Source organism: Schistocerca americana, chromosome 8 (assembly GCF_021461395.2).
Source record: "Schistocerca americana isolate TAMUIC-IGC-003095 chromosome 8, iqSchAmer2.1, whole genome shotgun sequence".
Taxonomy (NCBI): Eukaryota; Metazoa; Arthropoda; class Insecta; order Orthoptera; family Acrididae; genus Schistocerca; species Schistocerca americana.
The window spans coordinates 172490403-172634581 of NC_060126.1; the positions used below are offsets into that span (position 1 = coordinate 172490403).

Sequence of the window (144179 nt, forward strand, 5' to 3'; positions counted from 1 at the left end):
GGCAGTAGCTATTCTACATAAACTCGCCAGAATAAATACCGCAGAGTATAGGATGCCACTAAACATGATTAAGACATATTATTATGCAATATACGAGTCGATAGTGAGTTTTGCCTCTAGCACATGGGCACACAGATTACGTCTATCGACATATGTGACAGCCGCCAGAAGTGGTCAGAGGAATGTACTCCTGCGGCTATCTGGCGCTTTTGGAACAACATCTACGGAAGCCCTATGTGTAGTGCTTGGCACGTATCCTATAGATATAACAATAAGGTACAGAGCAGCAGCATACTGGTTAAGACGAGGACAGAATCACAAAGTTCAGGAGATAACGGACGAGGATGTCCCAACCAGATACGACTTAAAGCGATGGAGACTGATGGAGTGGCAAAGGCAGTGGGACACCAGTGAAAAGAGCAGGCGCGTATATGAATTTTTTCTTGATATTGAAGAGCGCCTGAAAATGAGACATGCTGACCCAGGCGCAGGCATGATGCATTTCCTTACGGGTCACGGACCGTACCCAACGTATTTTAATCGTATACATCAGGACAGAGCTGCCAATTGCATATGCGGAAACGTGGGAACACCAGAGCATGTTGTTCTCCAGTGCAATAGACATGAACCTGGTGAGGCATTACAACTACTACAAGATGATGTGAAGCAAGCGCTGCGGGACCCTGATAAATGGAAGCTAATTAGTGAGATGGCAGATAGAGTCTCGAGGGCCCTTAAGGAGGAGTACAGAAGAGACAGACAACTCCAAGCTGCGCAGATCCGGCCACAGCAACGACAGACACTCCAGGACGACAGTGACAGCGAAGAAACAGAGGGAGATAGCACTGAAGAGAGCTAACACGATGTGCATATTAAGAATTTTAAAGTTGTAATGCTCTCTTGGCACAAATAGAGACTACAGATTTGATGTACTAATTGCAAGTTTTAAGACTGACTAATTGTAAGTTTTATGAATTGACGTAGTAGTAATATTTTAAGCTTTTAACTTGTTTTTGAGAAATTTAAGCTAGTGACTAACAACAATTTTAATGTAAATATTTATGTCCATGGCAAGTTTTATGTAATCACATCCTAGAAAAATAAGGTTTTAAATGTGTTAAATGCATGTAAAACAGCGAGCTACATATGATATCGTTAATCCTAAGTTTTATATTCCTACAAAATTGGTAAAGTTTCATTGGTCATATAGATGCAAATTAATATGAACACCAAATTTAGACTGTTTTAATTGAAAGTATGCATTCTAGATAAATGAACAATAATTGTATGTATAGTTAATTTAAACAAAAATTTTATCAATATACTCCAGCATGTTTAAGACATAATCTTTAACAATTACTTAATCTCATACAATATCTTAACTTACATTAACTTAAACTTTAGAATTATAATTTAAATCTATGTATATTTATTTTGTAATAAGTATTTACAGCTGCAATCTATACTTAGAAAGAGGGCATAGTGGTCCACCTCCACGTTGGTGGGGCACGGGCAACGACACACAAGTATGGTTGTAGCGCTCTGTGTGTCGGCTAAGAGACCTGCCCATTAGCTAGAAAGGACCCGTCTTATGTATAAAGATGGCGGGTTATTACAAAGAGTAGCAGCAGTGAAAAAAAAAAAAGTCCTTCCCTAACCCGAGCTTGCGCTCCGTCTCTAATGACCTCGTTGTCGACGGGACGTTAAACACTAACCACCACCACTTCCATTCGCCCGTACACATCTTCGCAGTGGCGTACTCCCATGTCATCCATGACCCATGGTCCACGACAGTTGCATTCGTGTTAGTTTTGGATAGCGGCGTTTTGACATGCACAGTATGTTTCAATCACGGCGGCTCATGAACAGTTTACAAACTTAGCCGTTTCGGATGTGCTTCCACCCTTGGCTCGAAGGCAATGATCATGTCTTTTGGACGTGAGATAAAATGCTCAGTTTTTGCGGTATGACAATGACTGTACTGCTTTTGGAGTCCCCCCCAGACACTCTTTATATACCCTCCACTGCTAGTGCTGCCACTTGCCACCTGTGAGTGGTTATTGCACATGGCATCGAATATAGGCGGCGGTCACGTTAATGTGACTGAAACGTGTGATATCAATACATCTTTTAACTTGCGTATCACAAATGTTTTCACTATGTTTCCTATAGTAATTCGTTCTATAAAACTGAACTCAAAATTTAAAAATAGTGTTTTTGTACACTGAAACTGAAAAGTTTTCAGAAGCTCACCAGAGTCGTGAGCGGTCATGCAAGAACTCGCAAATACCTGAGCACTTATTTGCTCCATTTCGTCAAATACTCAGTTGAATATGTTTCATACACCCACAAAACGTTACTAAAATTGCAGGGGAATAACTAAGGACCTGAAAACGGGACATGGCCGAAATTAGACGACCGTATGACTGATCATAATACAGCCAAATATCTTTAATTTGGTTAGTGGTACTCGATATGAAAAGAAAAGTTTGTCACAGTTTTAATTTCAGTCGGAAGGACTTTCGCAGGCGAGGCTCCGTACCGCGCCCTCGCGTCGAGCGTTCCGCGGCGTGGCGGCCTGCGGCCACACCTCTCACGAGCGGCGCGGCTGTGCTTTGTGCGGCGCTCTGACCTGTGCGGCACAAATGGTGAGTGACGGCACGCCGGCCCCCCTCGCGCCGTCTGTGGAGACGCCATTCAGCGCGCGGCTAAATGTATCGCCCAGAGGACATTAGTCTCGGCCGCTTCGCGTCGCACCCACACCTGCCCACACGCGTCACCTGCTCCGCCTTCTCGCTCCTGCCAGCGGTCGACCGGCAGTGTTCGACGAGAGGGCTGACATAACACGAGACCTACTCTCTAGAACCCAAGCGAGGACCTGATGCTCTTTCCTCACTGGTGAGCCAGACTTTTTTAAAAAGTCATCAATCTTTCGACTGGTTTGATGCTTATCTCCAACTTCATCTCATCTCTACGTAGCTATCACGCTTAGCGCACAGTGCCTGGAAAAAAAGAAGCGAAGCACCAAGAAGGAGGGGAGGGAAAGAAATGAATCTTCACAGATGGAGAGAGTAGGTGATGTTATAACGAAATCTAGTGAAATTTATATTGAACATGTGTAAGTAGGCTGTTTAGGTTTTTATGCTGGTAGCGCCACGTAGCGCTCTGTATGAAAATCACTGACCGTGCTGTGTGCAGTCGGTGGCTGGTCGACACTGTTGGAATATTCGCTAATGTAGCGTTGGGCAGTTGGATGTGAACAGCGCGTAGCGTTGCGGAGTTGGGGGTGAGCCGCCAGCAGTGGTGGATGTGGGGACAGAGATGCCAGAGTTTTGAGAGCGGACGATCTGGACGTGTGTCCGCCAGAGACAGTTAATTTGTAAGACTGGATCTCATGAACTGCTATATATATTATGACTTTTGAACACTATTAAGGTAAATACGTTGTTCTCTATCAAAATCTTTCATTTGCTAACTATGCCTATCAGTAGCTAGTGCCTTCCGTAGTTGATAATCTGAAACGTCCACTTAGAAAAATTATGAAGACTGTGCCGGTAAACTACGTTATTTGATACAAAGGCAGCTGAGTAAAACTGAACGTACTCAGACAGTTCCCTCTTTAAATATTCTGATCACCACTGAACTGACACACAAAATTTTTAGCGCAACGCAAATCTCTACAAAAGAATGGCCTTAATTAACAATAACCTATACCTTTCATGAATCACTTACCTTACAAAAATCTTCGTTACTCGAACTACTGCAATACAGCGAGCGCCAACATTGCCAGCTAAATAAAAGATTCTAACTACGAAAGGCACTAACTACGAAAGGCACTAACTACTGATAGGCACAGTTAGCAAATGACAGATTTTGATAGAGAACAAACAATGTATTTACCTTAAAATGTTCAAAAGTCATCATATATATATATCAGTTCATGATATCCAGTCTTACAAATTTCCCCTTCCTGACGGACACACGTCCAGATCGTCCGCTCTCAAAACTCTTGCATCTCTGTCCCCACATCCACCACTGCTGGCGGCTCACCCCCAACGTGCTGTTCACATCCAAGTGCCCAAAACTACAATAGCGAATATTACAACAATGTCAACCAGCCACAGACTGCACACAGCACTGTCAATGATTTTTCATACAGAGCGCTACGTGGCGTTCCCAACATAAAAAACCTATGCAGCCTACTTACACATGGCAGCATGAGTCCATTTATACTCTGACGATGTACCCCACCTGGCCTGAGTAGCTGCAACGGTCGCCGGTTCGAATCCTGCCTCAGGCATGGATGTGTGTGATGTCCTTAGGTTGGTTAAGTTTAAGTAGTTCTAAGTATAGGGGACCGATGACTTCAGATTTTAAGTCCCATAGTACTTAGAGCCATTTTTTTGGTCTGAATACAGACACACAACTTTGGAAAGCGAGTCATAAAGCTGTTGTAACCTCTCCTGAGGCAAAGTAGCCAACAACTACTTTAACTGGTTGTTGATATCCTGGATACTGGCAGTGGTATGGAGTTGACGTCCTAGCTGGTCCTACGCGTGTTCTGTCGGGGGTAAAAATTGGAACTTTGTGGCCTTGAGTGTGCCTCAACATCACGCAGACAGTTCATAGAGGCATGTGCCCTTTGTGGACGAGTATTGTCGTGTTGAATAATCACACATAGATACTGTCGCCTGAGACGTCACACATGAGGGCGCAAGCTATCCGTGACATACCGTTGTGCCACCAGAGTTCCCTCTGTTATTACCAGCTGCGACCTGAAATCTGACCCGATTGCTCACATACCACGACTCCATGAGCAACACTGCAGCGCCTCTCCAAGACATGCATAGAATGGAGCCACTCCCCAGGCCGCTACCAAAGTCGCTGACATTCGTCATTCGAGTTAGGGCAGAACAGCGAGTCGTCACAGACCGAAATGCGACGCCCGTCATCAACAGTCCGTATTTCCCGGTTAAGGCAGCATTTCAAACGCAGCCTTTGTATTTTAGTGTTCACGGCTGCCTGCATATGCGACGGCGATTTCGTAATCCAGCTACTGCAAGGGTCTGACACAATTGAAACAAAAAACTCTACTTCGGTACGGGCATCTTGGAATGAAGGGTGGTGCAAGAGGGATAATATGTAATCGCCACGAGTCGGCTCTCTGTTTAACTGCTCAAGGTAGTTTTTAGATAATGCACTTAAAAATATTTCGCTGGACTCTTTGTCCCTGCCATCCGTTATAAACGTTTGAGTCTCCCAGTCTATATCTGGTAAATTGAAATCTCCACCCAAAACTATAACATGGTCGGGAAATCTACTCGAAATATTTTCCAAATTTTTCTTCAGGTGCTCAGCCACAACAGCTGCTGAGCCAGGATGCCTATACACACATTCAATTACCGTGTTTGAGCCTGCTTTAACCGTGACCTTCACATAAATTATTTCACATTTCGGATCTCCGTCATTTTCCTTCGATACTAGTGCACTTCTTGTCGCTATAAACATGCCTCCCCCTTCATTGTCCAGTCTGAGTTTAGAATTTCATTACTGTTTACGTTTGGTTTCAGTCAACTTTCCGTCCCTAGTACTATGTGGGCATTGTGACCGTTTATTAATGAGAGCAGTTCTGAGACCTTTCTATAGACGCCCCTGCAGTTTACTATCACCACATTAATATTGTGGTTACCTGCTGCGTTTTGCCTACTGCTACCTTGTCGCGTCTCAGGAGGCGTCTTGTCGGGCCTAGGGAGGGAATTCTCTAACCTAAAAACCCACATTTGCACTCCACACGTACTCCGCTACCCTTGTATCCGCTTCCTGCTTGTAGTGCACGCCTGACCTATTCAGGGGATCCTACATTTCTCCACCCTATAGCGGAGGTGGAGAAATTTGCACCCCAGATCTCCGCAGAATCGTCTGAGCCTCTGGCTTAAGCCGTCCACTCGGCTCCAAACCAGAGGACCGCGATCAGTTCTGGGAACGACACTACAAATAGCTTAGATTCTACCCCGCTAACGAGGCTTTCCGCCTTCACCAACTACGCCAACCGCCCATATGAACTAAGGATGACCTCTGAACCCAGACGTCAGCAGTCATTGGTGCTGACATGAGCAACACTTTGCAGTCGGGTGCACCCAGTGCTCTCGATCGCCGCCGGCAGGGCTTCCTCCACATCTCGGATGAGACCCCCTGGCAAGCAGACAGAGTGAACACTGGAGATTAGATGGACAAGAAGCAAAGGAAAATGAGAAGCGAGAAATGGCGACAGCTGTAGTAAACTCGTATATGTTTGCACTAATGTGCAAAACTAGGATGTAAGTAAATTCCGCATGATGTGTCGCTGACAACTAACGTAGCTCGATGAAACCATAAATAGATGTGTTACAGTGTAGTACAGAAGGCAACTAAAAGAAATACTCATGGAGACGAACAGAAATGACACTAATTCATAATAGTTACACTGAAATTTATGATGGTTCCCTGGACATTACAAAATAGGGACATGATTCTTGATAGGGGGTAATCACTATAAACAGCAATGCATGGTCTAAAATGTCCTTCCACGCTGGCCATAAGGTTGGTAAGAAGTTCTTGTGGCAGGGCGTTCCATTCCTCCACCAGCGAGATTGACAACTGCTGGATGCAGGTGGAACCTGTGGACGTGTTACAATACGCCTCTCCAACATATTTTCAGGTGGCCAATAGGGTTTCAATGGGGGAAACAGGTAGATCATTCTATCGTTCCAAGACTATTCCACATGGACTGTTCGATGTGATCACATATTGTCAGCTGCAAACGTGAACGCAGGGCCAAGTGCAACTCTGAAAAGACCCGCATTGGGAATGATACAGTGTTACAATAACGCTGACCAGTGAGTGCCAAACATTTGGAGGTCAGTACAATCCTGCAGCATTATTCCTCCCCACACTAACACTGGGACCATCAGAACGATCTTACTAGACAATGTTCGTGGGCGCATTACGTGTTCACATCTATCGACGTATGAGCGTACATCCAGCAGTACCCATTTCCTCGACTTAAATCCCATCAAGCACGTGTGGGATGTGTTGTGGGAGATGTACTACAGCCCGTCCATGTGCACCTTGACGATCCGGAAGTTGTCAAGGCTGCCGGTGGAGAAATGGAACGCCTCATCAGAACGAATCCTTACCCACGTAGCGGCCAGCATGTGAGGATGTTACAAAGCATACGTTATCGTCTGTGGTAGTCACACGTTCTGTTATTAAGAATCCCGTCCCTCCATTCGTAATGTCCAGCTGACCATCATGTGTGAGGTGTCGGTTGAGCAATTCAGCTTACCTGTGAGACGCTACTGATTCTGTCGTTAGTGATCTACAGTGATAGATAACTCCCCGTAAGTTCGATCTTAAGCGCACACTGATTTGGAACTGTTGTATTTCTACGCCGAATTCGCTATGGCGTGGACTTTTTAGTGCTTTGTGCGCTTTGTGAACTCAGTCCGTTACAGACTTACAGGAAAGTGTGCTCGTTTGCCTGTGATTTGGTGCACCCAGCAGAGCAAGTGACGATAAATGGTATGCCTATGTCATGAAGGACACAAAAGGAGACACACTGTTCCGCAGCTCTAAGGCGATGCATACTACATAAGTCCTGCAGGGAAGTCTTTGCTTATTTTTTGCGCTAAGGAGAAATGTTTTCTACTCACTCTGAGAAGAAGAGATTTCGTACTCTCTTCTCCATAACTTGCCTGGTTCTCTTAGAATGAGAATCTTGCTGGTCAGTTGCAACATGCTTTGCGGATTTCAACCAATGATAACTTAATAAACAGGCTAAACACTTACCTACTCTTGCAGATTTTGCTGTGCTTCACCACTGAAGTATATCTCTCCCTTCGAGTGGCATAGAAGCCAGAAAAACTCCCCACTACCTGATTAATAGTGATGGCAATGAGAAGGCAGCCATGAATAACATGTGGGAGATCTTCACCTCTCTCACTCCCTCACTACCAAAATAATAGCTATGAGTCAATTAGCAAACTCCTTGCTAAATTCTGAACAAATGTTCCAGCTGGCCGCCTTCAGGAATGATGGCTAGATCTGACTCTAGCAGCCTTGTGTTTTCTCTTATCCTTGAGAACTTCACCTTTGCATTCTTTTAACTTCGGGGACAATGAAGTTTTGTGATAGTTTGGTCCACCCTTCCTGGTCGCTCCTCCTGCGTTCAGTCAGCAGATCTATCTTCCCAGTGTTCACCTGGCTGAGACTTTGGCTTTCAGGAGAAGCATTTTTACGACCTGTGTGGTCCCCATAATGACTCGCCTTTCACCAGCTATCTATAAGCTCCAGGCTGCAGCATATTATAAGAATCCTTCACTGTACCAAAAGGAAAATAGGTAGTTTTGTTGAGAGTAGCAATAACTGGCTGAGCGGTGCTGCGGCTCGCGTTGATGCTGTTTGTAGGTTGATGAACTCTTCCCAGGTTATCAGCCGAGTGGTGCCTTCGTCTTGTCGCAGCGTTTCATTGAGTTTCGTACGCATCATCTTCTGGCGAAGTGTTGGGATGCTGTGTTCTGCCCTCTATTGGAGACCAGACGGTATCGTTTGGTTGGCATGGTTGCGGTTGTATGTCTTCTTGTGTTGACTGGCGCCACTCGCTTTCACAAGCATTGCCTGTCCGCTAGTGGCAGCAGCGGCGGTTATCGATATGTAGTAACTCTTGCCCTATCTTTGGGGAGATGTTTTTCCGGGCCATTCTGAGGACGGGTTCTTTTTTTAAGGCGTTTTGAAACTGGAACTTTATTTATAACCACTCTCTGACCTTAAGCCTTATCTTACAAGAAAGATTAAGGGAAGGCAAACCTACGTTTCTAAGATTTGTAGACTTAGAGAAGTTTGACAATGTTGATTGGAATACTCTCTTTCAAATTCTGAAGGTGGCAGGGGAAAAATACAGGGAGCGAAAGGCTATTTACAATTTGTACAGAAACCAGATGGCAGTTATAAGAGTCGATGGGTATGAAAGGGAAGCAGTGGTTGGGAAGGGAGTGAGACAGGGTTGTAGCCTCTCCCCTATGTTATTCGATCTGTGTATCGAGCAAGCAGTAAAGGAAACAAAAGATAAATTCGGAGTAGGTTTTAAAATCCGTGGAGAAGAAATAAAAAATTTAAGGTTCACCGATGACTTTTTAATTCTGTCAGAGACAGCAAAGGACTTGGAAGAGCGGTTGAACAGAATGGACAGTGTCTTGAAAGGCGGATGTAAGATGAACATCAACAGAAGCAAAACAAGGATAATGGAATGTAGTCTAATTAAGTAGGGTGATGCTGAGGGAGTTAGATTAGGAAATGAGACACTTGAAGTAGTAAAGGAGTTTTGCTATTTGGGGAGCAAAATAACTGATGATGGTCGAAATAGAGAGGATATAAAATGTAGACTGGCAATGGCAAGGAAAGCATTTCTGAAGAAGAGAAATTTGTAAACATCGAGTATAGATTTAAGTGTCAGGAAGTCATTTCTGAAAGTATTTGTATGGAGTGTAGGCATGTATGGAAGTGAAACAAGGACGATAAATAGTTTGGACAAGAAGAGAATAGAAGCTTTCGAAATGTGGTGCTACAGAAGAATGCTGAAGATTAGATGGGTACATCACATAACTAATGAGGAGGTATTGAATAGAATTGGGGAGGAGTTTGTGGCAGAACTTGACAAGGTCAAGGGACTGGTTGGTAGGACATGTTCTGAGGCATCAAGAGATCACAAATTTAGGATTGGAGGGCAGCGTGGAGGGTAAAAATTGTAGAGGGAGACCAAGAGATGAATACACTAAGCAGATTCAGAAGGATGTAGGTTGCAGTAAGTACTGGGAGATGAAGCTTGCACAGGATAGGGTAGCATGGAGAGCTGCATCAAACCAGTCTCAGGACTGAAGACCACAACAACATATTCTTGCCGACTAAAGACGTGTTTATAAGATGAAAATTACTGCCAATGAAGAAAGAAGACATGTAACTGAACGCTGAATAAAGCATGATATGCCAAAGCCTTTACCTCTTTCGTCCCGATGACACGTGAAACTGGGAAGCATCTTCCTCCTCTTGAACGATGATGTCTTCAGTTAAGGGTTTTCCGTCGTCGAAATCCTCCTGAATATAATCCCAATGTAGTCGAATTCTCTCATGCATGGCCACAACAGTGTTTAAAAATGGCAGTGGACTGGATTCATATTTCTTTTGCAGCTGCAGTCACGTAAGTTACACAGTTTCCTACATTCTAATGCATATTTTGATGTTAACGCGTACAGAACGCCAGGGGAAGTGCCCCACCTTCTCTTCTGGATACAGATGTTATTTGGAGAAGAAGCAATTGCTGTCAGCAATTCCTTCTCCTGTGATGATAACGCAATCGACGTCAGCAGCCTTCGAAATAGCGGTGTTTATTGGCATAACAGCGGCATCCTCGGTACCTGCTATACTACAATACTCCTCGCTGTTATTTCTGTCATCAGCATTGCGATGAAGTTGCTTTTGTTGGTGTCGGGTAAAACGTTTTCTTCTAACGCCGTACCGGTTGCTTTTGTGACGAATGCAAATTTCGTGGGAAGAGTGCAGTAAAATCTCGGTGACATCGTTCCGCTGCTTTAGTGCTTTGGTAACGGACGTCACTAGGTGGCCGATAAAAATCTAATATGGCCTATGTGTTTTTGCACAAAGTCCACGTAAATGTTGCACACTTACTCAAACGTAGCTGTTTATATAGAAATCAATTACTGCACTTTTGCGCACGCCAAGATACAGTTCTTCTTGCATCTAAGAGAGCGCTGCGTACAACGGCGAATTGTGCTTTTTTGAAGAGAGACATTGGAAAGAAAGAGAGAGAGAGAGAGAGAGAGAGAGAGAGAGAGAGAGAGAGAACGTGTGTGCCTGTGTGTGTGCGTGCGTGCGTGCGTGCGTGCGCGCGCGAGTGTGCGGAGCTTATGGGCGCTCAACGGCTAGAGTATAAGCGCTTATTTGAAGGGTTCAAATGGTTCTGGGGGATTTGAACAAGGACGTCATATGTTCAAATGGCTGTGAGCACTATGGGACTTAAAATCTGTGGTCATCAGTCCCATAGAACTTAGAACTACTTAAACCTAACTAACCTAAGGACATCACACACATCCATGCCCGAGGTAGGATTCGAACCTGCGACCGTAGCAGTCGCGCGGTTCCGGACTGAGCGCCTAGAACCGCTAGACAACCGCGGCCGGCTCAAGATTAATCATCTGTCTCAACTTCATCAACATTTTTTGTCCTAGTATTTTTTCATGCAGTTGTTGCTATTTCCTCGAGGTAAATAATCAATCTGTAAGTGACTCATTTTTCCTCTGCTGAGTGATACTATCTCCTCTGTGAAAATGTCGGATTTCAGGGAAGCATGCACTCACTTTAGTTTCTCAGTATCAAGGCAGTTTCTGGCTAGACGAGAAGGCATCACATCCACATGTTGTTCAGATTTTCCTGAACGTACCCTAGCGCACATCCCTAATTAGACGCGTGGGAGGAATAACATTCCCAAAGTCCAGCTAGACAGTACACTACCCGTTACGCAGCGACAGTCCTCGAAAACTCTTCGTTGCCTTCATGAAGACCTGCTCCATGCTCACATCTCATCACATGCCTGACCAGACGTTTTCAGTACGAGGAATAGTGAAATAGTTCTGTTGTCGTGAATCTTCGAAATTCTCGATTCCATTTTGTTCCCTCTAGGCTGATGATGTTCTGGTAGTGTAGATGTGCACTCCTAGCATAGTTAAAATGATCTGTTGCCTGGCAGTATGGAACTGTCTCTTTGAGACATATGACGTTCATTTTCAAATCTCCCATCCATTCGGCTTTAATAAGTTTTTCGTTATGTTACGTATGCGGAAGTACAGAATCTACAGCATAACAGTAGAACGAAACCACAGTGTGAAGAAGTTCAGTTTTCAACAACACCGCAGTTAACGACGGTGGGTAACCAGGGGAAGATGGAGGGGACCAGTCATTTCGGGTCTCCCAAGGACACGGGCTGACATGGGCTACCATCTCCCCAAAGCAAGAAGAAATGAACACTGATAGGGAAGAGAGCTTGTTGGAGTTGATGAACGTTGACCATCAGAGGCATGTACAATCAAGCTTTTGGAAATGTAAAATTAAAATAATCATGTCAAAACCTGCACGTTTTGCAGATTTTTGTCATCATTTGAGAAATCTGCCTTTCCTCTGCAGCCCTTCATATTGGTAAGTACATCGCGCGAAATAGGTTTAATCAGCGCAAATCGCAGCAAATTTAGTGTCGCACAAGGAAAGTTCAAGTGGTTCTTGACGTAGGTTCAAATTGGTTCAAATAGCTCTGAACACTATGGGACTTGACTTCTGAGGTCATCAGTCCCCTAGAACTTAGAACTACTTAAACCTAACTAACCTAAGGACGTCACACACATCCATGCCCGAGGCAGGATTCGAACCTGCGACCGTAGCGGTCGCGCGGTTCCAGAACAGCTCGGCCACGCCGGCCGGCCTTGACGTAGGACGTAAAGGAAAAAGCTATAGAGAAAAGAATGAGAAAGTGCCAAAATTTCGATGTTTTTCAGTCCCTCCCCCCTCCCACTCAGTTTAGCACAAGTTTCTCGAGGTCGAAAACTGGGATTCTACACAACAGAGGTATTAGGAGGTCAGAAAATCGGACCTTTTGTTATGTATCCTCCCTCCCCCCCCCCCCCCCCCCCCAATTACTGGCATCCTGTCGACTATTAACAAACGTTAAAAGAGCTTTTCCTATACGGTTATTTGCACCTCAAAATGGATGCAGTTACAGGGCCATGAGTACTAATGTACCTTTTTAGCAAATATATTATAACAGACTGGCTGCTCTATAGTCCTCCATAACTACCGTGCGTATTAGACTTGCTGTAGAGGGGAAAACAATGAAGGCAGGGACTGTAGAAGGCTCCAGATTTATCAACTACTGTGTTGACAGATTGGAACGACATTGGTACGCAAAAGACACTCATAGTGTCAACAGATGGGGACGTTTGCAAGACAACAACCATGTGCACGAACAATTCGACGACGTTTGCAGCAGCATGGCTGCGGTTACCCTTGACGCTGCATTACAGTAGCGCCTGCGATGGTGTACTCAACGACGGACCTGGGTGCACGAATGGCAAAACGTCATTTTTTCGGATGAATCCAGGTTCTGTGTACAGCATCATGATGGTCGCAGCCGTGTTTGGTGACATCGCGGTGAACGCACACTGGAAGCGTGTATTCGTCATCGCCATACTGGCGTATCACTCGGCACTTTGAACAGTGGACGTTATATTTCAGATGTCCTCCATAACTGCCGTGAGTATTAGATTTCTTGGAGACGGGAAAACAATGAAGGCAGGGACTGTAGAAGGCTGCAGAAGTATCAACTACTCTCTCTACGTTGACAAATGATCCAGCCTAGCCACCCCATCAACATCGCGCCTGCCGTCAGTGTTTCTTTGCGAAATCCACGCGGCCCCTAGTTCATCGATCGCGATAAGCAGGGATGCGTCACCTGGAGATGGGCGCAGAGGACCCGGGGATGGCTGGGGCAGGCTTCCCAGAACTACACGACCAGCCGCGCCACGCCGCAGCCGCGAGTCCAAAACCAGCGCATTAGCGCTGCCTGCGCGACCCGCTTTTTACGCGTCGAGCCTTTTCAAATGAAACATATTTGTCTTCTTTTCTCTCCGTAACCTGTTTCCGCCATCATTTATTTTAAAAATAAAAGGGCCCCCTCTCCCTCCTTCTGCGTCGCCCCTCCCCCCTCCTAATGCTTCCACTTCCCCTTCCCTCTCTACAACACGCCACTTCTCTTCCAGCTCGCAACACTAGCTGCCTCTCCCTTTTTACCCACGCGTATTCTGTCGTCTCGAAGCGAGTACATTTTTATTTTCACTACGTGAAGGCAAGGAGATCTGTTACTTTGGTCGAGGGTAGGTGCGGTGCACGCAGATGGGACAGGGGGAAAGCATCGACGCTTTTCAGTGCAGTCGTAGCAGGTGGGGGAGGGGGGGGGGAGGAGAGAGAAAGCAGATAGGGGGAGGGGAGAGGGGAGCTGCCATCTTCGTCTGCGGAGGGCATGTGGTCGACGTCCGGCTGACAGCCTATCTGTGTGACACATGACAAGCGAACACAATTGGCGCAGCAAGAAATGGACGGGCCCGGCACTGGCCGGGCGACTTTTCTTTCAGGTCGTTTTCGTCTCCTGCTCCGTCCGACAGCAGAGCCGCGCAGCCCGCAGGCAGCAGGCAGCAGCCTCCAAAAGAAAGTCAATGGGACTCGCCGGGCCGCAGGGCGCACACTCGTGGCTTCACGGGCTGGCGTGCTCTACCGGAACACGCACGGTCGTCCTGGCCCAGCTCCGACACTGCGTCCGTTATAAGTTCACCGGACAAAATACACTACTGTGCAAAACTTAAAGACGATGGTAGTTTGGGCGTGAAGTAACATTGCTCGATGAAACTTCGATCCGTGCGTAGAAGGAATTGCTACAGTGCGCTATAAGACGAGCAGAAACGACAGACTTTTATTCGAAGAAAATAACTACACAGAAATAGTCGCGATACATTACGAACAGTGGGACACGGTTTTTAATATTTATTCTATTTATTTAGTCTGATCTGATTGGGACCATCAGGCCCTCTCTTACATCGAAACAGGGTTCCACACATACAGTACCTTTATGTTGTGACCAGACGAAACTACACTACTGGACATTAAAATTGCTACACCAAGAAGAAATGCAGATGATAAACGGGTATTCATTGGACAAATACAATAGAACCGACATGTGATTACATTTTCACGCAATTTGGGTGCATAGATCCTGGGAAATCAATACCCGGAACAACGACCTCTGGCCGTAATAACGGCTTTGATAGACCTGGGCATTGAGTCAAATGGAGTTTGTATGGCGTGTACAGGTACAGCTGCCCATGCAGCTTCAACACGATACCACAGTTCATCGAGAGTAGTGACTGGCGTATTGTGACGAGCCAGTTGCTCGGCCACCATTGACCAGACGTTTTCAAATGGTGAGATCTGGAGAATGCGCCGGCCAGGGCAGCAGTAACATTTTATGTATACAGAAAGGCCCGAATAGGACCTGCAACATGCGGTCGTGAATTATCCTGCTGAAATGTGAAGTTTCGCAGGGATCGAATGAAGGGTAGAGCCACGGGTCGTAACACATCTGAAATGTAACGTCCACTGTTCGAAATGCCGTCAATGCGAACAAGAAGTGACCGAGACGTGTAACCGATGGCACCTCATACCATCACACCGGGTCATACGCCAGTATGGCGATGACGAATACACGCTTCCAATGTGTGTTCACCGCAATGTCGCCAAACACGGATGCGACCATCCGGTTCCTAAAACAGAACCTGGATTCATCCGAAAAAATGACGTTTTGCCATTCGTGCACCCAGGTTCGTCATTGAGTACACCATCGCAGGCGCTCCTGTCTGTCATGCAGCGTCGAGAGTAACCGCAGCCATGGTCTCCGAGCTGATAGTCCATGGTGCTGCAAACGACGTCGAACTGTTCGTGCAGATGGTTGTCTTGCAAACGTCCCCATCTGTTGACTCCTCAACCGAGACGTGGCTGCACGATCCGTTACAGCCATGCGGATAAGATGCCAGTCATGTCGACTGCTAGTGATACGAGGCCGTTGGGATCCAGCACGGCGTTCCGTATTACCCTCCTGAACCCACCGATTCCATATTCTGCAAACGGTCATTGGATCTCGAGCAACGCGAGCAGCATTGTCGCGATACGATAAACCTTAATCGTGACAGGCTACAATCCGACCTTTATCAAAGCCAGAAACGTGATGGTACGCATTTCTCCTCCTTACACGAGGCATCACAACATTTCGCCAGACAACGCCGGTCAACTGCTGTTTGTGTATGAGAAATCGGTTGGAAACTTTCCTCATGTCAGCACGTTGTAGGTGTCGCCACCGGCGCCAACCTTGTGTGCATGCTGTGAAAAGCTAATCATTTGCATATCACAGCATCTTCTTCGTGTCGGTTAAATTTCGCGTCTGTAGCACGTCATCTTCGTGGTGTAGCAATTTTAATGGCCAGTAGTGTACTTTCGCTCGGTCATAACTGTGGTTATTTTTTAATCCTCTCCGAGAAGGCTCACCAAACTAAAACACGTGAGGTATCAGTTCACTTTACTACATAAATGAATGGAGTATTTACTTAACTTTGCCACAATTCTTTGCCACAGGAGTACTGTGTAACGTAGAGCTGCCACTGACTATGAAAGCAGCACTTGATAACGATACGTAATAAACTGTTCTCTTGAGATGCAGTGTTCGGCATTTACAGCAGTACAATTTCATCTGAAATTTTCACAACTCGTTAGTCATGCGCTATGATGTTAATTGCTTCAGCTGAAGGCCGAGCGGTTCTAGGCACTTCAGTCTGGAACCACACGACCGCAACGGTCGTAGGATCGAATACTGCCTCGGGCATGAATGTGTGTGACGTCCTTAGGTTAGTTAGGTTTAAGTAGTTCTAAGTGTAGGGGACTGAAGAGCCTCAGATGTTAAGTCCCATAGTGCTCAGAGCCATTTTGAGCTTCAGCTGAGGCCACAAACTAGGCTGAGCTCTTACATTCTCGTCACTATATTGACAGTGCAAGGGCGCGGTGATGCTCGCGGAGAGAAGTATGGTCTTCAGGAGGGCATCCCCCATACGCCGTTGTGGATTGCAGCTAGCCCTCGGTAACAACGGTCGTATCGCTATGCGTTGCCGACCTGGGTGTGGCACTACGATCTCTGGAGAATTCCTCAACAGTTACCTAAAAATAACAATTTCAATATGACAAATAGCATTAAAATAATCTGAGTATGTATGACAGTGTGAGCAAATAGTACTCACCATGAACTAATATTGGCAGTACTCTTACTACTGCCACTACTAATAGTAACAGTAATAACATAACGACAATCGTCACTTTACTGAAAGTGTCAGCTTATTGAAAGAATTCATAACTGTAGAAAATAATTTCTCATATAGCGAGTTCTGGGAAAAGGAAATTTAAGGAGTCTGCTCCAGCCAAGAATACTGGGAAACGTGGAAGATCTCGTCGGAAACGATGTACAGAGGTAACGACTGCGTACAGGGATAATGGTAATCATAGTTGCTTTATTAGGTTTGCCATTACTGACTTCTGAAGCTGGAGATGTTATTAAGTTCTTTAACATAACCAGGGAGGTTATGCGAGAGTCGATTTCCTGCTACTGAACAGAACTTAGAGAGAATGACAGAACGATTGAGTGGGACTAAAAGACAGAGGATGTGGAAATATTTGCGCTTTTCTGCATGCAGCCAGGAGAGTTACTCGTATCATGGTTAAGTATGATCGAAGAAAATCAGATTGGGTGCTTGAAAACTATAGATGGCAATACGTACTCCGCAGCGCGCTCCGATGATGGCCAGAAGGTTGGTACGTAGTTCTATCTTAGGGCGTTCCAGACGTCCACTAGCGCAGTTGACAACTGCTGGATGGCCCAGAATGAGATTTTCACTATGCTGCGGAGTGTGCGCTGATATGTAACTTCCTGGCAGACTAAAACTGTGTGCCAGACCGAACGCGGGACCTTTGCCTTTCGCGGGCAAGTGCTCTACTAACTGAGCTACCCAAACACGACTCACGACCCGTCCTCATAGCTTCAATTCTGCCAGTACTTCGTCTCCTACCTTCCAAACTGAATGGTCGTTAGTGCACGAGGAACTCCTCCGGTATGTCTCCCGAAGGAATTCTAGATGAAATGTTGTATCTAGGAATCCAGTGTACTTGGTTCCCTAGACAAACAACGAAACAAGTCCTATTAAAGTGTTTTATTAAAATAAGGAAATTACAGTACTTAACTTTGGCAATTACACGTACGTGTCACTAGTGAAGGGCGACATACAGAATAATCAATCTTTTTCAATGTAGACAATCCCAAGTCAGTGTTACATAGAGAGTACAAGCGAAGTAACTAGAGTTGACGTGAGAGGTGGCATGAGCCCCCCTCTCATATTTCTATCTTACGATTCTCCTCTCTAATTGCATGCTGTGAAAAGTTGCTATTCCTTCACACGCGGACTTCCCACGCAGCGTCTCTTGTCACCCGGGTGGTCCGGTGACAGGCGGGCTCTACTAAGCCGTCGTGTGTGAGGAAGTCGAGTGAATGCTTTGCAGACGCCGACATTGTCAAAAGACACGCCCGGAGGGGTCTGAAGTAGCGGCTGGGCTAGAGGTTCCGTTACTTCGCAGAAACTTAGCGAAAACACTTTCTGGCGGGCTACCAGCGAGGCGTGGGAATGACTTGTGTACCCAGGCAGTTGTGGCGGGAAAGTTCCCGCGCTTTCTGCAAAGTAGTAACTGTGATTGGCTTGCTCAGGGCATAGCTCCGTGACGTAGCAAAATCAGCGCAGAAATTGGCGCCAAGAATCTCCATTGGTGGAATGGTAGTGCTCCGGCAATGGAGTGGAATTTTCCGCCGGTTTTCGAGTTGCTGATTGGAACGTTTAACCACGGCCACTGTTGTGGGGGGGGGGGGGGGGGGCGGGAATGTTCGGTGTTCGGCATTGTACGGGTGCTCTGGGTAGTCGGCTCTCGCCTTTCGGTCGAGGACGTCGAAGCAACCAGCCATCGCCTGTGGTACGCCAGATCGTGTTCTTGCAGTTAAGAAGACAGTTTGGTAATGTATGTCCGCAGCACCGGCAGATAGGGATTTTCCTAGGTGATAATCAGAGCTCAGCAGAGCGCGCCTGTTCGTCTTTTTCTAACTTTGTTCTGTCTTGAGTAGCAGCAATTAATGTTGGGTTGGCTGTGTGTTTTCTCTTAAGACTTGAGTTGCAAGGAATTGGCTCCACATACCACTTCGTCATAATCCTCACAATCTAGTTTAGGGACAACTTCACATTCACAGTGTTTGTTTGAGTATCCAATTTGAGTCAATTTGATGTATTGTAAAGGTTTCAAGTGTTTTTGTTTATTATTTTGTGTTGTCTTAATAAATCATATTGTTATTTTGGATAAAACTTTCATTCTGTTAATCGGTAGAGCAACCCTATCATTCCTCACTATGTTAATGAAACCTTCGTTTATTTAACTTATCAAATTATATTATTGCAGTGCCAAACTGTCTTCTACTCCACTGGCAGGGTTGATTAGAGTCAGTTCGCGTTTTTTTTTTTATCCTTGTGCAACAGCAAAAGTCGGAGTTAGAATAGGGGGGGGGGGGCTTAGAGCATCATTTACATATGTGGATTCTAGAAGAATTTAGTGTTAAATACACTTCTAGCCCCGGCACCTCGCAGACGTTGCTATCGAAGTCCTAATCTTGGAGCTGATATTGAACTGGGCCGTCACCAGTCGGTCGCGGCGCTTATGTCCTCTTCACATGAGGGTCGCTGCTGTCGCATTGTCTTGGAGGGAGGTCCGGTCAGCGTGCGATTGGCTGACTTCTTCTCACAGCCTTCTCTCCCCTGTCGTTGCCGACTGGCATGCCGGCGCTTGACTTCACGCCGTAACATGAAATTTAAGTCAGGAGAATGGATTGACCTGTATAGTCGCCGAACGACCTCTCTTTCCAAATGCTCTTCGTTGTTCCATGCGGTCGCGCATCCGGGCCGAAAGCAGCCCTAAAACGACGCACATGGAGAAGGAGTAAAGTGTCACAATAATGTTGATCTTGAGTGTACCGTTTCAGATGTCCGAAAATCAATTCAATCATGCAACATTGTGCTTCCCCACACATGATGCACCAAAACGATCAGTTTTGACAATGCTAGATGTATCCTCTATGGTGAAAGTTGGTAACACGTAATGCAAGCAGGAAATTTGTCGAACATGATCGTTTTGTTGGTTCAGTTGGCACGGTAAGGCAGAATGTTGCAATGGCACAGTGACCTAGCAGTGTTTCAACACGGCACTCTCACTGGTCAACGTTATTGTGACACTATGTCTCCTCAGGGTTGCATTCGACCCTGACTTCATTTTGATGGACGACAATGCGCTCCCGCTTCGAACAGGCCAGGCGGAGTTCTTGCAAATGGAGTGGTCTGCCCATTCCCCCCGCCTTCACTTTTATCTAGCACGTGTGGGATGTATTGAGTATATGTATTGTAGCATGTCCACATGCACAAACGACCATCAACTACGCTGGTGGAGGGGTGGTACGCTAGGCGACCAAAACTATTTTTCAGGCTTTTGACCAACAAGGGAGAACGTTTCAGAGCATGCTTCCGTGGTCATTATGCACCCTATTAAATTTCATGTCTCGCCTCTTCTAATGTCCTGACAACTAACAAGAATCGCGATGACTTTAGTGCAATTGCAGTCTTTGAACATAAACATCTTTTTGTTCGTCTCACTGCGTATTTCTGTACTATACTGTAGCAGTTCTGTATATGTATGATCCACTTTTCATCGAGCTATGTTACTTAACAACGACACTTTATCCGAAAGAAACTTCCGTCCTTAAGTTTTGCACACTAGTGTATTTAGTGACCCATTAAAATGACATACCATTCGCTTTGGAGCGTTGTATGGTTCAATTGGCTCTGAGCACTATGGGACTTAACAACTGCGGTCATCAGTTTCCTAGAACTTAGAACTACTTGAACCTAACTAACCTAAGGTCATCACACACATCCATGCCCGAGGTAGGATTCGAACCTGCGACCGTAGCGGTCGCGCGGTTCCAGACAAGCTCCTAGAACCGCTCGGCCATACAGGCCGGCGGAGTGTTGTAGATGGTGTGGAAACAATACCAGGTGGTCATGTATTGCTCTACCGATAACGAGAGCCATGGCAGTGAAGTGGTGCGTATGAGGCATTCGAATGCCTAGAATCAGCGCAGGAAGATGAGGCGACGTGAGACGCGGATCAAAATGTGGATGTGTTGGTCATGGGTGTCATGATGTCAACCGCCTCCTCCAAGAATATTTTACTGAAATCGTCTGGACAGGTTCTTTAAAGAATGTGTCACCTATTTGGCAAAATTAGAAGAAAAGTTCTGATAATCATACGCCAGTAAGTCAAATATTGAAATGGGCCAATCTATCCTGTCATTTCTACGAAGACGCTATTACAGTGCTACAATATGGTTACCATGCATCCCGCCACATCCTCCAGCCCTTCTTTATAGAGAATCACTCTTACTCGACCTCTCCAGTGTCCATCGCGATAACTTATCAGCGCTATTGGCGAACGGTACTCTTATAGAAAATCAACAAGTGTGGTTTATGCACTAGTGAACATCACGTCATTTTCTACGAGTCATGGAAGAATATCTCACCACAACGTTGGATTTCTGGCTGTGGGTACATTTAAGTGGATTGGCGTCAACGCAACCCATCGACAATGTGATGATGATACAGAAGCGTGTGAGGAATGCATGTGACTCAGTCCGAATGGAACCACATGTATTTCAAAGAGTGCATGATTCACTGTGAAGAAGGTTGAAGGATGTGTCAGGACGCGTGGTTAACACATGCTCCACTGCATACAAGTTCTACTCCTACGTAACAGACGAACGGGAATGATAGGACAGAGTGGTTCCCGGATTTTAAGAACCTTTCTTCTGGTTTTGACTAGTATTACCACCTGCAGGAATATGTGCTACTTTCAAACGATAAAATAGGATGAAAATTAGAACTCTCGAAAATGGCTAAGAATTCTAGAAAACTGCAAGCTGTGTTTCTCATTTGCCTGCCTGATGGTGACCCGCGTGGATAAGCTTGCGGCTTGACCGGCTGAAGAGAACACTTAGCCAGGAGAAGGCAGCTACTCACAAGGTGACCACACTTCCTGCCAACATGTTCCGTCAGCGCGCAGTCGATGACAGCAAATCACAGGAAAATGAGTAAGGCAAGACACAGAATGAAAGATCTGAGACTAAGGAACAAGTAAAAAACATTGCCTTTTCCGGAAAGACGGAAACGATTGAAAGAAACGATATATATCCACATATACGCTTGCACAGCCATAATGTACGAATCTTTGTTCACAATCTTAGAATTAAGAATATGCCGATATTGGTGACTGTACGCATCTGCTTCATATAGTGTAAAATATAAAACTGCCAGTGTTATGAGAGCTTATTACTTTTACTGTTCTTAAATCATTTGCATGAGACACGTAACTAAAATTTTCAGACTAACAGTTTCAAAATGATGCATTTCTCTGTACTCCAATTTAGTGGAAGTGATTTTGAAGAGATGTGCTACTAGGGGAGAGTGTTCCCGTTGGTACCCATTTCAGACTTTCGTCTCTAGCCACCACTGGAAAACAAGTTTAATACGTTTTCTTACTCCATTTTTAAATGATGGCATTTACTTTTTATGTGCTGCAGCCTTTTTCTGAAATTACAAAAATTACTCCGCGAAAGTAATATTTTTTCCAACTGTCGAAAAATGTTCCCAAGTGCAACGTTGTCATGTACCCCGGAACAAATATTTTGTTCCAATTCTGTTACAATCGAGAAAATCCTCTCGATACTTTGTGTAGCAGTCTGTGTGCTATATTCTTAATCTAGTACACACCAATAATCAGTGTATTAAGCAGAAATATTACCAAAACCCATTTACAAGTGAAATACATTCTGAAATACAAACTATTGGAAAGTAACAAATTTCCATTTTAAAGATGCGAAAAAAGTTTTAAAACATAAAAGAACATCAGTTCGTTTGAAGTATCACATGGTCCTTGGTAGGAAAAGCTTCTGTTTCATGGGGGTTCACATGTTATATAAAGAGATGTAAAAATATGTAGCATTTTAATCATTACATTATGTTACTTAAGAATTAACAATATATTCTAGATAGTTTGAATATATTATACAACACTTAAATGTGTAGAAAGCGAAATATTTAGAAATGCAGCACAAAACAATCTCATAAATAAACCAGGAAATGGTGGAAACTTCGTATGGTGGTGTCTAGTACGCATTCCTTCATGTCGTTCTAAAATCAGTCACTAGACTGAAGCTCGGGTCTGTTCCATGGTACACTATCTTCTACGTACAACGCTCTCCCTCATTGATATCAAACACTATTATTTTTATTATTACTGAACAAAAATATCTTTGTTGAAATAAATAAAATCGTTGGAGTCTGTAGCGCATCAGAAAAGGGTGAATGTGACAAAGTGTCCCCCTGCCCCTCAGAACCGCACCTGACCGACATCATGATGCGACAGAATCGTCGTATCAACGAGCTCCTGTGAATGAAGTTGCCTGTTTTGTTGGTGTGTCAAAGCGACCAGCCCAATGTGCGTAAAAGGAATGGTGACCACTCGCAACCCTCTAACGCAGCGGAAGAACAAAAGTCGTAAAAAGATCCTAACCAAAACGAACGTAAGACAGGGGTCACGTCTTGCCAATGGGAATCATTTGAGACATGACAGATTGCTGCTGTTACTGAATGAGGATTCCTCAGTTAACAAAGAGAAGCGAACTGCACGCACGGACAATTGGGGTTGGGAACCTCCCCAAAGGCCACTGCTCACAGCGGTTCATAAGCTATCACGTCTTCACTGAGTCGCACAGCACAGAAACAGAAACAGCACAGAAACAGAAACAGCACAGAAAGAGGACAGAAAGAGGACAGAAAGAGGACAGAAAGAGGACAGAAACAGGACAGAAACAGGACAGAAACAGGACAGAAACAGGACAGTAGCTGACCGCAGAAGTGTAGCATGGTCCTACGAGCCATGATTTTGCCTCGTTTCAAATGATACAAAGAGTCGAGCGCACTTGTAACCCAGTATGTGTATGAAGGGCATTTCTAGTACCGCTGTGACGTTTGTTTTAAACGATATTGCAACGAGTCACGTCACCTCCGACATAAGCATGAGAATCGCTGTAAATTCACTACTGGCCATTAAAATTACTAAACGAAGAAGAAATGCATATGAAACGGGTATTCATTGGACAAATATATTATACTAGAACTGACATGTGATTACATTTTCACGCAATTTGGGTGCATAGATCCTGAGAAATCAGTACCCAGAAAAACCACCTCTGGCCGTAATAACGGCCTTGATACGCCTGGGCATTGAGTCAAACAGAGCTTGGATGGCGTGTACAGGTAAGCTGCCCATGCAGCTTCAACACGATACCACAGTTCGTCAAGAGTAGTGACTGGCTTATTGTGACGAGCCATTTGCTCGGCCACCATTGACCTGAAGTTTTCAATTGCTGAGAAATCTGGAGAATCTGCTGGCCACGGCATCAGTCAAACATTTTCTGTATCCAGAAAGGCCCGTACAGGACCTGCAACTTGCGGCCGTGCATTATCCTGCTGAAATGTAGGGTTTCGCAGGGATCGAATGAAGGGTAGAGCCACGGGTCGTAACACATGTGAAATTTAACGTCCACTGTTCAAAGTGCCGTCAATGCGAACAAGAGGTGACCGAGACGTGTGACCAATGGCACCCCATACCATCACGCCGAATGATACGCCAGTATGGCGATGACGAATACACGCTTGCAATGTGCGTTCACCGCGAAGTCGCCAAACACGGATGCGACCATGATGCTGTAAACAGAACATGGATTCATCCAAAAAACTGACGTTTTGCCATTCGTGCACCCAGGTTCGACGTTGAATACACTATCGCAGGCATCCTGTCTGTGATGCAGCGTCAAGGGTAACCGCAGCCATGGTCTCCGAGCTGATAGTCCACGCTGCTGCAAACGTCGTCGAACTGTTCGTACAGATGTTTGTTGTCTTGCAAACGTCCCCATCTGTTGACTCAGGGATCGAGACGTGGCTGCACGATCCGTTACAGCCATGCGGATAAGATGCCTGGCATCTCGACTGCTAGTGATACGATGCCGTTGGGATCCAGCATGGCGTTCCGTATTACCTTCCTGAACCCACAAATTCCATATTCTGCTAACACTCATTGGATCTCGAGCAACGCGAGCAGCAATGTCGCGATACGATAAACCACAATCGCGATAGGCTGCAATCCGAACATTATCAAAGCCAGAAACATGACGTTACGCATTTCATTTCCTTCAAATGGTTCATTGGTTCTGAGCACTATGGGGCTTAACTTCTGAGGTCATCAGTCCCCTAGAACTTAGAACTACTTAAACCTAACTAACCTAAGGACATCTAACACATCCATGCCTGAGGCAGGATTCGAACCTGGGACCGTAGCCGTCACGCGTTTCCAGGTTGTACGCCTAGAACCGCTCGGCCACCCCGGCCGGCCTCTTCTTACACGAGGCATCATAACGTTTCACCAGGCAACGCCGGTCAACTGCTGTTTGTGTATGAGAAATCGGTTGGAAACTTTCCTCATGTCAGCACGTTGTAGGTGTCGCCACCGGAGCCAACCTTGTGTGAATGCTCTGAAAAGCTAATCACTTGCATATCAGAGCAGCTTCTTCCTGTCTTAAATTTCTCGTCTGTAGTACGTCATCTTCGTGGTGTAGCAATTTTAATGACCAGTAGTGTACAAACCAAAGTGGAATTCTTACATGAAAACAGAGAAAGAGGGTCTTATGGTATTTTTAGGTAGGAGATTCCGACAGGTACGGTCAGCCACCTAGTCAAAAGGGATTTTCTTTCCTGCTGTACAATGGTATTGCCTTTTCCACGCGAAGTGTAAAAATTGTGTCTGATGAATGCTTGTGGCATTAGTATTATGTTTGCCTCCTTCACGTCGCTGAAGAGAGGGGAGATGGTGAAATCTTCTGCTTATATCTTATACCACACAGAGCGCTGCCACGCTTAATGTTCCTATACGACTGACGGATCATAAGCTTCACGAGACACTCCGACTAAATTCAGGACATTCACATATAGTCTGGCTATCATGTTCCTCATCACTGACTTTTCCCCTTTCAATGGTCCGATACTCGTGATGAAAAAGTGTTCTGGCTTCGCCTTTCCAAAGGCTGCTATTAAATTTTTTTCTTTCGACTCTCTCGCCATCATTTCCCCCGAATACACTCCACGTTGAAATCCACGTTGAAATCCACGTTGAAATCAACGTTGAAATCCACGTTGAAATCCACGTTGAAATCCACGTTGAAATCCACGTTGAAACAAAAATTGTCCACTCTCGATCATGGTAATTTTCCACTTTGAATACATTCTATATTCTTGAAACGAAAGGTCAATTAGTATGAAAGATATAGGACTTAACGATGAGCCACCACATTATAACTGCAGCCGAGACCTAGTGCCATCTGGTAGCAATGCCTGCATGTGCCGTATAAAGTATACAAGGAGACTAGGGATGAATGAGGGATCATTTGTGCCATGAAATTGAAATTCACATCTCTCTTCGCAAGTGCCAATTTTTTGTTTCAGGTGCGATTACCATCTCTGTTTTTTTTTGAGGGGGCATAATTTCTGTCTTCAGGCACAAAGGTTTTATTTTTCTTATGCGCTCTATGCTATTTTCTTAGTAAAAAATATTTAGTATAGCCCCACGCTTACACAATACCAGACAAACCCCATTCCTCCAAAATCCTTTGCTACACGTTCTAGAGACGGTAACACCAGCAAATCTGGAAATCCGCTGACGTAAGTGACTTTCACAAAAGGCAGATTGATGTGATCCAGTTTCTGGGAACGAGCATCTTTGAAATACTGAAGCTGGTCGGCTGTTAACGCACTGCTGTTAGCGTCGATGAAATCTCGAGTAGTCCACAAAATGTATGACGTCCACGACTCATCACAAAACTTGGATGTTGGAGCATTGCATAAGTGGCGTTTTGTGGTCCATTTGACGACAGAGTGCGTTTCTGGTGTAGGAACAGGAGTTTCGGAGCACATCGTTCAGTGCACTTTGCTGAACACGGATCTACGTGGCAGGCGACTCTCAGAAGTTCCCATGCTGAGCCAACGATATCGTCCATTAAAACTTCAGTAGGCACGGGATCATCTAGAGTGGACCATGAGTAAATAGAAACGTGTTGCCTAGTCAGATGAATTAAGTTTTCCGTTTCTTGTCGCCAAGGGTACAGGCAGGTGTGGACAGTATAATGCTATTGGGGACATTCAACTGGTCTTCCATGGCATCTGTGGTGGTAATCAAACGCACCCGAGAGCTGGTTTGATGTGGCTCGATTACGTGTTGTATATACCAAAAGAAAGGACGAATCACTTGGGAATGATCCGAATGGGACGGAAAAAGGCAGACGTGATATGTATGTGCAGGCCAACAAATGAATACAATTTCAGAAAAACTGGATGTAGACGCGTCTTCGTTGGTCATCGGGGCTCAATTCGAATCGGGACTCATCACTGAAGACAAATGTACTACGGTCAGTGAGATCCCAGGCCAAAAGATGTGTCTTGAGTCGCCCTGGACAGCTGTGGGATACCAACCTAAATGCAGCCCGCAGTACGGCCCAAGAACCAGGATTGATGGCATGAGGTACGATTTCATTTTATAGATGTACCGCTTTGGTTGTCATCCACGACATCCATGCAGTACAGCGATACGTCAACAATGTTCTAAACCCCTTACGTTGCCCTTCATGACAAACCAATCCAGGCTTCTATTTCAGCAAGATAATGCCCGTCCGCATGCGACGAGAGTTTCTACTGCTTGTCTTCGTGCTTGTCAGAGCCTACTTTGGCCAGCAAGGTGGCCGGATTTCTTCCCAATTGAGAACATTTGGAGCATTATGGCAGGGTCCTCCAACAAGCTCGAGATTTCGATTATCTAACCCGACAATTCCACAGAAATTGGCACGATATCCCCCCGGAGGACATCCGACAACTCTCTCAGTCAATGACAAGCCAAATTTGTTGCTTAAGGGCCAGAGATGGACCATCGCTTTTTGATTTGAGCAGTTTGTGAAGTTTTCTCTCTTGAATAAATGTATCCAATTTACCTGAGAATGGAATCCTTTGTTTGTCTGTACATAACATCTACCGATTTCCGTCCCGTTCGGTTACTTTAGACAGTTTTTAACCTCTACAGTTTTCTCTAGTATCATGGAAATAATTCCGCGCTGTCTTAATGCATGTCATATCACCCTGTCACTTCTTTTCAGTGTATTCTACATGTTTTGGTCAGTTCTGTGGAGATCCTGGGTCCACCTGATTTCAAGAACCCTATGGCACAACATGTCAAACTCTTCGGTTCTCTAATTTCCAGGTTCTCTCTTAATCTATGTTCCACTGCTACACAATGCTGTGCTCGAAGCCTGTGTTTTCAAACTTCGTCCTCAAATTAAGGCCGATGTTTGATACTAGCAGACTTATTTTCGCCAAGAATGCCCTCTTTGCCTGTGTTAGTCTGCTATTTATTTCTCCCTTTTCTTCGTCGGTATACATTATCTTGCTTCCAAGGTAGCCGAACTCCACTTCGTGGTCCCCAATCTCGATAGTAAATTTCTCTATGATCTCATTTCTGATACGCCCCATTACTTTCGTCTTTCCGCAGTTTACGCTAAATCCATATTCTGTGCCCAGCAGTCAGTTCATTCCATTCCATGCAGCATGTTCTGTAATTCTTCCTCGTTTTCACTGAGTGTAGCAATGGCATCAACGAATCTTATATGAGGTATCTCAAAATTACCACAAGATGGAACATTAATATCGGTAGGGAAAGGAGCCACATGCACATACCGACAAATAGTACAGTCTATTACAAAATTTTATTTTATCAAATAATTCTAATTAAAATGGCGAGATTCAAAAATTAAGAAAACAAGAGAGGCCCGAAGGGAAACAATGTTTGCTTTTAAGACGTATAGAATGTAAACATTAAACTACATATAATTCCTTTGTGGAATCCAGCTGCTCCTAACACCTTCAAAATAGCCACCAGATCCGGCCTCCAAAACGCGATGGACTGTCTGAAACATGTAAAGATAAATAGAAAATCAAATTCTTTAGTAATCTAAAATACACGAAAGAAACAATTACTACACATGTCTTAAAATGAAACAAGCCACTATATGCTTCAAACTCCAAAGAAAGGAGAACACTTTCTTGTGCAGTGTAATCTGAAAACAAGTAACAGAACAGAGACCAAGTCTTAAATCACGGTCTCACTGATTTAAATTAATCTTAATTATCACTTAAATAACAAGATTTCATCAATCTTGGACAAATTTCAGACATTAAAAAGATCGAAATAACTTTGTCACAATATGATTTCACAGTAACCTTGCTTGAGATGAATCACAGTACAGTCAAAATCCCTCCTTTCCCCCCCCCCCCCCCACCCCCCCCCTCTCTCTCTCTCTCTCTCTGGAGATCACTTGTCTTAAACAAGACCAGGGAAATAAAATATATTTACTTTAAAAACGATTTAAAGAAGAACAGGAAGATAAGAGGCTTGCTCGTATCAACATTAGTACACAAAGACTAACGGCACCCAGTCGAAACCAAAATGCTAAACCTAGGAACCGTCTGGACATAGTGTACCACTCATAACATTGACTTGAACAGAATACTTTCAAACACCGCGAGACTCTTAAACAAGATTAACTTGTGGCGTACATTAATACTAAAGCGACAATTGTTTGCGTATCAGACAGTAAGGCTCACCTTTTTTCATTTGCGCCGTCATTAACTCTGTGATATTCGTGAATTATCAGATTACACAAGCCGTCCACATTGCGCCTGTTGTGATTTTACTAAAACATGTACCCCATTCAAGCGCAGACACACTTGCAATCACGATGTGAGTGTGTTATGTCAGAAGTAAGTGATTTCCAGCGTGGGAAAAGTGTTGGTACTCTTATGGAGGACACTTCCGCAAGAAAGGTAGCAGGAGTGCTTGTTTCAAGAAGCACCTTATGGAAGATTTATTCCGCATACGCTGAAAGCGTTCATAGGAGTTGAGCTGGAAAAAGCGTTCGAGAATGTAAAATGATGCACGATGTTCGAAATTCTGAAAAAGGGGTAAGCTATAGAGAGACGGGTGATAGACAATATGTGCAAGAGCCAAGAGAGAAGCATAAGAGCGGACGACCAAGCACTAAGTGCTCGGATTAAAAAAAGGTGTAAGCCAGGGATGTAGTCTTTTGCCCCTGCTGTTCCATCTGTACATCGAAGAAGTAATGATAGAGATAAAAGAACAGTCTAGGGGTGGGATTAAAATTTAAGTGAAAGGATATCAATGATACGACTCGCTGATGATATTGCTATCCTGAGTGAAAGCAAAGAAGAATTACGTGATCTGCTGAATGAGTACACAATATGGATTGAGAATAAATCGAAGAAAGACAAAAGTAATGAGAAGGAGGAGAAATGAGAACAGCGAGAAACTAATCAGGATTGATGGTCACGAAGTAAGTGAAGGAATTTTACTACCTGGGCAGCAAAATAACCAATGACGGACGGAGCAGGGAGGAATCAAAAGCAGACTAGCACTGGAAAAAAGGACATTCCTGTCCAAGAGAAGTCTACTAATATCAAACATAATTTGAGGAAGAAATTTCTGAGAATGTACGTCTGAAGCCCAGTGTCGTAAGGTAGTGAAGCATGGACAATGGGAAAACCGGAACACAAGAGAATCAAAGCATTTGAGATGTAGTGCTACAGACGAATCTGAAAATTAGGTGGACTGACAAGGTAAGGAGCGAAGAGGTTCTGCGCAGAATCGGAGAGAAAAGGAATATGTGAAAAACACTGACAAGGAGAAGAGACAGGACTATAGGACATCTGTCAAGACATGAGGGAGTGACTTCCATGGTACTAGAGGAAGATTTAGAGGGAAAAAACTGTAGAGGAAGACAGAAATTTGAATACATCCAGGAAATAGAGGATGTAGGTTGCAAGTGCTGCTCTGAGATGAAGAGGTTGTCACAGGAGAGGAATTCAGTTGGCTGGCATGCACAGTCGTGTGCACAATGGGACTTGAGATGTGAAAAAAAAAGAAAAAAGAACGGGGAGCGAGGAAAAACGTCATTCACTAATTAAGTTGATCCATCACGTGTATTTTAGAACCCGTGACTTAATTGAATGTAAATACATAAAACTCCAACCAGTCGATTTTTTGAATATTTGTTATTTCAAGAATGGCTTTTCGAATCTTTTGGGGTTCATCTTCAAATGGTTTTCTGGAAGTTATCACTATTTTTAGTATAATTCTGGTGCTGGCTTGCGACACTATCATGTAACTTCCAGAAAACCACCTGAAGATGAACCGGAAAAGGTTCGACAGTCGGTTCATGGAATAATAAATTAGTATTCAACAAAGGGCCTGTTTGGAATTTTATGTATTTACAATCATCCACTAAGTCACAACGCAGACAGCAGTTTTTGTTGACTGATAGTGACAGGCGAACATTGAAGAAAACTGAGACGAAAAATAAGACGATGATAGCTCCAAAAGTCACTGCACAACTGATTGTCGCACTCGCAAACCCTGCCAGCATGAAAAAAAAAAAAAAAAAAAAAAAAGAAGAAAAGGGAACTTCATAAGTAGGGAATTTAAGGGCGAGCTGGAATTCCAAAAATACTCATCAGTGATGCAAATGTTCATAACAGGAAAGCGTGGTGCCGAAGACCGAGAACCTGGACTGTACAGCAATGGAAGAAAGTCATTTGGTTGGATGAGTCTTTTTCCACACAGTTTCCAACTTCTGAACGAGTTTACTCCCCAACAGTGAAACATGGCACGCTTCGGTGATGATTTGGGCAGCTAATTTGTGATATTTGTGAACCTGTGGTCTAGGAGTTTCGGCTTTGACTAGTAACCAAAACGTTATTGGCTGCGAAACCAGCCACTGCTTAAATTTTGAATCACCATCATCAGCAATGGCGCCCGGAGACTTGTGACATAAGAAGTCACCCTCGCTCCACCAACGGTCTTGTCAAAGAGAGCGGAGGAACGGACAGATGGTCGGTGCACTCTCTTGCTCTTATGGTTGGAAACTGCCCCAAGAAGGCGGAAGAATCAGTAATGGTCAACGGCAAGAAGACGCAGAAGGCAATTGACATCACTCCATTAAGGACACAGAATTGGTATCGGCAGGGCATGTGGCCTGAAATTTAAAAAGGCAAAATACTCTGGACTAGTCCCCGATTCGAATCTTCGGCAAGGGTTGCCAAGGGGGAGGTGATTCTGCTAGTTTGTGTGTAGTAGAAAAACAACAAAACTTGCAAATGGCTCAATCTAGATATATTGGGGTCGTTGAAGTGAAATGGCAAGTATGAGGATTTCTGGTCAGACATATGTAAGCTAATGTTAACAGCAGCAAAAAATTACGTATCTGGAGTAGAATTCATTGTGAATAGGAATGCAGGACAGAGAGTGAGCTACTGTGAACAGTTCAGTGATATGGTTGTGTTCATCGACAGCATTCATTCGTCCACTTACATATGAGGTTCAGTTGTACATACAGAGGTCGCAAACAGACGATGAGGAAAGACAGAAAGCATATGAGAATAATGAGTGGGTAGTTAAACGTGTCAAAGGTGATGAAAATCTGATAATCATGGGGACTGGAATGCCATTACAGGGGAAAGAATAAAAGACAGGCTTCCGGGAGACTATCGACTAGGCAGTAGGAATGAGAGAGGAGAAAGACAGTTCCCAATAAATTTCACATGCATTAGTCCGCCTCTGTATAGTTCGACACATGTTTCTCCGAAGGTACGCTGTATCGAACTGTACAGACACTAAAATACAGACACTACCCTATTGTATTTTATGCCAAAGCAAGACAATCTGACGGGCAAAAGCAATGGCTCTTCCTGTGCGGGAATCATACGATTTGTATGCGAACACTGTGGGACAGAGTCACTAGGGCATACGGAAGTTTGGGTCTGTGCTAGAGACATGCTCAGGTTGCCTAGGCTTTTAAGGTGACCACTTGCACAAGGCGGGAAATTCAGGTTCGAGTCCTGGTCCGGCTCAAATGTTCGTACGTTAATAGTAAATCATATAGCTGTTGTAAAATGATATTCGTAAATTGGGAATGCAATTCATAATTCCAAATTCCAGATAGTAAGGAGCAGATACAGATCCAGATCGTAATTTAGTAATGATTAAGAGGAGGCTGAGTTTAAAAGAACTGTACGGAAGAAGCCGTGTGGAATGAAATAGGATGCTGAAGTACTGAGGAATGATGAGATGAGTGAATTTCGCTATGGATGTAGATGGAGTGATAGGAATATCAAGTAAGCAGTTTAGCTGAAGGAGTGGACAAAAAGATTAATCACAGATGTTGGATAGTGAGACATACGTAGAAGGAAGGTTGAGAGATTGTAGGGCACTCTCACCTCTGATTCAGTGTTATACCACTTCATGTTCTTAGGGAATATGATCTTTATTGTGATTTGACTTCATACATCTTGATGAAATGGTTGGCAGTAGTTAATGCTCTTGCTTGCATGCTCTATGGAAGGAATAATGGTAAGCTTTACCTGCATTCAAAGAAATAGTGTGCCAATTTAAATGACTGCAGTAAAAGAGCATGGCAACAGTGGGCCGAGGGAGACGCATTTTTTCTGCGGAACCTGGGTGGAAACATTTCCGAACGACCGAGTTCCGTGGTTTCATTGTGCAGGCACGTTGGTTGGCGCCGGTCGGGAGGCAGCTGTGTCCAAGTAGACTGACTAGCGCCGAGAAGACGCTGCTGCGACGGCCAGCGCATATTAGACCGGCAATAAAACTGAGGATGGGTCCTTGTTAGGCAGGAAGCCTGCACAACAGGGGAGATAAGCTTTTTTTGGAAGGGCGTGATTCCATCCTAGTCCTGTTAGCAAAAGACATGGCGTAAACGTGCGGGAAAGAGGCCACAAAGCTGAATCTTTTTTTCTTTTCTCCCAATTAACTTTAAAGTCTCTGAGTGGTCAAATCGGTGTATGCAGAGCAAGGGGCGCTCTCCGAGCTTCGAACGCCACGCTCCAGACCGTGACTGGCTTGTGCTAAAGCGGGGAAGTCTAAGATGTAAATGGGCTTTGGCTACCGAACTGAGGAGCAAAGCAGACAGAAAGAGAAGGGGTCACTCTTGTGCCGGCGCTTCGCTAGTAAAGAATTGCAGGTCTCTACCTAAACGATGACAATTGTGTCATTTGCTAGTATGCCACTTAGAGCCGGTGTCAGTCACCTGAACCATCAGAGGTATTGCTTCTAACATCACCCACACAACGAGTGTACTTATTTGTCGTGAGTCGGCTGTCTAAACATTTCACATATTCCGTCACGCATAGTCGTGGTACGGAGTCAAACTGGTTTGGCAGACCAGCAAACTGGTCCACCTGCAGACTGGAATCCACCGGGGTTTCAGAGGCTCGTAGTACCTGCGTTCCGAATTAACCAAACGCGAAACCGCGTACTTGCATTTTTCGGGCGCGCGCCATTAATAACAGATTGCAGCCGTCCATGACTTCAGTCGCCGAACGCATCGTGGTGTGTGTCCCTAACCAGCAGGGGGGTAAGGTATCTGGTGATACGGCTTAGGGCTCTGATATATGTTTCTCAGCACCCTGTTCTTTGGAACCACATTTTTATTTTTGGAATGGTAGAATATAGATGCTTGATGGTGTAGTTTTTGTGTCATAACCTGGATTCACGTGTACGAAGTCAGACAAAGCGATTAATGTTCCGGTTCACGTCTTGTGTCTATCCCCAGGTGATCACTTTGTCCACCATAGACCCTATGTTAGTGAAAGCGTTTGTCAAAGAAAAATGTTTGTGTGACGTTTCTTTAGTCATTTTTTTGTCTTGTGATGTTAAGGATGAAAAATCTACTGTCATTTAGATCACAACTTCTCCCTGAGTTCTGATTAACAGTACCTTCCCATTTTATTATTAAAGTCTAGATTTGAAACGTAAGTAGAAGGCTTCCAAGCTAACTCCGAAGAAACCGTGGGTAACAGAAGAAATTCTTCATTTGATCGACGATGGGGCGAAACACAAAAATGTTGAAGGAAAGACAGGAATACAGCAATATAAATCACTTAGGAATGAAATAAGTAGGAATTGCAGGGGAATGATGTCGAAATGGCTGCAGGAAAAAATGTGAGGAAATCGAAAAGAAATGATAGTCTAAAGGACTGACTCAGCGTGTAGAAAAGACAAAATAACTTTCGTTCAAATTAAAAGCTAGGGTGGCAAAATTAAAAGTGCAATGAGAATTCCACTGTTCCATGCAGAGAAAAAAAAACGGATAGGTGGAAAGAGTACTCTGAAGGGCTTTACGAAGGGGGAGGATTTATCTGATGAGTTGACAGATAAACTTGAGTCGATAAGGAAGAGATAGGGTATTCAGTATTAGTGTCAGAAAAATTGTAAATTTGTGATAAGGACTATGGGACCAAACTGCTGAGGTCATCGGTCCCTAAGCTTACACACTAATTAAACTAACTTAAACCAACTTAAGCTAAGGACAACACACACCCATGCCCGAGGGATGACTAGAACCTCCGACAGGGGGAGCCGCACGAACCGTGACAAGACGCCTTAGACCGCACGGCTACCTCGCGAGGCTAGTGTCAGAGTTTAAAATAGTTCTGGAAGACCTGAGAACAAATAAAGCTGGGAAGATAGGAATTTTTAAAATCATTGGGGGAAGTAGCAACCAAGGCGGTGCCAAGTATCCTGTATAACATGTAACTCTTAATTTCTAGAATTATGTTCCATTTTAGAGACCCTTAGTTGTAAAGCTATTTTATCTCCGACAGTCACCAGTGAAATATTGAAACTGCCCGCCCGACTAGTCGAGCGGTCTAACGCGCTGCTTCCCGACCGAGAAGGCGTGCCTGTCCCCGGCACGAATCCGCCCGGTCGATTAGTGGCGAGGTCCGGTGTGTCGGCCAGCCTGTGGATGGTTTTGAAGGCGGTTTTCCATCTGCCTCGGCGAATAGGGGCTGGCTCCCCTTATTCCACCTCAGTTACACTATGTCAGCGATTGGTGCGTAAACACTGTCTTCACGTGCGCATACACCATAATTACTCTACCACGCAAACATTTGGGGCTACACTCGTCTGGTATGAGAAGCTGCCGGGGGGGGGGGGGGGGGGGGGGGGGGAGAAGGGGGGGGGGGGGAGTGCACTGGGTTCTGTGTGGGGCGGCAGTGAGGCAGATGGACTGTTCTGGCCTATTGTGGGGTTGTGAACGACTGAGGGCTACGGCGGGAAGAAGCCTCTCCGTTGCTTCTAGGTCCCCGATTCAATACACAATACACACTATACACAACACTGAAAATATAAACACTCCATTGGATCCAAATCTGTAATATAATGTGGTGTAATATTAGTGAAACATTTCCTAACCAATAACATATTTCAGGATACATGACAGTCGAAACCTGATGTCTAAACTCAATATTTCGCTTTCCGAGACAGCAATAAATCCCACACTTGCGTTGTGTAGACGAAAATTATGGCATAGTCCACTAATTTGTGATACAGCAAACATAACCAGACCTACAGTATTATGAATCGGCCGAATCATATGTAATAGCTCCAATTGTAGAAGGTACTTAAAGCAGCACACTTACCTGGCCTTGTACGGCTGCAGAAAATGGTGGGATGGGAATGGCACACCGGCTCCTACGCTGCAACATGTGCAGTCGTCGTTTCACAGCGAGATAGCCTCCACAGTCCTAAGAAATACGACTCCCGGGAAAGCATATCTTGCCCGCGCGGGTGCTCACCTATTCTGCCCTGAATGTGCGCACGAGCCCACGCTCGCATACAGCGCCGTGGCAGCCATCGCATAAATTGCATCCACGCTTTGTCTCCGTAATTGAGTTCTCCGGCACAACAGAGCCAGCAGTCGCCAGTAGATCACACGCGGTGTTTTATTTTCCTCCTCAGAAAGTACCCGACGATATTGCTAACCTAAAATACCTTTGTACTGGTCCCAGCGGCGATACGGGCGAATGACGATAAGGTGCCCTCTATGAGCGTATGGAAAAACTGAAGGAGTCAGGTAAACGTCACACTACCCGCAGATCTGCACCTCGAGAGTCCACCTGAACCCGTGATGCGTCGTCTATAAGATCTCTTGATAATGTGGCATAGGAGCAAGTGCACAGTACATTGTAGAGATGACAGCTTCCTTTATTGCTAGCTGCATAAGATTCACTGTTTAGGTTTTCGCTTGTCACTTCGCTTTTAATACAACAACAAGTTTACACATGTGCACGTAGATACAAGCAGAGAATGTCAAATAAAAACAGCAATAACGATTACACACAAGAAAGGCACGCTACTTAAAATAAAAAAAAGAAATGAAAATCAGTGTAATGGCAAAGAATAATGAGAACAGGATGACGAAACAAATCTTCCTGTAGTTCTGGAAAAATAAGTCATCAGTACCATGGATTACAGAAATACGGAAAAAACTAGAAATACACCATATAAAAAACAAACATTAGCAATACAGTTTTTAAAGAATAAATTACGAAATTTAGAACCCTCTCAAAGCAGAAAAAATACACCATAAAGGAAAAGGATAGAAGAAAGGGAAGGAACGTGGACATGTGCTGTAAATATAGCAAACAGGAAAGAGTGTGATGAAGGTGGTGTTCTTCTTCTTCTTCTTCTTTTTCTTCTTCTTCTTCTCCTCCTCCTCCTCCTCCTCCTCCTCCTCCTCCTCCTCCACCTCCTCCTGTTTATACTTTTACCTATATGACACTTTGGACCTTGTTCGGCCGTTGCCCCCTCAACAATATGCTTATATACCTCTCTGTTCTCAACGTTCCTTCTCCATTCTCAAATATCAGTTTCGTTATGTCATCCAACACATTGTTGACCCACGTTGCTCTTTTTCGGCCATTCCTTCTGGTGGAATATGATATTTCTTTCGTTCTTCTCTCGATAATTCAGCCGTTTACCATACTTTCCATATACTAACCAGAGATATCTCCTTAGTATAGGTTGCAATAGATCATGGTTATATCTTATTCTCCAGAGCTCTGCCTCTCTCACTGGCCCATAGAATTTTCACACGATTTTTCATTGAATGAAAAAACTGAGGTCTTACAGTTATGTATGTATTTACTTTTTCAGGCATATGTTCCCTGAAAACTTGCCCATTAATTAGCCTACAGAACGTTATATAAATACTACTGACCATCAAATTTGCAGAACCGAGAAGGATAACAAATAACGAAATTTTACTTGTGGTATTCTAGAGAGAATCATTACGCGTGCGACAGCTTGTGCTAGCTAATATATTTCAAAACGTCGCACATAAACCATTAGTGTTCTGGGGCTTATACCTCAGGTTCTGTTGCTGATAGAGAGGTAGGGTCAAGTGTTTTGGATAGCCCTTATGCGAGAAACTATCTGTGCCCAGCAGAAGGATCTTGTTAGTGTCACTCTCCTACAGTACAGAGTCCAAGTATGAATATTTCATACTACTTAGGCAAATGGAACAAATCAGTTGGTTCTTTTTGCATTGATGTCGTCTACAGTGAGTCTTAAAGCGCTAATAAATTCGCCATTAGTTTATGGGCGTTTCCATAGAAAACACAAAAAAATAAAATATTTTTTCGTGCCAAAACCGAACGGTCGTATTCTAAGATTACTATGCGCAACAAGTGGCTAGAGTTTTTACAATGTATTCCTAAGATCACGATATCAGACAGGCTTGAAAATTTTCTTGATATCTTTATCTGTCTCCGAGACACAGAGGTTCTAAGTTACCCTACACGTACACGTACAATCCGGTATAAGGCGAAAACATAGTTAAAGTGACGTAGCGCGGAGAAATATCCTGGAAAGTTTCTCCGTTAGTGCCAGCAGAATTCTGGGCATATGAAAAATTTTTCTGCACGTAAAATCCGGTCTGGTGTGTAAAATTTGTTTTATTTGAATTTCATATAAAAAAACTATCAACATTTTACTGACCCATAAAGTTGTTTTCACACGAGTGACACTCCCTGCTGTAGCAAGGAAAAACGGGCACTATTGGAAAAATGCTACTGTCGGAGCACAAAGAGGTGAATATGTTCCTTTTTAAAAGAATTTGAAATGTGGGATACCAGCTGCTTCATTCTACCTTCCTCAGTACCTTTAAAATTTTTCCCAAAAATTTTGGCATGTGAACATATTCGCACTTTTTTGCTGAGAGGAGACAGTGGCAGTGGCAAAGAAACTAAAAAGTAGAAAACACTGAAAGACAGTAGACATTGGATGTGGTATAGAAAGAGCGAAGAAGACAACGGGAGTGTAAGACAGGGACACAGTGGTAATGGAAAACAGTTGACAGTACAGAATAGTGTTAGGAGTAGAGTGAAGTAGACAGTACCATTGGGAGAGGAATAAAGAGAAGGAGAAAGAGGAAGTTGGTGAGAGACAGTGATAATGACAGACAGAGTCTAACAGTGACAACGAGGAAGAGAGGGATAGTGACAGTGAGAAGAGGCAGCAACCGTGGGAAGGAACGGATGAGGCAGTAAGAATAAGAGGGAGCAAGAGGGAGACACAGACAGTGAGAGTGAGAGTGAGAGTGAGAGGAGACAGTAAGAGTAAGATAGAACGAAGGAGATTGTGACTGAGATAGGAGATAGCGACAGTAACAATCATAAAGATAATGGCCATGACTTGGGCTGAATGAGTGACTGAGAATGGACAAGTGGGAGTGGATGGATATGAGCGACTTACAGTGATGTACTAGTGGGTGTGAACGAGTTACAGTTAGGGAAACTTGTGGGAGTTTGAGGTGTGCTGCATGTTAAAAATAGCGCGAATATATTCGCATGCCAAAATTTGAGAAAATTTTTAAAGGTGCTGAGACAGGTAGAAAGAGGCAACCATTTTTACGCTGGTATATTATTAAATGTGTAGGCGGTTTGAGGGCATAAAACATGAGAAAATTGCGTACATAGAGATGCCACCTCTGGAAGCAACAGTGGCTTTTGGGAGACATGGTGGATCAATTCTAGATTAGGGTTCATCACTCTAGTGGCTGTGCGAGTAGTGGCATGGCATTTACTTGGCAACTTCGCCCAGATGTCTTTAGTGGATGAGGGATCTCGAGAATGTGCTGGCCAGGGCAACAGCCGAATTCCCTCTGCATCAAGGTACGTCAGTACAGAAGAAATATGGAGACTTGCATTATCCTGATGAAAGATGTAACATAGTAAATAAACACATAAGTGTTATGCTATTGTGACTGATCCTGTACCGATGGAACGGTCATTCCTGACATTGTTTGCAAACATATGCACTGTTACCATGAGCGCTCCATACGGGCAGATGGCCTCACTCGAATGGACTACAGCTGAAAGTGACGCACCAGAAAGGACGTATTAGAGACATCTTCGGAACAACAGAGCGTCATCCATCACACCACGGACAGTCACAACCAATGATCAGATCCACATAATCATATTACAGAAGGCTCCTTAGCTAGATGAGTTGCTACACGTGTGCAGCAGAGTCGAAGAGATGCGGTGTGGAAAAGGCACCGATTCCAATTGAATGATAATGATAAGGACTTACAAGTCGTCCACAGTCGACAAGTGCACAAGAAGATCGATATTTACGACTTGAGTGAAATGGTTCGTGGGCTGAGTGCTGCAGAATTGGTTTTGGTGTACAAAGAGGCCTCACGCCTCACGAGGTGACAATTACATGATGCGAATCTCCATTCCCAACGACCTAGGCGAACACCACGTCGTAGACCACAACACCTAGAACGCCGTTAAAAATGGTCAAGTACTTATGCAGAATGGACTACCCCAGGATTGAAGCAGTACGTTACTTATGGACGAAACTGGGATGTGTTTATACCCTTACAACAGCAGACATCGTGTTTGGATAGACCCTGAAAAACTTCCAACACTGTGTACCACATGTGTGACAAATGGTTGTGGACTGATGTGGAGTGGCATTTCATGGGGCCACCATATGTCTCCCGTGATTGTCGAGGGCAATGTCATTGCTCTGCGATACAGGCAAGAGATTCTGCAATCAACAGTGGGACCAAATCTTCAACGTTTTGGTGATAATTTCATATTGAAGAGTGATAAGTAGCTTGCTCATAGTGCTGTTGTGTACACGTTTCTCCAGCTTGCTACGATCGTCAGAATGAAGTGGCCTGTTCGTTTCCCGGACACGAATCCAGTCAAACATTTGTGGGGTCGATTGAAACAAGCTGTTTTACGGCGTCGACAGTGACCATGTTCTCTGGGCATCTTACATAGAATTGAATAGTGGAACAATTTGCACCAGGGCTGCTCTGATTATCTCATCAACGGGTATGCCACAATGGATCAAGCCTGCATCTGAGAATGGGAGTGTTCCACCACGTGTTGACTTATATCCGTCAGTATCTGTCACAGATGCGATAATAGACATTTCTTATGGTGACTGGTGTCGGACGATCACGTCCATTTTGAAACCATGACCTACAAAAGATTCAATGATGTTAACAGAGGATAATTACAATGTACCTCTATGACCGCAGATACATACAAGTTGAACATTATGTAAAGCATTAGAAATTCTTCGTCTGTGCAATACATTATTTTATTTTATTTTTTTTCACATACGCTAGCCATAAGTGTAATGATACAGTTCCCACGAAAGTACATGTGAGCAACAAAGTACGCGCTATTCCTCATCGTTGACCATTACATAGATACAAAAATGATAAGTTTCGTATGAGCATATATTGTGAATTCTTTCCAACTGAACGCATCAAACTGGATCACTGCGCTATCGATATGATGTGGAACAAGTCAGATTACAAGGTCCAAACACCACACACAGTCACACACACACACACACACACACACACACACACACACACAACAAACACCACACACACACACACACACACACACACACACACACACACACACACACACACACACACACACAACAAACACCACACACACACACACACACACACACACACACACACACACACACACACACACACACACACCACACACAACAAACACACACACACACACACACAACAAACACCACACACACACACAACAAACACCACAAAACAACAAAACCACAAAACAACAAAACCTCAGAATAACAATACAACACAACACACCATTTTACCAGTTTTGAAACAGAAACTCGTACATGGAATAGGAGGAGTTGTTCAAAAGAAATGATTTTAAGGTAGATTTAAAACTTGATCTGCTGGCTCCCAGACACTATGTTGTTGGGCAAATGATCAAAGATTTTTGTTGCTGAATAATGGACTCCTTTTTGAGCAACTGACAGCTTCAGTAACGGATAGTATAGGTCACTTTTCCCTCTAGTGTTGTACGTATGAACATCACTGTTCTTTGCGAATTGAAATGGATTATTTATAACGAATTTCACTAGCGAGAATATGTACTCTGATGGTGCAGTTAAAATACGTAACTCTTTGAATTGGTGGCTATATGACATCCTTGGGTGAACACCACTAATTATTCTCACTGTTCTCTTTCGTGCAATCAGTACTTTATGCATAAGTGGTGAGTTATCCAAGAAAACCATTCCATAAGACGTTACTGAGTGGAAATATGCAAAGTACCAAAACAAGCTGAACTTAATTGTTTGAGAAGCTCAGTAATATGCTTCTTCCAGTTGAAGTTATCAATGTGAACACCCAAAAACTTGGAGAAATCTACCCTGTTCACTGAGCTCTTTTCATACGCTACATCAATTGTCGGTATGACTATTCGGTGTACAGAACTTGATATAATAAGTTTTTTCAAACTTAAGGGAGAGTCCATTTTCTGAGACATCCTTAACAACATCTTCAGCTGCTTTTTCTGGAATGGGATTTATTATAACACTCATGTTATCTGCAAAAAGTACTAGTTCTGCTTGCTGAACATTACGTGAGAGGTTATTCGCATGAATAAGGAACAGCGGAGGACCCAAAATTGAACCCTGTGGACTCCCTTTGTGATAACTCCCCATTCACTGTAATTTACCACCCTCCCAACGTTATTTGAGTTATTCAGCACAACGTTTTGCTTTCTGTGCGTTAAGTATGATTGAAGCCAGCTGTGTGTAACCTTCAGTTCCATAAAACCTGAGTTTTTCTAAGAGTGTAACATGAGCCACACAGTTAAATGCCTTGGAAAGATCACAAAAAAAAATACCAACTGGCGATAATCTGTTATTTAGGGCTTGATGGGTAAATGTATAGATAGCATTCTCAGTCGAGTAACCCTTCCAGAATCCGAACTGTGACATGCTGAGTAAGTTATTTTCTCTTAAATGTGAGACTACTCTTGAATACATAACTTTTTCGAATATCTTAAAAAATGAGGTCAGCAATGAGATTGGTCTCTAATTATTTAAGTCACTCTTGTCCCTTTCTTATGAAGAAGTTTGACAATTGTGTATTCAATCTGTCTGGAAAAATTCCCTGTGCCAGCGAAGCATTACATACGAGGCGTGTTTTTTTTTTTAAAGTAAGGTCCGTTTTGTTGTAGACACTAGTAGTTCGCGTGCGTCGTGTACCGGCATGCCTCGGGAACAACTGTGTTCAGTTTCAGCTCTGTAGCTAACCTGTACAGTTCTGTTCTGTGCTGTGCTTTCAAAATGTTTAAGACTATCAACTCGCCCGCCGCAGGAGAAGTACGCTCAGCGATACGGTTCTTGTCACCAAGGAACTTCTCTGCTGCAGAAATTCATTGACAGATTTGGAAAGTGTACAATGATACTGTTTTGAGAGAAAGCAAAGTGCGTCGGTGTATACGAGAATTCAAAGATGGCCGTGACAACTTCCATGATGAGGCCCTTCTTTGATTACAGACGATTTGGTGGCTTCAGTTGAAACGAGGATTCGTGAGAACAGCCGCTTCACAACAACAGGTCTCTCCTCACGTGTCGAGATCAGCGCTTTACAACATTGTTTCTGAACACTTAAAGATTACGGAACTGCTCCCATTGGGTCCTGAAACTCCTAACAGAGGACCACAAAACCAAAGATTTCAGTGTGCGATGAAGTTCTTGACTCGTTATCACGAAGTAAGTGACGGCTTCTTGAGTCAGATCGTAACTGGAGGCGAAACATGGGTTTCGCATACCGCGCCCGAATCGAAGCAACAGAGCATGGAATGGAGAGACAGACATTCGCCTGTAAGGGTGAAGGCCAAACAGACTGTCCCAGCGCAAGATCATGGCGTCAATGTTTTGGGATAAGCATGGTATTTTTTTTTGGTCGACTTCATGCAACGAGGAATCACTATCAGTGCAGAATCATACTGCCAAACCCTGGGAAAGCTACACAAAGCGATTCAAAACAAAAGATGTGGCATGCTGACAAAGGGAATTGCCCTTCTCCATGACAATGCAAGACCTCACAATGCAGGTCAGACCCGCGATTTATTGGACAGTTTTGGCTTGGATGTTTTAGACCACCCACCTTACACTCCTGCTCTTGCACCGAGTGATTACCTGTTGTTCCTCCACCTCAAACAACACCTCAGTGGCAACTGTTACAGTGATGGCGACGACGTGAAAACGGCAGTGAACTCTTTGTTAGCGGGGCAGGCGGCAAGTTTTTATGAAGGGGGTATTTTAAAATTGAGAGGTATGATTGATACATGTTTGAACATGTTTGATTGGCGTATGTACTTTCTGAAAATAAATTTACTTATGTTCAAACGGACCTTACTTAAAAAACATACCTCGTATATCACTAAGGACTACACTTATTCAACTAGAACAACGCATCAAAATTCTGTTAGAGACTCCAACACCACATGAGCTCTTGTTTTTCAGTATATTGATAATTCCCCCAATTTAACTGGGGCATGTTGGTGCTATTTCTAAAGGCCTAAAGTCCTGGGGAATGACATTTTTAACATATTTTTGCTTCAACTGAACCCTTTAATTCTATTTTTGCTGCTTCATTCAGAAAGTGACTTAAAAATACTTGCAACTTGGTGAATTATCACTCACAACATCATAATTTCGCTTTATTGCTGTGGTATGCTGTGCACTGTCAGGCTGCCCTATCTCCCGTTTGACAATATTCCATATAGTTTTAATCTTATCATCCGCATCATTAATTTCTGTCAGAACACACAACCTTCTCGACTTCTTAATGTCTTTCCTTAAAATATTACAGTATCTTTCGCAGTAAGCAAGTAACGTCGGATCCTGACTTATTCTGGCCTGTCTATATATTTCCCTCTTCCTCTTACACGATTTCTTAATTACCTTAGTAATCCATGGCTTACTTGACTTAGTAATGGCTTTTTTGAGTAACGTTTCAGGAAAGCAACTCTCAAATATTGAGAAATGTATGGAATAAATTGAATTTGGCATCAGAATCATTTTCTGTGTAAACTTCATTCCTTTCTACCTCTTCTAGGCTACTCTTAAAACTCTATCCTGTTCACATCACTAAGCCTCCCTGCCTTGTATGAACCTGCCTCAAGCCTGTAAGGTGCTGTATGTGTTATTTCTACTAATTATGCATGATGATCAGATAGCCCATTAACAACTGGGTACACATTGTTTCTGCCTGAGCACTATGAAAATGTTAAGTGACCTATTCTGCCGGAAAAATTACAACAGATACTAGATTGAAACAACTAAACAAAGATTCTAGCTCATTTTTCTTATTCGTATCTTTTTAGAAATCTACATTAAAATCACCACAAACCACTAACTGCTTCTTTTTGTCTGACAGGTAGCTCAATAATGCCTCTAGATATTTCATGAATAGCTGCGTTGTAATAAAACTAAAGCAGCGGCACATAAACTGCGGACATAAAACAATATACCTGTCAGTTCTGATCGACGTAATAAGTTGAAATTAAAGTGATGAATAATGCATATATTGTTACTCGCATGTACTTTGCTTTGAACTGTATAATTACACTTATGTCTAAGGTATGTAAAAACATCTGATACACAGATAAGAGTTTCTGATGCTTTATGTAACATTCAGCTTATTTTGTGGGAACATTAAGGTACATTGCAATTTACCTTTGTTAACATAAAACATTTTGTAGATAATGGTTATAAAATGGTACTGAAGAAAAATAAAGATTTTAATAACTCATTGTAGGGAAGCAGCCTACTCATGCCGTATAAAATTCACATCAGTCTTTCCATTGTGTGCCAGCATAGTCCGCTGTAACTAGCTGTGACGTCAAATATTGCGCAATACTTTACAGATCAAGTAAGTAACCTGAAACGTTTCTAGCACGTCAGGAGTAATACTAAATCAATGTGTTGAATATCAGTTCAATAACTAACCATTTCGAAATTTGGATGTTTTTCTGTAAAAATCATTGGCGCAACAGAAAAGAGCTAGAAACTTAAAAATTTATATTTAGATTCCTTTTACCTAATAATTTAGTAGAAACAGTATTCTGGATTTCTCAAATTAAGATTTTAGTTGAAATTCATTATTTTCTGGTTTTTTTCTTAAAGATTAAGGAAGCAAGATAGATTAAGTAGGCGAATAAATAAGTCTAGGATGTTTAAATATAAGTAGAAGGGAGATCCGCTATAATAAAAGATGTGAGAAGTTTCTACAGAACAACTATAAAACTATAGCTATAGCGTATCTCCAAAGGGCAAGTTCAGAGCTCGTCTACTGCGTGTAGTGTAATTAAATTAATTCTCTCGCCCAAAATATTTGACTTAGCCACGTCAGACTTTTATTATAATTACTTACCTGTGTGCTGAATGCACATTTAAATTGAGAGCATCGGCCATCAGCAAAGGAAGCAATGATTTATTCAATAACTTAAAGTGGTGCATTACTAGCCCAGCGGCTAGTTGGGAGAGCGGAATTGATCAGGCGTTCCCTTAGCCACCCGCACCGCGGCTTTATATATAAGAACGCTGCGCGAGAGAAGAAGGCCCCAGTTCTCTCCAGACGCTGATTGGCGCACCATCTGTGCCGGGAGTCGCGTCGCATCTGTATCATTGCTATAAACAGCCTCGGATGCCGTAATAAGTTACTCGGGATACGCGTAACCATGAAATCGTTTTCGAGTGAAGTGTTGATTCTGGGATGACTTTAATGATCTATCTTCTGTTTGCGTATGTCGTATTTTCACGTGCCGTCGCGGGACAGACATTCTATCATTATTTAGCGTGGCGTCTGATGAACATTAACTTCAAATTATGGCGAGCATTCACTTACAACATTTAATTTTAACAGTTATAGTTGCATCAGCGCATTAGACTCTGAACTGCTCCGGTAATTGGATTGTGTGGATTCTTTTTTTGGTCTGTGACTTTCAGAATATAGTGAACATTTTAGACAGAATCGTTTTTGATTATGAATTCCAGACAATCTCCTAATTCCTCAGAGCTATGAGCTGTAGCTATAAGTATTTCTCAGATGAAGTGGGCACTAGGAATTCTAATTACAGGCTTCACGTTTTGCTAATCACTTTCTGGTTGCCAATATTGTAGTTAGAGAGCCAGTGTTGAGAACGGCAAACAACAGCATTAAATAAATAATAGGAACATTTATAATAACAATTATTCCACCCGCCGTCCCACATATGTTGCATCGGCCGTGAAATGCATCTTTTCTACATTACATTCTATACATTTTTATATAAACAATTAATTCCACCCGCCGCCCCACATCATGTTGCTTTTCCTATCTTCCATCAGTATGTTGGAATGTCAAACGTATTGTCATTGCGCAGGAGTTCTGCGAAAATTCCCTCGTAGGCAGCAAACGCTTTTTTTCGAAGCCGAAATTTTTTTTAATTCGTGATCTGGACACACTGCAAATGAATGCAATGTTAGAAATTACCGGCCATGCGAATCAGACGTGACCCTGTTGTGTATCCAATAACACGACATACCGTGACGCCAGGTGGTGGGCACTTGTGGTGATAACTAATGCAATACAGAATGTATTGCTCTCCTGGGAACTTATACACAGAAACGTCCATCTTCACACTATACGAAGTTCCGGAGTCCATTTGCAAGGGCTACGCGGTGTCACTGCAGTGTCCTGTGATGGAGCTCGTCGCTGGGCGAAACACTGTCGGCACGAACCTCTGTTGCGCCGGGCGAGAGATGCTGCAACGAACGTCGCCCTGCTGGCAGTTCGTGATGCTTCATATGGATATTTGTGTTACTGCAAACGAGCCCAACGTGTATGGCGTGGCCCATTCTGGCGACCGAACAATACAACTGTCCTCTCGAGCGCTTGTTCGTGGTGGCCGCTCAGCTCCTGCATGGCGTTGGGTATGGCCCTTCTGAACTCATTGATTCCTTATTCGAATGACAGTTGCGAGTTCCCAACCAACACAAGGAGCAATATCCTACAACGACAAACAGCAATCTAGACAGAGCACGATCCTGCCGCATTCGACACATGCTACAAGTCGTATTTCTTCCCTTACACGGGACGTAATAAGATCTTCTCACAAACAACCAACATTCAATGCAGTTTTTGAATGAGAAACCCTCTCCGTAATGTGGAATGATAATCATTTGAATTTTCAAGCATGTAGTATACTTCAAGACATTTGTTGTCCGTTGCATGCCTTCTTGACGTTGCTATTGTAATGACTAGCAGTGCACACACATTACCGTGAATGTTCCCTACTTAACAGCATATTTTTTGTTCTTTAGTAACGAAATAGTAAAGACAGAAGTTTTTACACCATAGTCTAACAATAAGAATAAAAGTCCCAATTATTCCAAATTTCATACTATGAGGACCTCCGAATTTTTTGTATGAAAACTCTTAAGGCTCTTGAAGTAAAACAAACGTTATTAAGAGTCTACATCTATATTCTTCCATTCTACATATTTGCAGATCTCTCATGCTCGAGGGCTTCGAATTGTAGGTGTGTAACATGACGGCACTCTACTGGTGCTTGAGAAACAGCGCGCTGCAATAGAATTTCGTATTCGAAGAGTTCGTTCGCATTTGAAGCACCCCTCCTTCAGCACGAAATGGCAAATCACACACAAGTACTGATACTTCTGCAACAGTCGGATCCTTGGGTTTACTGCCATCGATCATCCAGTCCCGACTTGACCCAATCTGGTTTCCACCTGTTTCCAAAACTTAAACAACAGTGAAACGCCTGGTTAAATCCGCAGGACAGAACAGGTAGTTGGAATTGTGGAAAGGGGCCAAATATGAGCGGCTGTCAGTTACACTCTAACACATAACTTTATTTAGTTGCAAAACATTACAGCGCAAATTTCCGAGCTTAAAATCGACCGAATATGTCACACAATCGTATGGCTTAAGGGCACAACTTGTAAGTTTTAAAACGGCTGAAGGCCCTTGATTTAAAATGCAACTACAATAAATATGTACAAGGCAGAAAGCCCAAGGATTTATCCTTAAATAATTTCTTTTAAATGAGGCTCAAGGCCGAAACAATGTAAGATTTGAAACTTCCTGTCAGATTAAAACGGTGTGCCAGCCCGAGACTTGAACTCGGGTCCTTTGCTTTTCGTGGGCAAGTGCTCTACCAACTGAGCTAACCAAGCACGACTCACAGCCCTTCCTCACAGCTTTACTTCTGCCAGTATCTCGTCTCCTACCTTCCAGTCTTTACAGAAGCCCTCCTGCGAATCTGCAGAACTAGCACTCCTGAAAGAAAGGATACTGCACAGACATGGCTTAGCCACAGCCTGGGAGATGTTTCCAGAAGGAGATTATCACTTTGCAGCGGAGTGTGCGCTGATATTAAACTTCCTGGCAGATAAAAACCGTGTGCCAGCCCGAGACTCGAACTCGGGACCTTTGCCTTTCGCGGGCAAGTGCTCTACCAACTGAGCTTCTGTAAAGTTTGGAAGGTAGGAGACGAGATACTGGCAGAACTACAGCTGTGAGGAGGGCGCCTGAGTCGTGCTTGGGTAGCTCAGTTGGTAGAGCACTTGCCCGCGAAAGGCGAAGGTCCCAAGTTCGGGTCTCGGTCCGGGACACAGTTTTTATCTGCCAGGAAGTTTCATATCTGCGCACACTGCTGCAGAGTGAAAATTTCATTCTGGAATGTAAGATTTAACAGGTAAGTAATTTAAACTTTAAGACGGCTGAAAGCCCATGATTGAAAAACAACTACAATAAATTTTCAAAAGGCAGACGGCCCAAAGCTTTATCTAAAAAATGTTTTAAATGAGTGAAGGCCCAAACAGTGCAAGACTTGACAAGTAAGAAACCCAACCAGTACACAAGGAACTCCAAAGCCAAAACGTAAGAGGCATAGCCACCCACAACCAAGTATGCATAAGCTGTCAAAACTACACACACATGTTGGACAGCTACAACACGAAGTTGTGTCTGCAACCATCAACTGCATATATGTGTAAGGAACAAGAATTAAATTAATGTTGACTTGTATGAGAGCAGCATAATAGTTATTCGCATGTCTGCTTGTGTTGCGACTGTCTGGCGCATCACGCTAGCGTATTTTGCACATGTCTCCAATCGCTTTGGGTACTGGTTGGTTGGTTGGTTATTTGAGGTTTGAGGGTCCAAACAGCAAGGTCATCAGTCCCTTGTTTCAAATATGCTCCATTCCGCTAATGGGTTGGTTCAAATGGCTCTGAGCACTATGGGACTTAACATCTGTGGTCATCAGTCCCCTAGAACTTAGAACTACTTAAACCTAACTAACCTAAGGACATCACACACATCCATGCCCGAGGCAGGATTCGAACCTGCGACCGTAGCAATCGCACGGTTCCGGACTGCGCGCCTAAAACCGCGAGACCACTGCGGCCGGCTCCGCTAATGGGACATCTCAGTAAAGTCAGAACAATAAAACGGAAAAAGGGAAAAACGTAAAAGGGCAGTCACGTTGTCATTAATAAAAAAACAAAATGAGGGAAGTCGGCAAGAGAACGAACCCAACACTATGCTGAAGCAGCATAGGCAAGACCACCTGTGACTTAAAAGGTACAACTGCTATAATGTAGAAAGTACGTATGGGAATAAAAAGACTAACCAAGCCTTAAAAAAAGGGTAAAAACAGAGTAAAAGGGGAAGAAAAGAGGATTTCGGTCAGGGAGGTGAATCGGGAATCTCCGAACGCTGCCTACAGTGGGAGACACCCAAACACTCACCGCCCTGCCCCAACACCAGAGAGAGATTAAAAACCTTAAAACTGAGAATAAAAACCACTTTCCCGGAGGAAACCGAGAACCAGAGAGACCATCCGGGAATCGTCAGCCAACATCAAAGGTAAAGTGTGGGGGAGTCTGTACTTAGCACGCAGAGCCAAAAGAAGGGGGCATTCAACCAAAATGTGGGCTACTGACTGGAAGGTTCCATAACCACATAGTGGGGGTGGATCATCACGCAAAAGAAAACCATGGGTCAGCCTTGTATGGCAAATGCGGAGACGACACAGTGTGGTCAAATCCTTTCGGGACAGGCGAAAGGAAGAACGTCACGGGCCTGGTGTCACCTTAATTGCACGAAGTTTATTAGACAGGGGAGTAGCCTCCCAAGAATTGGCCCATGCCTGTGCGAAGTGGGATTTGATGTGAAGCCGTAAATCCGCTGCAGGAGGGGTTACAGAAAACGGGGGTAAGTAACTGCTCCCCCAGCCAAACGATCAGCGAGCTCATTACCCGGGATACCCACATGGCCAGGGACCCAAAGGAAGTCAATGGAACAAGCAGCACGGTGAATATCAGCGAGATGGTCATGGATGGCAGAGACCAAGGGATGGCGCGAAAAACACCGGTCAATAGCAAGAAGGCCACTCATCGAGTCCGTACATAACAAAGCGCGGTTGTGTTGGGACTGTTTAATAAAGGTAAGGGCCTGGGAAATTGCCATCAATTCCGCAGTAAACACCCCACATGTAGGTGGCAGCAGATGACTTTCCGTTCCAACAGAGGACGTGAAGGCATACCCAACATGATCAGCAGATTTAGAGCCATCAGTGTAAAAAACAACAGCATCCCGAAACTCCCATAAAATTTGGCGGAAAAAGGAACGGAACACCACCGGGAGGATGGAATCTTTCGGACCTCGGCGGAGATCCATCCGAATTCGAGGCCGAGGAACTAACCAAGGAGGGGTGGAGGGGAGGGAGCGAGGAAGACAGGACAAAGAAGGAAGCTGAAAATCACGGCAAAGAGACGCAAGGCGCAGCCCAACCGGTAAAACCGCCAGAGGGCGGGAGTCGGGTGGGCGACGTCCATGGTCTGGGAACAGGATAGAATAGGAAGGATGGGTGGGAGAGGAACGGATAGTGAGTGCGTAAGACACCAGAAGCTGGGACCGCCGAACAGAAAGGGGGGGGGGGGGAGATCCCAGCTCCAACCAGGAGACTATCAACAGGGCTAGTAGGGAAGGCACCGGTGGCCAAACGGATACCACGATGGTGGACTGGATCCAGCACGTGCAGTGTGGAAGGAGCAGCTGAACCATAAACTTGACAACCATAGTCAAAGCGAGACAGAACTAGAGCACGATAAAGACAGAGGAGAAGGGAACGGTCCGCACCCCAAGAAGAGTGGGCAAGGAAGCGAAGGACATTGAGTTTACGGAAACATCCTACCTTCAGGAGTCTGATATGGGGCAGCCAAGTGAGCTTGTTGTCGAAAAGAAGACCCAGGCAACGAAACTGTGGGATCACAGGCAATCGTTGTGCAGCGAGATAGAGCTCTGGATCAGGGTGGATCGTAGTACGGCGACAGAAGTGGACCACTCGCGATTTTAAAGGAGAGAACTGAAACCCGTGTGAGAGGGGCCATGCAGAGGCACGCCGTATAGCCACCTGGAGCTGCCGTTCTGCAGATGCCATCGAGGAGGAACTAACCCAAATGCAGAAATCATCCACATACAGGGCAGGGGCGACCGAGGGACCGACAGAGGCCACAAGTCCATCGATAGCAATGAGGAAAAGAAGGACACTCAAGACAGAACCCTGTGGGATGCCCGTCTCCTGGGTCCGTATAGAACTGAACGCAGTACCAATTCGAACTCTGAATGACCGATGGATCAGGAACTGGCGGATAAAAATCGGGAGTGGGCCCCGAAGACCCCACTGATGAAGGGTAAGTGTGATGGCGCAAGGCCGTGTCATAGGCCGTGCAAAGGCCAAAAAACACTGCAACCAAATGGCGGCGCTGGGAAAAAGCCTGCTGAACTGCAGATTCCAAGCGAAGTAAATGATCGATTGGAGACCGTCCCTCTCGAAAGCCACACTATTAAGGGGACAATAGATCCAGAGATTCGAGGACCCAATTGAGCCGACGGGCTACCATCCATTCGAGTAACTTACAAACAACATTGGTCAAACTAATCGGCCGATAGCTGTCAACAGATAGGGGATTCTTACCAGGCTTAAGGACAGGAACCATAATGCTATCCCTCCACTGAGAAGGGAAGTCATCCTGGAGCCAGATACGGTTAAACACCCGAAGAAGATGTTGCCGTTGTGGAGCACTGAGATGTTGAAGCAGTTGGTTATGAATGGAATCGGGGCCAGGGGCCGTATCATGAGAAGAAGATAGAGCACAAAGAAATTCCCATTCAGTAATAGGTTCGTTGTAAGATTCTGACTCACAAGTGGTGAAACATAAGGTGGGAGCTTCAGCCCGCTGTTTTTGATGAAGGAAAGCAGCTGGATAGGAGGCTGACGCTGATGCCACTGCAAAATGGGTCGCAAGATGTTCTGCAAGAACTAATGGGTCCGTACAAATGCCATCTGGGAGGTGAAGGCCTGGGAGGGTGGACTGCCAATGGCAACCTTGGAGAGAGCGAAGTGTAGCCCATACCCGTGACAGAGGGACAGTAGAGCCAAGGGAAGAAACGAATCGTTCCCAACATATCCACTTGCTCTGTTTGATTAAATAACGGGCTTTAGTGAGAAGGCGTTTAAAGGTAGTAAGGCGGGCTACGGATGGGTGCCTCTTAAAGTGTTGCAAAGCTAGGCGCGATCACGGATGGCAATGGCAATGGCCGTACTCCACCACGGGACTTGCCGACGATGAAATGGTCCAGATGAACGCGGAACACCAAGGCTAGCAGCGCGAACAAACGCGTCAGAGACGTCACGTAGGACGTCATCAATACAACCCGACAAAGAGGGAGAAAACACGACCTGTGCAGTGTATAGAGGCCCATCGGCGCGTTGGAAAGACCAACGAGGTAACCTGTCCATCGGGGAGCGGGAAGGGAGCGTGATAATCAACGGGAAATGGTCACTATCACAAAGGTTGTCGTGTGGCGACCAGTGTAATGAAGGGAGGAGAGAGGGAGAAGAAAGAGAAAGATCAATGGCAGAAAAGGTACCATGACCAGCACTGAAATGAGTAGGGGAGCCATCATTAAGAAGGCACAGGTCGTGGTCTGCAATAAATTGGTCTATAAGAAGTCCTCGTCTAGATGGAAAGGCACTGCCCCACAAAGGATGATGAGCATTAAAATCCCCAAGGAGGAGGAAGGGAGGAGGAAGTTGCTGAAGAAGGGCGGTTAAGGCAGCAGGTGTAAGAGTCCTGTCAGGAGGGAGATAAAGATTGCAAACTGTGACTGCAGAGTCTAAGTGGACCCTAACAGCAACCGCTTCCAATGTAGTTTGAAGAGGAATCCACGTGCTAGCAATGTCTGTACGGACCAACGTACGAACGCCACCAGAAGCCCGAAGGGGTCCGACCCGATTTCGACAGAAAACAGGGTCGGTGAGTGAGCATCAGTAAATTGAGATTCCTGGAAAACCACACAAGCTGCAGAGTAGGACGAAAGAAGGGATTGCAATTCCGGAAGGTGACGATAGTGTCCACTACAATTCCATTGGAGAGCCGCAGAACGATGGTTTAAATGGGGGCTGAACACGCTAAATCCAGTCATAGCGCCGGGTCCCCACCCGTCACCCACAAGGAGGGGGCGACATCCATGAACGACAGTTCAGAATCCGGTTGTGAAGTCGGGGGAGGGACCTCCGGTGACACCAGAGGCTCTTTGTCCCGGGACTTATGTTTCTTCTTCTTTTCAGGCTGAGATCGAGGAGGGCTGTGTGGCATAAAGGAGCCAGCTGCAGCAAGATCAGGAAAAGAAAGAGACCGGGCGACCTGGGGGCCGACAGTCCGCGGCTCTCGCGGTCGTCGCGCGGCAGCAGACCTTTGGCCTGGAAGGTGCCGGGAAGGGGCATCCCGGGAGAGGTGCCCTTGACCGGCAGACGCCGAAGGAGTGGGACACTTCTCCGGCTGGGGAGGGGGAGCAGCGCCCATAGGAGAAGGTGTGGGAGCCGCAGGGGAGGGGGGGACGAGAGGGGTCTGGGATGGGGGTAAGGAAGGGGGAGGAAGGGGTGAAGATGTAACCAAGGCGTAACTACATGTCATGGACACAGGGTGAAGTCGTGCATATTTCTTACGGGCCTCTGTGTAGGTTAAACAATCGAGGGACTTATACTCCTGTATCTTTTTTTCCTTCTTATATACTGGGCAATCTGGTGAACGTGGAGAATGGCTACCATGACAATATACACATACAGGAGGGGGAACACAGGGACTCCCCTCATGGAGTGGACGTCCACAGTCACCACAGAGAGGGGCCTGGGAACAGCGGGAAGACATGTGGCCAAAATGCAAGCACTTAAAACACCTCATAGAAGGTGGGATGTACGGCTTCACATCACAGCGATAGACCATAATCTTAACTTTCTCAGGGAGGGTATCCCCTTCAAAGGCCAGGATAAAGGCACCAGTATCAATACGATTGTCTTTAGGACTCTTCTGAACACGCTGAACAAAGTGAACACCCCGCCATCCGAGATTGTCCCGAAGTTCCTCATCAGTTTGAAGGATGAGGTCCCTGTGAAAAATCACACCTTGTACCATATTTAGAGACTGGTGGGGGGTAATGGACACAGGAATTGTGCCAAGATGGGTACAGACACGAAGGGCCGCAGATTGGGCAGCTGAAGTAGTTTGTATCAGCAACGAACCCGGCCGCATCTTGCTCAGGGAGTCCACTTCGCCAAACTTGTCTTCAATGTGTTCCACAAAGAATAAAGGTTTGACACTGGTGAAAGTATCTCCATCAGTCCTGGTGCAAACTAGATAACGGGGGAAAGGTTTGGCCCCTAGACGACGGGCCTGACCCTCTTCCCAGGGGGTAGCCATGGAAGGGAAGGCCGAAGGGGTAAGAGAAGCAGCACTTGGCCGCAGAAGAACGGCCAGAGTTCTAGACCCATATGCGTTTCATTTGCATAGCGTCCGCCCTGATACCACCCACTCCGATCAGGGGCTCTCCTCATGGGCGCCACCCAGCCACAGCAAGGGCCGTCTGGCACGGCGGCCATTGCCGGGAGTTCCGATGCTCCAGGATGACGAGCAACCACTCCAAGGCATACATGAGGAGGTCACAGCTCAGGTATCAGAAGTGTGATCCCTGTGTGTTCAGGGGGCTCAACCAAAAGGGTACATAGCGACCCCAACACACGGGCTGGCTACCGTGCTGGCTATGCACCCTAGTATCAGACAACGACGTGAAAGAAAAGGTGGAGTGTACTACGAGGGCGCACGTCGGAGACACTAGGTAAGGTGCTCTTCCCCAAATGGCTCACACTACGGAGGAGAAATTTTGTAATGGAGGTCAAACCCCGGAGGGGGACCAAGGAATGCCAAAAGGAGGAGATGATTATGCAACAAAGCCGAATTGGAAAACCAACAGAACCAGGAGGATAGCGGGGCCAGCATAAGCAGGGACACCAAGAGAGGGAGAGGAAAGGGCGAGGGGAAAGGAGCAAGGAGGGGAAAGGATGGGAAGGGAAAGGAAATGCAGCCCTGGAAAGAAAGAAGGCTGCAATGGCTTGGGGCCCCGTGCTCGCCACGCACGTATCTACAAAAGAGTTGTGGACCCCCTGGGGGGGGGGGCGGCTTTGGGTACTGATTTCGTCGAACTACACTGACGGAAAAAAGTCGCAACACCAAAAAATAATGTAGAATAATGAAATTTGTGGAATACATTTGTCTAGGTACCATATTTGAGCGGTAAACAATGGAAGTTAACAGGTTAATGTGAAGACGAAATAAAAAATGTTTCAAATGGCTCTGAGCACGATGGGACTTCTGAGGTCATCAGTCCCCTAGAACTAAGAACTTTTTTTTTTTGGTCATCAGTCTACTGACTGGTTTGATGCGGCCCGCCACGAATTCCTTTCCTGTGCTAACCTCTTCATCTCAGAGTAGCACTTGCAACCTACGTCCCTAATTATTTACTTGACGTATTCCAATCTCTGTCTTCCTCTACAGTTTTTGCCCTCTAGTACCATGGGAGTCATTCCCTCATGTCTTAGCAGATGTCCTATCATCCTGTCCCTTCTCCTTATCAGTGTTTTCCACATATTCCTTTCCTCTCCGATTCTGCGTAGAACCTCATTCCTTACCTTATCAGTCCACCTAATTTTCAACATTCGTCTACAACACCACATCTCAAATGCTTCGATTCTCTTCTGTTCTGGTTTTCCCACAGTCCATGTTTCACTACCATACAATGCTGTGCTCCAGACGTACATCCTCAGAAATTTCTTCCTCAAATTAAGGCCAGTATTTGATATTAGTAGACTTCTCTTGGCCAGAAATGCCTTTTTTGCCATAGCGAGTCTACTTTTGATGTCCTCCTTGCTCCGTCCGTCATTGGTTATTTTACTGCCTAGGTAGCAGAATTCCTTAACTTCATTGACTTCGTGACCATCAATCCTGATGTTAAGTTTCTCGCTGTTCTCATTTCTACTACTTCTCATTACCTTCGTCTTTCTCCGATTTACTCTCAAACCATACTGTGTACTCATTAGACTGTTCATTCCGTTCAGCAGATCATTTAATTCTTCTTCACTTTCACTCAGGATAGCAATGTCATCAGCGAATCGTATCATTGATATCCTTTCACCTTGTATTTTAATTCCACTCCTGAACCTTTCTTTTATTTCCATCATTGCTTCCTCGATGTACAGATTGAAGAGTAGGGGCGAAAGGCTACAGCCTTGTCTTACACCCTTCTTAATACGAGCACTTCGTTCTTGATCGTCCACTCTTATTTCCTCTTGGTTGTTGTGCATATTGTATATGACCCGTGTCTCCCTATAACTTACCCCTACTTTTTTCAGAATCTCTAACTACTTAAACCTAACCACACACATCCATGCCCGAGGCAGGATTCGAACCTGTAACCTTAGCGGTCGCGCGGTTCCAGACTGTAGCACCTAGAACCGACGAAATAAACTATTGAAAACAGAAGAGCCAGAATGTTGAAACAAGCATGCAAACGTGCATGAATTGCGTTGTACTGGTGCCGGATGTCAGTTCATGAGATGCAGTTCCAGTCCTATAGCTCAATACAGGGAAGGTTTTGGCTCTTTGGGTGACGCTGCAGCTGTCGCCCGGCAACGTCCCACTCGTTCTCGACTGGAGACAGATCTGGTGATCGTGCAGGCCAAGACGACATGTTCGCACACTCTAGCACGTTGGGTTACAACAGCGGTATGTGGGCTAGCGTTATTCTGTTGGAAAACTCCCCCTGAAATTATGTTCATGAATGACACCATAACTCCAGTTGTAGGCCAGTGTGTATCACGCAGACAGGTTGGTTACAGGTCCTCAACTGACCTGCTCTTAACCAACACACGGTCATGACTGGCACCGAAGCAGAACCAGCTTTCATCACAAGAGATCTCCACCCTTCCATCGAGTGAGCTCTTGCCTGACACCACTGAAGTCTGAAATGGCGGTGGTTTGGGGTCAGTGGAATGCACGCTACAGGGCGTCCGGGTCAGAGCTTCCCTTGAAATAACGGGATTCTAACAGTTCATCGCGTCACTTTGCAGCTATATACTGCACAAACTGCTGCTGCAGGTGCAGTATGACGCGCCATACTCCGAACGTGATCGTCTTCCCTCTCGGTAGAGCTACTTGGCCGTCCGGAGCCCGGTCTTCTAGCAACTGTACATTCTCGTGACCACCGCTACCAGCGATCATGTACAGGGGCTGCATTCCTGCCAAGACTTTCTGCAATATCCCAGAAGTAAGATCCAGCTTCCCGTAATCCTGTAACAAGACCTCGTTCAGACTCGCTGAGGTTTTAATAATAGGAAGTTTGTCGCCTTAAAGGCATTCTTTACTAACAAACTCAACGTCAAATCTCAAACGTAATTAACCCTGACGACCGCTACAAAGCGTATTTAAAACAAAGATGATTTGCATCCTCAGTGTCGCTACTAGCTCTACTCTTATTCGGCGGACACGACATTTGAATAGACATGATCTTTCAGATGTTGACATATGCCTGCAAACTTTCGTTTATGTTGCACAACTCCTTCCTGGTGTTACGTTTTTTTTTTTCGTCAGTGTAAATGATTCACAAGCAGTTAACTTCGTATCCGTGGCTGGTTGTGTCAGGCGCAAATTACCTGTAATGTTTATTAGATAAAGCTTAGGCTATCAAATATACTACCGTAATTCTATTACTTTGTTGGGCATGTAATCTGTACTGCAATAGAGACAGTCGACATGTGATACAGTACGGTGCAGTGTTATCCATAACGAAATGTATAAGTCGCTGTGTTAATTGTTTTAGTGTACAGGGAGTATGGAACAACTTATTTTTCTAAAAAGTACAGCAGATCAATAAATTTTAACTAAAATAACCGCGAAAAAGAAACAGAAAACCACATTTAAACGCTCTTTCTTCTGAAATCGCTTATATGGCAAATGTCTGAAAGCTGACATCCTCGAAGAAAGGATAGGCGCACGCCTTCGGGCTAAGACGCGCTGCTAGACACCCGTAAGCACATTTACTTACCGGAGAAACTTTCCCGTGTTCGATACTTATTTTGTTATAGCTCTAGCTGCACAACGATATGTTATAATAAAAAATGCTCCTATCATAGCAAACAGAAAGTCGAATATGTCCTGAGTAGCGTCGGGCATGAAAATAAAGGGAACTAGATTTTCGACTTATCTGGCAGCTTCAAAAACATTTAAACCAAAATATCTTGACGTATTAGCGCTCTTGAAAGAGTTAATCCTTCTTCCCTAGCGCACTAAAAAACTACTAGATCTCGGCACACCTTTTCTTGCAGTTTATAGGTTAAAGTCTATGATTTTGCGCTCAACATCCATAAGATTTCCCAGTCAAAGTAAACAATATACATTAAGAGGCAAATAAAATTGGCCAGGACGAGTGGATACGGTTGGACGCGGTTGTATGCATATAACCAAACTCCAACAGGAAGGACCGAGCAAGGTGGCACAGTGGTTAGACACTGGACTCATTTGGGAGGACAACAGTTCAATCCCGCGTCCGGCCGCCTGATTTCAGGCAAATACCGAGATCGTTCCTTTGAAAGAGCACAGCCGACTTTCCTCCCCGTCCTTCCTTCATCTGATTGGGCCAAAGACCTCGCAGTCTGGTCTCCTTCCACCAAACAACCCCGATCCAACACGAAGAAGAAATTGCACATACAGCCGGCGAACCGTGGTCGGGTCGAGTCGAGTCGGGTCGGGTCGGGTCCTGTGCCTTGCGTTTTTCCCATATTTGCGATATTCCCATATTTGCGTTTTTCCCATATTTGCGATTTTCCCATATTTGCGATTTTCCCATATTTCCCATATTTGCGATTTTCCCATATTTGCGATTTTCCAATATTTGCGTTTCTTCCATATTGGCGTTCTTCCCATATTTGCGTTTTTCGCATTACTCATGAACCCATCCTACCAACCGATTCCTTCTTCTAGTCGCGCCACAAAATTCTCTTCTGCCATATCCGCGTTTTTCCGATTTTTGCGAGTTTCGGATTTTTGCGGTTTACCGATTTTTGCTTTTTCCCATATTTGCGTTTATCCCATAATTGCCATTTTCCCATATTTGCGTTTATCCCATAATTGCCATTTTCCCATATTTGTGTTTCCCTTATATGTGCGCTTTTCCCATACTTGCGCTTTTCCCATACTTGCGCTTTTCCCATACTTGCGCTTTTCCCATACTTGCGCTTTTCCCATACTTGCGCTTTTCCCATACTTGCGCTTTTCCCATACTTGCGCTTTTCCCATACTTGCGCTTTTCCCATACTTGCGCTTTTCCCATACTTGCGCTTTTCCCATACTTGCGCTTTTCCCATACTTGCGCTTTTCCCATACTTGCGCTTTTCCCATACTTGCGCTTTTCCCATACTTGCGCTTTTCCCATACTTGCGCTTTTCCCATACTTGCGCTTTTCCCATACTTGCGCTTTTCCCATACTTGCGCTTTTCCCATACTTGCGCTTTTCCCATACTTGCGCTTTTCCCATACTTGCGCTTTTCCCATACTTGCGCTTTTCCCATACTTGCGCTTTTCCCATACTTGCGCTTTTCCCATACTTGCGCTTTTCCCATACTTGCGCTTTTCCCATACTTGCGCTTTTCCCATACTTGCGCTTTTCCCATACTTGCGCTTTTCCCATACTTGCGCTTTTCCCATACTTGCGCTTTTCCCATACTTGCGCTTTTCCCATACTTGCGCTTTTCCCATACTTGCGCTTTTCCCATACTTGCGCTTTTCCCATACTTGCGCTTTTCCCATACTTGCGCTTTTCCCATACTTGCGCTTTTCCCATACTTGCGCTTTTCCCATACTTGCGCTTTTCCCATACTTGCGCTTTTCCCATACTTGCGCTTTTCCCATACTTGCGCTTTTCCCATACTTGCGCTTTTCCCATACTTGCGCTTTTCCCATACTTGCGCTTTTCCCATACTTGCGCTTTTCCCATACTTGCGCTTTTCCCATACTTGCGCTTTTCCCATACTTGCGCTTTTCCCATACTTGCGCTTTTCCCATACTTGCGCTTTTCCCATACTTGCGCTTTTCCCATACTTGCGCTTTTCCCATACTTGCGCTTTTCCCATACTTGCGCTTTTCCCATACTTGCGCTTTTCCCATACTTGCGCTTTTCCCATACTTGCGCTTTTCCCATACTTGCGCTTTTCCCATACTTGCGCTTTTCCCATACTTGCGCTTTTCCCATACTTGCGCTTTTCCCATACTTGCGCTTTTCCCATACTTGCGCTTTTCCCATACTTGCGCTTTTCCCATACTTGCGCTTTTCCCATACTTGCGCTTTTCCCATACTTGCGCTTTTCCCATACTTGCGCTTTTCCCATACTTGCGCTTTTCCCATACTTGCGCTTTTCCCATACTTGCGCTTTTCCCATACTTGCGCTTTTCCCATACTTGCGCTTTTCCCATACTTGCGCTTTTCCCATACTTGCGCTTTTCCCATACTTGCGCTTTTCCCATACTTGCGCTTTTCCCATACTTGCGCTTTTCCCATACTTGCGCTTTTCCCATACTTGCGCTTTTCCCATACTTGCGCTTTTCCCATACTTGCGCTTTTCCCATACTTGCGCTTTTCCCATACTTGCGCTTTTCCCATACTTGCGCTTTTCCCATACTTGCGCTTTTCCCATACTTGCGCTTTTCCCATACTTGCGCTTTTCCCATACTTGCGCTTTTCCCATACTTGCGCTTTTCCCATACTTGCGCTTTTCCCATACTTGAGTATTTCCCATACTAGCGTTTTTCTCATATTTGCGTTTTTCGCATATTTGCGTTTTTCCCATATTTGGTTTTTTCCCAAATTTGCGTTTTACCTATATTTGCGTATTTCCCATATTTGCCCTTTTCCTGTATTAGCGTTTTTCCCATTTTTGCGATTTTCCAATACTTGCGTTTTTCCCATATTAGCGTCTTTCCCATATTTGCGTTTTTCCCATTTTTGCGTTTTTCCCATTTTTGCGTTTTTCCCATTTTTGCGTTTTTCCCAAATTTGCGTATTTCCCATATTTGCGTTACTCCCAAATATGCGTTTGCCACATATTGGCGTTACTCCCATATTTGCGTTTTCCCCATCCTTGTGCTTTTCCCGTATTTGCGTTTTTCCTATATTTGCGTTTTTCCCATATTTGCATTTCCCCTATGTGTGCGATTTTCCCAAATTTCTTACATATTAGTGTTTTTCCCAAATTTGCGTTTTTCCCATATTTGCGTTTTTCCCGTATTAGCGTTATTCCCGTATTTGCGATTTTCCCATCCTTGCGTTTTTCCCATATTTGCGTTTTTCCCATATTTTCATTTTTCCCATATTTGCGTTTTTCCCATACTTGCGTCTTTCCCATACTTGCGCTTTTCCCATATTTGCGCATTTCCTGTATTACAGTTTTTCCCGTATTTGCGTTGTTTCCATATTTGTGATTTTCCCATACTTGCGTTTTTCCCATATTTGCGTTTTTTCCATATTTGCGTTTCTCCCATACATGCGTTTCTCCCTTATTTGCGTTTGCCCCATATTTGCGTCTCTCTAATTTTTGCGTTTTTCCATATTTGTGCTTTTCCCTTATTTGCGTTTTTCGCATTACTCATGAACCCATCCTACCAACCGATTCCTTCCTCTAGTCGTGCAGCAAAATTCTCTCCTGCCATATTTCCGATTTTCCGATTTTACCGGTTTTCCGATTATTGCTTTTTTCCAATATTTCCGTGTTTCCCATATTTGCCTTTTTCCCATATTTGCGTTCCTCCCATATTTGCGTTTTGCCATATTTGCGTTTTTGCCATATTTGCATTTTCCCCATATTTGCGTTTATCCTATAATTGCGATTTTCCCATAATAGCGATTTTCTACTTTTTTGCGATTTTCCCATATTTGCGTTTATCCCATATTTGCTTTATTCCCAAATTTGCGAATTTCCCATATTTGCGATTTTCCCATATTTGCGTTTTTCTCATACTTGCGTTTTTGCCATTATTGCATTTTCCCCATATTTTCACTTTTCCCATATTTGCGTTTTCCCCATATTCGTGTTTTTCCCATACTTGCATCTTTCCCATATTTGCGCTTTTCCCATATTTGCGCTTTTCCTCTATAAGAGTTTTACCGATATTTGCGTTATTCCCATATTTGTGATTTTCCCTTACTTGCGTTTTTCCCATATTTGCTTTTTTCCCATATTTGCGCTTTTCCTGTATAAGAGTTTTTCCCATATTTTAGTTATTCCCATAATTGTGATTTTCCCATACTTGCGTTTTTCCGATATTTGCGTTTTCCCATATTTGCGTATTTCCCATATTTGCGTATTTCCCCGTACTTGTGTTTTCCCAATACTTGCGTTTTCCCATTATTGGCATTTTCCCCATATTAGCGTTTTCCCCATATTAGGGTTTTCCCCATATTAGGGTTTTCCCCATATTTGCGTTTGCCCCATATTTGCGTTTGCCCCATATTTGCGTTTTTCGCATTACTCGTGGACCCATCCTATCAACCGATTCCTTCTTCTGGTCAAGTTGTGCCACAAAATTCTCATCTGCCATATTTTTGATTTCCGATCTTTGCGATTTTCCGATTTTTGCGGTTATCCCATTTTTGCGGTTTTCCATTTTTGCATTTGTCTCCTATTTGCGCTTTTATCATATTTGCGCTTTCTCCATATTTGCGCTTTTCCCATATTTGTGATTTCCCCAAATTAGCGATTTTCCCATATTAGCGTTTTCCCCAAATAAAGGTTTTCCCCATATTAGGGTTTCCCCCATATAAGCGTTTTCCCCATATTTGCGTTTTCCCCATATTTGCATGTTCCCCATATTTTGCGTGTTCCCCATATTTTGCGTTTGCCCCATATTTGCGTATTTCCCATATTCGCGATTTTCCCATATTTGCATTTTCTCCATATATGCTTTTTCCCATATTTGTTTATTCCCATATTTGCGTTCTTCTTATATTTTCGATTTTCCATTATTTGCGTTTTTCCCATATTTTTATTTCCCCTATATGTGCGATTTTCCCATATTTTTTACATATTTTTGTTTTTCTCAAATTTGCGTTTTTCCCCTATTTGCGTTTCTCCCATATTTGCGTTTCTCCCATATTTGCGTTTTTCCCATATTAGCGTTTTTTCCATATTAGCGTTTTTTCCATATTGTCGATTTTCCCATATTTGCGATTATCCCATACTTGCGTTTTTTCCATATCAGCGTTTATCCCATTTCAGCGTTGTTCCCATACTAGCGTTTTTCCCATACTAGCGTTTTTCCCATATTTGCGTTTGTCCCATATTTGCGCTTTTCCTGTATTAGCATTTTTCCCATATTTGCTTAATTCCCATATTTGCGTTATTCCCATACTTGCGTTTTTCCCATATTTGCGTTTTTCCCAAATTTGCGTTTTTCCCATATTTCCGTTTTCCCCATATTTGCATTACCCGTATATGTGTGATTTTCCCATATTTGCGTTTTTCCAATATCTGCTTTTTTCCCATATTTGCGTTCTACACATATTTGCGTTTTTCCCATATTTGCGTTTTTGCCATATTTGCGTTTTTCCCCTATTCGCGCTGTTCCTGTATAAGAGTTTTTCCCATATTTACGTTATTCCCATATTTATGATTTTCCCATACCTGCGTTTACCCCAAATTTGCGTTTTTCCCATATATGCATTTTTCCCATATATGCATTTTCCAATATATGCATTTTCCAATATATGCATTTTCCAATATATGCATTTTTCCCATATCTGTGTTTCTCCCATATTTGCGTTTCTGCCCTTTTCCCATATTTGTGTTTCTCCCTTTTTTTGGGTTTCTCCCATTTTTGCATTCCTCCCATATTTGCATTTTTCCCATATTTGCGTTTTTGCCATAATTACGATTTTCCCATAATTGCGATTTTCCCTTACTTGCGATTTTCCCATATTTGCGATTTTCCTTTATTTTGGTTTTTGGCATTTATGCGTTTTTCCCATATTTCCATTTTTCCCATGTTTGCATTTCCATTATATGTGTGATTTTCCCATATTTGCGTTTTTCCCATATTTGCGTTTTTCCACTATTTGCGTTTTTCCACTATTTGCGTTTTTCCACTATTTGCGTTTTTCCACTATTTGCGTTTTTCCACTATTTGCGATTTTCCTACATTTGCATTTTTTGCACATTTGCGATTTCCAAATATTTGCGTTTTCCCAATGTTTGCGATTTTTCCAAATTTGCATTTTTCCCATATTTGCGTTTATCCCATAATTGCTAATTTCCCATAATTGCGATGTTCCCCTTATTTGCGATTTCCACATATTTGCGTTTTTCACATATTTGGATTTTTCCGATATTTGCGTTTTTCCCACAGTTGCGATTTTCCCATAATTGTGACTTTCCCATATTAGCGATTTTCCCATATTAGCGTTTTTTCCATATTGTCGATTTTCCCATATTTGCGATTATCCCATACTTGCGTTTTTTCCATATCAGCGTTTATCCTATTTCAGCGTTGTTCCCATACTAGCGTTTTTCCCATACTAGCGTTTTTCCCATATTTGCGCTTTTCCTGTATTAGCATTTATCCCATATTTGTTTTATTCCCATATTTGCGTTATTCCCATACTTGCGTTTTTCCCATATTTGCGTTTTTCGCATATTTGCGTTTTTCACATATTTGCGTTTCTCCCTTATTTGCGTTTTTCCCATATATGCGGTTTTCCCCTTATTTGCGTTTTTCCCATATTTGCGTTTCCCTTATATGTGCGATTTTCCCATATTTGCGTTTGTCCCATATTAGCGTTTTTCCCATATTTGCACTTTTCCCATATTTGCCCATTTCCCATATTTGCGCTTGTCCCATATTAGCGTTTTTCCCATATTTGCACTTTTCCCATATTTGCACTTTTCCCATATTTGCCCATTTCCCATATTTGCGCTTTTACCATATTTGCGTTTTTCACATATTTTCGTTTTTCCCATATTTGCATTCTTCCCATATTTGCGTTCTTCCCATATTTGCGTTCTTCTCATATTTGCGTTCTTCTCATATTTGCGATTTTAACATATTTGCAATTTTCCCATATTTGCGATTCTCCTTTACTTGCATTTTCCCCATATTTGCGTTTTTCCCATATTTGCGTTTTTCCCTTATTAGCGTTTTCCCCGTATTTGCTTTTTCCCCATGTTTGCGATTTTCCCATATTTGCGTTTTTTGCATTACTCATGAACCCATCCTACCAACCGATTCCTTCTTCTAGTCATGCCACAAAATTCGCTTCTGCCATAACTGCGATTTTCCGATTTTTGCGGTTTTCCAATATTTGCGCTTTTCCCATATTTGCGATTTTCCCATATTTGCACTTTTCCCATATTTGCGTATTTCCCACATTTTCGTTTTCCCCATATTTGTGGTTTCCCCAAAATTGCGTTTTTCCTATATATGCATTTTTCCCAAATATGCATTTTTCCCATATTTGCGTTTCTCGCATATTTGCGTGTCTCACTTTTTCCCATATTTGCGTTTCTCCCATTTCTGCGTTTCTCGCAATTTAGCGTTTCTCTCATATTTGCGTTTCTCCCATATTTGCAATTTTCCCATATTTGCGTTTTGTAATAATTAAGATTTTCCCATAATTGCGATTTTCCCATAGTTGCGATTTTCCCATATTTGGTTTCTGTCATTTATGCGTTTTTCCCATACTTGCATTTTCCCATATTTGCGATTTTTCCATATATGCGTTTTTCGCATATTTGTGTTTTTCCCATAGTTGCGTTTTTCCCAAATTTGCGTTTTTCCCATATTTCCGTTTTCCCCATATTTGCATTACCCGTATATGTGTGATTTTCCCATATTTGCGTTTTTCCCATATCTGCTTTTTTCCAATATTTGCGTTTTTCCCATATTTGCGTTTTTCCCATATTTGCGTTTTTCCCATATTTGCGTTTTTCCCATATTTGCGTTTTTCCCATATTTGCGTTTTTCCACTATTTGCGATTTTCCTATATTTGCATTTTTTGCACATTTGCGATTTCCAAATATTTGCGTTTTCCCCATGTTGGCGATTTTCCCAAATTTGCATTTTTCCCATATTTGCGTTTATCCCATAATTGCTAATTTCCCGTAATTGCGATGTTCCCCTTTTTTGCGATTTCCACATATTTGCGTTTTTCACATATTTGGATTTTTCCGATATTTGCGTTTTTCCCACAGTTGCGATTTTCCCATAATTGTGACTTTCCCATATTAGCGATTTTCCCATATTAGCGTTTTTTCCGTATTGTCGACTTTCCCATATTTGCGATTATCCCATACTTGCGTTTTTTCCATATCAGCGTTTATCCTATTTCAGCGTTGTTCCCATACTAGCGTTTTTCCCATATTTGCGTTTGTCCCATATTTGCGCTTTTCCTGTATTAGCATTTTTCCCATATTTGTTTTATTCCCATATTTGCATTATTCCCATACTTGCGTTTTTCCCATATTTGCGTTTTTCGCATATTTGCGTTTGTCCCATATTAGCGTTTTTCCCATATTTGCACTTTTCCCATATTTGCCCATTTCCCATATTTGCGCTTGTCCCATATTAGCGTTTTTCCCATATTTGCACTTTTACCATATTTGCGCTTTTACCATATTTGCGTTTTTCACATATTTTCGTTTTTCCCATATTTGCATTCTTCCCATATTTGCGTTCTTCCCATATTTGCGATTTTAACATATTTGCAATTTAACCATATTTGCCATTTTCCAATAGTTGTAATTATTCCATTTTTGCGATTCTCCTATATTTGCGATTTTCCCATATTTGCAATTTTCCCATATTTGCAATTTTCCCATATTTGCGATTCTCCTTTACTTGCATTTTCCCCATATTTGCGTTTTTCCCTTATTAGCGTTTTCCCCGTATTTGCTTTTTCCCCATGTTTGCGATTTTCCCATATTTGCGTTTTTTGCATTACTCATGAACCCATCCTACCAACCGATTCCTTCTTCTAGTCGTGCCACAAATTCGCTTCTGCCATAACTGCGATTTTCCGATTTTTGCGGTTTTCCAATATTTGCGCTTTTCTCATATTTGCGATTTCCCCATATTTGCACTTTTCCCATATTTGCGTATTTCCCACATTTTCGTTTTCCCCATATTTGTGGTTTCCCCAAATTTGCGTTTTTCCCATATATGCATTTTTCCCAAATATGCATTTTTCCCATATTTGCGTTTCTCCCATATTTGCGTGTCTCACTTTTTCCCATATTTGCGTTTCTCCCATTTCTGCGTTTCTCGCAATTTAGCGTTTCTCTCATATTTGCGTTTCTCCCATATTTGCAATTTTCCCATATTTGCGTTTTGTAATAATTAAGATTTTCCCGTAATTGCGATTTTCCCGTAGTTGCGTTTTTCCCATATTTGCGATTTTCCCATATTAGCGTTTTTCCCATATTTGCGTTTTTCCACTATTTGCGATTTTCCTATATTTGCATTTTTTGCACATTTACGATTTCCAAATATTTGCATTTTCCCCATGTTTGCGATTTTCCCAAATTTGCATTTTCCCCATATTTGCGTTTATCCCATAATTGCTAATTTCCCGTAATTGCGATGTTCCCCTTATTTGCGATTTTCACATGTTTGCGTTTTTCACATATTTGGATTTTTCCGATATTTGCGTTTTTCCCACAGTTGCGATTTTCCCGTAATTGTGACTTTCCCATATTTGCGATTTTCCCATATATGCATTTTCCCCATAATTGCGTTATCCCATATTTGCGTTTTCCGCATATTTGCGTTTTTCCCATATTTGCGTTTTTCGCATTACTCATGAACCCATCCTACCAACCGATTCCTTCTTCTAGTCGTGGCGCAAAATTCGCTTCTGCCATATCTGCGATTTTCCGAATTTTGCGATTTTCCGATTTTTACGGTTTTCCAATATTTGCGTTTTCCCCATATTAGCGCTTTTCCCATGTTTGTGTATATCCCATATTTTCGTTTTCCCCATATTTGCGTTTTTCCCATACTTGCGTTTTTCCCATACTTTCGTTTGTCCCTCACTTTCGTTTGTCCCTTACTTTCGTTTGTCCCTTACTTGCGTTTGTCCCTTACTTGCGTTTGTCCCTTACTTGCGTTTGTCCCTTACTTGCGTTTGTCCCTTACTTGCGTTTGTCCCATTTTTTGGGATTTTCCCATACTTACGTTTTTCCCATATTTGCGTTTTTCTCATATATGCATTTTTTCCATATATGCGTTATTCTCATGTTTGCGTTTCTCCCATATTTGCGTCTCTCTAATTTTCCCATATTTGCGTTTCTCCCATTTTTCCATTTCTCTCATATTTGCATTTTTCCCATATTTGCGTTCCTCAAATATTTGGGTTTTTCCCATATTAGCGATTTTCCCATAATTGCGATTTTAAAATATTTGCGTTTTTCCCATATTTTTAATTCCCCTATATGTGCGATTTTCCTATATTTTTTATATATTTGTTTTTTTCCCAAATTTGCGTTTTTCCCATATTTGCGTTTTTCCCATGCTTGCGTTTTCCCCATATTTTCGATTTTCCCATATTTGCGTTTTTCCCATATTTGCGTTCTTCTCATATTTGCGTTTTTCCCATATTTGCGTTTCTTTTATACATGACATTTTCCCATATTTGCGTTTTTCCCATATTCGCGTTTTTTCCACATTTGCGTTTTTCCCATATTTGCGTTTTTCCCATATTTGCTTTTTTCCCATATTTGCGATTTTCCCATAATTGCGATTTTCCCATAATTGCGATTTTCCCATAATTGCGATTTTCCCATAATTGCGATTTTCCCCTTATTTGCGTTTATCCCATAATCGAGATTTTCCCATAATCGATATATTCCCTTTATTTGCGTTTTTCCCATTCTTGCGTTTTCCCAGTACTTGCGTTTTCACAATACTTGCATTTTCCCCATATTAGCATTATCCCCATATTTGCATTTTCCCCATTTATTGCGTTTTCCCCATATTTGCGTTTTGCCATATTTGCGTTTTTCCCCTTATCTGTGTTTTTCCCATAGTTTCGTTTTTCCCATTATTGCGTTTTCCACATATTTGCGTTTTTCCCATATTAGCATTTTTCCCATAATTGCAATTTAACCATATTTGCGATTATCCCTTACTTGCATTTTTCCCTTATTTGCGTTTTTCCCATATTTGCGTTTTTCGCATTACTCATGGACCCATCCTACCAACCGATTCCTTCTTCTGGACAAGTTGTGCCACAAAATTCTCTTCTGCCGTATTTTTGATTTCCGATTTTTGCGATATTCCAAGTTTTGCGGCTTTTCCCATATATGCGTTTCTCCCATTATACCATATATGCGTTTCTCCCATTATCCCACATGTGCGTTTCTCCCATTAATCCCATATTTGCATTTCTCCCGTTTTTGCGTTTCTCTCATATTTGCATTTCTCTCATATTTGCATTTCTCTCATATTTGCATTTCTCTCATATTTGCATTTCTCTCATATTTGCATTTCTCTCATATTTGCATTTCTCTCATATTTGCATTTCTCTCATATTTGCATTTCTCTCATATTTGCATTTCTCTCATATTTGCATTTCTCTCATATTTGCATTTCTCTCATATTTGCATTTCTCTCATATTTGCATTTCTCTCATATTTGCATTTCTCTCATATTTGCATTTCTCTCATATTTGCATTTCTCTCATATTTGCATTTCTCTCATATTTGCATTTCTCTCATATTTGCATTTCTCTCATATTTGCATTTCTCTCATATTTGCATTTCTCTCATATTTGCATTTCTCTCATATTTGCATTTCTCTCATATTTGCATTTCTCTCATATTTGCATTTCTCTCATATTTGCATTTCTCTCATATTTGCATTTCTCTCATATTTGCATTTCTCTCATATTTGCATTTCTCTCATATTTGCATTTCTCTCATATTTGCATTTCTCTCATATTTGCATTTCTCTCATATTTGCATTTCTCTCATATTTGCATTTCTCTCATATTTGCGTTTTTGCCATAATGACGATTTTCCCATTTTTCGGTTTTCCAATTTTTGCGTTTTTCCCATACTGGCGGTTTGCCCACACTTGCGGTTTGCCCACACTTGCGGTTTGCCCACACTTGCGGTTTGCCCACACTTGCGGTTTGCCCACACTTGCGGTTTGCCCACACTTGCGGTTTGCCCACACTTGCGGTTTGCCCACACTTGCGGTTTGCCCACACTTGCGGTTTGCCCACACTTGCGGTTTGCCCACACTTGCGGTTTGCCCACACTTGCGGTTTGCCCACACTTGCAGTTTGCCCATATTTGCGTTTTTCCCATATTTGCGTTTTTGCTATATTTGCGTTTTTCCCATTTTTGCGTTTTTCCCATTTTTGCGTTTTTCCCATTTTTGCGTTTTTCCCATTTTTGCGTTTTTCCCATATTTGCGTTTTTGCTATATTTGCGTTTTTGCTATATTTGCGTTTTTCCCATTTTTGCGTTTTTCCCATTTTTGCGTTTTTCCCATATTTGCGTTTTTCCAATATTTGCGTTTTTCGCATTACTCATGGACCCATCCTACCAACCGATTCCTTCTTCTAGTCGTGACACAAAATTCTATTCTGCCATATCAGCGATTTTCCGACTTTTGCGATTTTCCGAATTTTGTTTTTTTCCAATATTTGCGTTTTTCCCGTTATTTGCGGTTTTCTCAAGTTTTTAATTCTTCCCAGATTCGCATTTTTCCCATATTTGTGTTCTTCCCAGATTCGCATTTTTCCCATATTTGTGTTCTTCCCAGATTCGCATTTTTCCCATATTTGTGTTCTTCCCAGATTCGCATTTTTCCCATATTTGTGTTCTTCCCAGATTCGCATTTTTCCCATATTTGTGTTCTTCCCAGATTCGCATTTTTCCCATATTTGTGTTCTTCCCATATTTGCATTTTCCCCACATGTGCGATTTTCCCACATTTGCATATTTCCCATATTTGTGTTTCCCTCATATGTGCGATTTTCCCACATTTGCATATTTCCCATATTTGTGTTTCCCTCATATGTGTGATATTCCCATATTTGCGTTTCTCCCGTGCCTGCGTTTCTCCCGTGCCTGCGTTTCTCCCGTGCCTGCGTTTCTCCCGTGCCTGCGTTTCTCCCGTGCCTGCGTTTCTCCCGTGCCTGCGTTTCTCCCGTGCCTGCGTTTCTCCCGTGCCTGCGTTTCTCCCGTGCCTGCGTTTCTCCCGTGCCTGCGTTTCTCCCGTGCCTGCGTTTCTCCCGTGCCTGCGTTTCTCCCGTGCCTGCGTTTCTCCCGTGCCTGCGTTTCTCCCGTGCCTGCGTTTCTCCCGTGCCTGCGTTTCTCCCGTGCCTGCGTTTCTCCCGTGCCTGCGTTTCTCCCGTGCCTGCGTATCTCCCGTGCCTGCGTATCTCCCGTGCCTGCGTATCTCCCGTGCCTGCGTATCTCCCGTGCCTGCGTATCTCCCGTGCCTGCGTATCTCCCGTGCCTGCGTATCTCCCGTGCCTGCGTATCTCCCGTGCCTGCGTATCTCCCGTGCCTGCGTATCTCCCGTGCCTGCGTATCTCCCGTGCCTGCGTATCTCCCGTGCCTGCGTATCTCCCGTGCCTGCGTATCTCCCGTGCCTGCGTATCTCCCGTGCCTGCGTATCTCCCGTGCCTGCGTATCTCCCGTGCCTGCGTATCTCCCGTGCCTGCGTATCTCCCGTGCCTGCGTATCTCCCGTGCCTGCGTATCTCCCGTGCCTGCGTATCTCCCGTGCCTGCGTATCTCCCGTGCCTGCGTATCTCCCGTGCCTGCGTATCTCCCGTGCCTGCGTATCTCCCGTGCCTGCGTATCTCCCGTGCCTGCGTATCTCCCGTGCCTGCGTATCTCCCGTGCCTGCGTATCTCCCGTGCCTGCGTATCTCCCGTGCCTGCGTATCTCCCATGCCTGCGTATCTCCCATGCCTGCGTATCTCCCATGCCTGCGTATCTCCCATGCCTGCGTATCTCCCATGCCTGCGTATCTCCCATGCCTGCGTATCTCCCATGCCTGCGTATCTCCCATGCCTGCGTATCTCCCATGCCTGCGTTTCTCCCATGCCTGCATTTCTCCCATGCCTGCATTTCTCCCATGTCTGCATTTCTCCCATGTCTGCATTTCTCCCATGTCTGCATTTCTCCCATATTTGCATTTCTACAATATTTGCGTTTTTCCCAAATTTGTGTTATTCCCAAATTTGCTTTTTTCACATATTTGAGTTTTTCACATTACTCATGAACCCATCCTATTAACTGATGCCTTCTTCTAGTCAAGTTGTGCCACAAAATTCCCTCTGCCATATTTGCGTTTTTTCGATTTTTGCGATTTTCCGATTTCTGCGGTTTTCCAGTATTTGCTGTTTTCCCATTATTGCGGTTTTTCTTTTTCTGTTATTTTCGCGTTTCTTCGTTTTCCCATATTTGCGTTTTTCCCTTATTTGCGTTTACCTTAGATGTGCGACTTAACCTTATCTGCGTTTCTCCTATTTTAGTGTTTTTTTTATATTTGCGTTTTCCCATATTTGCGATTTTACCGTATTTGCGTTTTCCCATATTTGCGATTTTCCCATATTTGTGTTTCCCTTATATGTACGATTTTCCCATATTTGTGTTTCCCTTATATGTGTGATTTTCCCATATTTGCGTTTTTTCCATTTTTGCGTTTTTCCTGTATTTGCATTTCTGAATATTTGCATATTTCGCATATTTGCGTATTTCCTATATTTCCGTATTTCCTATACTTGCGTGTCCCTTATATGTGCGATTTTCCCATATTTGTGTTTTTCCCATACTTGCATTCTTTCCTTATTTGCGTTTTTCACATATTTGCGTTTTTCCCGTACATGAGATTTTCCCATACTTGAGATTTACCTATATTTGCGTGTTCCCATATTTGCGTTTCCCTTGTATGTGCGATTTTCCCATATATACATTTTTCCCATATTTGCGTTTTCCCTTATTTCCGTTTTTCCTATATATGCGTTTTCCCCTTATTTGCTTATTTCCCATATTTGCGTTTCCCTTATATGTGCGATTTTCCCATATTTGCGTTTTTCCCATATTTGCGATTTTCCCATATTTGCGATTTTCCCATTTTTGCTTTTTATCCATATATGCCTTTTTTCCATATTTCCATTTATTCATATTTGCGTTTTGTCCATATTTGCGTTTCCCCTTATATGTGCGATTTTTCAGTATTTGCGTTTTTCCCATATATGCGTTTTTTCCATATTTGCGATTATCTCCTAATTGCGTTTTCCCATATTTGCATTTTTCCCATATTTGCGTTTCCCCCATCTGTCCACTTTTCCCATATTTTCGTTTTTCCCATATTTGCGTTCATCCCATTTTTGCGTTTTTCGCATTACTCATGAACCCATCTTACCAACCGATTCCTTCTTCTAGTCAAGTTGTGCAACAAAATTCTATTCTGCCATTTTCGCGATTTTCCGATATTTGCGATTATCCGATTTTTTCGGCTGTCCCATTTTTGCGGTTTTCTAATTTGTGAGTTTTTCCCATATTTGCGTTCTTCCCACATTTGCGCTTTCCCTTATTTGCGTTTCCCTTATTTGAGATTTTCCCATATTTGCGATTTTACCATATCTGCATTTTTCCCGTATTTGCGATTTTCCCATATCTGCGATTTTCCCTTATTTGCATTTTTCTCATATTTGCATTTTTCTCATATTTGCGTTTCTCCCATATTTGCATTTCTCCCAAAGTTATGTTTCCCCCATATTTGCGTTTTTCCCATATTTGCGCTTTTCCCGTATTTGCACTTTTCACATTACTCATGAACCCGTCCTACCAACCGACACCTTCTTCGAGTCGTGCCAGAAAATTCTCTTCTGCCAAATTTGCGTTTCTTCGATTTTTGCGATTTTCCGATTTCTGCGGTTTTCCGAAATTCGGTGTTTTCACATATTTGCGTTTTTCCCATATTTGCATTTTTCACATATTTGCGTTTTTCCCATATTTGCATTTTTAACATATTTGCGTTTTTCCCATATTTGCATTTTTCACATATTTGCGTTTTTCCCATATTTGCATTTTTCACATATTTGCGTTTTTCCCATATTTGCATTTTTCACATATTTGCGTTTTTCCCATATTTGCATTTTTCCCATATTTGCATTTTTCACATATTTGCGTTTTTCCCATATTTGCATTTTTCACATATTTGCGTTTTTCACATATTTGCGTTTCCTTTATAAGTGTCATTTCCCCACATCTGCGCCTTCCCCACCCACATCTGCGCCTTCCCCACCCACATCTGCGCCTTCCCCACAGTTGCGTTTTCCCCACAGTTGCGTTTTCCATAACTGCAATTTTCCCATACTGGCATTTTCCCCGTATTTACTTTTTTCCCATATTTGTGATTCCCTCACATGTGCGATTTTCCCATATTTGCGTTCTTCCATTTTTGCGGTTCTTCCATTTTTGCGGTTCTCCCATTTTTGCGGTTCTCCCATTTTTGCGGTTCTCCCATTTTTGCGGTTCTCCCATTTTTGCGGTTTTCCCATTTTTGCGGTTTTCCCATTTTTGCGGTTTTCCCATTTTTGCGGTTTTCCCATTTTTGCGGTTTTCCCATTTTTGCGGTTTTCCCATTTTTGCGGTTTTCCCATTTTTGCGGTTTTCCCTATCCGGCGGTTTTCCCTATTTTGCGGTTTTCGCTATTTTGCGTTTGTCCCATATTTTGCGTTTGTCCCATATTTTGCGTTTTTCCCATATTTGCGTTTTCCACATATTTGCGTTCTTGCAATATTTGCGTTTTTCACATTACTCGTGAATCCATCCTACCTTCTTCTAGTCAAGTTGTAACACAAAATTCTCATCTGCCATATTTGCGATTTTCCGATTTTTGCGATATTCCGATTTTTGCGATTTTCCCATATTTGCGATTTTCCCAATATTTGCGATTTTCCCAATATTTGCGATTTTCCCAATATTTGCGATTTTCCCAATATTTGCGATTTTCCCAATATTTGCGATTTTCCCAATATTTGCGATTTTCCCAATATTTGCGATTTTCCCAATATTTGCGATTTTCCCAATATTTGCGATTTTCCCAATATTTGCGATTTTCCCAATATTTTCGATTTTCCCAATATTTGCGATTTTCCCAATATTTGCGATTTTCCCAATATTTGCGATTTTCCCAATTTTTACGTTTTTGCCATATTTGCGTTTTTCCCATATTTGCGTTTTTCCCATATTTGCGTTTTTCCCATATTATAAATTCCGGACATCATGACAACATACAATTCGATGGAAAAGTCCACCAATCTTTTTCTTTTCACTATCTTATTTATTCCGATAAATTCTATAACCTAAACACACAAATTGTATAACCTACAACAATAACACATGAGATATTCCGCCCAGTGGGCATGGCGTAACATTGGTGATTCTCTACCTTATGGTCTCGTAATTGTTTAACGCTACAGTGCATTTTCTGGATAGGATGGTGGATCTATTATTATTTCTCACACTACGACTCTCACAATCATCATCACGAAACTTTCCTCCAGACCGAGCAGTACAAAAGGAACACGCATAACCCACTAATCTTTTGAAACTACCTCGCTACTCTCCCATGCAAACCACACATACCCAAATTACATGACATACACCACACTACAATATGAAATACTACACAGGGAATAGTCACAACATTATCCCTTTCAGCTTTCCCACTTCAATTAATATTTATCCCAGTTTCACACGACTTGGCCCCACTTCGTAATTCTACTTTCCTACTATGAACTCTGGTGATATATGCACGTCTTCCTGTGCAATGCAAGCCAAGTGGCGTTGCTGGATAGACGGCCGACTCACCTTGCTTCTCTCTCAGAGTTTGAATCTAGCGTCACACGGAATCATATCACGCAAAGTAATGTTAAGAACATCACACACGCGAGTCCTCAACTGATACCATGGACGAGTACTTCTCTTTATCCTTTGTCTCATACACAGATTGAGACTCATACAGTACTCACCACGTGGAAGTACTCGTCTCTAATTTCAAGTCCTGCACACGCCATTTCTTAAATATTTCAGCTTATGGTACACATGCTATTTCTTAAATATTTCAACTTATTGTACACACGCTAGTAATTCAGCTTAACTTAAGCACACGGAAGTATTTCAACTCTTTGCTACACGTGGTTTCGTTGTGACCGTTGGTCACTTCCGAGATTACTACGATCCCATTAATATTACCTGCCTGAAAAGTAATTCTCCCCACAAAAGTTCCTGAAATAGAGAAATTATTATTTCAAACTACTCTTAAATATTCCACATGCATACCATGTCTCCACTCTTTTGTCTTTACGGAGCACAGCTAAGACAGGTCTTAACAGCACAAGATCCAGCGGCAGAGTGCTGAAACATGGCCGTTTTAGAGGTCCTCTCGCACCTCTGCTGAAGTGTGGGAGCACCTTGCTACCGTATTGGTCAGCCACATTTCAGGCGCTCAAAGCTCAGGTAAATTTCATCTCTTTGGTCCCACCAAAGGTGGCCAAAGGATCGTCTCAAAGATGATCATATATTCACATTCACTATCTGCGGTTAGGAGACGACCATACATTCATTCATTTCACAGATCTCACCAAACTGGATGTAGGGATTTACTTTGTGGGAGTGCACATGTGATCAATTAAATAAATAAATTGTCATTCTTTCTCACACTGGTATCCGGCTTCACTGTATTAATTGAAATTGAGTTATTTTACAAAAAAAATATGTTGTTCTGACAAAAATAATGAAGTATGTTGTACCTATTTTCAATGTCGGGCGGTACTGTACCCTTTCACCACTGGCTACCCATGCAGAAAAAAATGGCACAATACTATCCTTGCAATGCGAGGGTAGTTCCGAACATTTTTTTAAGAAAACTGTATTAGAACAAACGTAGCAAGTCATCAAAATTACCAGGAGGAGACCTTAGCTCCTGGTGACCTCAAATAGACGACCAAATGCTGTTACTTTACCAAATTATTGACACAGTTGTTGCATTATTGTACTACTCTCCACAATCCGGAGTAACGTACACATACAAATTTACAACAATCCACATGACAAATAAAACATTACATCATACAAATAAAAAGTAATGTTGAGATAAAAATTTGCTTAGTTACTGGGATCTTCGTTATTTTTATGAGTAATCCAAACTTCACTAATTCTATGACAAATAAAAAAAATACTAATTGTACTCATGAAATTTTAAATGGGTCACCGTCCAAACACAGAACAAGTAATCTGACATTCATAAATTGCGGGGTAAAAACCTTCACACAGCAAAGTCTAAATACAAAAAAAAATCAACAAAAGAAAAACATTGCGTACACTAGTTACATGTAGAATGTCAGGCTCCATACCATTACTGTAAAATATACATCAAACCTACAGAGAAATAAAACTGAGAAGAAAAACAGTGAAATATACCACAAGTTACATACTGGTTACGTAATATAGTTCGTCTAAGACATCATGTCATACCTCATTAACTGTCATCACCTAAGCAATTGCCACCACTACTCGACTGTGAGTTTAACCTTATCCTTTTCCACCAGTACAAATACCTGCTGCTGAGCCAGTCAGTCCATCAACTTTGATCAATATACGCAGTAAATAGTTTAGCAATAAGTGCTTGAATCCATCAGTAGCTCTCGTATCTTACTCTACTGCTGATTTCTCTGTTGTTACACATTTGGACGACAAGAACTTGCATTTCGACTAGCCTTCGTTACACTTTAATGTGAAATATCACCACTGTGATAATGCAAATAAGTGGCTTCAGTCAACACACCAACAAGATTATTACTGTCCACGACATCAAAATACATCAGTTAATTCCGATATTTGTTGTGCAATGCAAACTCTTGTCCCCTGTGACAACCTTACTGACCAATGCAACAAGAGCCGCTATGTTACTATTACGCCACTGGCTAATAATTAAAGCATCATTGTACCAAATATTCTAATAAACATGCTACGTGAACTGGTAACCCAGAACAAACAAAAACAAAAACACTAACTATTCTAAACACAAATGTTAATGAAATACAATTACACTTGCTGTCCCTTCAGGAATGAAACATATAAAAAAACATTTACACAATTACAAATACATTATTCCCTACCTTGCGAGTCACACGGAAACATTTCATTCTGTGATTTTCTTGGGATCAAAAAGTTGCTGATAGTTGTCCTAGAAACACTGTCTCGGTGTCAAAGCTCTCCCATGGTTACCCGGACGAAAGTCTTTAGGTCACTCAAATCGGCATTTTGAACACGCACTGAACAGTAAACTGTATCTCACATTAAACACAAATGTCATAGTCACTCTCAGAGTACCATCCACACGAATCTCGTCGTCCAAAAATGGCCCTACAACTGCTATTTTTTTTTTAAAATGTGTGTGAAATCTTACGGAACTTAACTGCTAAGGTCATCAGTCCCAAAGCTTACACACTTCTTAACCTAAATTATCCTAAGGACAAACACACACACCCATGCCCGAGGGAGGACTCGAACCTCCGCCGGGATCAGCCGCACAGTCCATGACTGCAACGCCCCAGACCGCTCGGCTAATCCCGCGCGGCTACAACTGCTATTACCCACGGTTCTGTCCTTTCAGTTCATAGTGTAATTAAAAGTCGTCAGTTCCAACAAACAGCACTTATTCCCGCACCAATTAAAGAAATGTCTCCCACTACAAATGCAAATGTCAATGTCCCACTTTAGTTTCTTGCGTTCAGACAATAATTAGTCACCAAACGACAACTGTCCTCTTTAAGTAAACCAAGCGTCCCACATGCAATTCACAAAGCACACTTAACAAGTCACTGCCAAAAGTTTATGGATCCCAACGTTCAGTGGTCAAGACAAATCAAAACGATCGTCCTGTCTGCTAATGACAAATCTTTTCCACCACTCACAACGTGGAAACACCACTCCTTCACTTTCCACCTTATGGAGACATACGAGCAGTCATCTTGCTTTACAGCTCCACGGTCCAGTACTAGTTAATAGTTGCTGGTAACAAATGCCCACCGGACTCTGCCGTGCGTCGTTCATTCTGCTGTCGATCCGCCGTTGAGCAGAAGAAACCACCCGCTGTTGCCTCCGCGGGATACTTTCCCCAGTCGTAAAGGTGCCGGAACTTACGAATGGCCAGTGGTACGTGCGTGTCGCCCCAGGCCGTTGACCTGCTGTAGCGGGCGCGTGGAGTGTACCCCGACCGGCAGTGGAGTGGGGAGTGCTGCGGCTTTGTCACCTCTCCCATGGCGACGTCAGCTTCGCCCCACTAGCGGTATGGGCGTTACGACACCCAATCAGTCAGACCCTTCCGTGCATCTCGCAACATTACAGACAAAAGGATATTCTTACAGTATTTAAATACTCATTGATTACATGTATGATCTATTAGATACATTGGTAATAAGAGAATCTTTGTTCTAAAAAAAAACAAAATCATACACCCTAGTCTTCTAAACACACAACATCAACACTTATCCCTTTTCTATACACAGCCCACACTTGTGCTATTGATTGTACCTGTCGTCCCTCATACAAAACATGAAAGTGTTAAAGAAAAAGGAATAATACACAATCTATACAGCTCATAATTACAATATAAAATAGTAGACTACTCTAACATCCTATCACAGTGAAAATATTAGAAACTGTTGATTCAAAAAACTGCAATATACAATGAACCTTTGTGCTTGTGACAGACTGAAATTATTACCCCTTGAAAGTGTTCTAACGAAAAAATAAGAAATAATCTACACAGTTCACAATTACCTACCACATGTTATTAAATATTAAACTACTTTAACATCCTAAAACAATAAACATTTTAGAAACTGATGACTCTAAATCTACAACATACATTGCACCTTTGTGCTTGTGACAGACTGAAATTAGTATCTCTTTATACATTTTACCTTTTTATTATATATAACATTTCTAGGACATGTATGTACCATCCACGCGATGCCAGATCCTGACCTGCCATCGAGGTTCATCCAAATCAAACAATAACACAATAGTGTTTTAGTTATGGATCGGTAGCATCCCCTTTACAGGAGTGTGCGCATTGATCACACTACTCTACGACTCTCACTCACCAGACATCACATTTTCCTTCTCATTCAGTCCATTAATACACTAACAGCTAACCTTAACACCACCACACTCACGACAACATACCGTACCTTTGCTCCCTTATACTCAACCACATAACACATGAAGCTGTTTCGGAGATAGCTTTCCAGTCTCCGAATTCGTCCTTTCACTCTGGCACCTCTCTCCATCGGCTTACCTCTGCATTCACTTTACCGATTATTCATCCCGCTAAATATCAATTTAGAATTGCGACATTTCATCTAAGAACAAAAAATACACAAATTATTCATCCTACAAAATAACTGGACACATTCTTGGTACCGTATTGATTAGTTATACTCGTACCAGGCTTCAACAACAACAACAAAAATTATTTTTTTCATATAGCAAATGTTATGGTAAGAATTAGATTTACACTTATATTACATCTTACGTCAGTATTCCACAACGTTCACCATCTGGATCTCATACTCCCTTTATGTCCTTTCACGTTGTACAGTTGTCCTCATCTCTTCATTTGTATTTCGGCTCTCCGTCCGTCGATTACTCCATGATTTCCTGGTCTTCCTTCACCATTCGCATCAATCTCGATTGCAGCATACATAGGCCTCTCTGTAACATACCTCTAAGACATCTCCACATTATTAGTTCTACTCACCTTTATTTACCACTGTTTCATCACGTCGAATCTCTCTTTATTAATCACACTGCTTCATGTCGCTTCTCTCCTTAAATTGAGAGGTGGCATGAGCCCCCTCTCATATTTCTATCTTACGATTCTCCTCTCTAATTGCATGCGGTGGAAAGTTGCTATTCCTTCACACGCGGACTTCCCACGCAGCGTCTCTCGTCACCCAGGTGGTCCGGTGACAGGCGGGCTCCACTGATCTCGAGAGGGTTAAGCCGACGTGTGTGAGGCAGTCGAGTGAATGCTTTCCAGACGCCGACATTGTCAAGAGACACGCCCGCTGGGGCCTGAAGTAGCGGCTGGGCTAGAGGTTCCGTTACTTCGCAGAAACTTAGCGAAAACGCTTTCTGGCGGGCTACCAGCAAGGCGTGGGAATGACTTGTGTACCCAGGCAGTTGTGGCGGGAAAATTCCCGCGCTTTCTGCAAAATAGTAACTGTGATTGGCTTGCTCAGGGCATAGCTCCGTGACGTAGCAAAATCAGCGCAGAAATTGGCGCCAAGAATCTCCATTGGTGGAATGGTAGTGCCCCGGCAATGGGGTGGAATTTTCCGCCGGTTTTCGAGTTGCTGATTGGAACGTTTAACCACGGCCACTGTCGTGGGGGCGGGAATGTTCTGTGTTCGGCCTCTTGTGGGTAGTCGGCTCTTGCCTTTTGGTCGAGGATGTCGAAGCAACCAGCCATCGCCTACGGTACGCCAGATCGTGTTCTGGCAGTTAAGAAGACAGTTTGGTAATGTATGTCCGCAGCACCGGCAGATAGGGATTTTCCTATTTGATAATCAGAGCTCAGCAGAGCGCGCCTGTTCGTCTTTTTCTAACTTTGTTCTGTCTTGAGTACCAGCAATTAATGTTGGGTTAGTTGTGTGTCTCTCTTATGATTTGAGTAGCAAGGAAATGGCTCCACATACCACTTCGTCTTAAACCTCACAATCTAGTTTAGGGACAACTTCACCTTTACAGTGTTTGTATGAGTATCCCATTTGAGCCAATTTGATGTATTGTAAAAGTTTCATGTGTTTTGGTTTAGTATTTTGTGTTTAGTCTTAATAAATTATATTGTTATTTTGGACAGAACTTACATTCTGTTAATCGGTAGAGCAAACCGATCATTCCTCACTATGTTAATGAAACCTTCGTTTATTTAACTTATTTATCAAATTAAATTATTGCAGGTGCCAAACTCTTTTCTACTCCACTTGCAGGGTTGATTACAGTCAGTTCGCGTATATTTTTTTATCCTTGTGCAACAGCAAAAGTTGGAGTTAGAATAGGGGGGGGGGGTTAGAGCATGATTTACATATGTAGATTCTAGAATTTAGTGTTAAATACACTGCTAGCCCTGGCACCTCGCATAATATCACCTTTATCAACTACTATTTATCACGTCGCTTCTCTCACTATCTACCATCTTTATCCACTCATTAATCATCACGTCGTTCCTGCTTGATCCTTATTCATATGACAAAAAATACGTACATACACCACTCTGTCGACTCCTGTTTATGACTCATTCGACCAGTCTATTCCTTCATACTTCCTGACATCCCACCTGAAAATTCTTATGTTTGATTTGACCCTGCACAACGTTACACACCACAAATAAATACACTGACTATCTACCATAACTTGCCTACTTTCGATCTATCCTTCACTTTTCCATAATTTGATGTTAGAAATGTGATGAAGCCCACGAGATTGTTTTCCCTTGATCGTTTCAATCAGTACAGCATTTTCATAGACAATCCGCCTCACTCTGAATGGTCCACTATACACAGTAAAGTATTTGCTAGTTAGGAATCTAAGCTTACATGAAAATTAAATGTGTGCAGAGAATATACAAGCTGGGAGAGATGGGACAGCCCAAGTGTTAGAAACTTTGGTGCTAGTGGCCTCTTTCACTAACACCAGATTCCGAACAACCATACACAGCACCTCATTATAACTGTCACCACGACTATGACATACTATAGATCAAATGGCATCTAATTTAAAAACTTCGATCACATTACTGATGTTACCTGTAACAGCAGTATAAACGTACCCTATTCCATACAGATCACAATGTTTACTTTTTACATTACGTGTTAAGTACCTGCAATAGTCAAATCACACTAATTAAACTGGACTCATTGGCATTAATCTAACATTTTTAGCAACTGATTCTTTTGGGGAAACAGTCCTTTTACTTTAGTGTTCGATATAAAAATTTGCAAATTTTGCTCTGAGAGACCAGCCTAACAGATGCCATCACTAGTGTCTTATTCTCTGATCAGAAGTATGGTATTTGCATTCCTACATATTAGTAGAGTATGTCTGCTACATAGACAATTTTCAGTGCCAGCAGCATGTGTTTTAAAGCAAGATGTTAAGGGCTGATATGTTGGATTTGATTCTCTTATCCATCAATCTATTACGACAAGAAAGAAATGCCAGGATTCCATGCTCTCCTGTCATTCTGATAGTTTCTGCCGTAACTATCCTCGACACTATCTGACCTATGAGTCGTGTCTCCGTTCACGATATTGCTCTCATTACCCAATTCTTGTAACAAGTGCTGAAATGACGCAGAATCGTCTAAGCCTCTGCCTGCTATCGCTATATCTCTGCGCAATTTCACTGGCAACTTCGTTATACAGATCCTAATGAACTCCCCAGGTTCGTATGGCACATCCAAATACCTATTTCGTCTCAGCATTTCCTGATAGCACGACACTGCATCTCTAATACCACCTTCGTTACAATTTGGCATCATCAATATGCTTTCCTTAATCTGGTCCTGCTGACTTTTCGACCAAAATTCATTTAAAAACTTGTCACAGAATATCTTGTAGCTACTACAGTCCTTAATAACTTCCTGCATTTTTGCCTTAGCCTCATCCCTCAAATGGTTACACACAATCTTCATTTTGAGGAGCTGTCCACACGATGAAGGTAATGACTCTTGAAATTGAGACAGCCTTGGACTACACCCAGTTGGGTTTGCCACCTGTTTTATCCGACACAACTGTTCTTCTAACTCTCTGAGTTCGTCTTCCGCTTCCTGCCTATTTTCGTTTTTTGAATTTATCTCACTCTCCCTCTGCAATCTACCTGGTGGTGTGTCACCTTCGCTACTGCACGCTAATTGCAACTGTGCAAGATCTTCCCTATGTTTCCTATTTGTTTCTAATTGTGCCTCTTTAAAGTGTAATAGTGATTGTATCTCCTCCTGGTCGGCATAACCCTCTCGCTGCGTACTGTCAGAGCCTGTTTCGCCTCTCATACTGATCTTTTCTACATCTGCGCTAATCGTATTCATTCTGACCACTACCTCCACAACTTCATCCCTGTGTTTATTTAGCGCCACTTCCTGCCGGGTGACTTGAGCTTCCACGGTGTCTAATGCCCCTTGTTTATCTGCAAGTAAGTCCTCCAGTACCTCTTTGATTCGCTCATCTGGCAACATGTCCCTACGTTCTGTAATATCACTCTCTATTGCAATTATTCGTACCTACAAATTATTGACTTTTTCTTTCACGGCATCACATACTAGCTTCAACACACCCAGATTCTTCTCCCCCTCATCTAACCGATTACTAACTGCGGGCAGACGCTCATCGATAACTGAGTGTACCTTCCTCATTGCCTCTTTATTTCCCTTATCCAATGCCTCCATACTTTCCTTACTATCTCTATCTATCGCTTCCCATCTTTCCTTATTACCTTTATCCATGGCTTCCAATATTTCCTTAAACACCCTATCTCTCACCCTTTTATCTCTATCCATCCTCTGTAAAAACTGCAGTAGCACATTGTCATTTGCTACTTTCGGTGCGCTCACCTCGTTCGCCTGAGAAACCGTAGCTTCGCTAAGGGTAGCTGCACTTTCACTGCATACCTGACCTAGTCCCGGCTCGCCCGCGTCGTCGGGAAAAGCCCCCGTTTGTGGACAAAGCCCGCCACATAAAGGATCACCTAGCCACCAGTCCACTGAACAATTCAGCCCCTTCCGAGTCTTTGCTGTTCCCGCTCATTAGCCCATGGTCGACACGTACTTCCTGCTGCACTGCTACGTTCACCCCAGAATCACTATTCTCCATGGTGACTACACTTTTCGACTGCGACCTAGTTACTACGGACATTACGCGAAAAAATTATGAAACGATCTTCCAGCCTTGGACGATATAGCAATTAATTACATAAAAAATATAAAAGATCCTCACCAATCCAGAAAGAAATTGCAAACAAAAAAAATTTTACTCCTTAGCACTATCACAATACATTCAAAAAAAAAAAAATTTTTAACAGCAAACCCTAACAGCAAAATCCTGGCAAAATATCCTGGCAGGGTCGAAATTATGAGATGCACCCACGTGCCTTGCTCATACTGTGGCAGTCAGTCCTGCAAGATGAGTGGTCTGCCAAGCGAGTGGATTCATTCTTATTTACCGAGTAACATGAAATCTTGTACTCACAATTAAGTTGCAAATTGTCCTCCTGTATGAGTAACACACAACAGAAACACATAACTGACTATCAGTGATTTACAGAACTCTTACTGTTCACTACGCACTGGCAATACCACAATTTCTTTTTGTCTTTTATTTAACGGTTTTTATCAACTCGTGGCCACCGCACTAAATATGAATGGCGCACACATTATAAATTCGGGACATCATGACAACATACAATTCGAAGGAAAAGTCCACCAATCTTTTTCTTTTCACTATCTTATTTATTCCGATAAATTCTATAACCTAAACACACAAATTCTATAACCTACAATAATAACATATGATAAATTCCGCCCAGTGGGCATGGCGTAACATTGGTGATTCTCAACCTTATGGTCTCGTAATTATTTAACGCTACAGTGCACTTTCTGGATAGGATAGTGGATCTTTTATTATTTCTCACACTACGACTCTCACAATCATCATCACGAAACTTTCCTCCAGACTGAGCAGTACAAAAGGAACACGCATAACCCACTAATCTTTTGAAACTACCTCGCTACTCTCCCATGCAAACCACACATACCCAAATTACATGACATACCCAAATTACATGACGTACACCACACTACAATATGAAATACTACACAGGGAATAGTCACAACATTATCACTTTCAGCTTTCCCGCTTCAATTAATATTTATCCCAGTTTCACACGACACTGCCCCACTTTGTAATTCTACTATCCTACTATGAACTCTGGAGATATATGCACGTCTTCCTGTGCAATGCAAGCCAAGTGGCGTTGCTGGATAGACGGCCAACTCACCTTGCTTCTCTCTCAGAGTTTGAATCTATCGTCACATGGAATCATATCACGCAAAGGAATATTAAGAACGTATTCATCACACACGCGAGTCCTCAACTGATACCATGGACGAGTACTTCTCTTTATCTTTTGTCTCATACACAGATTGAGACTCACACAGTACTCACCACGTGGAAGTACTCGTCTCTAATTTCAAATCCTGCACACGCCATTTCTTAAATATTTCAACTTATGGTACACGTGCTATCTCTTAAATATTTCAACTTATTGTACACACGCTAGTAATTCAGCTTAACTTAAGCACACGGAAGTATTTCAACATTCATTGTGACAGTTGGTTCGAGATTACTACGATCCCATTAATATTACCTACCTGACATGTAATTCTCCCCACAAAAGTTCCTGAAATAGAGAAATTATTATTTCAAACTACTCTTAAATATTCCACATGCATACCATGTCTCCACTCTTTTGTCTTTACGGAGCACAACTAATACAGGTCTTAACAGCACAAGATCCAGCGGCAGAGTGCTGAAACATGGCCTTTTTAGAGGTCCTCTCGCACCTCTGCTGAAAGCTCAGGTAAATTTCGTCTCTTTGGTCCCACCAAAGGTGGCCAAAGGATCGTCTCAAAGATAATCATATATTCACATTCACTATCTGCGGTTAGAAGACGACCATACATTCATTCATTTCACAGATCTCACCAAACTGGATGTAGGGATTTACTTTCTGGGAGTGCACATGTGATCAATTAAATAAATAAATTGTCATTCTTTCCCACACTGGTATCCGGCTTCGCTGTATTAAATGAAACAGTTATTTTACAAAAAAAAAAATGTGTTGTCCTGACAAAAATAATAAAGTATGTTGTACCTAATCTCAATGTCAGGTGGTACTGTACCCTTTCAAAGCAAATATGGGAAAAACGCAAATATGGGGAAAAAACGCAAATATGGGGAAAAAACGCAAATATGGGGAAAAAACGCAAATATGGGGGAAAAACGCAAATATGGGGGAAAAACGCAAATATGGGGGAAAAACGCAAATATGGGGGAAAAACGCAAATATGGGGGAAAAACGCAAATATGGGGGAAAAACGCAAATATGGGGGAAAAACGCAAATATGGGGGAAAAACGCAAATATGGGGGAAAAACGCAAATATGGGGGAAAAACGCAAATATGGGGGAAAAACGCAAATATGGGGGAAAAACGCAAATATGGGGGAAAAACGCAAATATGGGGGAAAAACGCAAATATGGGGGAAAAACGCAAATATGGGGGAAAAACGCAAATATGGGGGAAAAACGCAAATATGGGGGAAAAACGCAAATATGGGGGAAAAACGCAAATATGGGGGAAAAACGCAAATATGGGGGAAAAACGCAAATATGGGGGAAAAACGCAAATATGGGGGAAAAACGCAAATATGGGGGAAAAACGCAAATATGGGGGAAAAACGCAAATATGGGGAAAAACGCAAATATGGGGAAAAAACGCAAATATGGGGAAAAAACGCAAATATGGGGAAAAACGCAAATATGGGGAAAAACGCAAATATGGGGAAAAACGCAAATATGGGGAAAAACGCAAATATGGGGAAAAACGCAAATATGGGGAAAAACGCAAATATGGGGAAAAACGCAAATATGGGGAAAAACGCAAATATGGGGAAAAACGCAAATATGGGGAAAAACGCAAATATGGGGAAAAACGCAAATATGGGGAAAAACGCAAATATGGGGAAAAACGCAAATATGGGGAAAAACGCAAATATGGGGAAAAACGCAAATATGGGAAAAAACGCAAATATGGGAAAAACGCAAATATGGGAAAAACGCAAATATGGGAAAAACGCAAATATGGGAAAAACGCAAATATGGGAAAAACGCAAATATGGGAAAAACGCAAATATGGGAAAAACGCAAATATGGGAAAAACGCAAATATGGGATAAATGCAAATATGGAATAAATGCAAATATGAGAGAAGAGAAACTTGTTGCACAACTTGACAAGAGGAAAGACTCGATTGGTAGGACATTGCCTGAAGCATCAAGGATTCACGAAATATGGGAAATACGAGAACATGGGAAATACGAGAACATGGGAAATACGAGAACATGGGAAATACGAGAACATGGGAAATACGAGAACATGGGAAATACGAGAACATGGGAAATACGAGAACATGGGAAATACGAGAACATGGGAAATACGAGAACATGGGAAATACGAGAACATGGGAAATACGAGAACATGGGAAATACGAGAACATGGGAAATACGAGAACATGGGAAATACGAGAACATGGGAAATACGAGAACATGGGAAATACGAGAACATGGGAAATACGAGAACATGGGAAATACACAAATATGGAAAAAACCCATATATGGAAAAATCGAAAATATGGGACAAACGCATATATGGGACAAACGCATATATGGGACAAACGCAAATACGGGACAAACGCAAATACGGGACAAACGCAAATACGGGACAAACGCAAATACGGGACAAACGCAAATACGGGACAAACGCAAATACGGGACAAACGCAAATACGGGACAAACGCAAATACGGGACAAACGCAAATACGGGACAAACGCAAATACGGGACAAACGCAAATACGGGACAAACGCAAATACGGGACAAACGCAAATACGGGACAAACGCAAATACGGGACAAACGCAAATACGGGACAAACGCAAATACGGGACAAACGCAAATACGGGACAAACGCAAATACGGGACAAACGCAAATACGGGACAAACGCAAATACGGGAAAAACGCAAATACGGGAAAAACGCAAATACGGGAAAAACGCAAATACGGGAAAAACGCAAATACGGGAAAAACGCAAATACGGGAAAAACGCAAATACGGGAAAAACGCAAATACGGGAAAAACGCAAATATCGTCGTCGTCCCCACCACACTTGCGTCGTCGTCGTCGTCGTCCCCACCACACTTGCGTCGTCGTCGTCGTCGTCGTCCCCACCACACTTGCGTCGTCGTCGTCGTCGTCGTCCCCACCACACTTGCGTCGTCGTCGTCGTCGTCGTCCCCACCACACTTGCGTCGTCGTCGTCGTCGTCGTCCCCACCACACTTGCGTCGTCGTCGTCGTCGTCGTCCCCACCACACTTGCGTCGTCGTCGTCGTCGTCGTCCCCACCACACTTGCGTCGTCGTCGTCGTCGTCGTCCCCACCACACTTGCGTCGTCGTCGTCGTCGTCGTCCCCACCACACTTGCGTCGTCGTCGTCGTCGTCGTCCCCACCACACTTGCGTCGTCGTCGTCGTCGTCGTCCCCACCACACTTGCGTCGTCGTCGTCGTCGTCGTCCCCACCACACTTGCGTCGTCGTCGTCGTCGTCGTCGTCGTCCCCACCACACTTGCGTCGTCGTCGTCGTCGTCGTCCCCACCACACTTGCGTCGTCGTCGTCGTCGTCGTCCCCACCACACTTGCGTCGTCGTCGTCGTCGTCGTCCCCACCACACTTGCGTCGTCGTCGTCGTCGTCGTCCCCACCACACTTGCGTCGTCGTCGTCGTCGTCGTCCCCACCACACTTGCGTCGTCGTCGTCGTCGTCGTCCCCACCACACTTGCGTCGTCGTCGTCGTCGTCGTCCCCACCACACTTGCGTCGTCGTCGTCGTCGTCGTCCCCACCACACTTGCGTCGTCGTCGTCGTCGTCGTCCCCACCACACTTGCGTCGTCGTCGTCGTCGTCGTCCCCACCACACTTGCGTCGTCGTCGTCGTCGTCGTCCCCACCACACTTGCGTCGTCGTCGTCGTCGTCGTCCCCACCACACTTGCGTCGTCGTCGTCGTCGTCGTCCCCACCACACTTGCGTCGTCGTCGTCGTCGTCGTCCCCACCACACTTGCGTCGTCGTCCCCACCACACTTGCGTCGTCGTCGTCGTCGTCGTCCCCACCACACTTGCGTCGTCGTCGTCGTCGTCCCCACCACACTTGCGTCGTCGTCGTCGTCGTCGTCGTCCCCACCACACTTGCGTCGTCGTCGTCGTCGTCCCCACCACACTTGCGTCGTCGTCGTCGTCGTCCCCACCACACTTGCGTCGTCGTCGTCGTCGTCCCCACCACACTTGCGTCGTCGTCGTCGTCGTCCCCACCACACTTGCGTCGTCGTCGTCGTCGTCGTCCCCACCACACTTGCGTCGTCGTCGTCGTCGTCCCCACCACACTTGCGTCGTCGTCGTCGTCGTCCCCACCACACTTGCGTCGTCGTCGTCGTCGTCCCCACCACACTTGCGTCGTCGTCGTCGTCGTCCCCACCACACTTGCGTCGTCGTCGTCGTCGTCCCCACCACACTTGCGTCGTCGTCGTCGTCGTCGTCCCCACCACACTTGCGTCGTCGTCGTCGTCCCCACCACACTTGCGTCGTCGTCGTCCCCACCACACTTGCCTCTTTCCCACACTTGCCTCTTTCCCATTTTTGCGTTTTTCTCATCACTCTTGAACCCATCCTACCAACCGATTCATTTTCCTAGTCCAGTTGTGCCCAAATTTGCGATTTTCCCAAATTTGCGCCTCTGCCAAATTTGCGCCTCTGCCAAATTTGCGCCTCTGCCAAATTTGCGCCTCTGCCAAATTTGCGCCTCTGCCAAATTTGCGCCTCTGCCAAATTTGCGCCTCTGCCAAATTTGCGCCTCTGCCAAATTTGCGCCTCTGCCAAATTTGCGCCTCTGCCAAATTTGCGCCTCTGCCAAATTTGCGCCTCTGCCAAATTTGCGCCTCTGCCAAATTTGCGCCTCTGCCAAATTTGCGCCTCTGCCAAATTTGCGCCTCTGCCAAATTTGCGCCTCTGCCAAATTTGCGCCTCTGCCAAATTTGCGCCTCTGCCAAATTTGCGCCTCTGCCAAATTTGCGCCTCTGCCAAATTTGCGCCTCTGCCAAATTTGCGCCTCTGCCAAATTTGCGCCTCTGCCAAATTTGCGCCTCTGCCAAATTTGCGCCTCTGCCAAATTTGCGCCTCTGCCAAATTTGCGCCTCTGCCAAATTTGCGCCTCTGCCAAATTTGCGCCTCTGCCAAATTTGCGCCTCTGCCAAATTTGCGCCTCTGCCAAATTTGCGCCTCTGCCAAATTTGCGCCTCTGCCAAATTTGCGCCTCTGCCAAATTTGCGCCTCTGCCAAATTTGCGCCTCTGCCAAATTTGCGCCTCTGCCAAATTTGCGCCTCTGCCAAATTTGCGCCTCTGCCAAATTTGCGCCTCTGCCAAATTTGCGCCTCTGCCAAATTTGCGCCTCTGCCAAATTTGCGCCTCTGCCAAATTTGCGCCTCTGCCAAATTTGCGCCTCTGCCAAATTTGCGCCTCTGCCAAATTTGCGCCTCTGCCAAATTTGCGCCTCTGCCAAATTTGCGCCTCTGCCAAATTTGCGCCTCTGCCAAATTTGCGCCTCTGCCAAATTTGCGCCTCTGCCAAATTTGCGCCTCTGCCAAATTTGCGCCTCTGCCAAATTTGCGCCTCTGCCAAATTTGCGCCTCTGCCAAATTTGCGCCTCTGCCAAATTTGCGCCTCTGCCAAATTTGCGCCTCTGCCAAATTTGCGCCTCTGCCAAATTTGCGCCTCTGCCAAATTTGCGCCTCTGCCAAATTTGCGCCTCTGCCAAATTTGCGCCTCTGCCAAATTTGCGCCTCTGCCAAATTTGCGCCTCTGCCAAATTTGCGCCTCTGCCAAATTTGCGCCTCTGCCAAATTTGCGCCTCTGCCAAATTTGCGCCTCTGCCAAATTTGAGTCTTTCCGATATTTGCGTTTTTCACATTACTCATGAACCCATCCTGTCAACCGATTCCTTCTTCTAGTCAAGTTGTGCCACAAAATTCTCTTCTGCCATATTTGTGTTTTTTCGATTTTTGCGTTTCTCCCCATATTTGCGTTTCTCCCCATATTTGCGTTTCTCCCCATATTTGCGTTTCTCCCCATATTTGCGTTTCTCCCCATATTTGCGTTTCTCCCCATATTTGCGTTTCTCCCCATATTTGCGTTTCTCCCCATATTTGCGTTTCTCCCCATATTTGCGTTTTTCCCCATATTTGCGTTTTTCCCCATATTTGCGTTTTTCCCCATATTTGCGTTTTTCCCCATATTTGCGTTTTTCCCCATATTTGCGTTTTTCCCCATATTGGGGTAACACCCTCGTGAACAGATAAGTTGTGACGTTGTGTAAAGTAACCTCGAACAAGTTGATCACGAATCTGTATAGCAGATGGAGGCCATTGTGTACGAATATACTGCAAAAGAACCTGCAAAGAAGTGTCGGCAGCTGTCGCGGAAGCATTGCGACGAAAATCCACCGGAAAACCATCTGCTAAGTCCTGATCTTGCTAATCAGTAAACACGCAAGACAGTTCGGAAGAATCAAACACTTCGTCAGGACCGATAGGTAGACGAGGCAAAGCATCAGCATTGCCACGTTGGGCCGTAGGCCGAAACAAGATTTCGTAAATGTAGTTAGACAAAGACCAATGTTGAAATGTTCGTGCAGTACGGGCTGGAACTGATTGACGGGTGGAACAACGACGTCAAAGGCTTATGATAGGTGACCAAATAGAACTTTCGACCTTACAAACTTAGTCACTCCATAGACAATAGCTAAAGTTTCCTTCTCAATTTGTGAATAGTTCTGCTGGGCAGAATTGAGCAACTTAGGCGCAAAAGCGATCAGGCGATCGACAGAATTAATGCGGTACCAGACAACCGCACTGATGCTGGGAGATGATGCGTCGACAGCCAAAACAGGTTTGGAGGGATCGAAAGGAGTCAGCGATCATTCAACAAAGCAAATTGTAACATGTGGAAAGCAGCGTCACATTCCGAAGATCAAACAAATGGCTGAGCACTTTGGGACTTAACTTCTGAGGTCATCAGTACCCTAGAACTTCAGAATTACTTTAACCTAACTAACCTAAGGACATCACACATCCATGCCCGAGGCAGGATTCGAACCTGCGACCATAGCAGTTTCGTGGTTCCGGACTGAAGCGCCTAGAACCGCTCTGCCACTGCAGCCGGCAAGACCAAACAAAAGGAACGTTCTTATGCCGAAGGAGATGCAAAGGCGCTGCAATCTGCGCTGCATTTGGTATAAACCGAATGTAATGTGATTGTGCCCAACACAGACTGAAGTTCTTTCAAGTTCCTGGGCGCTGGCAAGTCTCTGATCGGAGTGATATGTGACGGTGAGGGGTGGATACCCTGTCCGTTGATCGTATGTCCTAAATACTGAATCTCAGTTTGAAAAAAAATTTGCGCTTGTCTGTTACACTTTAGTCCTACCTGCAAAAGTACAGTAAATAAGGCACGTAAATTCTGCAAATGTTCATCAGGGGTGCGACTTGCTACAACTATATCGTGCAGATAATTTGAACGATCAGGGACAGTGGCACACAACTGCTGCAAATAAGACTGAAAAATACCAGGTGCCGAAGCACAACTTAACGGAAGACGGCAAAACTTTAACAATCCAAGGTGGATGTTGATCACAAAATAACTGCGACTGTGCGTCGAGCGGAAACTGAAAATATGCGTCCCGCAAGTCAATCGTGGAAAAGAATTTTCCCGCATCAAGCTTATCAAAAATGTCTTCAGGACGCGGTCCCCACTGTCTGGGGATTTACTGTAGACAAAGTCAGCACAAACACGGAGACTACCGTTTGGTTTCTTCACACACTATAGACGAAGCCCATTGCGAAGCAGAAACAGGTTCAATGACACCAATGCCTTGCAAATGCTTAAGTTCAGCAGCTACGGCGTCGCAGAGTGCATGCGGTACCGGGCGTGCGCGCCGGAAAATAGGCATGGCATTGTCTAACTACAACATGCGCTGCAAAGTCCGTGGCACAACCATCAGAAAAGAGTTCAGCAAAATCATCGCATAGTGCAGCAACATTTGAAACGTGCCCTTAGAAAAATTATAAATGACTGCGTAAACTGACAATATTTTTAGCGAAACGCAATCTGACTTTCAAAAATCCCTACAAAAGAACGGCCCTGACTATCAACCTATACGTTTCATGAATCGCTTACCTCTCAAAAATCTTCATTACTCTAACTACTGCAATACAACGAGCGCCACTACTGCCAGCTATATAAAAGATTCTAACTATTGAAGGCACTAACTACTGATAGGCAGACTTAGCGAATGAAAGATTTTGATAAAGAACAAACAATGTATTTACCTTAATAGTGTTCAAAACTCATTAAATAAATAATTATATAATTAATTAAATAAATAAATAAATCTCTCAGTTCATGACATCCAGCCTTACAAATTTACTCTCTCTGATGGGCACACGTCCAGATATCCGCCCTTAAAATTCTGGCATCTCTCCCCACATCCACCACTGCTGGCGGCTCACCTCGAACTGCGCAACGCTACGCGCTGTTCACACCCAACTGCCCAACACTACAATAGCAAATTCCAACAATGCAAACCAGCCACAGACTGCACACAGCACAGTCAGTGATTTTCATCTAGAACGCTACATGGCGTTACCAACATAAAAACGTAAACAGCCTACTTACACACTGTCTGCGTGGTCACTAGCGCTGATGCTAAGTACATTGTCCTGAATTGCGAGGCCAAAAAGTTCAAATGCGTCCATGCCTAAAATGTCCGTAGCATCACTAGAGCGGTGCACATGGAAAGACAATACGGGTCGTTATACCATACGTGGCTTGCAAACTACACGCGCCGAGCACAGATTTCCTGTCCAGTAAATGCAGTCAGTGTGGAATATGAACGACGAAACTGGGGCGAAGCAAGCAAGTCATACGTAGATTTGTTCAGTAAAGAAACTGACGCACCAGTGTCCAGCTGCATGCTAACAGAACGCCCACAAATGTTCAAAGTCACAAAAAGTTTCCTTGCATCGCGCTGAATGCGAAAGGAAGTGTCTGGCAAAACTTGATTCACACAACGAGTTGTAGAAGCATGTGAAGCAGAAGCCTTTGAATAAATGGCATTAACGTCCATACGTCCATAGGCTGATGTGAATCCATATCATGGCGGTTGATGTTGCGTTGACGCCCACGCGAATGGGAGACAAGTTGTGAATTAGAGTTTCTCTTACTGCACACAGCTTGCAGGTGTCCTTTCTCATCACAAGAGTAACACTGTGCTTGACGGGATGGGCAACTGTGCTGTGGGTGAACGTGAAAGCAGTTCGGACATGATTTCAGTTTCTTAGTGGGTGCCTGGTTTGAAACGTGTTTACTTGCGCGCGAACAGCTTGGCTTGGCTGGCTGGGCTGGGGCCGGACGGTAGGGCAAGTGTTGTGTCGCGCTAACATTACACACCCGGGGTCACGTCGTATGCGGAAGTAGCGATGTCTAATGTATCTTGTCTGTCGAGCAAGTCCACTACTTCCTGCAAAGACGGATTTTTAAATCTGAGGATTTGTTCGCGGATGCGGGGATCCGCCACATTCTGCGCAATAGCGTCTGTAATTATATCCGCATATGAGCGTGCACATGAGCAATTAAAGTCACAATCAGATGTTAATCTCTGAAGGTCCGCTAAAAATGGTTCAAATGGCTCTGAGCACTATGGTACTTAACATCTGAGGGCATCAGTCCCCTAGAACTTAGAAGTACTTAAACCTAACTAACCTGAGGACATCACACACATCCATGCCCGAGGCAGGATTCGAACCTGCGACCGTAGCGGTCACGCGATTCCAGACTGAAGCGCCTAGAACCGCTCGGCCACACCGGCCGGCTGAAGGTCCGCTAACCAAGATTTATTGGACTGAGCAGGGCCACGCCGGACGCGAAATAATTTGTAGCGTGGAGCTTAACATTTACACTAACACGGAAGTGGGAGTTCAAAGCATCAATCACTTCGTCGTAAGTTTCAGTTTCTGGGCGTGTAGTGAGAATTTCACGAGCACACGGTACAACACAACACCCGGGTTGGCAGTGAAAAAGGCAAGCCGCTCTGTTCCTGGTATGCTGTAGGCTGCGAAGTGTGCCTCGAGCTGGGCGATGTATTCCGGCCAGCGTGCAACGTCTGCATTGAAGGCACGGAATGGCGGCGCCGTCGGCGACGGCGTCGGTACAGGCGGTGGCGTCGGAGGCGTCGAAGTAGCAGCAGTTTGTAGCGTGACCAGTCCATTTATGGCAGCAAGCAGCTTCGTCATTAGCTGAGCCTGAAAACGCACAAGACCGGTACAGTCACTCAATCACACGGGTTATCTCGAAAAAGCTAAAGCAGTACCTAGCAAAAAAGAAAATGATAGGAAGGTAAAGAGGAGTCCTCGTCGCCAACTTTTGTATCCCGCCTGGAAGGCGGCGCGTTGATAGGAGCAGGCAAAGGTGAAAATTTCTCGGTACTGCAGTGAGAATTACAATCAGCTTTACTGTAGCAACTACAGTAATACATAACTTTGCCCTGAGGTGCGAAGCTGAAGCGAAGTGTCCCGGCCGTCTGCTCTTGATCATATGGGTAGAATCAGGAGCGGAGCTTGTAGATCTCTCCCAATCCGGCTAGAGTGCGCTGTCGTCGGTGTCTGTCGTAATGCCAACTTTAGAACTTGTATTTACGCCGTGACATCGTTGCTATCGATACGACAATAACAGTGTACATGGCTACAGCACTAGGAGAAAGGATGATCTTCACTACTCAAGGTTAAATCTAACTTTGGCTCAGAAGGGGGTAAATTATGCGGCCACAAAAGTCATTCGTCACTTACCTAATAGCATCAAAAGTCTGACAGATAGCCATACAGAATTTAAAAGGAAATTAAAAGAATTTCTGAATGGCAACTACTTCTACTCAGTAGATGAAATTTTGGATATAGTAAGTGGGTAATTTCCCCACCCCCACAAAAAAATTAAAAATATTAAGTGTCATGTAATATTTTATGTAATTTAATATCTTTTATAGACACATTTATTAACCTGACACGTTCCACATCATTACAAAGTGTCGTATTCATGATCTATGGAACAATACTAATCTAATCTAATCTAATCTAATCACATTTAGCGTTTTCTTAAGCGTTATAACGTGACCACATTCTAATCACGACAAACGCCTCCGTACTGTAAGAACAGCTTCTCCGTTCTTCACCACTACACATGATAGCAGGCAACGTTCTGCAGGCATTCGGCAAACCCAAGCTGTTCCACCAGATTGACACAGGCGTCAGCGTAACTCATCATTCTAAATCAGTGTGTCCAGTTGTGTCGCTCTCTACACCATTTGAAACGTCGCATAGCATTCACTACAGAAATGTGTGGCGTATGAGGAGCTGCACGACCATTGAACACCACTGTTTTTAACTAGCTACGTGTAGTCTTTGTGCTAGCCGGATATCTCGTAAGGCTCTGGAACTCACTAATGAATCCTTCCGATGATTATATGCGACATTTTTTTACAAGAACCGTTTGGGACGCTGTATGGTCTTTGTCCGTCACTACACAGTGTCGCTTGGTCTTGGTTTAGCTCCGGTTGTTTCTTCGCGCTTCCACTTCACAATCTTGTCATCAGCAATCGACTTTGTCAGCTGAAGAAGGATTGAAATGTCCCGCTTGGAGCTGTTACTCAGGTGACACCCAGTGGCTAGTCCACGTTCCAAGTCGGTAAAGTCTCCTGACTGAACCGTTATGCTGTCATTATTTCTCAACTGAAAACACAATACGGCTTGCCTCCTTTTATAACGGAGGTTGCGCCTCTCGTGGCATCTTGGGGGTAATTTCGCATTACATAGGACTGTCTGGATACTTCTGATCAGATAGTGGAAGCAGACGTGCGCTTTGATTGTTGATAACATCATAATAGTCTTACATTTGGTATTTAAGAGCTGCCAACTTTACACTGTTATGTGGTCGACTGTACCATTCAGTTCCAACAACCTTATCGCCAATACGCGGATATACTGTTCACACTCACTTCTGAGAGCTTTATCCAAAATTCTTGAAAAAGTAATGTATTCAAGAGTTGCATCACATATTTGTAAAAATGAGGTACTAACAAAATGTCAGTTTGGTTTTCAGAAAGGCTTTTCAAAAGAAAATGCTGTATATGCTTTCGCTGATCGAATGGTAAATGCAATGAATAACCGAACATCGCACATTGGGATATTTTGTGATCTCTCAAATGCTTTTGATTGCATGAATAATGAAATTCTTCTGGATAAGCTTAAGTATTGTGGTATGAGTGGGACAGTGCACAAACGGTTTAATTCATACTTAATTGGAAGAATTCAGAAGGTTGAAATTAACAGTACAGATAGTCTAAAAAAACCAACAGTGTCTTCTAACTGGGGAGGTATCAAGAATGGTGTCCCACAGGGTTCAATCTTGGGTCCATTATTGCTCTTAATATATATTGACGACTTACCACACTGTATTCATGAAGATGCAAAGTTAGTTCTTTTTGCTGATGATACAAGTATAGTAATCACACACAAGAAGCAAGATTCAACTGAGGAAATTGCAAATGGTGCCTTTGAGAAAATTATTAAGTGGTTCTCTGCAAATATACTCTCACTAAATTTTGAGGAAACACAGTTTTTACAATTCTGTACAGTAAATGGCATAACATCATTGATAAATATAATGAACAGAAGACTGTTGCTAAGGTAGAATACTCAAAATTTCTGGGTGTGTGCATTGATGAGAAATTGAATCAGAAGAAACACATCTATGATCTGCTGAAATGGTTTGGTTCAGCTACTTATGCTATTAGGGTTATCGCAAATTTTGGTGATAAACATATCAGTAAATTAGAGTACTATGTCTATTTTCATTCACTGCTTTCATATAGCATCATATTTTGGGCAATTCGTCATTAAGAGAGAAAGTATTCATTGCAGAAAAGCGTGTAATCAGAATAATAGCTGGAGTCCACCCAAGATCACCTTGCAGACATTTATTTAAGGAACTCGGGATATTCACAGTACCTTACGAAATTCGTCATTAATAACCCATCCCAATTCAAAAATAACAGCGAAGCGCATAACGACAACACTAGAAGAAGGGATGATATTCAATATTCTGGATTAAATCTCACTTTGGCACAGAAAGGGGTGAATTATGCTGCCACAAAAATCTTTGGTCATTTGCCAAATAGTATTAAAAGTCTGACAGATCGCCAACCAAAATTTGAAAGCAAATTAAAAGAATTTCTGAATGGCAACTCCTTCTACTTACTAGATGAGTTCTTAGATATGAAGTAGTAACGGGAAAAAATTAATTAATTAATTATTTTGTGTAAAGAAAACTTATGTTAAAGTGACACATTCCACATCATTGTGACATGTTGTGTTCCTGATCTATGGAACAAGGATTAATGTATGTATATATACTGTGAACGCCTCTCGGGGTCTCTCCAGCTGACGACTTACTGTGTGACACATTCATGTTCGTGTGGTTGCGTACATAAGTTAATTTGATTGTAGTTTAGTTTCCTAGTTTTGTAGCATAACCCTTTTCTTGTCTTTTTAAACAGATAACCTGATTATGACATGATAATAAGTGGAAACCGTAACTGTTACCACTTACGTGGTCTGAGGCTGACATACATAGCCTCATAAATCAAGTTTAAAGAGAGTCACTGTGCTACCCCAAGACAGGCAGCCTACTCTGTGTACGAACATTAACAGATCGACTTCCAAGCTAGTCGCACAGCGCATACTCCCGTCAATTGCGCTATTATACATACATATTCTCTGGGATTTACAGACATAAAGATAGGTATGGAAGATAAATCAAACGAAATGCAATTTATAATGAGTCAGCAGATACACATATACCGAGAAAACAATGAACATTTTTATACTTTAACTTTTGAGTTCAATACACCGGTATTTAATGCTCTGAACAATACTCCTTTATACGAAATCTGACGCATTGTAAGGTTGCCATGTCATTTTGATTTTTGTGTCTCATCGATGTGCACGTCAGAGAGAGAGAATAAGTTATGCTACTGTTAAACAATCTGTTGTCTTGTCGTGGCACAATCTTTGCCTCTGCGTAGTCTGATACATCCTTAGTTGAAGTGTGGTAGCTGATGGACGTATTTTTTTAGTAGTGCTGTGTGGACTTGTAATTGTATCTATTAGATGAAGAAAGGACAGCAAGGATGAATATCGTGTACACATTGAAAGGAGAAAGGAATATATATTTTGAATAACGTCTTTATTTATGGAGAGAAGAAGTTTGAGGTGAGACTGCAGCTTTGCGCAGCTAGGAATAATTATCGTCAGCTAGTAAACTTTTTTAGAGCTGAGAAAGAGACCACCGCACTTACTAGAATCATGGAGTAACATATTAACTGATTAAGCTGTTTGATTTGTATAGAAATTTCTCTGTTAACACTGTACCCTTTTAAAATCATTGTTGATATTCTTAAGCATAGTATTGTTCAGACCAACGGTATGAGTGAAGCTCACGCGAAGTTTTACTTTGTCTTTTTGAATATACATAACAGTTATTCTCCCCACTACACTGTTTGTCATTACACACTACCAGATGCAACAGTTTTAATATGTATTGAAAACAGAGCTTAGCCGCTGCCTGCTTGCTGTTTGCTGTTGTGCTTTCGAGAAATCTGCAACAATGTTGTCAAGGCGCGCGGTAAGTGGAAATTTTAATTAGGGCTTGATAATTGTTTTACTTCCGTTGTGTAATTAATACAAAGTCAAGCTGCATTTAGATCAGTTACAATTCAGTTCATATTAGGATATGTAAAGTGGGGGTACATTTCCAAATATAGGGAGCAACGTACACCATGTATGAAAAATCGAAATGTGACGAAATTTGTTTTTAAATTTCGTAGTGGCGAGGATGATCTCATAGGAGGATTTAAGGGGGGTAGGACGTCAAACGGGCCGACTTGGAGCAGGAGAGGCACCACAGGACATTTTAATTTCCACTGTCTATACTTTTACAAGTAAATTCATAAAACTTTGTCAGCATGACCAGGAAGGATTCAGGATTCACACTCGTAGCAGCGGAAGTTCAAAAACATAAGAAAATAATTTTTTTTACATGTGAAATTTCATCATTTTTTCACTTTCTATTGGCTGCATTTGTTGCTATAGGTACACTTTTCTTCATAAGTCAGAGAGACTGTTCGATGAATTTTGCACAGCATACAAACCATACTTACAGGTGTCTGAAACTCTAGAATCTATTTAATTTATGAAAAAATGAATGAGCTGTTACGTTTTAAGCTTTATGTTTAGAAGGAAAACAAATTTTGTAGTTAATTATCTCAATTTTTACCACAGTTTTTAAGAGATTTGGAAAATTACTTCGACCATCATCAGTTATTTTGCTCCACAACTAGCAAAAGTCCTTAACTACTTTAAGTGTCTCATTTCCTAATCTAATTCCCTCAGCAACACCCGACTTAATTCGACTACATTCCATTATCCACGTTTTGCTTTTGTCGATGTTCATCTTATATCCTCCTTTCGTGACACTGTCCATTCCGTTCAACTGCTCTTCCAAGTCCTTTGCTGTCTCTGACAGAATTACAATGTCATCGGCGAACCTTAAAGTTTTTATTTCTTCTCCATGGATTTTATTACCTACTCCGAATTTATCTTTTGTTTCCTTTACTGCTTGCTCAATATACAGATTGAACAACATCGGGCAGAGGCTAGAACCCTGTCTCACTCCCTTGCCAACCACTGCTTCCCTTTCATGTCCATCGACTCTTATAACTGCCATCTGGTTTCTGTTCAAACTGTATATAGCCTTTCGCTCCCTGTATTTTACTCCGGCCACCTTCAGAATTTGAAAGAGAGTATTCCAGTCAACATTGTCAAAAGCTTTCTCTATGTCTACAAATGCTAGAAACGTAGGTTTGCCTTTTCTTAATCTAGCTTCTAAAATAAGTCGTGGGGTCAGTATTGCCTCTTTCATTTCCATAATATTCCCCCTAAATTACATCGCCCTTGTATAGACCCTCTATATACTGCTTCCACCTTCCTGCTTTCCCCTCTTTGCTTAGAACTGGGTTTCCATCTGAGCTCTTGATATTCATACAAGTCGTTCTCTTATCTCCAAAGGTCTCTAATTTTCCTGTCGGCAGTATCTACCTTACCTCTAGTGAGATCTACATCCTTACATTTGTCCTGTAGCCATGCCTACTTAGCTATTTTGCACTTCCTGTTGATCTCATTTTTGAGACGTTTGTATTCCTTTTTGCCTGCTTCATGTACTGCATTTTTATATTTTCTCCTTTCGTGAACTAAATTCAATATTTCTTCTGTCACCCAAGGATTTCTACTAGCCCTCGTCTTTTTACCTACTTGATCCTCTGCTCCCTTCGCTACTTCATCCCTCAAAGCTACCCATTCTTATTCTACTGTATTTCTTTCCCCCATTCTTGTGAATTGTTCCCTTATGCTCTCCCTGAAACTCTGTACAACCTCTGGTTTAGTAGTTTATCCACGTCCCATCTCCTTAAATTCCCACCTTTTTGCAGTTTATTCAATTTTAATCTACAGTTGATAACCAATAGATTGTGGTCAGAGTCAACATCTGCCCCTGGAAATGTCTTACAATTTAAAACCTGGTTCCTAAATCTCTGTATTACTATTATATAATATATCTGAAACCTGTCAGTATCTCCAGGCTTCTTCCATGTATACAACCTTGTTTCATGATTCTTGAACCAAGTGTTAGCTATGATTAAGTTGTGCACTGTGCAAAATTCCACCAGGCGGCTTCCTCTTTCATTTCAGAATCCATATTCACCTACTACATTTCCTTCTCTCCCTTTTCCTACTATCGAATTCCAGTCACCCATGACTATTAAATTTTCGTCTTCCTTCATTATCTGAACAATTTCTTTTATTTCATCATAGATTTCTTCAATTTCTTCGTCATCTGCAGAGCTAGTTGGCATATAGACTTGTACTACTGTCGTAGGCGTGGGCTTCGTGTCTATCTTGGCCACAACAATGCGTTCGCTGTGCTGTTTGTAGTAGCTTACCCCCATTCCTATTGTTTTATTCATTATTAAACCTACTCCTGCATTACCCCTATTTGATTTTGTATTTCATATCTAGAAAGAATTGTTTTTTTATGTTTTTGCACTTCCACTGCTATGAGTGTGAATTCTGAATCCTTCCTGGCCATACTGACAAATTTTTATGAATTTATTTGTAAAAGTTCAGACAGTAGAAAATAAAATGTCCTGTGGTGCCTCTTCTGCTCCAAGTCGGCCCGTTTGACGTTCTACCCCCCTTAACAGAAGTGAAAAAAAGACAACTGAAAGCACAATCTTTGCAACAGATGTAATACAGCTACTTGTGCGATGCAAATGTGTTTGCAGCCTGTATCCTACAACACTCAGTAAACAGAAAATATCTGAGCTAGTGTTAATTAGTTCCTAGTCTATGCCGTGAAGGCCCAAGAGATATCGACCAGCCACCATGTCATGCTCTGTCTTTAAGCTTCATCCGAATGCGGTATTGATGGGGAAGGGGCAGACATATTGTCAGCTGACCAGTCTCCCGGCCATTTTTCCGACTTTCCACACCTAAGAGGCGCTATTTCTCAATCAATATAAGGTTAATAACTTCGGTATTCAGTGGAACTCATGTGAGCTCCCTTTTAATTCGTTGTATCGCACTTCTTATATGTACACTGGATTTTTTTTTCAAAGAGAAAATTGCAAGAGTCGAAATGTTACGCCACAGATGGTCTGCGTACAAGCAGTGTGCTCCTTGGTTGTCAGCAGTGTTACCGCTGCCAGTGCAGCATTGAGTGAAAATTAAGTTAGAGGGGTGGGTGTTGGTCACACGTTCTGGAAATAACTAGCAGCCACAGAGATGCAAATGCCGATGATGTAGATATTTTGAGATATGATTTTGTTAAGATTGATTTGAGAAATGTGAAAGTATTCCGGTAATGTTGTCGCTGCATTCCTTGCACGCGTGTTATTTATCTTGAGTCTAAGAAATTCAGATATTTATCATGTTTTTTCTTTATTGATTTCAGTAGGTTAGTTTGATTGTCGAGACGAGATTAAACAAAGTTGTCTGCTCACGAGGCTTGCACTCAGAGTTATAGATTCATCACTCCTTTACCATTTCAGTAACGATGGCAGAGGAAAATGTTTCGTAAGAAATGAATTTGTGTAAAGATTGTTGTAATTGTTCAGGAATCAGATTTCACAACACAAATTTTGAATGCTAGTCTCTTCGACATCATTCAGCAAGTTTAATTACTTCCATCATTTCCTCTGGAAAATTTGTATTGTAGTCGCGCCGCGTTGTATTTAGTGAAACGCAGTCATTCGGAGTAAAGCATAGTACAGTTTCACTTCAATGCATCGCACTTGGCAAGGTTTTTCTTTAGCTTGTTTGCCTTGGAGCTGCATTTTAACATTCATCACCTACGAGCCGTACGGAGATGCTGTTGGCATAAGGTAAGTCATGAAACTTAGTTAGGGCAAGTTTAACATCAGTCAGGACACGGTAAAAATCATTCACAGTGAAGCTTTACGTTTCAAAATTGTTGTCTGGTTAAGTTCTTTGTCAGGCAGTATTGTTGTTTAATGTATGGAATTTTATTTATTCGGTTTGCATACGTAAATTTACAAGGCATTTTTATAGAAATACTTTGGACAACTATTCTTTCGAATTTCGACTTCTTATTTTATCTGGAATTACTATTCCTTTGTTTTGTACGTTGGTACTGCAAGACAAGCCCTGCGACGCCACGCATTGTAACATGGTGCACTGCATTGCGCGATAAAGAATTTCGTAGGATTCCTGCTTTAATATAAAGATTTACGTTTTGTGACTATGTTTGGTAAAAGCTTATTGCAATACAGCCAGAGTTTCAGTTGGATTTGCCGACACATTTCATCAGGTGACGTTTACGTAAGCACGCCATTTGCGTTATTCAGAGTCTCATTACAAGACGGTAGCAGGTGCGAATCCTGCCTCGGGCATGGATGTGTGTGCTGTCCTTAGGTTAGTTAGGTTTAAGTAGTTCTAATTCTAGTGGACTGATGACCTCAGATGTTAAGTTCCATTGTGCTTAGAGCCATTTGAACCATTTGAACATTACAACACAGACATACACGATAGTTAAGGAACAGGACGGCACTTTTCATACTCAAAAAATAAATAAAATGACTGTTACATTAAGTAGCTTCTCAATTGGCATCGCGAGGATCAGTGGAATCCGCACCACCAAAGAGACATCCTTGGCAGTACAGGGAATCGAACCCAGGTCCTTCGTATAGCATCATCAACGCTGACCACTCAGTTACGAAGGCGGACTGAGCTAGTATGAGAGCAGAATTATGTCTCGAAGTTTGCGTCTTCGCAAGCACGTATATAGAAGTTCCACAGTAACATGAATTTAGCTGCGTAGCTGAAAATTCCATTTAATTAAAAATCTCACCACTATTGAAGGCAGTGAAAGCAGTATGTTAGAGAAAGTATCAGTGAACAAATGTGAGGTATGGAACACACAGAATAACTTGAACAATGATTAAGGAACTGAACTATGAGTTCATAAAAATCCAAATTATATGTACACTGTTAATATACTATTCAGATGTTTCATATGCAAATCCCACTGAACGGACCACCCATATGTAACAGATAAAAGTATAATGTATTAGCTTAACACCCAAAATACGTATTATTTGATGAGTGGAAAACCAACGAGATAAACAACCTGAAGGCTCGGGTGGCTGACTTGAAACTGTGTATCGATTCCCATGTGTTCTAACGAAATCGAGAACTCGAACAGAGAACTAACGTTATCCACGTTAAACAACTTGCAAAGTATCTCGCGGAAGGAAATCTAGTGTTACACAGACTGAATAGGCACCAAACGTACAGTCACGTAAGTACAACGCAAGCAAGGGACCAGCAACCAACTCACCATAATACAGAACAACATCGCTTCAATGTGATAATTAGATTACCACAAAGACAATGCCCCTTTGCGGAAGGACAGGGTGTCCAGACGAGAGTGACAGTTTGTCAGTCCATTACGCAGCCCTCGCTAACCGATTCTACCCGCCAACCTTTTCTATTCGTTGGATCGTGTCAGAATTCAGACGACTTGTTGAGACTAAAATAACAGTTCCCGCCCTAAATATACTAGCCCACCAAACAGCTACTTGACTGCAGCTTCTTTGAGACAGAGAAGTGCTTACCGGCGTGCAGCAGAATATACGACGCGACAAACGTCTGAAAGCTGATGCCTTTCAATGTCCGTGAATAACGTCCGATGTTTGGGGTTCACTCGCTCCTACTGCAAGGAAACGAAAGGGACGATATGGAATACAGGGCGTCGGTCGCAAGGGCTCGTCCTTTCGCTCAGTATTACTTTTCTGTAGTAATTATCAGTGTACTGCGAAAACAGTAAAAACGATGCCTTCCAGACGTGTTGTCTGCGGCGAGGGCTGAACAGTGGAAGGATCAGTGGGTGCCCGGAAAGTGCTCGTGCTCTGCGTTGCGTCGACACTACCGGTTATGTTAAGCATGTGGCAGTAATTTATGCGCGTCCTCCTCATTGGGGAGCATCCGGCAGGTATTCGCCGGCGGCTGCCAAAGACGCACTCGGAGAATGGGGCAGCTCCACCTAGCGCCCAGCCGTCGCCCGGAGTTGGCAATTCTGCCTATGTCGGTTGACTACAGTCTCCTCCCGTTCTGGTGCCGGTGCATCAACGAATAAACTTTTCTGCAGAGTTTCCAGTTGTAAATGGAAGGAAGAAGACGATTTAATCAGAAGGTGACAGATAGAGATAAAGAGAGGGCACACCATGAGTTACCCGTCACTTGCCCATCGCTTCCTCTATGAAACCCAAGGAATATAATACCATACCGTGTGGGCTGGAAAAGCATGTGACGCGATCCTGTAAATCAAGCAGTCACTCTGAACACTGATTGAGAAAGCTAAACATGTCTATGTTGGTGAACATGAAAGGCAGTATAAGGATAGAGCCCAAATGCGACTGATATACATTCTACATCCATGATTTACAAAGCAAATAGAAAACGAATGTTAAGCAGTGAGAAAAAGGGCATTAGTGTTCAGTATCTAGCTCACATGTTATCAAACATCCTTTGAAAGGAAATGTACAAAAGTAATCAATAAAGCCCCTATTCTTTCTACGAGCGAGAGAGAGAAATCCTACCAAGGAGGAACAAAGGTGGAGCATGACTGCATATTACCAAATCTGCACGCCGTAAATCTCGCCCTGTTGTGCTGGCTGTGGCTGCCAGTTTTTCACGAGATCCTCTGTGGTCCCAGGGCCGAAATGAGGCTGACTGCTCTTGGCGCGGGCTATTTAAAACGTCCGGTCCCAGCATGAAAACACGAACTTCCAGGATAAGTGCTATTTTCTGTCCGTCCTAAATTGCCATTCCTAAAATAAGCTACCGGCGAATTCTGAGGTATATCCTCAGATATGCCAGCCCGTCATTACCAGCCTGGTGCTAACCATCAACTACCTCCCAGGAATCTATCCATGCGCTCCTGGAGACCTTCGTCAAACCAAGGAGCTTCTCTAACGCTCATCGCCATCTTGGTGACCACCAAAAATTACCTTTTGAAAAGCGTTGCCAAAAAATTAACTTGGGCCGAAGTTTTCCGTTGCAGAAAGAATAATGTTAAGTATAAGGGGCTATCAAATGAAGACGAGACAAATAGAGGAAAAGTAGGTAAACTGTATTTCAAAACAAATGGCCATAACTGTTAACATATTTATCCCACCGCGAGACAAGACAGCCAGTGCGTTCATGGAAAGTGTGGTTACAGTACTCACGATTCCAGAGAGTACCACACAACAATCAAAACGGTTCAAATGGCTCTAAGCACTATGGGACTTAACAGCTGAGGTCATCAGTCCCCTGAACTTAGAATTACTTAAACCTAAGCAATCTAAGGACATCATACACATCCATGCCCGAGGCAGGACTCGAACCTGCGACCGTAGCCGTCGCGCGGTTCCCGACTGAAGCGCCTACAACCGCTCGGCCACAGCGGCCGGCCAGTTCCCTTCATTGTGCCGAGTCGTGTACAGTCTTCAGTTACCGTCGAAGCTGCAGTGTTCGTCCGTCGTCTCCGAGACTTAGGCTCCGTAGGCATCGTAGAACAGCTCTGGACTGTACATAGGCACAGTGACAGGCGTTTAGTATCTTGGAGAACTTGGTATTGCGCCATAAAATTTTTGTTACGCAAGGCGTGTCAGCGACGCTACAACTCTTGCAGCTGGCCACCAGAAACGTTACCGAAGACCATGAAGAATGAACTTAACATGTACAAGGGATAATACAGTTCTAAGTTTGTTCGAAAAATAGTTCTTAGTTCGATCCTCGAGGAAGGAAGTGTGAGTAGTCTTTGTTATCACGCAGATGGGTAACGGTTGGTCGTAGTGGTGTATAACAGGACACTGACGTGTCATAGTTTGATTCTGAATTCTCGTTCGTCATCAATAATAATATACTCCAACAAGTTAACTGAAATTAATTTGTTCACGATTCGGCAGCCAGTCTTGAGGTAGGGAGTTTAATCGGTTGGATTAGTACGTGACAGCCCAACGTGATTGCTATATGAGCGCACGATAATTTAGATTCGGAAGATAGCTAGGTGGGTGTCCGCGTAACGCTACGCACTGTGGATTATAAATACGGAAATACTGTACGCGATTATATGGCAACTCTGTTGATGAATTTTGAAGAATAGCTGGTCGTACCGGCTATTAGATGTTGTGTAGGTTTCTTTTCTTTGGTTAGGGATTCATGTGAATGTTGGAGAACTCATCCGTTAACTATCCAGTATTTTGGATAATTTGGAGTATTGATCGCGTGCACCATAAAAGATGACACAGCTGATATAATATTGTGTGTACACGAATACGGAGTGAGTATCGGCCAATTAGGATTATAATTATTATTATTGCGTGTTCAGAACCCCACGACCACCTACTGAGGGGAGATTTGTAGTTTTGAGGTCCGGGCAGCGCAAGTTTACGTTATTGTACAATAATATACTGTAGCAATATCGTGATTGTCTTTGGAAATAGACAATCTTCCTATATTTTCATAGAATCAAGGCAGAAAACGATCCAATCAAAAACCATTTAAAGGAGGGACGAACGGTGATTATTTCTTACGATTCATGTGCTGTAATTGATTTAGAAACTTCAAGGTGTAGTGGGTACGTGAATGTCAACGCCTGAAGAGGTCTGAATTTTTAGGTTTTTTGATTATGCTTTTTAGTTTGTTTTTCGATTCAAAGGGGAATAGTTTATAAACAGCACTTGAACCAACCACTATAAACTGTGACCCTTGAGATTTTCAATGTAAAAATAAAGTTACAAAATTGTTAAGGCTTTCGTGGCCACTTGTTGACAAACTGCCTACTGGCTTCTGTCTTGGGTTCTTCGGCCGACGTTCATCTAATGATTTTTCTGACGTTTCGCCAGCGCGAGTGGCTGCCATTGTCAAAGCTTCACCCTCCATTGCCGGTGGTGAACTGGAGCCGAGCTCGCGGCCGCAGACTATATGTACCTGGCGCGCCAACGTCCGAGGGCTACTCCGCGGTCATTTCCGGTGCGGTTCTCCTCTTGCTACCTGCAACGGTCGTTCGCTGCAGAACGGGAAGCCAAGATCCGTTTACCTTAAGGCTTTCCTCTTTCTTGTTGAAACTGTTCGCGTGTTTTTGTATTTCTACAGCTTCTCTGAAAAAGCTCGTGTGATAGTGCTTCTCTACAGCCAGAACTTCCGTGACGGCGAATTTTATTACGTGGTCGGTCTCATTTAGTGCGTGCTCTGCCACGGCCGATTTCTCCACCTGCCCCAACCTGCAATGTCGTTTATGCTCTTTGATCCTGGTGTTAATTGATCGTCCAGTCATTCCGACATAAACTTTTCCGCATGTGCGAGGTATACGGTATATTCCCGACATAGCAAGTGGGTCTCTTTTCTCCTTCGCCGATCTAAGACACTCTTTGATCTTCTTTGTCGGTTTGAAAATCGTCTTTACGCCATGTTTACGCAATATACGGCCGATTCTGTCCGTCACTCTGGGAATGTATGGTAGAAAGGCCGTACCCGACATTTCTTTCTCTGGTTCCTTACTTCGCCGAGTGTTTAGCTCTGTTACACCTCTAATATAATTTGTGGAGTACGCATTGCTCCTCAGAACAGTTTCCAGGTGTTGAACTTCTCGTTTGAGGTGTTGCGGCTCACATATTCGTCCTGCTCTCGTTACGAGCGTGTTAATCATGCCTCTTTTCTGGCTCGGGTGGTGGTTTGACAGTTTATGCAGGTATCTGTCCGTGTGTGTCGGTTTTCGATACATGCTGTGTCCCAAGTTTTCGCCGTCCCTTGTGACCAGCACATCTAGAAATGGCAGTTTCTTGTCCTTTTCTACTTCCACGGTAAATGTTATGTTGGCATGGAGGCTGTTCAAGTGTCTTAGGAAGTCACCAAGCTGTTCTTCACCATGGCTCCAGAAAGTATCATCGACGTACCTGTATCACACCTTAGGTTTGCAAGTCGCCAAGTCCAGTGCCTGTGCTTCGAATTGTTCCATGAAGAAGTTGGCCACCACTGGACTGAGAGGACTGCCCATGGCGACGCCTTCCAGCTGTTCGTAGAAATCGCCATTCCACGTGAAATAGCTCGTGGTGAGACATGCATGGAAGAGATTTTTGATGTCTTGCGGGAAAATGGATCCGATGTGCTCCAGAGCGTCACTGAGTGGCACTTTCGTAAATAACGAAGCAACATCAAAGCTGACCAGTATGTCGTTTGGTGCAAGTTTCAGTTTCTTCAGCTTTTCAATGAAACGTCCTGAGTCCTTAATGTATGTGTCGGTCTTCCCTACGTGTGGCTGGAGCAGAGAGGCCAAGTGTTTTGCTAGTTTATACGTCGGTGAGCCAGGAGCGCTAACGATCGGTTTCAGTGGAATGTTGTTCTTATGGATCGATTAATCAAGGCGTCTTCTCTGCCGGCGGACATACAGAGAAACCTGCGCAACACAGAAGCCCTACCACCTTGGCTGTATGGATTACCCAAGATCCACGCACTGAATGAGACCGACCACGTAATAAAATTCGCCGACACGGAAGTTCTGGCTGTAGAGAAGCACTATCACACGAGCTTTTTCAGAGAAGCTGTAGAAATACAAAAACACGCGAACAGTTTCAACAAGAAAGAGGAAAGCCTTAAGGTAAACGGATCTTGGCTTCCCGTTCTGCAGCGAACGACCGTTGCAGGTAGCAAGAGGAGAACCGCACCGGAAATGACCGCGGAGAAGCCCTCGGACGTTGGCGCGCCAGGTACATATAGTCTGCGGCCGCGAGCTCGGCTCCAGTTCACCACCGGCAATGGAGGGTGAAGCTTTGACAATGGCAGCCACTCGCGCTGGCGAAACGTCAGAAAAATTATTAGATGAACGTCGGCCGAAGAATCCGAGACAGAAGCCAGTAGGCTGTTTGTCAAAAATAAAGTTGCTTAATCATGTGAAAATTTAAAACTGTGTTCTGCGTACATCATTTGTAGTACAGGGAAAGTACTGAAGAAAGTTCTCATTCTCTTAGTAAAGGGAAAGAACGAAGTAAAGATACTAATATAAAGAAAGAGAGAGAAAAGATGATTTTTTTCAGAGATGTTTTAAGAAAAGTTAATTAAAATGGAGTTAATCCCATTTACTGGACTTTATAAGGGCCAAAAATATTACATAAACGTCGAAAACCGAAGATTTAGCTATACGTTATTTGAGAAATATATAATAATAACTGTATTGAGTCGGACTTGGGCAAAATAAGGTATCTTTGGAAAGCAAAAGATACTACAAATACTTAAAGGGAAGCAGCATTAGAAAACAATGGGTTCACGATAGGTTTGGAACTTTGGAATAAAATGCTCTCAGGCTGCGAATAATACAGTCACTGGCTCGCAACGAAATGTAAATAAGACGTAATAATAGTATCGCTGCTTTATCAGAAACTAAAGGCATACAAATACAGAATATTTCATGAAAGTATAATACGCCTGTAGGACTATTAAACAAGGTTGTGTATGCTCACGTTGGACAGGGATAGTACTCTATTAGTGTCTGTCAATCTGGTTCCGTACTAGAAGGCCGTCGTTTTTTTATTTGTGCGAGTACACTTCCTACACGTAAGTTTAAGCAGACGACAGCATTGTGGTGGAACTAGCAAAAGTGTAAGTTAGATTTTTGTTATCATCAGTAGTATGAGTTTGTTAATGGTGCATATTAAAGCTCGGTAGTGCTAGATAATAGAATATTAATTAATGCTGTTGCTGCCGCGCAGGGTAGCCGTGCGGTCTGAGGCGTCCTGGACGGTCCGCGCGGCCCCCTCCCGTTGGAGGTTCGAGTCCTCCCTCGGGCAATGGTGTGTGTGTGTGTGTGTGTGTGTGTGTGTGTGTGTGTGTGTGTGTGTTGTCCTTAGCACAAGTTAAAGTTAGATGACGTAGTGCGTAAGCTTCGGGACCGATGACCTCAGCAGTTTGGTCCCATAAGACCTTACCACAATGCTGTTGCTAATATTGATTATGCGTTACGTCGTTGTGACAGTATTGAAGCACGCTTTTTTTTTTTTTTTTTGGAAGTGAATAGAGCTGTTGGTTAATTTCATATCGATCTATCGCTGTTAGCGTGTGTTTCATCATAATACTCTGAGAGTGACGTTGATACCCCAACAGAAAAATGTTTGAGGTTGCCTACGGAATCATCATTGTACACAGACGTGCATATCGCCACCCGAAGCAAATCGACGTCAACGAATGTCTATCTTCAGGGCTCAAAAAATGTGAAAATCGCATGGGGAGAGACCGGGAGTGTATGGAGTATGCGAAAGGGCCTCCTAGCGAAACTTCTGCAGCGCAGTCGGAACAATTTTTGCAGCATGTGGCCTCGCCCTTATGTTACAAGTTTGTTGCGACTATGCTGCAGACATTTCACTGGGATGCCCTTACACATCCTCCATACATCTCCCCATGTGATTTCCACATTTTTGGAGCCCCGAAGAAAGATAGTGGTAGCCGTCAATTTGCTTCCTACGAAGAGGTGCAAGCCTGGCTACAGTCATGATTCTGTAGGCAATCGTAAGCGTTTCGCCATGAAGGCATCGACCGTCTTGTCTCGCTGTGGGATGGATGTATTAACAGTTATGGCGATTACTTTTGAAAAAAAAACTGTTTACTTACTTTTCTTCCGTCTGTCTCGTCTTCATTTGACTACCTCTTATATTTTCCATTTGGCTCCGCTCTAGGGAACACATAGAATATCGGAGAGGAGGGCTTTTCTTAAACTTATGCCTTAATTTGTTAAGAACGAACATTTTATATAAAAAGGAAATACCACCGCTCTTGCTGTGGAAAATCATTTATGAGGACCATAATCGGGTTCACGCCAGTTTAGTTCAGCCTAAAACGATCTAAACATGGATTAAAAAGGAAGCATTTTACAACATTTATTTTTACACTGGCGTAGTAAATACTGCTATATAGAGTAGAATAGTCCCGTACATTAGGTGCTTACAACGTTATTGTACGCTGTCATGAAGCCTCTCCCCTTCCTCCACCTTAAAACCCGCTGGAAACGTTTGTCAAATTGATAATAAGGTGCTTTTTTTTAAAAAAAATATTTATTTCAATGACAAAAATAATAGTTATATAAATTAACCTACCACCTTAGTGATTAGTGGGTCCTAATGTTAATACAATATTATATGTTATTAGCAGCTATTACAGTCATTACAATATTACAGTTAATTTGTGAGCTACAGACAGTGTGACAAAGTACATGTTAACAGGCAGATTACGATTGTTAATTTATACACTACTACGTACTTGTTAATTTTCTTACCTACTTGTTAATATTCGTAACTGCCTGCAGCGTTACAAGTGTCTCAGCCTAGATATAAACCTTCTTCAAGGCCTTGCTCATCGAGCTAATCCCGATGAGCGTGCCCCTGACACTGGGCAGGCCCAAATTACTTGTCGCTGCAGGTTCCTCATTTAGTATCTACTTCTAATCCTACTAACTACTCACTAACCTACGTCAAATCCGGTGCTGTATTAGTCGAGAATAGGTGTACCCCAGTCCCCTAGCCCTGCACTTGGATTTCAATCTGTACACGCACAGGCGGCACAGGATTAGGGTACTAGGACACGTTCAGTGGTTGGTTCTAATCGCGAAAGTCCCTCAGGTATGCAGTCAGAACTTTTCGTGATACCTCATTTGCCAAGTTGTTCAGGGTTTCAAAAGTCTCTTCTGTCTTAATAAGTCGTATGTGTTGTTGTTTGGAAGTTGTTGTCTTAATGTAGCTGCTACATCATCGAAAAGGGGGCACTCGTAAACCACATGGTCGGGAGTACCCTCCGAAGCGCCAGTCACACTCAGGTGTAGCCCTTTTCCCAAACCGACATAGGTATGTCTGGTAGGGTCCATGACTAGTGAGAAAATGTATTAGACCCCGGGTTGGTTCGAAATACCTCATGCCTAACCTTTCTTTAACATTTGGCAAGAGTCCGAAGGTTCTTCTGCCAGATTCATCCATTTCTCATGATTCCTGCCATAAGTCCTCACCCCTTCTCCGTATCTCTCCCTTGTCCGTAGCCAGAGCTCCCAGTATATTCTCTATTTTCATGTCGTTCCCTTTCTTAACCCAGTACCATGCTGCTTGCTCTCGATTTTTGATATCTAGAGGACAGATCCCCATTATCACTAACAGGGCACTTCCTGGGGATGTTCTGTAGGTCTTAACAGCATGTAACTTTGTACTCTTCTCACTGTCATGGCAGGCACCACCCTTGTGAGCCTGTGTGCCCAGACTCCCGATCCGTAACCCACTATTGAAGTTAATATACTGTTATGATACAACTTCATTAGGTGTGGTGGAAGGTGAAATCTTTTGTGTCCTATGGAGATGAGGTTATTGAGTACTTGCAATGCTCTTTGGGTTACAGACTCAATGTGCCTTCCGAAGTTCCACCTTTCATCGATGATGACACCCAAGTAGCGAGTCTCTTGTCGTCTGAGAACTGGTGAGCCCCCAATTCTCACTGTGGGGTTTCTTACTAGCTGTCCTTTCAGCAATAGGAATGTTGATTTGGTTGGTGAAATTGACATTTTAGTATTAGTATACCATAGTTGCAATTTTGCCATAGCTCTATTTTTGGTTCTATGTCTTCGCGGTTCCGGCCGCCGACCAGCAGGAGGAGGTCATCTGCGTAGGCTATCACCTCTAGCACCTCTTCACTCTGTTGCAAACTGTCTAGAAGTGGTTCCATGTGATCCCAAAACAGGGGACCTAGGACGGAACCCTGGGGACATCCCTTAGTTAAGGTTTTTTCCACTTTACCCCTAGGGGATGATAGTCAGACCTCCCGACCTTCACATTCTTTCTCCCGCAGGCAGGAGAAGAGCGAAGGCCACCACAGGTTGTCAAAGGCGTCACTGATGTCAACCATGATGCCGACAACGTACTTGTACGGGGTAGAGCCACAGACCTCGGCCGCCAGAGCGATTGCGTCAGTTGCCGATCACTCCGGCCTGAAGCCGAACTGCCTGCCGCTCATCCCGCACAGCACTCTGTGTGCAGTCAGTCTGTCAGCTAGCAATTTTTCGAATAACTTCCCAAAGATGTCTAATAGGCATATCGGTCTGTAAGACTTGGCTTCAGCTGGGTCCTTCTTTAATAATCACTACATTGGCTACTTTACAAATTTTTTCTGTCTAAGACATTCATTGTATAGGTGGGTAAGTGGAGCTAGGGGCGCTAGGAACTGCACTACCTCCGCCACAATGCCGTCTGGGCCGGGGGCTTTCCGTATCTTCAGTGCTTTAGTTTGGGCAGCCACCTCCTCTTCAGAAAAGGGATAGACTGCCCTATCGTTTGCTATTCTGTCAAGATCTTCGTTTCGTAGTTGAGACTGGTCTTCGGCGTCACTAGCCACATCTTCATCAGGCAGCATGGACCGGAGAAGGACCTCGGCAGTCTCCTGCCAGGATTCCGTCATCCCGTCCCTATGCCTGATATCATCATTGGGGAGCCGATCTTTTCCCTAACTATTGCCCTAAAACAAAATAAAACGAGTATTTGGTGCGGAGGCAGCAAAATCAACCCTAAAAAGCGTGGGAAAATATATTGAGCCGTGGCGGACTGGCGCCAGCACCGGGTACGCTCGTTATATCGTTGCGATCGATTTTGGGGGGTATGTGAGGTCTTTGCATATCGTGTGGCTTTCTTTCTGGGTTGGCGGGCTTCAGAGTCGGTCGTTAGCTTTCAATAGGAAAACATAAAGAGACATGGGACGCCTCCGGAGAGAGGAGTGTCGACTGCGACCGTTTGTGCCCTATCAGCGTGATATACCGCGCAATTGTCGGTCGGCAAGTCTGTGTTTTAGGGCAGCTCGGAGATCCAAGTTTTCGGCGAGTCTGTGTTCTGGGGCAGCTCGGAGATCCAAGTTTCGTGATTTCTATCAAGGAAAAGGTCCCTGAAGGAAAGGGTTAAGCTGTTTGAGCTGCTGAGTTGTGCTGTGTGCAAACATCAAGTAAGTTGACCGTTAGTGTATGTGGCTTAAAGGGCAGTGATTGCTGTGGACGGAACATTTTGTAGACTGATGCACGTATGCATGATGCAAAGATTCTGCCCTGTACATTGTGTGTGTTTCAGGGAGTTGCAGCTGTCCTGTGTTTGTCAATAGCTGCTGTTAGCGCCAACGCCTTAGCGGGGAGTGAGGTGTGACCCGCAGCCTAGGTCCTGCTGTGTTTACGGAACCCTGCCACGGCTGGATTGCTTTGGGCGAAGATCCCATACAAAAAGATTAGTATATCCTTTCCTTCTGCTAAGGCGGGTAAAACGCGTTTTGTAACTTGTGATTTTCTGGTGTTTAAACAAATGATTTTTTGGGTTGCATAAACATAGACCTGCAACTAAGTGTAATCTCTGTTTGTTTCTTGGCAATCTTTCTTGCTTCTGTTACATATCTATGTTCTAGTGAATTGTGGTTAACCACGTGAGATTTAAGTGTTGTTTGCGCCATGTAGTATTTAAATGCAATTAAATGGCTGGCCCACTCTGATAGGAACTGTACCGTCAGTAGTAAGCTTTTGAAGTGTGGCAAAGCCAGGGGAATACTGTGTTTGCTAGTTGTTTCTGAACTGTTTTAACATGCACTTTATGGTTATATTTGTTTTGTTTCAATAAGAACTTATACTAAGTAACTGCTGTTTGTAGTCAAGATTGTGGGGAATGATCTGCAAATTATGTGTAAATCAAAGTACGACTACCAACCATGATTCGCCATCCCGTTGCCGTCCTGATAATAGTTGTGGTATGGATTGTGCAAAGTCGTATTAAAGGGGCCACGTACCATATTATCAGCTAGAGACAATGTGGGCACGGCCATGAGGAACTCTGAACTGGCTAGAGCTCTATGTAAGCAGCTATGACGAAAACTGCATTGGCCCTGGTATCCGAAAACACAGGGAGATGGCGCTAGAGAAAGTGGGGTTCGTGCACCGAGCGGCAGAGCGTGGAAGAGAGGGAGAGGGAGAGACGGAGGGAAGGGGGGGGGGGGAGAGAGAGAGAGAGAGAGAGAGAGAGAGAGAGAGAGAGAGAGAGAGAGAGAGGCACTGTACATAAAAATGAATTGCAGTTTAAATCGGCAAGTGATATAAAACGTGGTCGATGTATGCAGAGCAAACACGGTAATTCCTATATGATGCACAGTACAAAAATTTACAAAGGATTTGTTACACGCAACTGAAAAGCAATGAACAAGTAAACAGTAAAAGTTTTTTGCATGCATGAAAATACGTTGTCGAAAAATAAGAACAATGGACTATCTGCTTAGGTAGTCAAGTTTTCCTAAAATATTTCTATGTCTCAATTCTGTGTGGATGTTTTTGTAAGGCTCGGAAGCCTTATTGTCTATAGCGATAAGAGAGCTGACGGTCCTTGGTTGAGATGAAAATTGTACCATATCGCGATTTATATTTAGCCTTCGTACTGTACCCCTGTCAATGTTACGTACAAAAACGCTGTTGTAACTATTCGAGGCTGCTACAAATTTTATTGTCTGAAACTCGCGTTCGGAAGCCCCCTCTTATATTGCAGTGAGTTTCTGACAATAAAATTTACAGTAGCCACGAATAATTACGACAACGTTTTTGTAAGTAACATTAACAGTGGTATAGTACCAAGGCTACACATGAAACGCAATGTGGTACAATTTTCATCTCAATCAAAGATCGTCAGCTCTCTTATCACAACAGACAATACGGTTTCCACTAGAAAAAAGTAATACAACATCTTTGCAGATATTTCTGACAGAATAGGCATACACCTAGCTTATGTATTACTAAGAACGACCGACAAAAAGTTAGACATGAGGAAAGTATGCTTCGTGGTAGGTTTAAGTTATCGGGTGTCTGCTGCATCTCTTGTCAGGACTGTGAAGAATATTCCTCCAGAAATGGTGGAATCTTCTGTAGTTGCCATATATTTTCGCTTAATGGGATGTAAAGGTTGTTCTGCACTTCTAGGTGATGACGTTACGCTTTGCTGCCAAATAAAAAGCGAGGAACAAATGAAGGTTGTTTTTAAAGCTATTAAAAACTAGCTTGCTTGGATGGAACCCTGCGTTTCTTATGATGGACTTCGAAATTGCCATCGTCCAAGCAGCTAACAGTTTGTTTCCTGGAACAGAGGTTACTAGTTGTTGCCTTAATCAGTGACTGTGGAAACAACTTCATTGTTTCCAGCCTGTAAGGAAAACGAGTAAATAAGCTTTCACTAAGAACGTGTTCTGCTCTAGCACAGCTTTTCCTGGACATGGTGGATGATCGTTAGCGGCGTATTCAGGTGAGCACACCTGAAAACAAAAAGCTTCAGGACTTTTATGACTATTACGTGGTCCAGTGTCTCGGTAACGAACAAATACTATGTGATCAAAAGTACACGGACGCCCCCAAAAACATACGTTTTTCGTATTAGGTGCATTGTGCTGCCACCTACTACCAGGTACTTCATATCAGCGACCTCAGTAGTCATTAGACGTGTGGAAGAGCAGAATGGGGCGCTCCGTGGAACTCACGGACTTAGAACAAGGTCAGGTGATTGGGTGTTACTTGTGTCATACTTCTGTACGCGAGATTTCAACACTCCTAAAAATACCTAGGTCCACTGTTTCCGATGTGATAGTGAAGTGGAAACGTGAAGCGACACGTACAACACAAAAGCGTACAGGCCGGCCTCGTCTGTTGACAGACAGACCGCCGACAGTTGAAGAGGGTCGTAATGTGTTATTGGCAGGCATTTATCCAGACCATCACACAGGAATTCCAAACTGCATCAGGGTCCACTGCAAGTACTATGACAGTTAGGCGGGAGGTGAGAAAACTTGGATATCATGGTCGACCGGCTGCTCATAAGCCACACGTCACGCCCCGCTTGGTGTAGGGAGCATAATCATTGGACGATTGAAAAGTGGAAAAACGATGTGTAGAATGAGGAATCACGGTACACAATGTGGCGACCTGATTGCAGCGTGTGGGTACGGCGAATGCCCGGTGAACGTCACTGCCAGCGTGTATAGTGCCAACAGTAAAATTCGGAGGCATTGGTGTTATGGTGTGGTCGTGTTGTTGTTTTGCGTGGCACTATCACAGCGCAGGCCTACAGTGATGTTTTAAGCACCTTCTTGCTTCCCACTGTTGAAATGCCGTTCGGGGATGGCGACTGCATCTTTCAACACGAGCGAGCACCTGTTCATTATGCACGGCCTGTGGCGGAGTGTTTATACGACAGTAACGTCCCTGTAATGGACTGGCCTGCACAGAGTCCTGACCTGAATCGTGTAGAACACTTTTGGGATGTTTTGGAGCGCCGACTTCGTGCCAGGGCTCACCGAACGACATCGGTACCTCTCCTCATTGCAGCACTCCGTGAAGAATGGGTTGCCATTCCCCAAGAAACCTAGCAAAACCTGATGTCTCCGAGAGTGGAAGCTGTCATCAAGGCTGAAGGTGGGCCAACACCACATTGAATTCCAGCGTTACCGATGGAGGACGCCACGAACTTGTAAGTCATTTTCAGCAAGGTGTCCGGATACTTTTGAACAGATACTGTATGACAAGGGAGATGTGGAGTTGCAGTGGAAGACGCCGTCGCACTAAGAAAGTCTCAGAAAGATGAAACCGAGGAATACATACACTACTGGCCATTAAAATTGCTACACCAAGAAGAAATGCAGATGATAAACGGGTATTCATTGGACATATATATTATACTAGAACTGCAATGTGATTACATTTTCACGCAATTTGGGTGCATAGATATTGAGAAATCAGTACCCAGAACAACCACCTCTGGCCGCAATAACGGCCTTGATACGCCTGGGCATTGAGTCAAACAGAGCTTGGATGGCGTGTACAGGTACACCTGCCCATGCAGGTTCAACACGATACCACAGTTCATCAAGAGTAGTGACTGACGTATTGTGACGAGCCAGTTATTCGGCCACCATTTACCAGACGTTTTCAGTTGGTCAGAGATCTGGAGAATGTGCTGGCCAGGGCAGCACTCGAACGTTTTCTGTATCCAGAAAGGCCCGTACAGTACCTGCAACATGCGGTCGTGCATTATTCTTCTGAAATGTAGGGTTTCGCAGTGATCGAATGAAGGGTAGATTCACGGGTCGTAACACATCTGAAATGTAACGTCCAATGTTCAAAAGTGCCGTAAATGCGAACAAGAGGTGACCGAGACGTGTAACCAGTGGCACCCCATACCATCACGCCTGGTGATACGCCAGTATGGCGATGAAGAGTACACGCTTCCAATCTGCGTTCACCGCGATGTCGCCAAACACGGATGAGACCATCATGATGCTGTAAACAGAACCTGAATTCATCAGAAGAAATGACGTTTTGCCATTCGTGCACCCAGGTTCGTCCTTGAGTACACCATCGCAGGCGCTCCTGTCTGTGATGCAGCGTCAAGGATAACTGCAGCCATGGTCTCCTAGCTGATAGTCAGCGCTGCTGCAAACGTCGTCGAACTGTTTCTGCAGATGGTTGTCTTGCAAACGTCCCCATCTGTTGACTCAGGGATCGAGACGTAGCAGCACGATCCGTTACAGCCATGCGGATAAGATGCCTGTCATGTCGACTGCTAGTGATACGAGGCCATTGGGATCCAGCACGGCGTTCCGTATTACCCTCCTGAACCCACCGATTACATATTCTGCTAACAGTCATTGGATCTCACCCAAGGCGAACAGCAATGTCGCGATACGATAAACCGCAATCGACCTTTATCAAAGTCGGAAACGTGATGGCATGCATTTCTCCTCCTCACACGAGGCATCACAACAACGTTTCACCAGGCAACGCCGGTCAAGTGCTGTTTGTGTATGAGAAATCGGCTGGAAACGTTCGTCATGTCAGCACGTTGTAGGTGTCGCCACCGGCGCCAACCTTGTGTGAATGCTCTGAAAAGCTAATCATTTGCATATCACAGCATCTTCTTCCTATGGCTTAAATTTCGCGTCTGTTTCACGTCATCTTCGTGGTGTAGCAATTTTAATGGCCAGTAGTGTACATTAATATCAAAAGTTCATCTGAATATTTACTCATTAGCCAAAAAAATTTTCGGTAAGATGCAGAGTACTATGGTCACAAATTGCAAAGTCTTCAAAGAAACTCCAAACTGACTGCAACTTGAAATCGTTTGTGACTTGGTTGGCTTACGAATAGAAGTTACAATCACGAAGAAAACGCCAGAATCACTGAGAAATGTGTAAATATTGAAATGCAGTTTAATGTAATTATTGGAAAACTTGTAAAAATTGCAAAAAAAATTAATGGGAGACAAAAAGAGACTACCTACTTGTGTTGTTCCCTGGAAACAACACAAAGCCTGCTAAATGTCTATCGATATTTGTAAGATATTTCCTAAGGAACAGTGATAAGATTATATCAAGGCCAAGCCTTTTATAGAGAATAATAACAGTATTCGCCTTGAGAAGTTGTTAGAATTTGTATGGGTAGACCGTGGTCTAGGGTTACAGCGTCGTAGCGCGTCCGAAGGTCGCCCGATCGAATCTCGCACCATGCAACATTTTGCCGGCACGGTAGCTCAGCGTGTTCGGTCAGAGGGTTAGCAGCCCTCTGTAATAAAAAAACTGAGTTAATCGATCAACAACGAACCTAAACGGATGTCTTACAACGTCCGCCCCGAGCAGATGCAACGAACAAAATGAAATTTAAAAAAATAAAAAAATAAAAAGATTCGTAATCCGAAGGTCGCCGGATCGAATCTCGCGCCAAAATAAAAAAAAATAAAAAAAAGGGGTAGCGTCTTTGATTCATAATCAAAACGTCTTCGGTCCCGGGTTCGATCTCCGCCACTGCCCAAATTTTGATAAATAATCAGCGTTGGCGGCCGAAGACTTCCGGCATAAGAAGTCAGCCTCATTCTGCCAACGGCCTTGTAAAAGAGGGCGGAGGAGCGGATAGAGGTTCAGGGCACTCACTTGTCCTAGGGGTGGGAAATTGCCCCTAAAGGCGGAAGAATCAGCAATGATCAACGACATGAGGATGCAGAAGGCAATGGAAACCACTGCTTTAAAGACACGTAACGTGTATCCACAGGACATGTGGCCTGTATTTGAAGAAGTGTCGTGATGATCTCTCCATTGGCAAAAGATTCCGGAATAGTCCCCCATTCGGATCTCCGGGAGGGGACTGCCAAGGGGGAGGTTACCATGAGAAAAAGATTGAATAATCAACGAAAGTATAACGTTCTACGAGTCGGGGCGTGGAATGTCAGAAGCTTGAACGTGGTAGGGAAACTAGAAAATCTGAAAAGGGAAATGCAAAGGCTCAATCTAGATATAGTAGGGGTCAGTGAAGTGAAGTGGAAGGAAGACAAGGATTTCTGGTCAGATGAGTATCGGGTAATATCAACAGCAGCAGAAAATGGTATAACAGGTGTAGGATTCGTTATGAATAGGAAGGTAGGGCAGAGGGTGTGTTACTGTGAACAGTTCAGTGACCGAGTTGTTCTAATCAGAATCGACAGCAGACCAACACCTACAACGATACTTCAGGTATACATGCCGACGTCGCAAGCTGAAGATGAACAGATAGAGAAAGTGTATGAGGATATTGAAAGGGTAATGCAGTATGTAAAGGGGGACGAAAATCTAATAGTCATGCAGTTGTAGGGGAAGGAGTAGAAGAAAAGGTTACAGGAGAATATGGGCTTGCGACAAGGAATGAAAGAGGAGAAAGAATAATTGTGTTCTGTAACATGTTTCAGCTAGTAATAGCGAATACCCTGTTCAAGAATCACAAGAGGAGGAGATATACTTGGAAAAGCAGGGAGATACGGGAAGATTTCAATTAGATTACATCATGGTCAGACAGAGATTCAGAAATCAGATACTGGATTGTAAGCCGTACCCAGGAGCAGATATAGACTCAGATCACAATATAGTAGTGATGAAGAGTAGGCTGAAGTTCAAGACATTGGTCAGGAAGAATCAATACACAAAGAAGTGGGATACGGAAGTACTAAGGAATGACGAGATACGTTTGAAGTTCACTAACGCTATAGATACAGCAATAAGGAATAGCGCAGTAGGCAGTACAGTTGAAGAGGAATGGACATCTCTAAAAAGGGCCATCACAGAAGTTGGGAAGGAAAACTTAGGTACAAAGAAGGTAGCTGCGAAGAAACCATGGGTAACAGAAGAAATACTTCAGTTGATTGATGAAAGGAGGAAGTACAAACATGTTCCGGGAAAATCAGGAATACAGAAATACAAGTCGCTGAGGAATGAAATAAATAGGAAGTGCAGGGAAACTAAGACGAAGTGGCTGCAGGAAAAATGTGAAGACATCGCAAAAGATATGATTGTCTGAAGGACAGACTCAGCATACAGGAAAGTCAAAACAACCTTTGGTGACATTAAAAGCAACGGCGGTAACATTAAGAGTGCAACGGGAATTCCACTATTAAATGCAGAGGAGAGAGCACATAGGTGGAAAGAATACACTGAAAGCCTCTATGAGGGTGATGATTTGTCTGATGTGATAGAAAAAGAAACAGGAGTCGATTTAGAAGAGATAGTGGATCCAGTATTAGAATTGGAATTTAAAAGAGCTTTGGAGGACTTACGGTCAAATAAGGCAGAAGGGATAGATAACATTCCATCAGAATTTCTAAAATCATTGGGGGAAGTGGCAACAAAACGACTATTCACGTTGGTGTGTAGAATATATGAGTCTGGCGATATACCATCTGACTTTCGGAAAAGCATCATCCACACAATTCCGAAGACGGCAAGAGCTGACAAGTGCGAGAATTATCGCAAAATCAGCTTAACAGCTCATGCATCGAAGCTGCTTACAAGAATAATATACAGAAGAATGGAAAAGAAAATTGAGAATGCGCTAGGTGACGATTAGTTTGGCTTTAGGAAAAGTAAAGGGACGAGAGAGGCAATTCTGACGTTACGGCTAATAATGGAAGCAAGGCTAAAAAAAAAAAATCAAGACACTTTCATAGGATTTGTCGACTTGGAAAAAGCGTTCGACAATATAAAATGATGGAAGCTGTTCGAGATTCTGAAAAAGTAGGGGTAAGCTATAGAGAGAGACGAGTCATATACAATATGTACAACAACCAAGAGGGAATAATAAGAGTGGACGATCAAGAACGAAGTGCTCGTATTAAGAAGGGTGTAAGACGCCTGTAGCCTTTCGCCCCTAGTCTTCAATTTGGACATCGAGGAAGCAATGATGGAAATAAAAGAAAGGTTCAGGAGTGGAATTAAAATACAAGGTGAAAGGATATCAATGATACGATTCGCTGAGACATTGCTATCCTGAGTGAAAGTGAAGAAGAATTAAATGATCTGCTGAACGGAATGAACAGTCTAATGAGTACACAGTATGGTTTGAGAGTAAATCAGAGAAAGACGAACATCAGGATTGATGGTCACGAAGTCAATGAAGTTAAGGAATTCTGCTACCTAGGCAGTAAAATAACCAATGTCGGACGGAGCAAGGAGGACATCAAAAGCAGACTCGCTATGCCACAAAAGGCATTTCTGGCCAAGAGAAGTCTACTAATATCAAATACCGGCCTTAATTTGAGGAAGAAATTTCTGAGGATGTACGTCTGGATTACAGCATTGTATGGTAGTGAAACATGGACTGTGGGAAAACCGGAACAGAAGAGAATTGAAGCATTTGAGATGTGGTGCTATAGATGAATGTTGAAAATTAGGTGGACTGATAAGGTAAGGAATGAGGAGGTTCTACGCAGAATCGGAGAGGAAAGGAATATGTGGAAAACACTGATAAGGAGAAGGGACAGGATGATAGGACATCTGCTAAGACATGAGGGAATGACTTCCATGGTACTAGAGGGAGATGTAGAAGGCAAAAACTGTAGAGGAAGACAGAGATTGGAATACGTCAAGCAAATAATTGACGACATAGGTTGCAAGTGCTACTCTGAGATGAAGAGGTTAGCACAGGAAAGGAATTCGTGGCGGGCCGCATCAAACCAGTCGACTGATGACAAAAAAAAAAAAAAAAAAAAAAAAAAAAAAAAAGAGAAAAAGAAAAGACACCGAATACGTAGCGCAGGAGAGGTGCAAGCGATGTACTGCCTTCAGAAGAATTGCCATAAATAGATTCGAGTAGCCTCAGATACGAACACACAGTATACAAGACACACAAAAGTTTAACTTTTCTTCTACTTTGCCGATAGCAGCCACATTTTAAAATCGAGTAAAGATGTAGTAAAAACCAAGTTTTGGAGTCCGTAACTTTATTGGTTTTCGAGTTTTAAATATTTAAAATGATTTTAATGATATTCTTGTATATTAACTTTTCTTACAACACAATTTTCACATGCCAGATGTTGTAGCTACATTCACAAAACATAGTTGAGAAGTTCTGTACATTCATTTTGTGAGAAATATTAATAATTTTTGTCGGTGTTTATTTCATATTTCAGCCTTAACCTTTTTAATTATCGGTATATAAATGTGATGATAAAATAAACAAATTACATTTTCCATAATATTAATGCACAGGAGTATGAAAACACATCAAGACTACTTCTTGCAAAAATTTCATATTCGTTTATATTTACTTTGAAAGACTTGACTGAGCTTAGAAAAACAAAATTATGGTAAAATGGATTTTAACATTTTGTCAAAAAGTGGAGTTTACTACAAGACACATACCCATAAAATTCACTGGCAACATAACTTTTTCCTTCCTGCTTATTTGAGGCTGCTTCTTGTGATTTCAAAATCATTGTAGTCTTTTTCTTGTATTTTATGAATAAAGATCTACTCAAAGTCTTCTTGAAGAGATGAAGTTGTAGGCCAATGCCTATTTCCTTCGAGCTTGTTAATGTTGCTGAACACGACTGCAGTTTATTTTTACACAGTCAATAGACAAAGTAATTGATTTGCAGCTACTGGATGCCAATTGCTTAGCATCAGTTTCCTTGGAAATCTTGCAAGTTGTTTTTTCCAGTTTGAGTTTATGCCAAGTTCACAGTGAAGATAGTTTTGTTTGATAGTGATATACATCAAAACTTATCTTTGACCTCTTTCGGTGTGCCACAGCCACTTACGTAGTCATCATTTGAAACATTTCTTATACGTACTTTTAACTCTAATACAGCCAAATCGTTTTGGCGTCCAAGTGTGAACACACTAAGATATTAAATACCATCACATATTTTGAAAAAAAGTTTTACGTTGGAGTCTCCCCTTAAAATAGAGCGCAGCTGTTTTTCAGGGGACGGAAAGTAACGTGATAGTCGGGTTAGGAACTTCAAAGCGGTCAGACATGTCAACATCTACAGATCAGGGCAGGACGACTGGTTGGTTGGTTGGTTGGTTGGTTTGGGGGAAGAGACCAAACAGCGAGGTCATCGGTCTCATCTGGTTAGGGAAGGACGGAGAAGGAAGTCGGCCGTGCCCTTTCAAAGGAACCATCCCGGCATTTGCCTGGCGTGATTTAGGGAAATCACGGAAAACCTAAATCAGGATGGCCGGACGCGGGATTGAACCGTCGTCCTCCCGAATGCGAGGACGACTGGTCTATATGTTTATTTTATACGACGATGTCTTGATACGTTTAGTGTTTTATTGACGTGCTTCAATACTTTGAACACAACAAGTAAATTCAGTTTACAACAACAATACAATAGACTCCAAGCAAAAGATTATGGACACCCAGCACTTGGAAGGCGAACAGCCCGTAAGTCGATATGACAAGAAAAAGAAAAATCGCTTTTAAGCGATATGACTGAAGAAATTATGCAGCATTTGGGAACAGAAAAATAAGCGTCTCAGAAACTTTCCCAACATTTTCACTATGAAATTTTTGTTTACAGGACGATAACTCAACGAATGGATCTACAGTTAGATCATGTTATCACGTGTTTTTCGGCTTGCAAAGGGTTACGCAGTTTCACTGATTTTCAGATTGTGTTGATTGTGTGGAAACTCGGCTACACCTTAAACTTATATACCTACAGTATGATGTATGCGTGATTAGTTTCATAGCAAATTTAGTCTCGTAGACTTCTCTTTTCTCTATGCACAATGCAAATTTTCACAACTGTATAAGTCTGCAGCTGCGCCTCACATGTACATGCTGCTTTCTACGCAATGAAGAGAATGAAATCCACTTCAATCTTGTCTTCGAATTGTCATTACTCGAAAAGTGAAACCAGACATTGGATATTTACTGAAAAGGAAAATAAATAATATTTTTAGAAAAATTTTGGCGAGGTTCAATGGGTCATCGGTCCCTAGGCTTAGACACTAATTAAACTAACTTACGCTAAGGACAAAACACACACTCATGCCCGAGGGAGGCTCTTCAGGCCTCACGACTACTCCGCGCGACTAAATACTATTGAAACTTCCTGGCAGATTAAAACTGTGTGCCGGACCGAGACTCGAACTCAGGACCTTTGCCTTTCGCGGGCACGACCCCAGCACGAATCACGCCCCCTCCTCACAGCTTCACTTCTGCCAGTACCTCCCCTCCTACCTTCCAAACTTCACAGAAGCTCTCCTGCGAACCTTGCAGAACTAGCACTCCTGAAAGAAAGGATATTGCGGAGACATGGCTTAGCCACAGCCTGGGGGATGTTTCCAGAATGAGATTTTCACTCTACAGCGGAGTGTGCGCTGATATGGAACTTCCTGGCAGATTAAAACTGTGTGCCAGACCGAGACTCGAACTCGGGACCTTTGCCTTTCGCGGGCAAGTGCTCTCCCAAGTGAGCTACCTAAGCACGATTCACGCCCAGTCCTCACAGCTTTACTTCTGCCAGTACCTCGTCTCCTACCTTCCAGACTTTACAGAAGCTATCCTGCGAACCTTGCCGAACAGGTTCGCAGGAGAGCTTCTGTAAATTTTGGAAGGTAGGAGACGAGGTACTGGCAGAAGTAAAGCTGTGAGGAGTGGGCGTGAGTTGTGCTGGGGTAGCTCAGTTTAGCTCAGCGTGTTCGGTCAGAGGGTTAGCTACCCTCTGTAAAAAAAAAAAAACTGAGTGAATGGATCAACGAAGAACCTAAATGGGTATCATCGGACGTCCGCCTCGAACAAATTCAACGAACAATATAGAACAAAATGAGATCAACAAAAAAAAATAAAGTTGGTAGAGCACTTGCCCGCGAAAGGCAAAGGTCCCGAGTTCGAGTCTCGGTCCGGCATACAGTTTTAATCTGCCAGGAAGTTTGATATCAGCGCACTAACATTCTGTGTTTTATGTTGAACGTTTAAATGAAATGAAATGGAAACGAAACATAAATTCGTCAGTTTAAATTTCCTTCTAAAACGGCAGTCATAAGGCTGCAACAATCATACAATATACCAGGTTTTTTTTTTACTTAGCTGCCCCCCGTTCTTTGCATCATCACAGTATCAAAAGAGATGATGAATTTCATTGCCAGTTCTCATTACGTTAAATTTCATTGTCAGTTCTCATTAATACAACAGTCTTAAAAACAAATTTGACACGACACAAGTTAATGAGCCACCACGATGCGATACTGCAGTGGCATGAGCTCGCACAAGCAACTGTGCTGAACTGTTAGACTTCTTAGTATGCCTGCATCTGTAATACGCCAGTTAGTCCGGCAAGAGTCCCTGGCTCCGGGCAAGTGTCACTCCGTGCAAACGTCACTCCATGCAGGTGTTCCAACCCTGCCGCTCCTTGCTTCTGCTGTGAGCTTCGCTGCTCAGCACGGGACTGCTTTTCCGGGGAAAGGGGGAGGTTGGTTGGTTGGTTGTTTGAGGTTAAAGGGACCAAACAGCAAGGTCATCAGTCCCTTGTTTCAAATAGACTCCATTCTGCTAACGGGACATCTCAGTATAGTCAGAAAAATAAAACGGATAAAGGGGAAACGTAAAAGGGCAGTCACGTTGTCATTAGTAAAAGCAAATGAGGGAAGTTGGCAAGAGAACGAACCCAACACTATGCTGAAACAGCATAGGCAAGACCACCTGTGACTTAAAAGGTACAACTGCTATAATGCAGAAAGTACGTATGGGAATAGAAAAACTAACCAAGCCTTAAAAAGAAGGGGTAAAAACAGAGTAAAAGGGAAAGAAAAGAGGATTCCGGTCAGGGAGGTGAATCGGGAATCTCTGAACACTGCCTACAGTGGGAGACACCCAAACACTCACCGCCCTGCCCCAACACCAGAGGGAGATTAAAAACTTTAAAACTGAGAATAAAAACCACTCTCCCGGAGGAAACCTAGAACCAGAGAGACCATCCGGGAATCGTCAGCCAACATCAAAGGTAAAGTGTGGGGGAGTCTGTACTTAGCACGCAGAGCCAAAAGAAGGGGGCATTCAACCAAAATGTGGGCCACTGACTGGAAGGCTCCACAACCACATAGCGGGGGTGGCTCATCACGCAAAAGGAAACCATGGGTCAGCCTGGTATGGCCAATGCGGAGACGACACAGTGTGGTCGAGTCCTTGCGGGAGAGGCTAAAGGAAGAACGCCATGGGCCTGTATTCACCTTAATGGCACGAAGTTTATTAGACAGTGGAGTAGCCTCCCAAGAATTGGCCCATGACTGTGCAAAGTGGGATTTGATGTGAAGCCGTAAATCCGCTGCAGGAGGGGTTACGGAAAACGGGGGGTAAGTAACTGCTCCCCCAGCCAAACGATCAGCGAGCTCATTACCCGGGATACCCACATGGCCCGGGACCCATAAGAAGTCAATGGAACAAGCAGCACGGTGAAGATCAGCGAGATGGTCATGGATGGCAGAGACCAAGGGATGGCGCGAAAAACACCGGTCAATAGCAAGAAGGCCACTCATCGAGTCCGTACATAACAAAACGCGGTTGTGTTGGGATTGTTTAATAAAGGTAAGGGCCCGGGAAATTGCCATCAATTCCGCAGTAAACACCCCACATGTAGGTGGCAGCAGATGATTTTCCGTTCCAACAGAGGACGTGAAGGCATACCCAACATGATCAGCAGATTTAGAGCCATCAGTGTAAAAAATAACAGCATCCCGAAACTCCCATAAAATTTGGCGGAAAAAGGTACGGAACACCACCGGGGGGATGGAATCTTTCGGCCCGCGGCGGAGATCCATCCGAAGTCGAGGCCGAGGAACTAACCAAGGAGGGGTGGAGGGGAGGGAGCGAGGAAGACAGGACAAAGAAGGAAGCCGAAAATCACGGGTAAGAGACGCAAGGCGCAGCCCAACCGGTAAACCCGCCCGAGGGCGGGAGTCAGGCGGGCGACGTCCATGGTCTGGGAATAGGATAGAATAGGAAGGATGAGCGGGAGAAGAACGGATAGTAAGGGCATAAGACACCAGAAGCTGGGACCGCCGAACAGAAAGGGGGGGGATCCCAGCTTCAACCAGGAGACTATCAACAGGGCTAGTAGGGAAGGCACCGGTGGCCAAACGGATACCACGATGGTGGACTGGATCCAGCACGTGCAGCGTGGAAGGAGCAGCTGAACCATAAACTTGACAACCATAGTCCAAACGTGACAGAACTAGAGCACGATAAAGACGGAGGAGGAGGGAACGGTCCGCACCCCAGGAGGAGTGGGCAAGGAAGCGAAGGACATTGAGTTTACGGAAACATCCTACCTTCAGGAGTCTGATATGGGGCAGCCAAGTGAGCTTGTTGTCGAAAAGAAGACCTAGGAAACGAAACTGTGGAACCACAGGCAATCTTTGTGCAGCGAGATAGAGCTCTGGATCAGGGTGGACCGTAGTACGGCGACAGAAGTGGACCACCCGCGATTTTAAAGGAGAGAATTGAAACCCGTGGGAGAGGGTCCATGCAGAGGCACGCCGTATAGCCACCTGGAGCTGCCGTTCTGCAGATGGCATCGAGGAGGAACTAACCCAAATGCAGAAATCATCCACATACAGGGCAGGGGCGACCAAGGGACCGACAGAGGCCACAAGTCCATCGATAGCAATGAGGAAAAGAAGGACACTCAAGACAGAACCCTGTGGGATGCCCGTCTCCTGGGTCCGTGGAGAACTAAAAGCAGTACCAACTCGAACTCTGAATGACCGATGGATCAGGAACTGGCGGATAAAAATCGGGAGTGGGCCCCGAAGACCCCACTGATGAAGGGTTAGTAAGATGTGATGGCGCCAGGCCGTGTCATAGGCCTTGCGAAGGTCAAAAAACACTGCAACCAAATGGCGGCGCTGGGAAAAAGCCTGCCGAACTGCGGATTCCAAGCGAAGCAAATGATCGATTGGAGATCGTCCCTCTCGAAAGCCACACTGGTAAGGGGACAATAGATCCCGAGATTCGAGGACCCAAGTGAGCCGACGGGCTACCAGCCGTTCAAGTAACTTACAACCAACATTGGTCAAACTAATTGGCCGATAGCTGTCAACAGATAGGGGGTTCTGACCAGGCTTAAGGACAGGAACCACAATGCTATCCCTCCACTGAGAAGGGAAGTCACCCTGGAGCCAGATACGGTTAAACACCCGAAGAAGATGGTGCCGTTGTGGAGCACTGAGATGTTGAAGCAGCTGGTTATGAATGGAATCTGGGCCAGGAGCCGTATCATGAGAAGCAGATAGAGCAGAAAGAAATTCCCATTCAGTGAAAGGTTCGTTGTAAGATTCTGACTCACAAGTGGTGAAACATAAGGTGACAGCTTCAGCCTGCTGTTTTTGATGAAGGAAAGCAGCTGGATAGGAGGCCGACGCTGATGCCACTGCAAAATGGGTCGCAAGATGTTCTGCAAGAACTAATGGGTCCGTACAAATGCCATCTGGGAGGTGAAGGCCTGGGAGGGTGGACTGCCGATGGCAACCTTGGAGAGAGCGAAGTGTAGCCCATACCCGTGACAGAGGGACAGTGGAACCAAGGGAAGAAACGAATCGTTCCCAACATATCCGCTTGCTCTGTTTGATTAAATAACGGGCTTTAGCGCGAAGGCGCTTAAAGGTAGAAAGGCTGGCTACAGATGGGTGCCTCTTAAAGTGTTGCAAAGCTCGACGGCGATCACGGATGGCAATGGCAATGGCCGTACTCCACCACGGGACTTGCCGACGACGAAATTGTCCAGATGAGCGCGGGACAGCAAGGTTAGCAGCGCGAACAATCGCGTCAGACACGTCACGTAGGACGTCATCAATACAACCCGACAAAGAGGGAGAAAACTCGACCTGTGCAGTATATAGAGGCCAATCGGCGCGGTGGAAAGACCAACGAGGTAACCTCTCCATCGGGGAGCGGGAAGGGAGCGTGATAATCAACGGGAAATGGTCACTATCACAAAGGTCGTCGTGTGGCGACCAGTGTAATGAAGGGAGGAGAGAGGGAGAAGAAAGAGAAAGATCAATGGCAGAAAAGGTACCATTACCAGCACTGAAATGAGTAGGGGAGCCATCATTAAGAAGGCACAGGTCGTGGTCTGCAATAAATTGGTCGATAAGAAGACCTCGTCTAGATGGAAAGGCACTGCCCCACAAAGGATGATGAGCATTAAAATCCCCAAGGAGGAGGAAGGGAGGAGGAAGTTGCTGAAGAAGGGTGGTTAAGGCAGCAGGTGTAAGAGTCCTGTCAGGAGGGAGATAAAGATTGCATACTGTGACTGCAGAGTCTAAGTGGACCCTAACAGCAACTGCTTCCAATGTAGTTTGGAGAGGAATCCACGTGCTAGCAATGTCTGTACGGACCAACGTACAAACGCCACCAGAAGCCCGCAAGGGTCCGACCCGATTTCGACAGAAAACACGGAACCCACGGAGGGTCGGTGACTGAGCATCAGTAAAATGAGATTCCTGGAGAACCACACAAGCTGCTGAGTAGGACGAAAGAAGGGATTTCAATTCCGGAAGGTGACGATAGTAGCCATTACAATTTTATTGGAGAACCACAGAACGATGGTTTAAATGAGGGCTGAACACGCTAAATCCAGTCATACCGCCGGGTCCCCACCTGTCTCCGACAAGGAGGGGGCGACATCCATAAACGACAGGTCAGAATCCGGTTGTGAAGCCGGGGAAGGGACCTCCGGTGACACCAGAGGCTCTTTGTCCCGGGACTTATGTTTCTTCTTCTTTTCAGGCTGAGATCGAGGAGGGCTGTGTGGCATAATGGAGCCAGCTGCAGCAAGATCAGGAACAGAAAGAGACCGGGCGACCTGGGGGCCGATAGACCGCGGCTCTCGCGGTCGCCGCGCTGCAGCAGACCTTTGACCTGGAAGGTGCCGGGAAGGGGCATCCCGAGAGAGGCGCCCTTGACCGGCAGACGCCGAAGGAGTGGGACACTTCTCCGGCTGGGGAGGGGGAGCGGCGCCCAGAGGAGAAGGTGTGGGAGCCGCAGGGGAGGGGCGAAGGAGAGGGGTCCGGGACGGGGGTAAGGAAGGGGGAGGAAGGGATGAAGATGTAACCAAGGCGTAACTAGATGTCATGGACACAGGGTGCAATCGTGCAGATTTCTTACGGGCCTCTGTGTAGCTTAAACGATCAAGAGACTTATACTCCTGTATCTTTTTTTCTTTCTTATAGACTGGGCAATCTGCTGAACGTGGAGAATGACTACCATGACAATTTACACATACAGGAGGGGGAACACAGGGACTCCCCTCATGGAGTGGACGTCCACAGTCACCACAGAGAGGGTCCTGGGTACAGCGAGAAGACATGTGGCCAAAACGCAAGCACTTAAAACACCGCATAGGAGGTGGGATGTACGGCTTCACATCACAGCGATAGACCATAATCTTAACTTTCTCAGGAAGGGTATCCCCTTCAAAGGCCAGGATAAAGGCACCAGTATCAATACGATTATCTTTAGGACCCTTCTGAACACGCCGAACAAAGTGAACACCCCGCCGTCCGAGATTGTCCCGAAGTTCCTCATCAGTTTGAAGGATGAGGTCTCTGTGAAAAATCACACCTTGTACCATATTTAGAGACTGGTGAGGGGTAATGGACACGGGAATTGTGCCAAGATGGGTACAGGCACGAAGGGCCGCAGATTGGGCAGCCGAAGCAGTTTTTATCAGTAATGAACCCGACCGCATCTTGCTCAGGGAGTCCACTTCGCCGAACTTGTCTTCAATGTGTTCCACAAAGAATAAAGGTTTGACACCGGTGAAAGTATCTCCATCAGTCCTGGTGCAAACTAGATAACGGGGGAAAGGTTTTGCCCCTAGACGACGGGCCTGACCCTCCTCCCAGGGGGTAGCCACGGAAGGGAAGGCCGAAGGGGCAAGAGAAGCAGCACTTGAGGAATCAGTACCATGCAGAGAGACGGCCGCAGAAGAGCGGCCAGAGGTTTGGACCCGTATGCGTTTCATCTGCATAGCGTCCGCCCTGATACCACCCACTCCGATCAGGGGCTCTCCTCACGGGCGCCACCCAGCCACAGCAAGGGCCGTCTGGCACGGCGGCCATTGCCGGGAGTTCCGATGCTCCAGGATGACGAGCAACCACTCCAAGGCATGCATGAGGAGGTCACAGCTCAGGTATCAGAAGTGTGATCCCTGTGTGTTCAGGGGGCTCAACCAAAAGGGTACATAGCGACCCCACCACACGGGCTGGCTACCGTGCTGGCTATGCACCCTAGCATCAGACAACGACGTAGAAGAAAGGTGGAATATACTAGGAGGGCACACGTCGGAGACACTAGGTAAGGTGCTCTTCCCCAAATGGCTCACACTACGGAAAGAGAAATTTTGGAATGGAGGTCAAACCCCAGAGGGGGACCAAGGAATGCCAAAAGGAGGAGATGATTACGCAACAAAGCCAGAGTGTAAAACCAACAGAACCAGGAGGATAGCGGGGGCCAACATAAGCAAGGACACCAATAGAGGGAGAGGAGAGGGCGAGGGGAAAGGGGTATGGAGGGGAAAGGAGGGGAAGGGAAAGGAAATGCAGCCCGGGAGAGAAAGAAGGCTGCAATGGCTCGGGGCCCTGTGCTCGCCACGCACGTATCCACGAAAGAGTTGTGGACCCCCTGGGGGGGAAAGGGGGAGGGGACGAGGGTGTGGATTATTTAGGCAGTGATTGCCATTGACAGACAAACAGGCGCCATAGCGCAGCTCGGTGTGGTGCACCTGGTGATGTAGCACTTGGTGTTGCGATCGCACAAGCTATTGCGGATGGTTGTATTATTGAAATAAATATCCGAGTAAATAAACAAATTACATAAATACTGGAATAGAACTTCAGGTCTCATACATATCCTATGACACACAGCAGAAGTGCTGCTGTAAATGCTTGCATAAAACTGACATGACACAGACATTTAAAATTAGGGTACCGTCTTACCGATCTTATAAAATGCCTTGAACAGTATCTCCTTAACTAAAGAACATGACACTAAGCTGCATGGTGGTACGAGGCATTTTTGTTACTGACAACCAGTATTTTGCGCTGCATTCTGCACTATACTCATTGGGCTTCAAGAATACCACATTTTGAATCTAGAAGCTGAAAAGGAATTTGCTGAGTTTTAAAACCTCTGGCGTAACTACTTTTAACGACCATTCATTTGCTGCAATGGTTAATGTACCTGTGAACTACGTGAAAATTTATTAGACAGACTCAAAGACAGGTTTTGATTCCATAGCCATCTTACTGATTTAATAAAGCATTGTGACTACAGAACATGATATTAAGGTACGACCTCTAGTTCCATGGTGTGGTTAGACACTTTTTCGCACTAACAATATACCCCCTGTCAGATGTTTTTATTGTGGCATGAAGTGTGGAATAACCATTTATTTCCTAAACTGATAAAAATTTTGTTTCTGTATGTAACAATATGGGTAACAGACACCTCAGAAGATATGTGTTCTGTCCATATATATGTTAAATTATTTTTTTATAAACGACATAGAAACTCAGACGATCTCTGTTTGGATTTATAGCTGCAGTGTTTGACCATACACAAAGAAATATCACAGGAGTTAAAATTCAGATCCATACTCTGGCCTTCGCAACACACTTGTTATCTGCTGGAATTGTTATCTGATGGAACTGTTCACACTGTTGTGGCTGTGAGCTGTTAATAGCTGAGAATCTATGCGAATGACATTTTGGCGCTGCAGATCTAGTGAGGATGTGTCACGGTGCAGCAAACGAGCTGACTTGTCCTAGGTTTAATCCTTTGGAGAGGAATGGGATAGAAACAATTCTGTCTGCATTTTGACCAATGCACGAGCTTCTCGACACTGTGGCCCCTCTGCCAACAAATGCGCTGCCACCTTCCTCAGGCAAGTGACTGCACCACACATTGCCACACTGAGCTGCCAGCCATGACATATGTCAAGAGACTTTAGAAGGGTAGGCGACTGTCATCAACACTTTGCAAACACTGTGCCTCATCAGACCTGTGAGTGGAGACTCTGCAAGTCAGAAGCCTACTTCACGCTATGGGACCACATCCTGCCCACTGGAAGACTTCTGTCGAATGACTGTAACTCTGTAGCCACAGCCGGTGCTCCGCATTATGTCGTTAGTACACACACAGAAGTCAGTTGCCTGTTGGAATATGGCTTAAAACGACGGTTGTTTGGAACAGTTACAAGTGACAGTGTGTCAACACAGAAGGCATGCTCTGTAAGTAACATAACTTCACACTTGAACATTCTCTAATTTTGTAACTGGACGTTTTCTGTTCTCTTACTAGTCTGGAATGCGATGCTATCAACATTCCAACACAATAAATCTATTTCCAGAGTGACATACACTCCTGGAAATGGAAAAAAGAACACATTGACACCGGTGTGTCAGACCCACCATACTTGCTCCGGACACTGCGAGAGGGCTCTACAAGCAATGATCACACGCACGGCACAGCGGACACACCAGGAACCGCGGTGTTGGCCGTCGAATGGCGCTAGCTGCGCAGCATTTGTGCACCGCCGCCGTCAGTGTCAGCCAGTTTGCCGTGGCATACGGAGCTCCATCGCAGTCTTTAACACTGGTAGCATGCCGCGACAGCGTTGACGTGAACCGTATGTGCAGTTGACGGACTTTGAGCGAGGGCGTATAGTGGGCATGCAGGAGGCCGGGTGGACGTACCGCCGAATTGCTCAACACGTGGGGCGTGAGGTCTCCACAGTACATCGATGTTGTCGCCAGTGGTCGGCGGAAGGTGCACGCGCCCGTCGACCTGGGACCGGACCGCAGCGACGCACGGATGCACGCCAAGACCGGAGGATCCTACGCAGTGCCGTAGGGGACCGCACCGCCACTTCCCAGCAAAATAGGGACACTGTTGCTCCTGGGGTATCGGCGAGGACCATTCGCAACCGTCTCCACGAAGCTGGGCTACGGTCCCGCACACCGTTAGGCCGTCTTCCGCTCACGCCCCAACATCGTGCAGCCCGCCTCCAGTGGTGTCGCGACAGGCGTGAATGGAGGGACGAATGGAGACGTGTCGTCTTCAGCGATGAGAGTCGCTTCTGCCTTGGTGCCAATGATGGTCGTATACGTGTTTGGCGCCGTGCAGGTGAGCGCCACAATCAGAACTGCATACGACCGAGGCACACAGGGCCAACACCCGGCATCATGGTGTGGGGAGCGATCTCCTACACTGGCCGTACACCACTGGTGATCGTCGAGGGGACACTGAATAGTGCACGGTACATCCAAACCGTCATCGAACCCATCGTTCTACCATTCCTAGACCGGCAAGGGAACTTGCTGTTCCAACAGGACAATGCACGTCCGCATGTATCCCGTGCCACCCAACGTGCTCTAGAAGGTGTAAGTCAACTACCCTGGCCAGCAAGATCTCCGGATCTGTCCCCCATTGAGCATGTTTGGGACTGGATGAAGCGTTGTCTCACGCGGTCTGCACGTCCAGCACGAACGCTGGTCCAACTGAGGCGCCAGGTGGAAATGGCATGGCAAGCCGTTCCACAGGACTACATCCAGCATCTCTACGATCGTCTCCATGGGAGAATAGCAGCCTGCATTGCTGCGAAAGGTGGATATACACTGTACTAGTGCCGACATTGTGCAGGCTCTGTTGTCTGTGTCTATGTGCCTGTGGTTCTGTCAGTGTGATCATGTGATGTATCTGACCCCAGAAATGTGTCAAAGTTTCCCCTTCCTGGGACAATGAATTCACGGTGTTCTTATTTCAATTTCCAGGAGTGTACATTCACCTAGAGAGGTTTCCCAGTATAGAGTTTCACACACCCTCACAGAATAACCACAGACATTAAGGGGATGAAACTCCAGTAGAACAACTGCATAGGGACTGCAATGACGCATACATTTTGATGCATTACAGTATTATTCTTTAATAAGCAACTATTTTTCGTGTTGAATGTACATTTTGGTGCGATATGAATTTGTATCCAGGCAGAGTTCTAGTAGCAAAGTACATGCAGCAAAAGTGAAAAATATGCTTACCAGCATTTTGATATACGTTTACGTCCAATATAACGTCGATTCAGCGTGACACATAACTTTGGTAGTTAGCGGAATATATTATTTAAGAAATTCACGTCCAGCTACAGTTCACCAATTGCGGTATTCTTCTTTCATTCCAACAGAATGATCGTTGGTGGGAGTATCAACCTAGATACCTCCATTTACTATCTGAGGCAATTTGTGAATGTACAATTTGAGCTGGGATTCGTCAGTTTCATTTACTTTCCATTGTCACCCACCTACCCAATATGAGCTAATTTGTGCAAAGAACGTGTAGATTATCGTACTGACTGACTGACTGACTGACTGACTGACTGACTGAGCTGCCCACATGCCAAACCACATAGCAAGGTCACTACACCATACACATTGACCATCACAGTACATACTACCACCAAAGTGTTTTCTTCCTTTATGTAGTAGAGTAGGAAAGCTAGTGTGTAGGGCATCAGGAGCTCACAACATGACCTAAGGCCATCATGATTGTGGATTGAATGCATCCAACAGCAGCAGGAGCAGCAGCAGAGCTGTCAATGCTGCAATGAAACCCCATCCAAGAGGGATTCACATGGCAGGCCTAGGCAAGTCAGCTCGTTTGCTGTAAATTTAATGTGGGAGACTGCGATGGCAGAAATGTGTGGGTGAATTGCTTTGATCTTAAATAAATACCTACCATAAAAGTTTAAACTTAGGATAACTGGACTACCGCCACGTTAAACTGAACACTAGTGGTCTAGGCCACTGTGGTGTCAAGGAAAACTAAGTTTTGGTTTGGTGGACCTTTACGACACTTTATACTGTGCTCATTTCTCCAGGTCCTCCGTCCTGTAATTAAGTGAAACTGATGCAGATAATCTCGAAACTGTGCTTGTACGATCAGTGGAACCATCCTGAATCGCCATCTTGGCTCGTGACGTTGTAGAGGCTGTGTTCACATCTCCATGTCAGCCATCTTCGTTTGTGACATCATGGAGGCTGTGCTCACATTCACAGGTCCACTAAATGCTTTTTAATTTTCCCACCATTTGACGAACAGGATAATTTGGTAATTGGCCTACCACCCTTCCTCCTTATCCTTTTTTTCCTCCTCTGTGACATCATTGATGAGTCATTGTACATGGAGGAATTTTCAAACCTATATGATATTTTAAATTGTGCTCATACCTGTTTAGCTATGTCACTCATAATGGACTCGCTCTGTATTAACAATGCACATGCTTCAATTGGTGGAGAAGTAGTCTACGGAGAATTTTGGAAATGCTGTTACAATATTGAAAGAGTGTAAGTGGTGCAGCTATCGGTATGCCAATTACTTTTTGATGTGCTTCCAATTGTGAAACTTCGAAAATGGACATGCACTGAATCACAGTAACATACTGTAGTTTGTGCAGCCAACCCACTTCACTTTTATTCAGAATCAAGTCAACCTCAAATGGTGTGTTGGCTTTATCAGGTAACAATTATAACTTGGAGTATGTGCCAATGATATTCATCCCTTAGTAATAATAAAAATCATTAACTTCACAGTTAAAAAGAACCTGTTATTTTTGTGAAGTAATTTGAGATTGCTGTGCACCAGTAACAACAATATCTTTGCGAAACCTGAATTTTGTCATGCATATGAAAGCTACATATAGATTACAGGATTGCAACTGGGTGACATCTTCAACAACCATGAAAGATTCGACAAGTGCACACCCTGTCATTTTCAAGGCACGAATGCAACGAGAGAGTGCAGTGCAAGGAAATTCAAAGCCTTGGTATGCAAAGAACATGCTGAAACAGATAAAACACACACACACACACACACACACACACACACACACACACACACACACACTGTAAACACCAGCGCCAACATACAACTGAAGGTAATCAACATCAGAAGTTATCATTACTGAATATTAATAAACATCCAACGGAGTAGACAGGAAAACATTTAACACAAAATAAGAACAGTATGCCTACACAACACCTGTTTTGTGTTAAAGTTTTTCCTGTCTACTCCATTTGTATTTATTTACTGTTCAGTTTTTTACTTCTTCATTGGTTTACCACCGCATTGTCAAAGATATTACTTTGTGTGTTTATGTTCAGTCTAGACGTGTTACTTCTCTTCCAATGTTGTTTGCAAACATTGTAACTTCTTTGGTGACAATACTCAGTAAGTGTCTGAAGATGGCCTTGTAAGCCGAAAATCGGTTAACACAATAAAAGTAATATAGTAGAACCAAAGCAAACTGGGGCGTTTCCATTTATTATAATGTTCTACCAAGAACCGACGGAAGATTCTGCTAACATGATTAAGGTTATTATTTATCAAATGCAAATATATCTAAAATTTGTTGTCTAGCCCCACAACCATGAGGATCATTTAACTTGACATCTGCGGAAAGTATTTTAGCATAGCTTCGTTTTCTCTTTGTAAATGTATATTGTATATTCTTGTTGTCAGACATGTTTTATGTCCTCTACAACCTATTCACTATGGATCTATGGAATGAAAAGTACATCTAGTGTAATCCAATATTATCTCAAAGAGGATATGATAAGTCTGAAAATCTAGATTAAATAGTATAACGGTTTAGTTACATGAAGCATACGACCATTTTAGATTTAAATGCAAGATGACGGCAGTTGCAACAAGCAAAGCGTCTCACAAGTAGTTTCGTTTGGCAGAACGTGCTTTTAAAAGCGCATTGTTCCATTTAGGCTAAACATAGCCGTTTCTATTTTAATAAAATGACTGGGTAGAGAACTAAGTTCAAAATTGACCGTGGGTGTAGATGACATTCTAGTAGCTACTTTAAGTTGGGAAAAGCATTGTGAGATATGACAACAATAATAACAAAGTTTTCTAATACTCGGTATGACGCTGCGCATGAAGAATTTTTCTATAATGTCAGAGTTAATGTGTTCTGGATATCTGATCAGCAATGAAGAAATCAAAAAGAAAATGGGAAGTTACTGGAGAATTCCAAGGACCAGGAAATCTGAATTAAAACCAATTTGCGCCCGAAAATTCATTTAACGACCTAGCTTCGAACGAGTTATGTAAGAAGACTAGAGCTTATAATGGACAAAATAATGTCAGAAGGGACTGTCTATTGGTACACTAGCTACTAGTCAATATCCATGACATTTTACAGCTTTTTGCAAACTGATGCCTCTATCTGTGAGGCAAGGCAGGTCAAATTCCTAAGATAATTCATTTTAGAGGGGAACAGTAACGTACTTTCTGTCCTCTCACTGTAGACACGTTTATGCCTCACTACACACTAAAAAAAGTATGGACCATGATAAAGGTGCTGACGAAATAACTTCATTTATTTTTCTAGATGCGAGACGAAATAATTGGTACCTCTGGAGTCTAGAATGTAACTATCGGTAAGAGGTGGAACAGAGGAGGTGCAGGTATT

General features: G+C 43.8%; 1 protein-coding gene across 1 annotated transcript; it reads right to left on the bottom strand.

The window, feature by feature from the left end:
- Window positions 1-14306: 14306 nt before the first annotated feature.
- On the bottom strand, window positions 14307-92242 carry LOC124545654 (sarcoplasmic reticulum histidine-rich calcium-binding protein). Its single transcript, XM_047124600.1, has 2 exons — window positions 90754-92242; window positions 14307-14404 (listed from the first exon to the last, which is right to left on the bottom strand). Exons 1-2 carry the CDS (start codon window positions 92240-92242, stop codon window positions 14307-14309), a joined length of 1587 nt encoding a protein of 528 aa, XP_046980556.1.
- Between the last annotated feature and the right edge of the window lie 51937 nt (window positions 92243-144179).

What these genes read in the sequence shown, in the direction of transcription:
- LOC124545654 (XM_047124600.1), bottom strand. Translation starts at nt 92,242, where the DNA reads ATGGGAAAGAGGCAAGTGTGGGAAAGAGGCAAGTGTGGTGGGGACGAC. An exon ending in CGACGACGACGACGACGCAA is followed by an intron (nt 14,405 to 90,753) that starts GTGTGGTGGGGA and finishes TAACGGACGCAG; the next exon opens with TGTCGGAGCTGGGCCAGGAC.